Source organism: Ixodes scapularis, unplaced genomic scaffold, assembly GCF_016920785.2.
Source record: "Ixodes scapularis isolate PalLabHiFi unplaced genomic scaffold, ASM1692078v2 PGA_scaffold9__187_contigs__length_104089568, whole genome shotgun sequence".
In the NCBI taxonomy this organism is placed as follows: domain Eukaryota; kingdom Metazoa; phylum Arthropoda; class Arachnida; order Ixodida; family Ixodidae; genus Ixodes; species Ixodes scapularis.
Window position 1 is genome coordinate 4,097,613 of NW_024609884.1, and position 142,071 is coordinate 4,239,683.

A 142,071-nucleotide genomic window follows, 5' to 3' on the forward strand; every position below is an offset into this window, starting at 1 on the left:
TAATCAAGCACGCAATATCACCGACGCTATTTTGACCGCAGCCTGCCAACCCACCTGCCAAAAGGCTATCTGCCATGGATGGATGATAGCGGCTGCAGCAGCTTACATTGGCTAGAGGTGATATAACTCTACCTAAAGATGGCCGCCAGTGACCGCATTCGCGGAGCGGGCAAACGCGATCCAGCAATTGTCATAGAGATCAGTGGGTTGCACTCTCCGAGTTCGTTTCAGCTAGAGCACTATATAGCTCCTTCGGAGCAGAGTAGCGCAATCTAGAACGCCGTCTCTCGGCGACTAGCGGCGAACGCCCGGAGGTTCCAACTGCGGTCAGAAATGCATGGAGAACGTGAGAAAATCGTTGTTTCTTCAGTTTTGTGGGGATGTACGGAATGACAATCATTTTTGACATAATAATGAAACATTTTAGAATAATTTGCGATAAATTTTGTGCCATACAAGGACGTAACTTTTTTTTAAAAAATTGCCTGAGCAGCATCATGCAGCAGACGACACGGCGACGTCACACCATTCACGTGACCCGCTCCGGCCAACCCGAAAAGCCCATCTCCGCTGCGAGCCAAAATCGTCTGCTTCAAACGCCATTGCCTTGGAAATTGCCTTCTCAAAATTTGCACACGCATCCGATATTATTAAAACTTTGATAAAGTGTTTAGCGCTTTACTAACTTCACGACAGGCTAGTTTTGAAAAGTGTGAACTCGCCGTTAATTTTTTAATCAGCCGTGTTATGTCGATCTCCATGTATTCTCCCATAGGGCGGGCCGCCTCCTGGAACCCTGAGTACCACGTGACTCGCGCCGAGCCGCTCTGTCGGCCATGTTGTCGGCAAAACACGGGGTTCAAAGGATTGCGCTACTCTGCTCCGTAGGAGCTATATAGTGCTCTAGTTTCAGCGCTGATACCCCACGCGTGCATGCACTCGCTGCACCGAGAAAATCGGGAGTGCGCCAAAATGCAATCCCGTCATGCCTCGCTCCGGCGAGTTCGTTTCACACGCACTGGCACCGTTCGAGTTCTCGCCCAGAATGCATCGCACTCACAGAGTGTTGCACGGAAAACTGGACTCAAACGAACTCGCCAAATGCACCGAGTGCAGAAGACTGATGCTGCCGCCATCTATGTTGTAGAAAAGGCACCGACTTCAAACCGAAACTAGCGCCTTTCAGTTCGGAGTGATGCGTGGGAATGCGTGAATGCAGTCGCTACCAACGTTTATCTACGAACGTTGGTCGCTGCAACCTGTAGTTTATAGTTGCGATAACTTCAAGCAGCTCGGCTGCCGTAGAGGTAGTTACAGACGGCGTAAATTTCCGCATCCAGCTGTCTATAAAGCAGCTGGTTATTCTTATAACCGTTTACACTGAAGAAAACTGATGATGCTGTCCGAGCAGAAGCTTGATTCGTTTGAGCATGGTATTATGCGTGAACCACTGAAAGGGTAGGGCTTAAAACTAGCCTGTTGGAATATCCAGCAAAACTGGGACTTTCGATTTGGATCGTCATTATAGGTGGATCAGATATTAGCCTTGGTGAGGACGTCGAGAACGAGAGCTTTCTCGAACAAAATACGACGGGGCAAGTTATCTGACGTAGGTAAATGTTAAACATGATGATGTTGCCCAATCCTCGAGTAAAGTTACCATCTTTAGCTTCCTCTGATGCTTATTGGGTAGTCAGAGGTTTCTGCTGGGGGAGTTTTGTCGACAAATGTTAAATTTTTCACCCGCACACGGGTGATAGACATCTCGGGGGCCGCTGTTACGTTTGTTTTGAGCATTTCTTTACACACTCGTATATTTCAGCGTTTGTACAGCAACAGAGCGATTTAAAACCTGCAAATAAATCACGGGTTGTCAATTGCTTTCTTCGGGAAATAGCAGACGCTCACAATTCAAGCTCGCGTTTGATTTCGTGGCCGGCGGGACCCGATTTTTATCAGAAAATCTACTTTTTTTCCCGTTCGGTTCCGCGACACATCGTAGCAGACGAACCCTCGTCGTCTGCTCCCGCTCCTCGCCGGCCCCACCGGAGCGAGCCATGACGGGATTGCATTTTGGCGCACTCCCGATTTTCTCGGTGCAGCGAGTGCATGCACGCGTGGGGTGTCAGCGCTGAAACGAACTCGGAGAGTGCAACCACTCGTGGAGTGCCGGCCGAAACGAACCCGTTCCACGCTGCGAGTGGGCACGCGTGGGCACGAGTGCCGTGAAACGAACTCCCGCTCCTCGTGGGAGCGAAGCACGACGGGATTCCATTTTGGCTCACGCTCGATGCCACGCGTGGGCACGAGCTGTGTGCACGAGCACGTGTGCACGAGTGCCGTGAACCGAACCCGCTGTAAAACAAAACAAAAAGAAAAAGAGGTGTCGGCCACGTCGCCACGTGTTGGCCGCTAGCGGTAACAACCAATGACGTCACAGTCACGTGGACAAATAGAGCGTCGGCGCCAGGGTGTAAGATAGACAGGTGGGGAAACGAGAGCCAAATGAGCGACCGAATTGTGTCCCCCTCGGGTTTCTCTTTTCTTGTGGCGCCATCTATGTGGAGCACCGCGAATTCTCACTCCGGGTGGGCGACCGGTATTGACCGGCTAAACTGACGGAGATGGTTTTCGTGGATTTTCAATGGAGGACTGTCGTGATCTCGGTTTATTTTTGGCACTCTCCCATAGAGTTCCATGCAAATCCGAATCCGATTTTTTTCTTCTCACCGCAGCGCCATCTGTCGCAAATCCGCGGTACCCGCAAGCAGACGAGTACACAATCCGGTCACTGCGCTGCGGTGGGCTTCTATGGGCCGTTTCCCCACCCCCGTCGGTCATTGCGGCGCGCGTCCAGAGAAGAAGGTGCAGTGAGTGTCGCCGGTTTCGGTACGAGCCTTCACGACCCATTCAAGTGAATTCAAGAAACAGGTATACTGTCCTCATGACTGAATCGTTAGAATGCGCCGAGAACTTCGGTAGCGAAGGAGAGAGAGCGCGTGGGGACATCAAAACGCCGAGCTCCGATTCGGATACCTAAAGCTAGCTAGCTGCCTTTGTCTCCATTCCACTCATCGAATGCAAGAGCAAAACGCCGGACGGCTGCGTTCCGCTTTTGAACGCGTTCGAGGAGTGCAGTGAAGACACAGGCTGCCGTTGTCGACCCTGCACGGAGGCACACACTTGATCGAATGACGGTTTAGCGAACGCCAACGTTTCACCGAATGACACTTTAGCGAATAGTCGGACGCCGCGGAGCGGCGTTTTCGGGTGGGCCAAATGGGTTCACATTTTTGTAATGAGCCGCCGCAGACTGTCGCCGCGAAGCGGCGTAAGGCCTCATTCACACAGCCGTCGTTTCTCCCATCCCGTCACCGTCACGAGGGGCGTTCCCGTCAGGGGAGAGGATTTTCGGCCCGGTTTTCGACGGAAAGCTGTGCCCCGTCGGGTGCCGGGCGACGTAGGGAGCTGCTCTACGGCACCGCCGTCCCGGCGTCCCGGCGGATGACGGAGTCCCGCCCCCATTAAAAACCGACCAATCACAAAACAGAAAAGTTTCGCTAAGTTTGGAAGATTTTTCATCGTTCGGTTGCCAACAGTGAGCCAACGCTTGTTGTGTTGTTTTTGTTGTTCCTTTTCAGCGGGAATCGCTAATAGCAGACGCAAATCCTTAATTTACGAAAAAAAAAACGTCCGCACTTATGTTCAGGCGCAATTATATATTTATTTTTTTAATTTAAGTTGAATAAATAAGCCATCCGATCCAATCCAATCATGCCGTCGCGGCCTCCGTCGCTTTGCTGGCGCGGCCTGTTCGGACACCCTGCCGTCACGTCCCCGCCCCGGCGTGCTCCCGTGACGGTGCCGGGATAGGAGAGGCGCCGGCTGTGTGAATGAGGCCTAAAGCGCAGCGCGGCGGATGGGTTAACGCGCGCCCCCGTTATTCGCTAAACCGACCATTCGCTCAAATGTCGCTGTTCGCTAAAATGTAATTCGCTCATGTGATATGGACCCGTGACTGACAGCTTCAAGCAGTAGCGTAGCCCAAATCCTCATAGCAGGCACGTAGCCAGGATTTTGTTTTGGGTCTACCCGAAACAAAATCCCTCTGCACTTTCTCCACTCTACTCCTTCGCATCGCTCTCGGTGCGTCTCCTCTCAAGTCTCTTAAGGCCCGTTCACACTCTTGCAACCGAGTGCGACCGAGAGAGACCAAACCGGTTTTTAAGCCTCTTGCGATCTCTTAGGACCAGCTCCGCTCAGTGCATCCGGTCCCAAGAAGTCTTTCTCGGTCGTACTCGGTTGCAAGAGTGTGAACGCGCCTTTAGTCGACTCCCCTTCTCAACTCTCACACTCTCAGCATACCTACCCCCATTTCTTCCTCTCTTTCACTTTCTCCCTCTAACACATATTGTCATCTCCGAAGGACGGCTACACATATGCCGACAAGCAAAGTCAAATCACAAGTCGAGTTGGCACCACGAAACCAAAACGGCCCTCCGCCGCCGACTCTGTAGACATTCCAGTTATCGACCCCCACAAATGCACGTAGAAGTAGTTAAAGACCGACGACCAGTTCGCGCTTTCCACTTTTCGCCCGCTTCCTCCTCTCCCTCCTACCCTTTCCACCCATGCCCGCCCCTCTTGGTCCCTTCTTTCCAGTGTTGGAGGTAACGCGTTACTAGTAACGACGTTACTGGTAACGCGTTACATTTTTCGCTAACGCAGTAACGTACTCGTTAGTATTCTGAATGACTAACGAGTAAAGTATTTCCGTTACTTTTTTACGGTATCGGCTGTCAAATTTCGTTACTCGTTACTCGTTACTTTTAACTAAAACTGTTGACATCCTGTACGAGCTTATCTCAAAATCCTGCTCGAGCTTATCGCTGCACGAAACCAGCATCTGTCACAGTAAAATAAAAAAAAAAAAAAACTCACTTTTTGAAGGCGAAAAAAATCTTCGGCTACCAGCTTATTCCGTTCATCCTCCTTTTTCTTTTTTTTACATAGTGTCACCACCCACAAGGCTTGAACGAACGACTGCGTTACAGCCCCCTCCCCTCCCTCCTCTTCCCCCCCTGCTTTGTGCAGCCGGGGTGGACAGCGGGAAGGGGGGGGGGGGGGCCGTAGAGAGACGTCTGTTTACAACAGTGGACAACTGGTGGCAAAGCGATTTGCTCATTTCTCTAGTTTCAAAAAAAAAAAGGAACACCCTTTGTGGAATTTTTTTACCTCGCTCTCCCCCTCGCTGCCTGAAAGTTCCTGACCCACTTTTGTAGACAGTGGCTACGTTTACATGGATACGACAGCAGCGCATCGGATCCAGTTAGCGAATCGGATCCACTTCAACCACTAAGTTTACATGGATTCGGATCGGCCAGCAGCGGCACCTCGTGTCGAAGGATCACAACGCAAACCTCGTGACCTTCAGATTGTTTTCGAGGTGACCGGTTTGCCTAGCGGCAGGCGAAGCAAAGCTCCCGTAATCCCTCGCTCGAGCACTCGATTCGATCCGCTAGCGTATACATGGATGATGGAGAGTCTCGATTCGGATTGACCATCTCAAACCACCCCGTCCCAGCGGATCGGATCCGATCCGATCCGAGTTGTTTACATGGACCGATTCGATTCGTTAACTGGATCCGATGCGCTGCAGTCGCATCCATGTAAACGTAGCCAATCTTTCGCTTGATTAGTCTTTATTTTCCTAAGGTCATGATAAAAAATAAAAAAAAAGTTTTAAACCTGGAAAGAAAACTTACAAACAGGAAACCTTTTTTTTTTTTTTTTTTTACAGAAAAACTAAGAGCTACTGCTGGTAAGAGGCAGCAAGTGATTATAGCCAGTGTGCTGGTAACCGGTGTCCTGTAACAGATAGTGAAGTAAATCAGTCTCTGGTAATAGTATGAACCGGACTGTTACGAAAACCGGCGTACAGATGAGGGGTGTTGGTTGGCTGGTTGTGTTCCAGCAGTCCCCGTTCGCATGCAGTAGTTTATAAAAGCCGATTGACTAACATCTCCGATTCATTCTGCACGTGAGATGAACACGAATAACGAAACTCCGTCGCCATGGCCAGCAGGTCTGAATGAGATGTATCAACTAAAGGAGACAGAATCAGGTAAATTACAGTTTCAATGCCTATTCTGCATGGCGAAAATTAAGCTACTTCGCGCGTCGAAACACTATGAAACCACTCCGTAAATTTCTATCTTTATCCAAGCTTGTTAAGGAGGCTTATCATACACTTCTGCCAGACATATGTACTCGAACACAAAAGTAACGTAAAAGTAACGTTCGTTATTTTTCAAAAGTAACGGTAACGGTATATCGTTACGTTTGTAAAAGAGTAACGTAGCTCGATAACGCGTTACTTTTTACCAAACTAACGAGTAACGCTATTTCGTTACTTTTTTTCGGTAACGGGCACAACACTGCTTCTTTCCATCCTTTGCTTCCCTCGCCCGAAGGCGTGGAGAGGAGGGTCTTCTGCCGATTCCTAGTACAGCCCCGACAGTTGATAACACTGGATGGGACGCGCCATCAAGGACACAATGCACATACATAAACAGACCGTGGCATTGGGGCCAAGCCGAGCCACCGCTCCCCTTTCCCCCAACTGTTCACGGCCATGCAGCCCCGCCGGGCGGCCACTACAAGGGGGACTCCTAACGAAAGCCAGGCATGCGTCTCGAACCAAAGTAACACGCTACACTCCTGCGACTTGAGGTTCCAGCATGTTACACAGGCTACATACAAAAAATTACACAACTTGGAGCATATGCAGTTACTCTAGTGAGGCCACGTGCTTTGCTGAACCATTTAGTAGTTTAATTGAGTACTGTGCATCACCTATTTCGTAGCATCTTGCTCTCTTATGGTGAATTTGGCGAAAGACCAATAAAAGTCAGTGTAGAAAAATAATGCATTCTCGTTAGACTTGCAAGGTGTTCTGTAGCAGATTATTGGACAAGCTTTTTGGCATTCGGGGATTGACGCGTTCAGCACTGACAGCCAGAGGTCGGCATTTTAGGTCGCCCTCACTCACCCTCACAGCCACACTCACCTAAACCCCTCATTCACCCTCACCCTCACAGCTACACTCACCTTCAGCCCCTCACTCACCCTCACAGTCACACTTACCTTCAGCCCCTCACTCACCCTCACAGTCACACTTACCTTCAGCCCTTCACTCACCCTCACTGAACCTCACGACCCTCACGCACTCACCGCCCTCACGCCCCTCACGCCCATCACCGCCCTCACGCCCCTCACGCCCCTCACCGCCCTCACGCCCCTCACCACCCTCACGGCCCTCACGCCCCTCACTCACTCATGGCCCTCACCGCCCTCACAGCCCTCACTCACTCATGGCCCTCACCGCCCTCACGGACTCATAGCCCTCACGCCACTCACCGCCCTCACGGCCCTCACCGCCCTCACGGCCCTCACGCCACTCGCCGCCCTCACGCCACTCACCGCCCTCACGGCCCTCACACCCCTCACACCCCTCACGCCCCTCACGCACTGATAGCCCTCACGCCACTCGGGCCAGCTTCAGATGGGGCAATTTCGCCCAGAAACTTTACGTCGCAACACCAGCAACACGGGCCGCCCGCGATCACACGCAGCAACCAATTGCTGCAATTTGCCATCGTCATCATAAAATTTTATTTTTCTTGCACTATTTAGACACAATTACGCGTTATAAGCGTGTTTTTATGCATTTAAATCTCGTTAAGAATACTAATGCACCTTTCTGAAACAGTTTATTCCAAAAAACGATCGATTTCAAACCAGAACCAAGTCTTTCGGTGTCATCATCACCGGCACGAGGTATCACGTGAAAATTTTGCGTCCCTGATTAGATGCAGCCGGTTTAAACGTATTCGAATTGCTCCGAGTTGCTTGCTTATTTCGAACCGGACCCGATCTCAGCAATTCGTGTCGATCTAGGGAAAGCTAGAGAACAACCCGCCATTAACACCAAAATTGCTGAGAAAGATGCTCGATCTGAAGGGGGCCTCACATACTCACCGCCCTCACGCACTCGTGGCCCCCACACCCCACCTCATGCACTCACCGCCCTCAGGGCCCTCACGCCACTCACTGCCCTCACGCACTCATGGCCCTCACACCCCTCACGCACTCACCGCCCTCACACCACTCACGCACTCATGGCCCTCACGCCACTCACCGCCCTCACGCCCCTCATACCACTCACCGCCCTCATGGCCCTCACCGACCTCACCGCCCTCAGCGCCCTCACGGCCCTCACTCACCCTCACTCACCCTCACACTCATGAATTTTCCTGGTTCAGAAACTCACTCACCCTCACCTCACCTGTGAAGATGAGGGTGAGTGAGGGTGAGTGAGGGCCCTCATGAGTGAGGTTTGCCGAGGTATGCTGACAGCTGCCATGGCAAACAGCACACGCATTCGTGGCTTTGGAATTTGAGCAAAACAGGTGCCATACACGCAAGTGCTTAAAATAGCACTGGCATGCACACTTTTCTCAAGGGTGGTCCAGTTGTGCCATATGCGCCATTTTGATAAATTCCTGCTTGCCTGCGCCTTGCTGCACCCTGAAGGAAAAATTGTGCCAAACTAAGCCAAAGCCTCAGATGAGATTGAAGAAGGAATAAACAAGTAAGACGAAGACGACACAATCTTTCAACTGGCAACAGACATATAGAAATCCCACAAGCGAGCAACCGATAAATTGGCTGTTCGCTTTTGGAATTCCTATATATTTGTTGCTAGTCAAAAGATGTGTCTGTCTTCATCTTACTTGTTCATTCTTTCTTCACTCTGACCCGCACCAACACACTCTTTGTCCATTAATGAGCAAAGCATTTATCTGCGAACGAATTCGTTTTTGGAAGAGTGTTCATCTGGCAACTGTGGAAATCCAATGGGATTTTGCCATCACAATCCAATCCAGGTTTCCGGTTCTGCGGCGTTGTTTTGAAAAAAATTTACTGAAGGCCCTAACGCAGTGCAGTTTAGTCCGTTTTAGTGGCATTTCAAGACGCACTATCGAAGAATAACTAGCAAAAGTGTTTTTTTTTCCTGTGTGTACGTGTGGAGAAGTGACACTAATTTGTAGACTGTGCTTTCACATAATTCCCAGTTTCTTTTGAATGCTCAATTGGGACTTCCTTGTTACGAATTGTTGCCTTTTTTTTTATGTCAAATGATGATAATCCTTGATCGTCCTACTCGTTACAACATCTGTGCATTAGGGAACCTAGAATATTTGTGTTGATATCCTGTGCAGTAAATGAGATTTTCAAGCGGCTTGATCGTGATCACGACCGAGGAAAAGCGAAGCAAATCAGACATTGAATGTCCACGTAGCGAGAGGTTGTCAGGAAGTGCCATCGTAAGTAAAATTTTTGTCGCAACACATTTTGTCTTTTGAGTTATGAGGCCCAAAAATTGTGGATTTTCGTGTCACCTGAGAAAACTTTGAGTAGGGCCAATATCTTATTATCTAGAGGTTTAAATAGGTCCTCTACATCGACTATATTTTGATAGTAAACATGCTATACCTGACTCCTGCTGAGTTTTGTTCGCTAGTACTAATGGAAACAAAGCACAAATTTAACTAAGTTTAAAGCACAGCTTCACAGCCTCAAAGGGCAATTTGGATAGTACAGTATAACTACTAACTTCAGGTTTTTAATGGGCATCATGCTGTAGCGATTACATGAATGCATGCCAGTACCACTTAGAAGGAACTTATCAAATTGCTTCAAGCTTATGCATATGCTACTTCAAAATGATTCTTTTCAGTTACAGAGGTGCTCCAAGACGAGATTTTTTTTTTCTGCTCCAAAATTTTCTCTAATCTCAACTGGCTGGGCAACCCCTGTTTTCTGGAATGGTCTGTAGTCCTCAACGCATAAAGTTTCAACTTTTAAACACGTATAGTCTGCGGACTACAGTTACGAAATACAGTAGAGTGAATGACTTCTCTTGCCCTAATGCACGACATGGAAAGAACACATCCCTACAAATCCACAGCTCGGCATGTGCGTTTGTGGCTTTGGAAGTTGAAGGAGGCACGTGACGAATTTTAAAAATGGCAAGCGGCCTACAGCTCTGTTCTGAAACGATCTGTTGTTTGTAGCGCGTAAGATATCGGCTTCTAAACCTGTATGGTCCGGGAACTAGGGTACCATCGAAGACTCGTTTGCTGCATTTTTCGTGCAGAAAACCTAAAAGCAAGCGGGTAGTGGTGTCGAGCAAAGACGAAGACAAACACGCCGACTCCAAGAAGCCCGAGCTCACTGCCAGCAGCAGCCTCTGCTTGAGCAGCTCGAGCGAATCGGACATCCAGCCGGCTCGCAAGCAAAAAAAGAAGCAGGCGTCTTCTTCGAAAGGATCGAGCGGACAGTCCAGTAACTCCGACTTCAAGCTGTCCAAGAAGGGCAAGCGCGGTCGCAGGGACGCATCTGCATCACCCGACTCCGGCAAGGCAAACAAGATGAAACGCCGTCGCATCAAGGTGGCCGCCTCCACGGATGATGATAAGAACAGCGACAGCAGTGTCGAGATTCTCAACTCGGTGAGCTCCCTTCGTTCCTTATGATAGAACGAGAGGTGGGAAGGGAGGAACGGACGTACCTGTCCTTAAGGGCCTGTCCAGAGCTCGTTTGCTTTGTTAAACTTTGATACGACTCCTGTGCAGGAATTGCGTCTCAAAGCATGAGATACTGTCGAGACCGGTTATAGCGAAGTCAACGAGAATCGGAAATCACTTCGCTATATACGCTATTTCGTTATAACTGACATCGGTTATAACGAAGTGCAAAAGAGAATGGGAAATCCTGATCGCTTCACTGCAGCCTCCATTTCATTCTAACCGGTCTCGATAGTACTTTTTAACGGAACCTCGTAATCCCTGAAATGTGTCTGTCCGTGCGTTTTCAGTTAAACGTAGCCAGTGAATCAACGTCTCATAAGCTGACATAAGTTCCTTGTACGCCAGTTTAGTTTCCTCGCTAAATTCAGCGAAGCAACTGACGTTGTGTGACCCAACTTCACAATACCTAACATCTCAAGTCATGTGACACCTCTTACACTTACACTTTGTCTCCCCATCGCTCTCTCCTCCCTTCCCCTCCCTTCTTTTCCTGATACCTCTTTATGTTATAAGGATTTTTATGTTTCAAATGGGACAACAGGAATGGAGTTTCTCACATTAGAGTCACCTCTCACTATGCCCGTGTCTCACCCATCAGCATACTATCTACACTGTTCAAAACAAAAAAAAGTCCCCTTTAAAACACGACACGGTCTCTGATGGTGTTTCCGCATGTTGAGAGGCACGGCAGTTCTTCCCTGTCACAGAGACGATGAAATTAACAAACGCAGCTGATAGGGTTGCTGCAATTTTTCTATGGTCGGTTTGTGCGACCAGTGTTGAGCCTCTCCACACGCCAATGTTTGCAATCCAGAGCCAGGAGACGGGCAGCAGGAGCCGCAAGAACCTCCGAAAGCTCCGGCCACTCGATGACGAGACGAGGGCGGCAGCCAAGGCGGAGGAGGAACGCAAGAAGAGGGTCCAGGAGCGCCAGAAGCTGGTAACTTGCCTTTCTCGGGTTTGGAGATTCTGGCATGCGGTTGCGTTATATAGTCGAATGAGAACGGTAGGATGTGTCTTTTGAACACCCGGCCTCCAGCACTTGCTCCGTGTCTTCCATCATGCTCCATACCTTCCACCTGGCTTTGGTGCACGAGACATAGAAGCATTGTCAAAGGTAGGAAGGCTGGTCTATTGAAGCTCATTCCTGCCGTTATCACCCTGTCAGTGACTACAGCGAGCTTGATGGTTTTCTCGCTCATTTTCATGTTAAAACATTTCGGGCCGCGACATGCTAGTAAATTCGAGGGGTTGACGCGACGAAAATATGAAACGGGAAGTGTGGCGTTGTCTTCTGCGAGCGTAAGTGGCAGTACCGTTACTTACAAACACCGGTGTAATCTGGTTTAATGAACGCACATTAGTCTGAATAAAGCAGTCTTGGCCTGCAGTGCACGCCGTTGAATTAAGAACGAAAACGTGATTGCTGAAGATGGAGTTCTGAATCATGCTTTTTCATTTCAAAGGGATCCTTTTCGTAAGACTTGCCCCATGTTTTACTAGCAAGAAAAAGCTGCGATTGCCGAGAATCTCCCGCCAGCGTTGAACAGGAAGGGAGTCGTTCAGTGTAGTGAGGAACTCTTTAGTGGCTAAATTTTGGCACAAACAAGAAACAGAGGTACTGATGTTGATAAAAGTGGGGAAACTGTTGGAGGAGGTGAGGGTTTGAGAGGAGGGGAGGGTACGAAGGAGGAGGATGGGAGGGTATGGAGGGGGAGGACATGGGGAGAAGGTACAGAGGAGGTGGGGCATCCCCTCCCCTCCTTACTCTCCCCCCTCCTCCTCAAGAGCTGCACTCCAATTTTTCATTACAGAGATTTGTAAACACCTTTAATTTGTTTTACTTCACAAATACTGAGTTCCCTAGTTGAGAATTTTGAGGGTAATGCCCAGGCATCGTTTTCAATCATTTTGGATAAAAAGAAAAAGATTTTTACCTGTTAGTGCCCTTTTAAAGAGGTACGGAAACAAAATCCCAGTGTTCATGTTTTAGCTTTAATGTGTTGCATGTTGCAGCATAATCTCAAAAATACCAGTCTTTCGTTGAAAGGCACAAGCAAACTAAATTTAAAGCTTGTTAAACAACCTTTGTGTACGTGGCGGATGCATGTGGAGCCTATTTGGGAGGTAATCTAGCAACGTTGGAGAACTTGCTACGTAGTCATGACGTTGCAAGTTCCATCGGAGCAGCGCCGCTCTTTGGAATTCCAACATTTTTCTTCTAAGCTTTCCTCGTCAACTCACAAATCGCGCATTGTACCAAAACAGTCCAAGAAGACGGAAAGAAGGGACTCTCCTCTTTCTTGGACCTTCGTTTGTGCACCTGGATACAGCCATTCTCCCCCTAGAAGTTTAGTCCATCGCTCAAAACTCGAACAAATGTTGCTTTCCCCACCTCGTTCAGCCCTAAGCTGACAGTGTTGTGGAAGCTATGCCTTGCTTGGGACAGCCACATGCTCATCACCCCATGGGTACTTCGAACGGCTCGGTTGTGACTAGGGATGCTGCGAGCCACCCTGGGTTCGAATTCAAAAGATTTCAATATTTTCGAACTGAACTGATGTTCGAATTCGAAAGGTTTTGATATTTTCGACCATACGGAGGTTCAGATTCGAAAAATTCGCAACTTTCAAAAATCGTGGAGTTTAGAATTCGAAAAGTTCGAAGCTTTCACGGTTTCTAAAAGTTTGGGTTCAATTATTTCAAATATTTTTTTACTTGAGTTTCGAGAAATTCAAAGATTTCGAACTTTCCTAACTTGAAATTCGAGAGACTCAAATGTTTAAAATTTCTTTGGATCTGAAATTCGAACGTTCCGAATTCTTATAGACATGAAGTTCGAAAAATTCTAAGATTTCAAATTTCTTTCCACATAAAGTTTGAAAACTTCAAAGGTCGTATTTATTTTTATTGTCTAAAACGATGCAAATTGCAGTCATAGACACGCAAAAAAAAACTGCATCGCAAAAAAAAATTTTCCGCGCGCGCGCGTGCCTTTTTATTTTTGCCGTTTGATTTTCCCGCCTCTCGCCTCCTCGCTTCTTTTGATCGGTGACGTCAAAAATCAGGAAATTTAGAAGCTTTGTAGGCGACATCTCTATAACATTTAATTACGGCAATCCTAAAACATGTTTTTTAACGCAATTGCAAACGCACTACGGCCCTTCTTTTTGAAATTCCAAAAATCGGGAGTTCGTTGTGGTGCCGTCTCCTGGATTTTTATCCTCCAACGGAAAACAGGCGACACATCTCAAAACCGGTCCGCCGCAACGCCGCCGCTCACTCCTTTCCTCCTCGCTTTGGGTCGCCATGGCAACAGCAGGGAGTGGTGAAAGAAAGTGGACTCTCAGGTCTCCGCAATTTTTGACGTCAAGGCACCGGCGCCGATCGCGCAGGAACTTCGAATTCGACATTTGGAAATTGTTTTTTTACTTCACAAATACTGAATTCCCAAATTTCAAATTTTGAGGGTAATGTCCCGGCATCGTTTTCAATCGTTTCGGATAATAAAAAAAAATATGATTTTGATGTGTCAGTGCCCCTTTAAGGTTTTGAATTCCATTCAAGTCCAAGTGCACAAAGTTCGAAGTCCGGTTTTCATGTTCCGCCACAGTTTCAGTTTCAGATAACATTTTCACGCCTCACTGGTTTTCACGAAATCAGGTTTAGAATAGTTTGGGTGTGATATTTAGACTGTGCGAAGTTGGTCGGGCAATTAAATGAAACGACGAGTGTCCCGGATGTGCTGGAATATTTGCCAGTGCAGTGACATGTGACCATAGATCAGTAATTGTGACCGCCAGTCATTAACGTGCATCACGAAGTAGTGATCACACGAACACACTGTTTAACGATACTCATCCGTTTCGAAACGGCCAGGGGCAGGCAGGTGGTTGAGGCTCAGAAAAACCTTGAAGCGATCTGGCTAACTGCCTCCCTACCTCCTTGCACGCTGGTAGTAATCCGATCGAACGCCACCCGAAAGACACTGGCATATAGTAAGTTTAGTTTGTACATGATGCAAAATCCTGAGACTGAGAATGAAATTTGAAAGAAGTGTAAGAAGACAGAAAAAAGGGGACAGGCATGGTCGAGGTCGAGCTTATTTTAATCTGAAATTATTTATGCATATGTACAGCTATTGTCGCTCTTCACTGCATAAAAGATCGCATAGAGATGGTAATTTTTAGAAACTCGTCAAAAGGCACTACTTGTCACATGCTCGGTGGTTTGGAAGTGCAGAGCTATGTCTTTTCAACCTAAATAACTGTGCCAGCGGTAAAAAATAATAAACATAACAATAAACGCAAAAATAAAAGGCTGGAGAGATAAAAAACTATCAAGAACCCGCCGTAAGTGTTGTATTCTTCCTTATTCAGAGCCCAGAATTACGGAACAAGTTCCTCCTACCGAAATGTGTACAGGCTAAAAGAAACATGTCTCAGGAACGTGAAATAAAGAAAAATAAAAAAAAAATTAAAAATGTTTTTTTTTATAGTGTGGTGAACTTGAAAAATTTTAGAAATCTTCCCCCATAAGTTAATCCATTCCTCAACGTGCAAAAACAATAAAGACATTATTTTGTATTCTGCAGATTGTAATGATATGTACTGTCCGTAGTGTTAATTTAAATGTGATACCTCAAACAATTTAGACTAAAAAAAATTGCCAAGTTCAGGGCATAATTGCCCGTAGACACATGTTTGGATATTTCTTCGAAACTCTTCTTGAACAACAATAATCATATCTTAAGACAACACTTACCTAGGCTATACATAGATCCTTCTTAAAAAGTTTAACATCTCTACCATAAATAGCTTTGGCTCTAGCGCGCTTCAAATATGGCCCAAACGACAATCGTCAAAAACCTGTCGTCCTTCCTCGCTCCTTCTGGAATCTATTTCTTTAAAGCCAAGCATGCCAGATGATTGAAATAAACGCCATTGTCTTTCGCAAGGAAAGCGGCACCGTATCAAAATTTGCCGACAAAAAAAATTACGAGTGTACCTCACTGCTTCAATCCAAATGAAACCGCCCGCCAGTCTTCTGAAGTTCGACGAACTTTTGACTTTTCAGGAATTGAAAGTTCGACAATTTTCAAATTCTTTAGATTAAGAAGTTGAAAAATTATTGAATTTCTTGGCATAGAAAGTTTGAAAAGCTTCGAACTTCTTAGTTTAATAAGTTCGAAAATTTGACTTCCGTCGAATTTCTCTATATGGAAAATTCGAAATCTTTCGAACTGCGTGATTCGATCATCAAACCTTCGGTTCGAAAAAGGTTTGCGGCATCCCTAGTTGTAACGCGTTGACGCTATTGACACCACCACAACGCTGACGACTCCACCAACGGCAAAGCTCATAACCATGCCAGCCTTGCTATGTCACGAATGCGGGGAATCTTTTCTTTCTGTTTTTGTTTGCGTCGGATATCCCCTGACGCATTGCGCCCTCTGTTCGCTTCTCTTCGAGCGCTTGCTCGAGTGCACCTTTTGGAATGAAAAGAATAGCCCTTCATTCAAAATACAAATGTGCGATTATCATTTACAGCTATTATCCGTCATGCGTGACTCATTTCCGAACATCATTTTTGTGTTCGTACCCCTTTAAAGGGATGGTGAACCGAAATTTGGATTTCAAAAAAACAATGCTGGAGATGTAGGCGGGACGCTACAATCCCTACAACACTATTAGTAAGGCGATATCTCAAATGGACAGCCGTATTTTTGGAAAAAGAAGTCGAGATTGAACCAGGCCGACGAGGCGCGTGACCGTCAAGGTACCTAGTTTCCTCCTCTCTTTGCTTCGCTCCCTGAAAGCCACGAGGCGGAGAAGACGCGAGGCCGTTCCCTCTCCTTCTCGGAGAAACATGACGTCAACATTCCTGCCAAATGCGCCTCTTTTTTTAAAAAAAAATACGGTCATCCGTTTAAGATATTGCTGTATGAGGGATGTTTTGGTGTTTGTAGCATCCCGTTGCACGCTTTTGCCGCGTGTTTTGGGGAATCCAGATTTCGGTTCAGCATCCCTTTAAGTCTTCCCAAGATCGACTGATTTAAAGGGGTGATGCGACAATTTTTGTACTTTATGCAAATACACCTTAGAACGAATCCCTGGTGTTAATGACCTATGAAACAGTCATTTGTTTCTCACCACACGCAGTAGAAGTCATAGAAAAATTAAAGAACGAGCAGCGTTCACCCCTTCACGCAGCCGGAACAAGTGGCCGCGTGATCTGGAGCAAATATATGCCACCAGTGTTAATCATAGTCATGCGCTGGGGTTGGCAAAGCACTTGACACGTGCTGATTTCCAGACATTGTTATCGTTCGGCTATTGTCGTCATTTCAGCGGTTCGACAGAAGCCACTACCCAAATACTGTCGAGCTATTGGTTATCACGAGTCCAAATCGAGTACTCGCGCAATCCTCAAGTCCAATTTATGAGCCGCATTCAAATATCGCTGGGGGATACTGCTATACCCCAGCTACGTCATCAAGTTTTGTGAAGGAGATATTGAAAAAAAAATGCTCACTTTTGTCCTTGAAATGACTTCGCAACAAAGAACTTCATTGGTCAGTGGCCAGGCACGTAGCCAGGATTTTGTTTTGGGGGGGGGGGGGGGGGGTCCGCCCATGACACAATGGTGTATGAGGGAGAGGAGGGAGTAGAGGTCCCAGCAAAACTAAAGATGTCAAGGGGGCCGGGCCCCATGGCCCCCCCCCCCCCCCTCGGCTACGTGCCTGTCAGTGGCGTTGCGTGCGAGTGTATTCGGTCCCACTAGTGCCAGTAAGCTCGTGTAAAAGGAAAAACATTCCAGACGATATGGTTGCACGGCCCCTTTAAAGGGCCACTGAAAAGGGAAAAAGTTTTCTTTAAACAATCTGGTTGGGACATATGTGTCGAAATATCTGACGTTAAAAAAAAAATTTATAGCAATATTGACGTAGCGAGATGCGATTTAGTCGGTAGCTACCTCCTTTCCACTTGTTTTCTCTCTGCATTTCGGGCACGTGGAGGAGATCTGGGTCGTCCTGGACATCACGTGGAGAGAGTGTATGACCATCTTTTTGAGGTGGAAAAGGTGTATGATCATTCCGTGACATCATGGACTTTGTGCGCAGAATTTAAAATGAATCTCGCTCTGTCGATATTGCTCCAAGAAAACTCTTTTTGCCTCATACAATTTTTTTTGCTAAACGAAAAATTTACATGGGTGTTTCAATTAGATAGTTCCCGAAAAGAATTCCATTTTTTTTCCAACCACCCTATTTGAGGGGATTTTTGAAACTTTGCAGTGTGCGAAAGCCCGTAATGCTGAGCATTAAGCAACACTTCAACATTTTTTGGAAAGAGGAACATGGCAGCAAAGTTATCTGATTTTATCTTTTGGAAGTCTCCCCTTTAACTGATATAACTTTTACTGAAATGGCAATCTGGCAGGAAACAAGAAAAGGGATTGTATTAACATCTGGCTTAAGTAATCAGTTGCCAGATGCTGCTCGCCAAGCCCCTAGTGTTGACGAATTCAAAGATCTGGTGTGGAATCACCAGTCGCCTAACCTTTCATTGCATTTGTAGATATCTCAACCCTGTATATATTTCTTTTCCTCTTGTCTCATTTCACCTGTTAACGCATAGCCGAGGAGCCAATCAGCATGTCCTGCATGGGCTTCAGCCTTTTGATCGCCTCAGGCTCTCGGCCTTACGGAAGTTTGAGCTAATGAAAACCTTTAAACCTATATGCAAGTGACCACCCATTGCCAGGCACAGAGCGTGCCAGTTTCTCAGCCATTTCTCATTGTTATCTCAAAATGGCAAAATTATGGGGGTGTGTCTCTTGTGTGTTATCCTCATAGTTGTCTGCCTAACTTGATGTCCTTGGAGGGTGTACTTTCTTTGTTTTTTCTTAATTACGGTCATTGCTCATTGCATTTGGTCCTAGTCATCTCAAGTGGTGCCTTTCATTGGTATGGAACCGATCCAGTCCTCAAGTTGTGGTAAGTTTTTCATATCAACCTCGTTCATAAAGACAGAACTGTGGTAGTGTCTGGACTACAGGTGGAGATAGTCCAGTGCTTCTTGTACAGCTGTCCGCAGATTCCTATGGGTCCGTGTGGATTCGGAGATCCTCCGCCAGGGCTGTGTCATATCAGTGGAACTTCAAGCTCAGATGAAAATCTGCATAGTGATATGGATTATGCTTCGAGGGGAGGGAAGCAAGCACTAGGACTGAAGTTTATAGGACACACGCAAAGGAAAAAAAAAACCTTTTTTAAAGGGACCATGAAATGACCTTTTTACTTTTGCCAGATAACTTTTACATTAAACCTTCAGTGTTCACTGAATGCCGAACCGGCATCCGTTTTCGTCTCGGTTTATTAACTTCTACACAAAAAAAAGTTAATGAAATGTCGACTTTTTTTTTCTCACCAACTGACTGCAAAACAAGTTGTGGCGTAATTTTGACGGTCGTGACATACTCTGGCACAGGAACCGGAAGTTCTCTCGGCAGTAGGAGAATGGGAGCGTTAGCGGCGGCGAGTTGGGGGTGCGCTGGCAGGTTTTACTGCGCTGATGTCATTGACGTATTTTCTGAATCGGCGTCTCATCGCCGCGATAGCCATGGACACATTGTAGCTGAGCGAAATTCAATTAGATATGTTGCGCCACAGCGACAGCATGGGACTAGTCCCATACAGCGGTATGCCTGCTGGGAAGTGCGGCGAGTCTTCCGGCGAAGACCCCCCAGTTCATCATCGGAATCGGACGATGAGGAATGAGGCGGCTTCAAAGTATGGAAAGTATGGAGGTTACGTTTCGGCCGTATATTTAGATGAGCAGAAGTAACAGAGATATAAAATGTTTTGTTTCTTTGAAGGTGCACTTGTAAGTGGTGCATAGTAGCGCCTATCGCTCGAGAGTTTCTGCTGCCAGGAGTGCGCTGCCGAGGCTCAATTCAAAACAACGGCCGCACTCGCGGAGAACACTGTGAATGTGGTTGTATTCACGCTCCGTGTTGAAATGTTCTGAGCATACACGAATGACCGTTGACCCGGAGTCCCTCGAACCAATGAGCCTGCACCAAGTGCTTCGACGTGGTTCATAGAGTGGCAGTTGATGAAACTGCAACTGTTTCTTTTTAACCACCGGACTGCAGAAACTGTGATTCGGGCACTTCGTTACACTGCAGCCTTTCGGCATTGCCAACGAGCGATCGATCACAGACAATGAAAACACTACTTGAACAGCCAGAAAACGAAAGTCTGCTGCGAAGAAGACACGGCCAGGAGCATACCCGTTCAGCAGACGATGCTCGTCGGTTGACTGCGCAAGCGCAGTAGGGTCTTTCTCTTGCTTCGTTTACCACATGATAAGTGGCGCTTGGCTCTGAGCATTATCAAATTTGGCAATTTTCGTCTCATCTCTAATTATGCTACAAAATGTGGATCTGAATATTCTTTAACAAAACTTTTAAGAAACATTCGCAGGTTATTGTTTATGATCGTGGTGCTGGTGATATAGGTTCTTACCCAATAGGCGACGTGGATTCGGCTGATGTGCTGCGGTTCCGCGGATACGTCGCAGTGAAAAGGCAGCTTTCGAAGGAAAGAAGGCGCAAAAGAGTCTGGTTTTCTTTTAAAAGGTCTATTACGAAGACATTTTTTTTGCTCCCTATTTTTGTTTTTGTGTTTCTTTTCACACCTTTTACGATGAGCGGTGGATGAAATTTGATTTCAAAATCGTTTCATGGTCCCTTTAAACAGCCTAAATTGAAAAATGTCATAAAACAAAACTTACACCGAAAAAAAAAATGTAGGGCTACATTTACGGTGCAAAAACAAATTTTAGTGGAACCTGCGGAAAAGTGGCTGCTATGGTCACGTGACTGGCCGCTATAATCACGTGGTACTTGCACTCTTTCGGGAGCTTCCTATGGTCTCTAAAGGTTACTTATTAATTTTCTTCTGAAGTGAATAAAAAACTAAGATTAATAAGTAACTTTTACAGCCCATAGGAAGCTCCCGAAAGGGCAAAAGCACCACGTGATAGACCTGTGCTCTGGTCAAAAATTGCCGCCGGCGGCATGGAGAAACGCGTTCAACTGGCTGCGCGCCATGCTTAATGCCCTCTCACACTCAGGCAACATGACGGCTACAGCAACGCATGTCCAACCGTCAAGCAACTTGTTGCTCGCTCCTCGTGTTGTACAAAAACCCTGTCGCATTGCAGCAACACCAGCACAACATGGACGGCAACAAAAATGTTGCCTTGTGTGACAGCTTTCGGCAACAAAAACAGCGGCAACTTGTGTTGAACAACGTGTTACTCTGATCGCTAGCTGAGCGACAACAGGACAATGCAGATAGCGTCGATCGCAGGGCTAATTCCCTATCAATATCATCTTATTCAAATAAAGTCTTGATGAATGTTTTTTACTACATAATTACGGAAAGCGGTTGTCGAAATGGTCACAGCTACGGTCGTGAACGTTCAGACTGCTGTTGAAATTAGAACTGCCCAGAGACCAGCTCATGTTACTGCTAGTGAAATAAAAGGGCATGCCTACTCACCCGCTGATCAAGTAATAAAAATAATCCAGGAAAGCAAAGATTAAAAAATTACATTAAAACGACCACTCTGATCATGATTCTTGATACTTGGAAATAGCCGATACCAGGCACCTGAATGGTTTTAAAAATCCTCAGAACGTTTTGGGGAAGGAAGTGATCACATAGCAGGCGGTAGGCAAATACACGGCGTTGAAAATATTCCACCGATTGTTAAGAAGGCCGATCGTCTCGGTGTCGCAGTTTTTAAGCACTGTCAGTTTAGCTCAACACCACACTATAAAAGACGCTTTGGGGTACTGCCGGTGCTAACTCAATTTTACAGCAGAAATAGGAATTGCATGAAAGAAAGAACTGGACAGAAACACTTCACACGGTGGCGTAAATCCTGGACATTTATCAGCGACCTCACTTTCCTCGGTTAGGGCTATCTGCTTAGTCAGCGAATGAAGAACATTTTGATAAAAAAAAGGCAGAAAATACTCCCTGTGTCAAGCTTTTTAATCACAGTCGCTGGTTGATGTCCCGTGGTAATTTGCGGTCCTTTGTACGCACTAGCACTTTGTAGAGTGCACATTTCCAGCGCAGCCGTGCCGCACACGAATGAAGATAAACAATCAAGATGGCAGTGTTCCCCTTGTACCGTCGTCAGCGCGGTGTGACTAACGGTGGTCGAACAACACATCAGCCAACACTTGCTGGGCGCCAGCAACATGTTGCCTGATTCTTGTTGCCGTGATGTGACTGTCACTGGCAACGTTTCTTTGTGTTGCCGGGTAGAGTTGTCCAACTATTGCCTCAGTGTGACAGGACCTTTAGCTTGCGGCGGCGGCATGGGGGTTCTGGGCATTTCAGCGGCAGTGCTGAATGGCTCCGGCGCAACTTGCGGCGGCGCAAGGTCTACTGCGTGACCAGTGGTGGCTGCCATTGGCACCACAAAAAATATTGTTTTGCGCTGTAAATTTGTTTTAATTTTTTTTACTTGTAAATTTATTTTATGGCATTCTTTTCCTGTCCAGGCTGTTTTAAAAAATGTCTTTCCTTTGGGCTTTTGTCCTTTCAAGGGGCGGTGCAACGATTCTATGATTAAAAGAGTTTGCATCTCGTCATTCTTACGTTGTTTATCGTGTCCCAGAGGGTAAAGAAAACACCTCCTTCATTAAAAATGTTGCGATTCCGCTGCTTAATCGCAAAGGAAAAGTCTAGCTTTTTTCCCCCACCTGCAGCCCCAAGTGGCAGCCGAAGGAACTGCGGCGAAAAGATTATGTGACCTCGCTCGGCTCTAAGCTGCAGCATAACGCCCGCTAATGTCAGCAGAGAAAGGGAGAGGAAGCGTCCTTCGAGATAGCACACGAAAAGCTACACGGCACTCCGAATGACGTCTCAAGGAGGGGGACCAGGTGTGACCCTGAAGGCTGGAAGTGAGTTGAGGGGTGCCTGAAATGCCAATATTTGTTTTTTTTACGCAGCAACTAGGACACGCAGACGAAATCGGTTTTCTGTTCTTTACTTCAGAAGTGTCAGAGGGCAACTTCCAGAAATCTTTGACCGAAGTCCGGAAATCATTGCACCCCCCCTTTAAAGAAAGAGCTGGCCACCTCTTGAGGTGAAGTGGGCCGAAATGGTTGCAAGTTTATTTGCCTGCATTGTGCTTAAGGTGGGGCAAGTGTGCCATGTTACCCATGAGTGGCACTTAACGGCATCACCATGTGCACCCAACAATGACATGGAAGGGCTTTGAGTATCATAAAGTTTATTTTTACCCGTTGGCACTAAATGTGGGACCTAAGTGGGATTCTGCTTTTCATAGTTATTTTCTGGTGAAACCAGAGGGTGTTTTGGTGTTTTTACCTAAAATTAACTTTCCTAGATATCAGTCAGTCAAGGAAATTCAGTTTCTTTTCTATTTAATGTTCTTGGGTTATGTGGAGATGATTATGTTAGCAAATATATTGAAACAGATTTTTCATATTCAACACGTAAACAATGCTGACAATAAGTACATATGCTTAGTTGAGCAGTTGGCAGCAATGTTTATCTCCAAAGTCCCATAATGCATGGAATGTAGTATTTAAGGACTGATCATTTAGATTTGTTTAGATATCATTAAACAGTTTCAGGAAGTAAAGAGGATATTGTTTGTTCATTTCCCAGCAATAGCCCTTTTCCGAAATTCAGTCTGGCCACTTCAATAGCTATCATCACCGTCATCTTGACACTGCTCAAAAGTGCGGCTAGCCACATTGTACGAGGGAGACGCCGCCAACGCCGCCATGAGCATGTACGGCATGGCGAGTATATGAGTTCTGCTGCTGCTGGCAGTCTAACAGTCTCATGGACCAGACGTTTGTCGCCCATTTCAGACTTTCAGCCCGGTCGAGGACTGCGCCTGTGGCAGCACAGTCGTCGATGTTACAATCGTTCACTACGCTGTCTTCAGTTGCGACTGCGTGGCACATGAAGTCAGCGGTGAAGTTTTCCATAGCGTTGACAGTGACGATTTCGCCGCTTGCATTCTTCTGGCTCGACGCCCCAGGTGCCGCGTGTCCACCGGTCAGATCGGCGAATGCGTAGCTTGCCTCTTCACTAGCGGGTTCACTTACCGCGTCTTGACTGCTCGGATCGGCGATTGCGTCATTCGTCACTCCGTCATCAGTGGCGGAAAACTTCGGCGTTGACGGCGGCGCCTGTCGTGCTCGTGGTTTCTTTCTGGGCGGCCTTTTCGCGACGTTGAAAGCGAAGATGCTCGGCACTGCTTCCTGTCTGAGGTAGCGACGTTTACTAGCGACGTTCGAAATGTAGTCAACCTCTCGAAAGTGTCCCGAGCAAATCTTAGTGTACTTCGTAAAGGAGAAGTGCTTGCCTTTGTCACGTTTTATCGCAACAACCCATTTCTTTCGGAGAGCGGGGTCGGATGGGATGGCGAACAAAGATGCCCGTAAAGAAAAAAGTATTCAAATTCGCGAGAGGTCACGCGAAATGGCTGAATGTTAACGTTATCTCGATACCCCAAGCCCAGCAACATCGCTTCTGTTTACAAAAAGAAAAGGGTGCAGGTGCATGCTCCGTTCCGTCACGCTAGCGCTTGAGAAGCAGCACGAGACGGCTTATATCATTCCATGCTACTAATCTGGCGGGATCTCTTCCGTTTCGATTGTCACAGCGGTCGCGTGCGTGCACCGCCCAACCACGAGCCAGAGGCATCCTTGAGTCCTTTTTGCTTACACAGCGGCACACAGCAATGAAAAGGCATCGCAGAAGCGGCGTGTGGCGAAGTATTAGCCGCGCAACACCTTCTGTGGCCGCAGTGGTGTCGGTGGTGTAGCGCATTGAGCAAGCGCCGATGCGACCATGCATGCTTATGTCGGACGCACGCCGCGCCACGCCCACCTGCGAAGGTTTGCAACCGTTCCGGTAGATGGCGCTGAATTTGTAAAAGGGTCTATTGGCACAGTGGTGTCATGGTGTCACATGATATCAAATCTTCCAAAAAAATTGACTTCACAGTGCCAAGTCGTGTCACATGACACTGATATATTGTTATCCGAGGTCACACGACATAATACATCCCATAAATTTTTATGCTAAATTTGGCAGGTAAATCAATGTCTCGGTTTCAAGTCGTGGTGTCATGTCACCAATTACCCGCTGAAACTAGCATGATGCCGTGATGTTACATAATCAAATGACATGTTTTTTAATTAAATTTAGGTCATACTTTGCAGCCATTGGAATGGTCACATGACAAATTTTGCAGCAGTTTTGTGGGAAAATCGATGTTACATGACACTGATGTCACTAGTCACTGTTGTGTCATGTAACATTGAAACATCATGCAGTCAGAGCAACATGAGCATGTCCATACAAAGCTATCACTAACGGCATATATGAAACAAAAGTTCTTAAAGTAGTTTATCTGGTTCACGCTACCAAAACAGTTAACAGAGCCAACTCTATTTCATTACTTATTTGACCTGAAATAAAAGGGAAAAAGAAATTAAACCACTCAGCTGAAGCAGAACTACAATAATGACTGCTTACTTCTAAAACATTTTGCTATTTTTGTATTGCTTTCCTAGTGTGTTCTAATACACATGAGGCCTTGTAGGATTGGGAGCTGCACTTTTGGGTGAAGCCAGCTGCTCACTGAAACCTGCCGAAGATATCTATGTCACCAGAGATCAGCGTGGGATTGTGAGCCATCTGGTTGCCCATAGTGATGAGCAGTTCAAGTACCAGCATCCTTCCTCCCTCCCTGCCTCCCTCCCTCCCTCTGGGTCCGGAGTGCTCAGCAACACTCAAAAGCACGAAAATGATAAGCTTTTCAAATGCAAACTTTGCCCCGAAGCCTTTTTTAGTTATTCCCATCTGATCCGTCATAATCGAACACACAGTGGTGAAAAGCCATTTAAATGCGAGCTGTGCCTCCAAGCCTTTTCTCAGAAAGGCACTCTGATCGTCCATAATCGAACACACAGTGGTGAAAAGCCATTTAAGTGTAAGCTGTGCCCCCAAGCCTTTTCCCAGAAAGCCACTCTGATCATCCATAATCGAACACACAGTGGTGAAAAGCCATTTAAATGTAAGCTGTGCCCCCAAGCCTTTTCCCGGAAAGCCACTTTGATCATCCATAATCGAACACACAGTGGTGAAAAGCCATTTAAGTGTAAGCTGTGCCCCCAAGCTTTTTCCCAGAAAGGCCATCTGATCAGCCATAATCTAACACACAGTGGTGAACAGCCATTTAAGTGTAAGCTGTGCCCCCAAGCCTTTTCTCACAAGTGCAATCTGATCCGCCATAATCGAACACACAGTGGTGAAAAGCCATTTAAGTGTAAGCTGTGCCCCCAAGCCTTTTCTGACAAGTCCAATCTGATCTGCCATAATCGAACACACAGTGGTGAAAAGCCATTTAAGTGTAAGCTGTGCCCCCAAGCTTTTTCCCGGAAAGCCACTCTGATCATCCATAATCGAACACACAGTGGTGAAAAGCCATTTAAGTGTAAGCTGTGCCCCCAAGCCTTTTCCCAGAAAGCCACTCTGATCCGCCATAATCGAACACACAGTGGTGAAAAGCCATTTAAGTGTAAGCTGTGCCCCCAAGCCTTTTCTCACAAGTGCAATCTGATCCGCCATAATCGAACACACAGTGGTGAAAAGCCATTTAAGTGTAAGCTGTGCCCCCAAGCTTTTTCCCAGAAAGGCCATCTGATCAGCCATAATCGAACACACAGTGGTGAAAAGCCATTTAAGTGTAAGCTGTGCCCCCAAGCTTTTTCCCAGAAAGGCCATCTGATCAGCCATAATCGAACACACAGTGGTGAAAAGCCATTTAAGTGTAAGCTGTGCCCCCAAGCTTTTTCCCAGAAAGGCCATCTGATCAGCCATAATCTAACACACAGTGGTGAACAGCCATTTAAGTAAGCTATGCCCCCAAGCCTTTTCCCGGAAAGCCACTCTGATCATCCATAATCGAACACAGTGGTGAAAAGCCATTTAAGTGTAAGCTCTGCCCCCAAGCCTTTTCTGACAAGTCCAATCTGATCTGCCATAATCGAACACAGTGGTGAAAAGCCATTTAGGTGTAAGCTGTGCCCTCAAGCCTTTTCCAAGAAAGCCACTCTGATCATCCATAATCGAACACACAGTGGTGAAAAGCCATTTAAGTGTAAGCTGTGCCCCCAAGCCTTTTCTGACAAGTCCAATCTGATCTGTCATAATCGAACACTGGTGAAAAGCCATTTAAGTGTAAGCTGTGCCCGAAGCCTTTTCCCAGAAAGCCACTCTGATCATCCATAATCGAACACAGTGGTAAAAAGCCATTTAAGTGTAAGCTGTGCCCCCAAGCCTTTTCTGACAAGTCCAATCTGATCTGCCATAATCGAACACAGTGGTGAAAAGCCATTTAAGTGTAAGCTGTGCCCCAAGCCTTTTCCCAGAAAGCCACTCTGATCATCCATAATCGAACACACAGTGGTGAAAAGCCATTTAAGTGTAAGCTGTGCCCCCAAGCCTTTTCTGACAAGTCCAATCTGATCTGCCATAATCGAACACACAGTGGTGAAAAGCCATTTAAGTGTAAGCTGTGCCCCCAAGCCTTTTCCCAGAAAGGCAATCTGATCATCCATAATCGAACACAGTGGTGAAAAGCCATTTAGGTGTAAGCTGTGCCCCCAAGCCTTTTCCCAGAAAGCCACTCTGATCATCCATAATTGAACACAGTGGTGAAAAGCCATTTAAGTGTAAGCTGTGCCCCCAAGCCTTTTCTGACAAGTCCAATCTGATCTGCCATAATCGAACACAGTGGTGAAAAGCCATTTAAGTGTAAGCTGTGCCCCAAGCCTTTTCCCAGAAAGCCACTCTGATCATCCATAATCGAACACAGTGGTGAAAAGCCATTTAAGTCTAAGCTGTGCCCCCAAGCCTTTTCTGACAAGTCCAATCTGATCTGCCATAATCGAACACAGAGTGGTGAAAAGCCATTTAAGTGTAAGCTGTGCCCCCAAGCCTTTTCCCAGAAAGGCAATCTGATCATCCATAATCGAACACACTGGTGAAAAGCCATTTAAGTGTAAGCTGTGCCCCCAAGCCTTTTCACAGAAAGCCACTCTGATCATCCATAATCGAACACACAGTGATGAAAAGCCATTTAAAGGGACAACGAAGACGATTTTATTTAATTTTTTTAAATGGTGTTTTTATGCCTCTTGGGAACATAGCATGCTGCCCAATTTTTTGTAGACATTTGTGACGCATATTTTTGTGCCTACGAAAGAAGTAAAGAAACCGAAACTCAACAATCTCCGTTCTCGTTTCTGGGCCTCCGAAAACGGAGGTGACGTAGGGAGTGACGTCAGGTGTGAATAGTCGGTATCGGTAGCATTTAGAAGATCGAGAGTCTGGTTCCCGCGGTGGGTTATAGCAGCGCGGTGGGGCGGTCGTTCCGCCGAATCTGTCAACATCGACGGCAATGCCGCTTTCGCGAGCGAGTTCGAGCTTCCGTTCAGTGACCGAACACCAACGGAACGGGAGTACGTGTGTGGCGGCCTCTGCCACCACCCGACGGAGACCGCCCAGCCGGCAACCAGCGGCCGGCATGCCGAAGGACGGACGCGGGGGAGATGCGGAGGGGAAAGCGGCAGCGATCCGGCCGTTCCGGGATCCGGTTTCTCCGCGGATGTCCTTTTTTCGTCGTCAAAGAACACAAAACTAGCGTCGCCCGAACGAATACTGGTCTTCAGTCGACCGTTGGAACAGCCATCTAAGACTACCATTTTGCAGAATCCTTCCAGTACCGTGTTGTTTTTTATTTATTTTGTTTGCCCATAGTTCGTTGCCCGCTTCGCGTCCAGCGTAGCAAAGCAAAAAACAATTATGCTGCTTTATTTACGGTTTAGCAATCATTTTCGGTCCGATTTATACTTTTCATGGTTATTCAAGTGGAAATTAGAACAGTATTCCTAAAAAATCGCGAACCAAAACGTGACCGAAGGCACGTTTCTCGTTTCAACCAATCGCTGACGCGTCTCTTGTGACGTCGCGCTTGGCCCCGAATCGATCACGTGAGCTCCGCTTCTCCTGGCTTTTCCCGCAACTCCGGGCGTCGCTCCAGTCGATCCCGGTACGATTATTACCGCGACTGTTTAATTGATTTGCGCGGCACAGAAGCGCCGGTTTCGGCTGAAATTTGGGCAGCGTGACATGAGACATGCCTGGAACCCAGTTCAATCGCCAAAAAGATGTGTGAAATTGCCTTCATTGTCCCTTTAAGTGTAAGCTGTGCCCCCAAGCCTTTTCCCGGAAAGCCACTCTGATCATCCATAATCGAACACACAGTGGTGAAAAGCCATTTAAGTGTAAGCTGTGCCCCCAAGCCTTTTCTGACAAGTCCAATCTGATCTGCCATAATCGAACACAGTGGTGAAAAGCCACTTAAGTGTAAGCTGTGCCCCCAAGCTTTTTCCCAGAAAGCCACTCTGATCATCCATAATCGAACACAGTGGTGAAAAGCCATTTAAGTGTAAGCTGTGCCCCCAAGCCTTTTCCCAGAAAGCCACTCTCATCATCCATAATCGAACACACAGTGGTGAAAAGCCATTTAAGTGTAAGCTGTGCCCCCAAGCCTTTTCCCAGAAAGCCACTCTCATCATCCATAATCGAACACACAGTGGTGAAAAGCCATTTAAGTGTAAGCTGTGCCCCCAAGCCTTTTCCCAGAAAGCCACTCTCATCATCCATAATCGAACACACAGTGGTGAAAAGCCATTTAAGTGTAAGCTGTGCCCCCAAGCCTTTTCCCAGAAAGCCACTCTGATCTGCCATAATCGAACACACAGTGGTGAAAAGCCATTTAAGTGTAAGCTGTGCCCCCAAGCTTTTTCCCAGAAAGGCCATCTGATCATCCATAATCGAACACACAGTGGTGAAAAGCCATTTAAGTGTAAGCTGTGCCCCCAAGCCTTTTCTGACAAGTCCAATCTGATCTGCCATAATCGAACACAGTGGTGAAAAGCCATTTAAGTGTAAGCTGTGCCCCAAGCCTTTTCCCAGAAAGTCACTCTGATCATCCATAACCGAACACAGTGGTGAAAAGCCATTTAAGTGTAAGCTGTGCCCCCAAGCCTTTTCTGACAAGTCCAATCTGATCTGCCATAATCGAACACAGTGGTGAAAAGCCATTTAAGTGTAAGCTGTGCCCCAAGCCTTTTCCCAGAAAGCCACTCTGATCATCCATAATCGAACACAGTGGTGAAAAGCCATTTAAGTGTAAGCTGTGCCCCCAAGCCTTTTCTGACAAGTCCAATCTGATCTGCCATAATCGAACACACAGTGGCGAAAAGCCATTTAAGTGTAAGCTGTGCCCCCAAGCCTTTTCCCAGAAAGGCAATCTGATCATCCATAATCGAACACAGTGGTGAAAAGCCATTTAAGTGTAAGCTGTGCCCCCAAGCCTTTTCCCAGAAAGCCACTCTGATCATCCATAATCGAACACAGTGGTGAAAAGCCATTTAAGTGTAAGCTGTGCCCCCAAGCCTTTTCTGACAAGTCCAATCTGATCTGCCATAATCGAACACAGTGGTGAAAAGCCATTTAAGTGTAAGCTGTGCCCCAAGCCTTTTCCCAGAAATCCATTCTGATCAGCCATAATCGAACACACAGTGGTGAAATGCCATTTAAGTGTAAGCTGTGCCCTCAAGCCTTTTCTCGTAAGTCCAGTCTGATCATCCATAATGGAACACACGGTAAAAAGCCATTTAAGAAAGCTGTGCCTCCAAGCCTTTTCCCAGAAAGGCCATCTGATCAGCCATAATCGAACACAGTGGCAAAAAGCCGTTTAAGTGAAAGCTGTGCTTCGAAGGCTTTTTTTCAGAATTGCATCAGATATGCGATAAACCATTTCAGCAATTAACTCGGTCGGGAACCAATTTTTGAGTGCACTGCAGTGGTTTGTGCTCCCGACTTGAACCTTGCTATATTCGGGGACAACTTTTTTTATAATGCATTTAAAGGTATCTGCACTGTCATCTTTGTAATAATTTTTGCATTGTGTAAGGCATTTGTATGTATCTTCATTTTGATTTTTTTTTCTTATTCTTTGTCTAAAATAAATTCTGCAAAAGATAAATGTGTCGTCAGACTTCTCTACTGGTGTTCCTCACAAATAAAGCTCGAGAGTTTGAGCTTCCAGTGTTATATTGTTGTCTTTCAGCCATTGCAGATCTTAGCTAAAGTAAATGTGCCATTGGCAGAGTAGCTTTCTAGAAAGTTCTTGTTTTGATAATCTGTGCCATGCTGGAACCTCGTGGCAGTTTCGTAGCCGTGAAACTAACTGCAAAGTGGATGTGCATACTGCAGCACACAGGTATGGATTAGATTGTGGTGGCCATTTCCTTTGTTTTGGGTAGAGTGCATGCTCTGCTTCAGCCAGAGAGCTCCTAGCTACAGTGTGTCCCCTTTAAAAAAATCACATTTTTACCATGAAAGTAAACTATGCATCACTGAACGCTGATTCTCCACCCAAATGTAAACTTGGCAGTCTGAACCAGATTCAAAAGTTTTGGAACTAACCTTTATCTTATTGAAAACATTGAGCAAATTTTAAAAAATTAGTATGGGAACGTAGCCGTCGATAAAGTTCTCGAATACATGGAGCTGAATGGGGGTGCCAGTTACTGAAAACAAACTATAATGGGTCCTATTTTCCTATAGAGATCTTCATAAAATCGCTTGTAGCTTTTAAATGAGATCTTAATTATGGAACTTTTGGGCGTTAAATGAGCATTTCGCGATCCATACTTTATTTTTGCCCTGAAAAACAAATTTTTGAGATGGACACATTATGTACTACTTGCCCTGTTCTTGTGCTGCATCTGCCGAGTCTATGTTACTTCCATCCCTGTCCCAATGGCAGTGATGTGATTGCTGGGCCAATTGCGCCAAGGGGCTAACCCTGCTACATTTCGCCAAAATATGGGTAATCTGCGCCAAAGGACCAGTTTTGGTCGCCTTTCAAAACCGAAACTAAACTGAGTACCGTAACTGAGTATGCGTGAGCTAGGTGGTGCAAGCGGCCACCCAACACAAAGTACTCTGCATCAATCGTGACATTGTAACCCTGGAGCCGGAGAAAAGAAGGGACGTAGGACAGGCAAAAAAACTCCAATCTCAGTATTGAACCAGCTTGCCTGCATCCTTGCTTTCGTTATATCAATCGCCCATCCGGTCTCGCATGCAGTGCTGCCAACTCAAAAATTGAAAACTTGCAGTTGAAATCCCGAAAACCGCTAAATAAAAAACGCACAAAATGACTTTTTAAACATTTTTGATTTGCTCTAGTTCTTGCCCAAAAATATAATAACAGTATAGGTCATATCAATGTCATCTGAAAGGAATCTTTCCTTTTGTTTCGACTAGAAATCTGTCACGCCACAGTTACCCAGGTGACCCGAAGCCAAAATTGCAGAGTGAGCGCATACGAACATGGCAAGGGACTCTTCAGCAGTGCGTGACTGGTCAGACTTTCGTTGAACTCGTAGAGTTGTCTGCCTGCCAGAGGAGAAAGGTGCAATCGGCCGAAACATGCTTCTTTGTTGCAGCGTGCACGACCGAGTCCTTGTGCTTCGCGAATTGATCAGCTCTGCAATAGTGGCACCTGCCACTATTGGCGACGGCCGTGGGAAAACTATTTGGTCCTGCGTGCCAGTCCGCACGTCGCTACAGATATGGAGCTTCCTAAACTGAAACATAAGGACCGCCGCATGTTCATCAACATTCCTGTTCTTGTTTAAAACATGCGCTACTACAAAAAAATCCCTCATTAGTTCGAAGACTGCTGTGTCCAAGTATTGATTACCTAGGTTTCTCTTGGTTGGCTTTCTTTCGAGGGACCCCGGTACATGAAAAATCTGTCGCGCAAGAAAGTTGGTGAAGAGAAGTGAGCTAAAGCAAAGCAGGCAATGTCTGCACGCTGTACCCGCACAGCTATCGACCAAACATCTATTCTTGGCGTCAACTTTCTGTGGGATTTCTGAAGCGAAGAGGGCCCCTCGCAGCTTTGATCGACACTTGAGGTGCGCGAATGCCTTCCCATGGAGCTTGCTTCTGCAATATTTGGGAAGGTGAAAACACTGTGAAGTTGAATCATGTATGACGATGACATTAAGTGCATCAAGGTCGTGCGGGCTAGCACCCATTTTGAAGATTTCTGACAGCACAGCTCTTCAGTGCACATTTGTGTCCTTAACATATAGATTGCGCGCTTCGGAATCTCGGAGGTTATGCGCTTGGCCCGGCTTGGCCCTTCATGGCATGACGTCAAGGATCTCCCGAGATTCATCACTCTCTTTTTGTTGGCCTATTTCGAAGCGCCTGCCAAAATCCAGTCATTTAGAATGAAAAATATAGTCATCTGCTTAAAATACAACCATGTGAGTATCAAGTACAGGTTTAGCTGACCCTATTAGACAATGTTTTCTGTATATTTTAAATTCAGATTTTACCCTTCTAAGCACAAGTCACGCTTATTGTGACGTGTTCCATCAGCCGCTCGCCAACGTTTTAAGGATACTATAACCAAATTTCGGCGGTTATTTTTCGGTCTATAAGTGTTGAATGAACTATTAGCAAAGGGCACTTGGTGGATGTCGCTAAAGCCGCGTTTGTAATGCCCGTCTAGGAACCTTGACGGGTAGCGACGATGATTGTTTTGACTAGAACTATAAATGCTTCGAACCTGAAGTCATCCCGACAGCTCTCCGGCCACCACGAGAGAAGAGCTGAAGGAGGAACTCCCCTCTCACCTGGACCCTCGTGTGTCCCAGAGGTCGCTATTGTCCCTCTACAAGATTATAGAAGACTAACCAGTCTCTCAAAATTCGCACGAAAGCAGCTTTGGGGTTAGTTGCGGTGGCCTAATCGCTGGCGTGCTTCGGTGGGTGGAACGGCTAGGGCATCCCGACGCCAGCCTCGCCACAGTTTTGCTCGTCCCGAGACAATGACAGTGTAAGTCACGATTGCGCCGTATGTGATGTGATTTCCACTGGCTGTTCTCCGATTGTTTGCGCCAGAAGTGGGCCGTTTATAATGAAAAATACCGCCACCAGGCTCAAAATACAAACGTGTGATTGCCATTTACCGATATTGTGGATCATATTCAGCCCATTTCAGAACACGACGGGTATATTTCAAATCTCGTTCAAGTGTCCCTTTAACATAAAGCGCCAGCGAGACAAACGCTACAGGAGCGAGCAGCATGCTTATGTATGTTCATGCCTGCACTGTGCAGGCACGCAATTTGCCGAAGTGACACTCTCTCTGAGGTTGCGATTTTTGAGTTTAAATCTTATGTTCTCGAGTGGCGGCAACCTCTACAAAATATTTTGAATAAAACATACAAAAAAATCTCAATATTTTCTTAAGGCTCGCATTGAAACTAAATTTTCGTGAGACTACTAGCCATGCAGGGATGTCATTATTTGGTTTTCAAATATTGTTATGAAGAAAGTTTTATGAACCTAGTTATACTCATAATTAAAAAATTTAACACACAAAAAAAATACAGCGAAAGTAGGCACACTAATTTCGGCTGCAAAGTGCCAAAAGCAAGACGTTCTTCACTCAAGGGCGCCATTTGCTCGGTAGGAGCACCGTCTGACAGCACTCGAATGCGGATGTGAAATGCCGTCGGACTGCACGTATGCTCCGCAGCTGCAAGAGCGCCGTCGAACGGCACTCTAGTAGACACCGCGCTTTTTTAAAATGGTTGATTAGTGCGAACAGGCGTCAGTCGGCGGTTTTTCTAGGCCTACAAACTTCACTGCCTCTGTAGGGTGGCCGAGGACCATGTCAAGCTGATTTATCAGCTTTTTTTTTTCTTTGGCCTCCCCCCCCCCCCCCCCATTTTTCGTTGAATGGGAAAAATAAACTATTTGATTTGATAGGAAATTTTTTTCTTCCTTGCCATTTTTTATTCAGGTGACCTCGTCCTTCCATCATAAATCTCAAGACCGTGCAAAATAAAACACGACTTTCTTCCCTGACCCAAGCTGTGCACCAGTGCAAGTGTAACCCAGTGACCCACAGCGCATTTTTTTTTATGATTTACCCCTCCCCCCAAAAACAAAAATGAGCTCGTTTTTTTTTGCAATTTCTGCCTGGAGTTTTAAATGTAAACTATTTATTTCATTACTAGCTGCTTACAACATGCAACATAAGCAACTATAGACGACAACTTTGGGAAGATCAGATCTGTGAAATAAAATTGTGGCACATCATAGCCAACAAATTGAACATTCTCAATGGTGGAATATAAAATGACTAGCCGACAAGGATTTGAAAAAAAAAACAAAAAAAACAGGTAAGTACACTATCATTAATCTGACTAGTTTATCACCATCTCGTTTTCAGATATGTAAAAAAAAGTGCCAAAATTTTGCCCAAGGACCAACACGCTGCTTACAAACAAGTTGGCATTTGCCATGGGCAGTGCACAGCTTCGTGGGAAGCGGTTGCGCAGGTGCAGTGCCGACAGCAGCAACGCGACATCGCAAGTTGTACAACAAACCAAACTTACTTGCACAAAAGGTGCTAATAGTGAAAGACATACTATATGTAACCCAGCTCGTAATAGTAATACTGCCAGGCTCTTAGACCCAAAATTAAATGAACAAAGCAAAAACTTTGGTATCAATAAATAGCAGGGGGCATAAGGGCTCAGTTAAAACTGCTAAAAAAAAATTGTCCATTTTTTTTTTAAATTCCACATACTTTTAGAGGGAAACAAGTGCTAACCTTTGTCTCTCAGCTTAAGAGACGAATGGGATGTTCTCAAGGAAAAGGCCAGTGCACCACACACACTGAACAGACAATACAAAGGCCTACTCATCGAGACCACCATAAAACAAGTAGGAGTGTCGCACACCAAGCCAACTTTCCAGAAGATGCACTCTGCTCGCCTATCCTCGACAGCACCTCAATGCGCCCACAACAGGAAATTATTTGAAATTTTACGTTGTCGACAGAAACATGCGTGAAAGGTTGGCAAGAACACAGTAGCAGTGCCACTGTGCAGTGTGGGAGATCGACCTGCTAGAGCCGGTTAGCAGCAATCTGTGACCAGGAACATCCGGTTCACCAGCTCATTAAGAAAAACAAAATGGTGGACCACCTCCACCTTAACAGCCTTCGTTTTCCATTAATACAACTTTGTTACACACGAACTATCAGGAGGGAGCATACTTCCACTACATTTTAAGCTACAATCATTAAATTTGCTCCAGAGCCTTGGGTAATGCAACCAAATCCAAGCACCACCACCATACCATGAGAGATGGCTCGAGAAGAGACTCCAGGGAAGGCTTCGCAACAGCAGTCGACAAGAGCAACCTTTTCGCCTTCCTAGTTTTCTATTTTACTGTATGTGCCCACGACCTTGTCCATGGCGTTTTTTTTACATATCAACTCAAGTTAACAATACTTCGTCAAAATGAACTCGCTTAACACCCGCCCTTTTATGAAGAGACTCAGTTCCAGGGGTAAAAAGTCAGCTGCTGCTCCAACCCTTCCTTGAGGTCCCTTCCGCAGGTTCTGGCACCTCCCTACCTCGTTTGACCAAGGAAAAGTTCCACACCTAGCATGCACAAGAGACGCAATATCCATCCAATTGTAACTGCAACATATTGCTCTCAAGTCGGCCTAGTTGCATCGGTTTGTTTGCCCCCCACCAAAATGGGAGCAGTAACGTTGAGGACCAGCAGCTCTGGTCCAGGTTCCTCAAGCAAGGATGGGGCAGAAGGCACGACTCAAGCTTCTTGGCGGAAAACTTCGTTCAGCTGCTGTGTCACACGTATAAAGGTGGTTCTCCGTGGCAACTCCTTGAGGCGGCCAGCACCTGTGTAAGTGCAGGCCGACCGGAGACCGCCCAACACGTCCAGAATGGTCGCCTGGACATCACCGCGGTACGGTACCTGCACCGTCTTCCCCTCAGAAGCCCTGGGAAAGAAACACCAAGGCTACGTTAAACAATGATATGAATGCAGCACACCCTCCCATAATCAAAGACAACCAAGGAGTGAGGATCTAGTCCAAGGGTGGCCAGGCTGACCCGATCGAAGAGCCGCAAATAAAACCACAAAACTTCCAAGAGCCGCGGGGGGGGGGGGGGGGGGGAGGTGCAAGCTTTTGTTCAGAGCAATCAACGAAACTCTGAACTACTTTCAATCTATTCGAGTCAAAAGCAGTCGAACAGTACGTAGGTAGCAGTAGCACAAGACTACCAAACCGCAACCAGTCTTTCAATTTAAAACGCGTTCCATTTCTCTTTTTGGGGAAGTGCTCGGGTGCCCGGGAGGGGGGGTTGGGGGAGGGATCCGCAAGCCATACTTTAACACGCGAAGAGCCGCAGCTTGGCCACCCCTGATCTAGTCAAATGACTGGAAGGGGCGAGGCACGGCTACCTGTACTCTGCAACGCCTCCATGGTACTTCTCCATGGCAGTGGCAGAACTCATGCCGTAGAACATCTTGTACTTCTGGCCATCCTTCTCAATCACTTCACCGCCGCTCTGATCGTGTCCGGCCAACATGCCCCCGAGCATAACAAAGTCTGCCCCGGCGCCAAATGCCTTGGCCACGTCTCCAGGGCAGGTACAGCCGCCATCCTGAAATCGCAGCCCCGGGGAATCCAGTTACCTCCAAGACGACAACACCTCCAAATGCTTTGGGAACACGAACGACTCAAGCGAATTTTCGAGCCTCACCGAGATAATGTGACCGTCCAGGCCATGGGCAGCATCAGCACACTCGATGACGGCACTCAGCTGTGGGTAGCCCACGCCGGTCTTCTTGCGGGTGGTGCAGACGGAACCGGGGCCAATGCCCACCTTGATGATGTCTGCCCCGGAGAGCAGCAGCTCCTCCACCATCTCCCCAGTGACCACGTTGCCCGCCTGTAGGGGAAGACTGTTTTCATTGACCGTCGTCACCTTCTTCGGGGCATCTTCAGGGACAGCACCGTGGCACACTCTGTGGGGGTGAAAACAATTTCCTTCTCTCCATTTTTTCCTTCTCCCTTCCCCGCAGGAGCGGGGATCTCAGCTACTCACCACAAAAAGGAAGAGGCTCTCCCTCTTTCTCGAACGGAAAAAAGGAATTGAGGGACTTCTTTTCTTTCCGGCTGCTTGTCGGCCCTTAAAACAACCTTTCCCTGGCAGCCTGCACCTACATGCAGATATGGTCTTATCAAAACCAGCATAAAGGCTCCCTTCAGAGGCCGCAAGACTGCAGTTCCTGTGAACCACTCCCACACATTCCAGCTTGCTACAGGCTGCACAATTTAGACTCCTTGAATTTCAAAAGTGCAGCAGAGTATAAGTACATGCTTTCAAGGTTGAACAATATTTAGTCGCTAACGATATGCAACACTGTTAAATGGCTACCTCGCGCAGAAATAAAGGTCTACCAATGTCAGCCAGGGGAAACTAAACAGCCGTGCCCTCGAAGGTAGCAGCAGCAAGGGATGCCGCAAACTTTTTCCCAACCTGACGTTTGAAGACTGAAACAAGGGGTTCGAAAGATTTGATACATTTAGATTTTCTCGTCCTGGCCGAGCTTTCACCTAGTCGGCCTGCCGCTTGGCCATTGTATTGAGAGCAGCTTGAATTTTATGTTCAAGTGCAGAACATTAGAACCCATGACAAGCGAAAAGTCATGCTCTGCAGTGCCTGCGGTGTGGACACTTATACCCTCCTGCGCTCTCTGTGCGTTCTAAGACACCGCTAAAGACACTGTACGCTGACATCGTGGCAAAACTTGGCACCCACTTCGTCGGCAAGCCCTCTGTCACCTTGGAACACTTTCGTTTGAACAAACGGGATCATCTTCAAGGGCAGACAGTACCGGCATATGTGGCGGCACTGCGGCAGCTCTCCCATCATTGTGAATTTGAGGACTGGCTTGACCGTCTACAGTGCGACTAACTGGCGTGTGGCTTGCACGACGAGACCCTCCAGCACCGATTTTTGGATGAGTTGCCAAAGCTGTCCAGATGGCCAGGGCTATAGAGAAAGCGCTTGCAAAGATGCAAGAACTTCGTTGCACCAGGTCAGAGGCTCGCCAAGAGCAAAACTGAGTGACGCACATCCCGCGGAAGCCCCCCACCGGTAGTGCTTCCAAAAAAGGTCAATCTCCACATTCCCAGTGCTGGAGATGTACTGGTTCCCACGATGCCTCAACCTGTTCCTAGGTCAGTGTCGCATGCCACTTTTGTGGCAACAAGGGGCATCTACAGAAAGCTTGTCACAAGAAAGCGTAAAAAAAAAAAAGAAGAAACAGGGAAAGCCACTTGAGTTCTAACCGTCTCGTTCCAACTCTGAATGGCGGTCCAGAGGCCGCAACCACCAGCTGACTGATCTGATCTGTTCCCCAGTACAGATGTCTACCATGTCACACAATCCATTTGCCATACGGGTCAACCTGTGGAGAAAGCTCCTTCAATCACTTTTGGCTGTTAACTCCGTCACCCCGGCTACCTTCGCAGACGTCGGGATCAACAGACATGTTCTGTCCATGGAAGTCGACTCCGGTTCTGCCTGCACAGTCATTAGCTCAGAAACATTCCGACTGCTGGACATCATGACCCATGACCTTCAAACTTCTCCACTTCAGCAACATATCCTGCCGAGCACTTCAACGGGAAGAAGCCTGGCCGTGACATCAGCTAAGGTCGGCTTTGGACAGCGTCCACCTGAATCATCTGTGTAACGTTACCTTCGAACCCGCTAAGTTCAAAAGTTTGACGAACTTTGAACTTCTGGACAAAAGTTAAAGTTGGTTCAAACAAATGTAGATAACACAAAAATAAGAACGGAAATATTGCACTGAAGCTTCAGTTAGCCGATCCTGTCACCAAAGGCTTGCTTTGGCTTCGGCGCCTCAGCTTCGTGCCCCGTACTTTTTTTTCTCCGCCTATCACACAGAGCCTTTCCCATCTAAAACTTAGAGCCATTGGATCTGTTCATAACCTTAGTTCTTTCCGAATTTAACTCCCCGAATTTCCTCGTGTAAGCGGCTGGCTTGTGTAAGCAGCTCATCGGGGAAAGGTCCGCACAGACAGCGATGCTGACACATGACCATATTTACTTGAGTAAAAGATGCACTGTTTGTGAACAAAGCCTGTGAATTTGTTTTTCTGCGGAGTGTATGGGTAGCCAATCACCACGATGCAGCAACTTACGAGACAAAGGTAACATCTGCACGCGAAAATGCTATCTGCGCAGATCGCACTTTTACGGAGAATTTGTGTTCTGGACTTTGTTATTCACCATGTTATTAAGGCAGAACACGCAAATTGGATGTATCTGCGTTCTACCGGAAAATAGATGCAAGGGTCTTGTTCGTAGGTAGCAGATTGGTACGTAACGAGTTACAAGTAACTGATTACTTGTAATCAATTACATTTTATTGTAACTTTTTAACACTTCAAGAACTTTTTTTTTGCATTTTGCAGTAACATTTGCTGTAGTCCAATTACTATTTTTCTGTAATCAATTACAAGTCATCAATTATATGCTTCCAAAAGAGTTAAAATGATTGAGTTTTTTTTACATAAAAAACCTCTCTGTTTGCCTGTGCGTCACTTGTCTGTGTTGAACCAATGCTGAACACTTTTTTTTTACCCCTTAACAACTAAAAAAATGTATTAAGATACCATAAAGATTAGAATGACAATGAGCGCAGCGACGTTTGGACTGTCGAGCTGTCGAGAGTGCCTAGTTTTCTGTGTACGGCCTGTTACAATCTGAGTTTGCCGCGGCATATTCGGCTGTGTTCTGCACTAACTTCATCTAGCCACGACAAAGACCTCCCAGCCCCCAGCCCCCCCCCCCCCCCCCCCCTTTCTATCTTGAAAGAGTTCACCACAAACTGGTACGCAAAGTGTTTGTGCGCTACAACCCTTTCCCCCAAGCGCATCCGTCGAGAGGGTCTTCAGCGCCGCGGCAGATATCTTTACCAGGAAACCTGGGAAGATGACTGACAAGAACTTCCAACAACAACTGCTGTTGAAGCGTAGCAAGGTGTGAATGACAAAAAAATAACCACTTTTAACATATGTATGCATTTTTGATTTCGTAATAAATAGACTAAAAAAAGTAATGTGAAAAGTAATAAATTACTCTGGTAATTTTTCAATTACTTCTGCGATGCAGTAATTGATTACTGTAATCAATTACATTTATCAATAAAGTAATTGTAATTGGTCACTTTTTTTCAGTAACACGTACAAGACCGATAAGTAGTGTGTCTATTACTCGAGTAAATATGGTAGTAACCGGCTGCATTTTAGCGTGTCCAACGTCTCCCCCTATTTAATTATTCAGAGAAGAAAAGCGCAAGAAACTGGTGAAGGGGTGAGCCTGATGCACATAGAGTCGTGACCTGACCAGATTATTTTCGGAAGCCAGAGGCATCCCGGCTTTGTAAATAACGAGCAGTACTGCAAGTACCACAGGACTGACAAGGAAAGGGTCTTTACGGCATAACAGAAATGTGTCATATTTTTAGTGGGATTTTATTTATTTATTTAGGGATACTACCGGCTCCACTCAAGGAGCCATGGTAGGAGTCGGTACAAACATGTAAACAAGATGCAGATTTATAAATGACAACTCACTTAAGTATAAATTCAAGAGCAGATACAAAATTAGCAACGGTTGTGTTGATGATGACAGCGTTTGGTAATTCGTTCCATTCTTGAATTGCCCGAGGGAAGAAAAAATATCTAAAACAGTTGTTTTTGAACCGTTGCACTTTATGCAATTGTTCAAGATGAATCCCTTAAAACTTTATTCGAAACTGCAGAATTTGACCATCGTTTGCGAGCTTCAAAGACTTCAAACATAAATTCAATAATCTTCTAACCTTACAAACTTAAATCTTAAAATAATTAAAAATCCGAGTTTTTATAACTTGAATTGTACAGAAACTTCAAACCTTCGAACCCGAATTCTAAGAAACTTTGATATCTTCACACTTTTCAAATTCGAACCTCAGCGAGGTTTGAAACTTGTAAACTTTTCTTATTCAAACCTTAATAAGATGCAAGTAAAAAAAAAAACTGCAATATTTTTCCAAAAAAAAAAAATGTGCTTTCGGGTTTCAGGGTATCTTTGAACCTATCAGATTTATTTTGAGAATTAGGCCTGGCTGTCTCTCTGTCGCATACTTCTGCAGTCTCAATTTCTCACAAAAAATTAGTAACACAATCATCTTTTTACCACCGCGAAAGAGTGTAGCTACATATCTATGGTAATATTCATACATGTTTTTCTTTTTTTTGTTATTTTTGAGTATCTTCACAGTTATGCACAAGAATTTTTGTTCTCAATAATGTCCTATCACAACCAAATATGGCATGCATATAGTTTAGGATATGTAGAATGCAACTATCAAGGTTTTGATAGAGTTTATATTTATGAAAAACTTTTGTAAGCCCTTTGAAAACAGGTGTTTTTGCAATTCCCAATTATTTTAATAAAAGTGGTCTCGCACACATTATTGTTGTTCATTGCATTCAGTGGTTTAAAAAAAAGTTAATTAGCTCATTTTACTAGGCTTTTTGAGAGTGTTGCCATGTCCCACATGTATGCAAAAACATGTTTAGTTTTTTTTCATTTTTTTTTTCATCTGCATTGCATTTAGAACATATAAAAGAACCTAAAGCAAAACTAACACCAGATTAGTAAAAGAGGAGATCAAGCACTACAAACTGTGAAAATTTCATTCACTTATGGTAAACAATAAAATAATGTTTTCCCCTGGCATATGTCCCCTTAAAGGGCCCCTGAAAAAAAAATTTTTTAAACAGTCCTGTTGGGACTGTCAAAAAATAAATTTTTCGCAGAAAAAAAATTTTTAGAGCAATATTGACGGCGAGAAATTTATTTGAAACTCTGCACGTGAAGTCCATGATGTCACGAATCATTCCGGAATGACCATCTCGGTCGTGAAGGCCAAGCCGATCCACCTCTCCTCCATGCGCCCGAAATGCAGAAAAAGAAAACAAGTGGAAAGGAGGTGACTGCTGACGAAATTGCGTCTCACGCCGTCAATATTGCTCTAAAAATATGTTTTTGCGTAAAAATAATTTTTTGACACGTTGTGTCCCAACCAGACTGTTAAAATTTTTTTTTTTTTTTTTCTTTTCAGGTTTTTTTTTAAAGGGACACTGACAGGGTATTTATGCTTGCCAAGGTTTTATTTGTACATGACATATGAGAGCCCAGCTACCCAAAACACAATTTGCGGCTCAAAATTCAAGTTTTTTTTCCCTCCCAAAACTTGTTAATCGAGAGCTGGCCGGTTTGAGTCGCGTTCACTCTCTGGTCCATGGTCATGTGCCATTCAAACACACATAACAAATATAATCAAAGTCGTGGGTCATCAAAGCCACACTCAATATTAAAAATAGAAGAAAAAAAATATGAAACCCATTTTGTGTTTTGCAGCTTCTAAAAAGTTGCAAATACGTTGATTAATAAAAAAAAAAAAAATTGCACAGAGTATCAGAATTACATGTACTGCGTAATTCTCAACATGCCGTCGTATCGCTGGAGTCGCAGGCTGGACGGCTGAACGGAGCGGAATAAGCGATGGCGGCGGACGACAGGCGTGGGACCTCTATTTCAAAACTGCCGTTCGCGGCACCGGTGAAACTGTCTAGCTTCGAAAGATAAGTCGTTTACCGATCAAAGCAATTAGGGTTTATTTTGTACGACAAGTTCTACCACTAAGCTGATTAGCACGAAGACGTCGCCCCTTCTCCTGGCTGAAGATATCGCTCGTCTTATGAACACTAAGTGGGAAGAGCTTGAAAAACGTGCAAACATCAAGCACGAAGTGCCTGACGTTTGTGCGGTCTGCTTTGCACAACCGAAGGAAAAAAAAAAAAAAGTAGGGTTGAGTGTTGCCACTTGACTTCCCGCAACACACTCCTCTGCATCTCTCTCTCCCCCCCAGTCCACACGTCGCGGCCACTACTCTGTGCTCAAGTTTCGGTTTTTAGCAGTTGCATTTTTATTACTTTATTAAAAAGATATGTGGCTCTGTAGGAAAATTTTTAATTGGGTAGCCTTCTGACCCCATAATAAATCGCCTAGCAACAATTTGGGGGGGCAAGGGGGGAGGGGGTGTTAACGTCTCTTTAAAGGCCAACGCACCAACCTCAGTTTTCTGCAGGGAAGATAATCCTCTTAAGAACTTTCCTCTCCTAAGCTGCGAGGGGAGCCAAGCTGGGGCACGAAAAAAAGGTAGAGAGGATATAGGAAAGGAGGAGGAGGGGCAAAAGTGGAAAGCGCGAAGTGTACGGCGGCCTTTAACGGAGTTCGAAATCTTCTGAACTTTTATAACTCGAAACTCAGCAGGTTTGCGGCATCCCTAGTAGCAGCTGTCAATTCAAAAAGTAAAACATAAGGCAATGTGACTTCTGTAACGGAAATACAGTACAAACTAGAAAATGTCACACTTTTTTTAGATCGTGTCAGAAATTCAATGGCTCTCTAAGTTTTGACAAGGCCAGGTTTTCTTGGGGTTTATTTTGTACCTGGGAGTATCAAATGGCATGGAAAGAGATGCGATAGTTCTGCCCTTAGGAGAAACAGTTATGCTCCTCAGCAACAACACACACCCCTCCTCCACCTTTGCTAAAACTTAATACAGCCATAATAGACGAATTGCTATATTACCCAAGCATCAAGGAGAATGCAGGGATTGGTGTTCCACACGCCGCGCGTTCTGGCATCAGCAGTAGTAACTTTTCGAAAGCAAATACCCAAAACAAATGGCATCTTGCACGCGCGTTCGTCGACACTTTATTTTGGTTATTTACTTCGAATCTTTTATACGGGGAAGGCGTGCGCGTGTGGCGCGTGCAACACCAATCTCTGCATTCTCCTTGATGCTTGGGTAATATAGCAATAGGTCTATTTATTAGGTCTCTTCATTTACCCTAACATTTATGTGCTTTGCACAAATCACTCAAATAACGGTTTAGAAGTGGGACGACTGCATCAATCTAAAAAATCATGCTTGTTTGTGAAAAAATCAAATTCAATGCGGGACATACCTGTATTTTAGCACCCATGAAAAATGATCTATTCAGCTTCCCCAAAACATAAACTAACTGATACTTTAGATGCCGAAGCACTAAGGGCTGGAGTCTACGAAGCAAGTATACAGCTAATAATTGGCAAACTTTGCCTGGTGGATCACTCGCTTTGTGCACGGCATCAACAGTCAGATACCACACACATGACGACTGCTGTTGGATGAAATTCGTCCCTTGTTCACAGATTAAGCGCCCCATGCAGTCCAACCTTCAGTTGGGATGAATCTTGCACACAGAACAACCGTCACCTACAGCAAGGATCTGGTGACATGCTGGCCCTCTTAAAGCAGCATATAAGTAGGTTTCTTAACGTATCATGTTACATTTTACCAATGAGGTTTGGTCGAATCAAACTTGAAAAAGCTAGAAGCGTACCATGATGGTGTGGTTGGGGAACTCTTTCCTCACGGCGCGCACAAACTGCACAAAGACTTCAGAGTAACCGTTGGCCACGTCCAGGCAGATGTAACGCAGTTGGGGGATTTCCTTGAGGATTGCCTTCATCTTTTCATAGTCTGCTTGACTCGATCCCGAGCTCACAGCGACATTCTGCACAAGGAGTAAAAAGTGACGTCACGCGCGGTGTAAGGATACGACTGGAAAACTGCGGCACACGCAGCCAAAGCAACTTCTGTTTGCTTGTCTGTGGGGGTTCTTTCGTGAACAAAAACAAAGCTCCAAAGAATGATTAAACATGCAGATACCAAAACATTATTTAAAAGGAATAAACCAAATGTTGTTACAAAAATTGGCCAAGTTTTAACGTGCTGACGACACCAAATGGCAGAGGTCATATAACCACGCCAGCCCCCAAGCAGCTTTGCCCGTGCTGGACCAGTTGACATCATGTGACCTGTGATGCATCACGCTCTCCGATGACTGACTTTCGAGCGCTCGCTAGAATCATTCCTTTGGAACGCAAAAGACAGCCGTCCGTTCAAGATATAAGTGCGCGACTGTCATTGGAAGATTGAGTTGATCATGTTTAACCTATTTCTGAACGTGAGAGGTATATTTCAGCTTTCGATTTTCTATCCCTTTAAAGGCTTCACCCGTATTCGTGCGCACGCTGTATTTGATGCTTGGGTTATCGTGCAAAATCTATTCACGCGAATGGAGCATGCATTCATAGAGCATGCCTTCCATTCACAGATGAGTCTCATTCCGTTCCCCGCTGGCGACGACAGACCTCAACGATGCTGGGGTTGCTGGAGCAGAATTCCTTCCACTGCTCGACAGAATAGTGCTTGTGGATGGCCGTGAACAGAGAATTCTGAGGAGAGAAAGGGAAGTGCCCGAGGCTCAACACATCGGTAGCAGTGGCACCAGCGACCGTGCCCCGGCAACACTACGCAACGAGTCGAAAATGGGCATACCTTTGCCAGGACCTGGGCCATTTCAAATGTTCCCACCGTGTCCATGTTGGCTGCAATGATCGGGACGCCATCGAAGGAAGCCCTGGAGTTCCGAAACTTGAACGACCTGTTGAGGTCTACCTGAAAGACGGCACACAAATTCGATCCCCGGTGACGTGCAGTGAAACCAGTCGGTGACCCCACCTTCTCCCGCAACGTTATCGTATTTACAAACGCGCAGATCACGTATCGAGGGCGATAGCAACCATTCAGGAATGAATGAATGAAAACGATAACGGGATACGACTGAGAGACGCGCGCCAAGCGCTCGAGTGTTACCTCGATCCTGCTCTTGAGAGTGCTCCGTTTTGGCCTCAGCAGCACGTCCTTGAAGTCCAGTTTAATGTCGTTGTCGATGTGGGGCATTTTGCTAGATTACTGAAAAGCGGGTAACCTTCAAGCTGCCGACAGCGCGCAATCACGTTGCTTACTAACCCTCGCCGGCTCTACTGCACGGAGTACCCCGACTGCCCTACCGACACCGGCTTTACGCTCTATCTGCGCCAACGGTACTACACTCGTGAGCACACTGCAGGTCGTGCACCACGCTGACCTCGCCGGCTGTAGTTGGCGCGACTGGAAGGCGAAGGCGCGAAGGGGCGAAGGTCAGAGCGTCAGAGGATCAGAGCCTGGGATAATATTGGAATAAGTTCTGTTGCGCTATGCGGCTCTGCCGGCTCTGCTATGCGCTATGCGAGGTGACGCAAGCCGCCGCCTGATTCAGATCAGAGATTCAGAACGATTCAAAACCGTCAGATCCATCCACAGCCGGAAACGGCTCTGGATGCTCTGGGCACCATCCACATTTATCCATTCATAATAAGAAGGAGAATAATAAGAATAACAATAAAAGGTTTGGTGGCTCAGTAAGTTGGCGGCACCATAAAATAAGTCCAACGTATGCTAAAAAGCTATTTTTCTCAAATAATTGGTTAAACTCAGAAAATGTCAAATTATTAAATAATCCTAACCTTGTCAACCTTGTAGACAACTATACAAAAAGAAGGCAGAATCCAAGCCAATCCAAATACTCTTGAGCGATTGTAATTGTAATGGTGGTTGGTGCAGCGGACTGAGCGGACTAACAACTGTATTGCATATTATGTTCAGCCTGACTGATTCCGAGAAGTCTCTCGCCGTGCTGATCAAGCACCGAGCGTAGCCAGAGTAGCAGCATAACCAACAGCAGCCCGCCGCGAGGGCAAGAGCGTCCAAGTGCGAGCGAAACACCAAGCATGAACGACGATGTTTCGGACGATTCTAGCGATCTGGACGTTGGGGTTCCGCACACAATCAAATACTTTCCCCGCAATGTTCGCCAAAAGGGGCCGAGCAACCTGGCACTCAAGCGAGCTAACCTTATGTTCACCATGGAGAACGAACGGTACCGTACGAAGTGTCGAAAACTGGAGCGCTTCATGAAGGACCTGGTTCTCGAGAGCGCCGCTCTCTGCGACGAAGTTGCTCGAGTTCAGGAGTCAATCTTCGTCGCTAAGGAAGAACGCAGATTTCTTCTGAAAAAGTTCTACTACTACCACAATCAGCGCGATGCGTCGAGCGAGCCGCAAGTGGCTCGGACGACAGTCCCCCAGAGCGCGGCGGTGGGGCCCAGCAGCACGACGCCGCCGCTTAGCCTCGCTTCGACGCCGAGCTCGAGCGCGGTGCCAGAAGGTGCCGACAGGTCTGCGGCCAAGTCATCCAAGAAGCTTCTTAAGCGACGGAATACCAAGGATAGCAGAGTGAGTCCGGGCAGTGCGCAAGGCGCCCGTTGCTGTCCTTTCAAATTGATCTGGGCGTGTTTCCATAGAGCACCAAATAGATAAAAAATGAACACTCGTAAAGGGGTCGAGGACAAGCAAGGATACCTTATTTAGAGTTGAAAGCTGGTGACATTTGCATCTTAATTACGATTTACCAAGTGGCCCTCATATGAAACCCAAAAGTAACATGGCACTCACAACTATTTTCAAGTGTCCACAGCTCGCAGATGTACAGAAGACAGAATGTGGCCCCAACAACTTAAGCACGTCACATATTTTCATCTCTTGGGAAGCTTCTGTTGGAAATACTCTCTTAAAGGGGTTAGGACACAAAAACGGGAGGATTATTCTTGAAATGGAATGCTCATAGGCTACTTAGTACATAACAAAGCGATTTTTAGAGCTCTAGTAATTGCAATAATCAATTTACGAATTGCGATAATTTTCACCTGGCGACCAGGCTACACTGACCAAGTTAGTAGCACCATGGTGCCCATAAACCACGTGACCATGAATGCTCTCTCATTCTAAGCGCCCCCATGATCGCCCAAACTTGCCTCGCCGCGGTACGATTGAAATTGCTCATGCCACTCGGCAACCCCAAAGCTTTTCTCGCTCTCGTCCCTGGCCCTTTGAGCTTCTACCCTGCATGCGCCTGCGAGATTGCCACAGCGACGATGGCGAGGTCGTTCGTGACTCTGTCGCTAGAGCTGGTCGCCAGCGGTTTGCAGTCAAGATGACCAGCTTTCAACATCTCTTGATAACAGTCACTCTCATCACTGGTGCGATTAGTGTCGAAGACTTCAATGAATCGAGCGATGCCATAGATGTAATCTTCACGAACTACATGCTTAAAACACGAATGGTAAACGAGGAGGCTGAAGCTCGAGACGCTAAGAGAGCCAAGTCTGAGTGCGTGCAAGGGGACACTGCACTTTGGGCAGCTGACATCAACATCCCGACAACCACGGCGGCCTTTTCGAATGGGGCGGATCCGAGGGTCCCGCATGTAAATCTATTTATCCATGAAACTATTGTGCCTTTTTCAAAAGAAATTTAGCAGGAATATAGGAACATACAATGGGTCCTAGCAGTAGAGTTATCTCATATTTTATTTATCGCGTTTCCTAACCCCTTTAAAGGGATACTGTAACAAAATTTCTGTGCTTATTTCTTGGTCTATACGTGTTCAAGGGAGCAGTATTACGTCGGACACACTAATCTCTTGTTGAAAACGACATGAAAAGGAATTTTAAAACAAATTAAACGATTAGCAAAGGGCACCTGGTGGATGTTGCTAAAACCTTGTTTGTAGTGCCCGTCTAGGAATCTTTGACAGATAGTGACGATGCCTGTCTCGCCTAGAACTATACATGCCTTGAATTTGACGTCATCCCTTTCAGCTCTCAGGCCACCATGAGAGAAGAGGGGAAGGAGGAACTCCCCTCTCACCGGGACTTTCTTTTCTGTGTCCGAGACGTCGCTATTGTCCCTCTACAAGATTATAGAATATTAACCCGTCACTCAAAATTCATACAAAAGCAGCTTTGTGGTTAGTTGCGGTGGCCCGATCGCTGGCGTGCTTCATCCGCTTCGGTGGTTGGAACGGCTAAGACATTCTGTTGACGTCAGCCTCGCCGCAGCTTTGCACGTGCCAAGGCAGTTTATATCACGATTGCACCAGATGTCACGCGCTCTCCTCTGGCTGCTCTCCGAGCGCTTGCTAGAGTGGGCCGTTTATAACAAAAAATACAGCCACCAGGCTCGAAATACAAATGTGCGATTGTCATTTACGGATATTGTGGATCATATTCAGCCTATTTCTGAACACAACAGGTATATTTCAAATTTCGTTGAAGTATCACCTTTAAAATGCTAGAGGTTATAGCTAGTGCGGAAAAAGTAAGAAGAAAGTTACTTATTTCAGCGTCTCTAATAGACCTTTCCGGAAAATCCCACAAGGCCTCTCGTCAATCCCACATTGCGCCACGCGGCGCAGGAAATTATGGGGGTGTTTTGATGTTCGCTCTGGCCACCTTGTACGCTCCATACATCCTGAAAGTGGCTCAGTTCCTTCTCTCTCTCACCACTGCGAGTTGAGGACATAAAGAAAATCGAGCAAACACATGACAAAGCTGATAAGTACCCCGTCTTGGGATCGCCCTGCTTTCTTTCTTTTCTGAAATCCCAAAATGATAAAGAAACGTGATCCGCTCCCTCTATTTATGTGCGCTCTTTCACGCGCCATACATCGGATTGCAGAAGTGTGTCAAAAAGACGATGGGAGGTGCAGCGTATATCCGGAAGAGTCTGTTAGGATGGTTTGTCCTCTTTCGTGGCTCATGCCTTTTCTCGAAGCACGACTGCCATAACCATGCCTAGAGACGTCAAAACGCACGCTGAGAACAATGGGTCTGCCATACGTTCGTCCCCTTACAGTCGCGCAAGTCACGGGTCACTATTACCATCTTGGACAGGCCCATACGTCCCGATTGCGCCAAATGAAAGAGTTCCAAGATGAGACAAACCCGTAAAAGGCTGGGAAATTAAGATATGCAATTGCGGTACGCCTCGAATACTGAACTGCTCACTCTCGGACAATTTTGGTAAAATGTGCGGGCTGTTTCCACTTGCACTTTCCGCAGGAGGGCGCCGAAGAGGTGTTGGGAACCAAGCCGATGGCTGTTCCTCGGCCCAAGCGCAAGAAGCCCGCCGCGGACAAGAAGCTGGTGGCTCCCATCCCGCTAGACGCGTCGGGGCGTCCCATCTTCCCAATCACCCTGCCCGGCTGCAAGGTGCACAGCCTGGGCGAGATTGTGACCGACCGTGCGGGCTTCCACTCGGAGGAGAGCATCTACCCGGTGGGATACTGCAGCTCCCGCATCTACGCCAGCGTGCTCAACGTGCACACGAGCTGCATCTACACGTGCACCATCTTCGACGCAGGGACGGGCCCAAAGGTGACGGTGCGAGGGAGCGTCGAGCTCCCAAACCTCAGGCCGGTTTATGCCGAGGAATCCAAGGTCGAGGGTGCGGGACAATGTGAGACACCGAAAAAGCGTAACCATGTTGTGGCGTGCTTTCACTCTGTTCGACCTGCGCTCATTTTTGGGCTGCTTCCAAATTTGGGCACAAAGTGATCCGTAGGAATGAGAGATAAACATTTATAAAAAATTTCGTTTTATTAGGCCCGCTTCAGACGGGGCAATTTCGCCCAGCAACTTGACGTCACAACACGGGTCGCCCGCATTCACATGCAGCAACCAAATTGCTACGACTTGCCATCATCATCATGAAATTTGATTTTTTGTGCACTATTTAGACAAACAGCTACGCGCGAAAAACCTGTTTTTATATCTGTGAATGGTGTTGAGGTTACTAAGTCATATTTCTGAAAAGGTTTACTTTCAAAAACAATCTATTTCAAACCAGAACTAAGTCTTTAGCTGTCATCATCACCACCACGGGGGTGTCACATGAAAATATTGCGCCCCTGATTGGCTGCTGCCGCTTCAAACGTCTCCGAGTTGTCCGCATTGCTTGTCCGTTTCGAGCTGCACCCGATCTCAGCAATTTGTGTCGATCTAGGGAAAGCCGCCAGCAACCTCAAAATTGCTGGATAAAGTTGCCCCATCTGAAGCGGGTCTTAGGAGTTAGGAGCAGATTCAATTCACAATTCGAAAATAAAAAGATAAGTTGCATGACATTACTGGCCAATATTTGAGCAGCCAATAATGGGAGCAAAGCGACTGGCCGGTTAGCTGCAGGGTAGTAGCGTGCAGGCCATTCGAGGAAGGGAAACGACACAAACAATGGTTGCACCACTTTTTATTTTATTTCCTGCTTCTTATTTTAATTTGTTTTCTATTTGTATGTTGCGTTTCTGGTGCTTCTAATCCCGCCATAGTTGCACGTGTATGTCACCATGTCACAGCCTGGTATGACCGCAGACTGGTTGAGAAGCAGGATGTCTATGCTTACTTTTTGGCTTGCACTTTAGTTCCTAAACAGTGTAAGGGACACTACCAGAGATAACAGAATGTTGAAATTGATTGCAGGTCTCTCGAAGTACTCTTTATGCATTGAGGTTACCTTTAATGGACTTAAGCACCTTTCATTATTGTTTTCTAAGTCAGGAGTCTGCCAACCGCATAAACTTGAGCTGTGATACACTATTTGAACTCTGTCCAGTATTAATGCTGAATGCTGGCACTAGGGCTTTGTTGCCACAGTAAATGTTGCAGTAGATGTTGAAGAACAAATGCGGCAGAAAAATTGTGCCATCTGCTGATTTTGAGAGCTAACATATCACACCGCTTGTGCATGAGCATGGGAAAGGCTAGGAATAGTAGCAGAGAACGGAATGACATAGACGAGGAGAGACCTTTTTGGAGGAAGTCGGTGGCAGATTAGCTGAAGGATCTTAACAAACACCAGCTCTCGTCGCAGAGTTTTCCAATTCGACCTCCTTCCTAAATGCTGCGGTGGAGTTGGCTCAATCTTAGGATTACTGTTTGCTCATATTTTTATTGGAGCAAGTTATTGTGACACTACAAACTAGCCAGCCAAGTTTGTCTTAAAGGGACACTGACAGGGTATTTGTGCTCACCAAGGTTTTTACTTGTACATGACACATGAGAGCCCAGCTACCCAAAACACGATTTGGGGCTCAAAATTCATTTGTTTTTCTCCCGAAAACTGCCGATCGAGAACTGGTCAGTTTGAGTCGTGCTCACTTCCTTCTCCGTGGTCACGTGCTGTTCAGACACACGTACCAAATGCAATCAAAGTCGTGAGTCATCGAAGCCACACACTCAATATTAAAAATAGAAAGAAAAAAAATATGAAACCCAGTTTTTGTGGCTTCTAAAAAGCTGCAAATGCATTGAGTGAAAAAAAAAAAAGAAAAAAAGTTGCACAGAGTACTGGAAGTACATGTACTGCATAATGCTCAACATGGAATTGTATGGCTGGGGGCGCGGGCTAGACGGCTGGACAAAGCAGACTAAGCGATGGCGGCGGACGACGAGCATGGGACCTCTACTTCAGTCAGAGCTGTCGTTCGTGGTACCGGCGAAGCTGTCTAGCCTTGAAAGAGAACTTTTTTACCAATCAAAACAATTATGATTTATTCCGTACGACACGCCCGACCACTAAGCTGATTCGCACGAAGACATCGCCGAGTCGTCGTCCCTTCTCGTGGCTGATGACATTGCTTGTCTTATGAACACAAATTAGTAAGAGCTTAAAAAAAGCGAAAGCGTGAAGCACTTCGTGCTTGACATTTGCAAGTCCTTCATCTGCTTCGCACAAAAAAAAAAAAAAAAAACACGGTTGGGTGTAGCCATGTGACTTCCGACCAACTCTCTCCTCCGCTACATTTCTCCCTCTTTTCCAGACCACATTTCGCGGCCATTAACTCTGTGCTTATGTTTCGGTTTTGGTTTCGAGGAGTTGTGTTTTTCTACTTTATTAAAAATCTATCTGACTCTGTAGCAAGATATTGACTGTGTATAGTTTCCTGACAACATTTTAAAGGGGCGATGCAACAATTTTAACTTGGAAATAATTTGTAGTTTTAAATTCTTACATTGCTTATCCTACCAAAACAAATGGATAAACGACCTCATTTTTTTTTTCAAATATTGCAATCCTGTTGCGTGATAGCAACGAAAAGATCAGGAAGATTTCTCAGTTTGCAGCCGCAGGGTGGTGGCCATAGGAATTGTGACGCACAAGGGGTATAAATGAATAAGTGGGCAAGATGTGTCATTATGTGGTCAACCTAATGCTATAGACCTTTTCTGCAAGTGCGCCGCCATCTTGACTTAACGTCACTTCCAGTATGGGTGAAAACATTGTTTTGCCTTTGCCACGCAAACAGAAGGAATTGAGGATATAAGCGTAACTGTCACACTTTCTCGTTTTGCCTCCCCTTTATTTTTTTACTATTTGCAGGTTGAAACGTTGGATTATTTTTTCGTCGCCCATACCGGATACGCGTATTAGGTGGCTGGGGACGAGAGTACACAGAAAAGGTCTATATTTTATAAATATTGTCATTTCAACACAAGTAAATGCAGCAAAAACCAAATGTTGTCGACAAAGTTCTCTAAATTCAGTTTTAGTTTGGGATGTCGCGAACCACCCTAGGTGCAATTTCGGAAGGTTTCGATATTTGCGAAGCGAACTAAGGTTCAATTTTGAAAAATTTTGATATTTTCGTACCGACCGAGGTTCGAATTAGAAAAATTCGCAACTTTAGATCACAGTGGAGTTTCGAATTCGAAAAGTCCGAAGCTTTCACGGTTTCTAAAATTTAAAGTTTGAATATTTCAATTATTTTTTTTACTTGAGGTTTGATAAATTCGAAGATTTCGAACTTTTTAGCTTGAAATTCGAGGTATTCGAAAAATTTGAATTTCTTGGGATCTGAAGTTCGATAAATTCGAAGATTTCGAAATTCTTTAAAAATGAAATTCGAACGTTTCGAATTTTTATAGACATGAAGTTCGAACAATTCGAAGATTTCAAATTTCTTTCTGCATAAAGTTAGAAAAGTTCGAAGGTTTCAATTCTCTTTTAACGCTAAATAAAAAAATAAAAAAAACTTTGAAGATTTTGAATTTCTTTTAAGTCCAAGTTTTCAAAGTTCGAAGTCCGGTTTTCAAGTTCCTCCACAGTTTCAGTTTCAAATAACGTTTTCACGACTCACTGGTTTTCACGAAATCAAGTTTAGAAAAGTTAGGGTGTGATATCTAGACTTTGCGAAATTGGTCAGGCAATTAAATGAGATGACGAGAGTCCCGGATGTGCTGGAATATTTGCCAGTGCAGAGTGACGTGTGACCATAGATCAGTAATTGTGACCGCCAGCCCGGGGGGGGGGGGGGGGGGGGTCTTTAACCTGCATCACGCAGTAGTGATCACACGAACACACTGTTTTACGATACTGATCCAGTTCGAAACGGCCAGGGGCGAGCAGGAGGTTGAGGCTTAGAAAAACCTTGAAGCGACCTGGCAAACTACCTCCCCACCCCTTGCACGCTGGTAGTAATCCGATCGAACGCCGCCTGAGTGATGCTGGCGTATAGTAAATTAAGTTTGTAATTGTCCTGGAGGTTTATTTTTTGGGACGGAGGAATCGCCTCGCAAAAAGCACAGAAGCCGACACAACTCGAGGTCGAGGAGCATTCTACCATACAAGTGGCGTCGGAAGAGGAAAAACGGGGGGGGGGGGGCTTCAGCCCCCCTTCCCCCCCTTCCAGATATTTCGGACTGTTAAAGAAAACAATACAGGTAAAGAGGGCGTGGTCAAGCTTATTTTAATCTGAAATTATTTATGCATATGTATAGCTACTGTCGCTCTTCACTGCATAAAAGATCGCGTAGATGGTCATTGTTAGAAACTCGTTGTCAGAAGGCACTACTCGTCACATGCTTAGTGGTTCGGAAGTTCAAAGCTATGTCTTTTCGACCTAAATACCTGTGCCAATAGTTAAAAAAAAAAAAAACATATTAATAAATCTGGGGATAAAAAGCTGGAGAAAAAAAAACCATCAAGAATTCGCTGGAAGTGTTGTATTCTTGCATATTCAGAGGTTCAGAACTTCGAAACAAGTTTCTCCTACCAAAATGTGTACAGGCTAAAAATAACACGGCCCAAAAACGTAAAGTAAAAAAAAAAAAAAAAGTTTTTTTTTTTAATGACGTGTTGAACTTGAACAATTTTAGAAATCTTCTCCCATGAGTTAATTTATTCCTTAACGTGAAAAAACAATCAATACATTATTTTGTATTCTGCAAATGGCAGTGATATGTATTGTCCGTAGTGTTAATTTAAATGCGATACCTCAAACAACTTAGACGAAAATAAATACCAAGTTTAGGGCATAATTGCATGTAGATACATGTTTGGACATTTCTTCGAAACTCACCTTGAATAACAATAATCACATCATAAGACGACACTTGCCTAGGCTATACACAGATCATTCTTAAAAAGTTTAACATCTCTACCATAAATAGCTTCGGCTACAGCGTGCTTCAAATCTGGCAAAAATGATAATCATCAAAAACCCGCCGTCCTTCCTCGCCCCTTCGGGAATTTATTTCTTTAAAACTAAGCATGCCAGAACATTGAAATAAACGGCATTGTCTTTCGTAAGGAACGCAACACTGCATGTAAAAGTTCGAGAAAAAAAAATTACGAATGTACTTAACTACTTGAATTCAAATGAAACAGTCCGCCGGTCTTTCGAAGTTCGACGAACGTCGAACTTTTACCCTAAAAGTTAGAAGTTCGTCAAACTTCTGACTTTTCAGGATTCAAAAGTTCGAAACTTTTCGAAATCTCTTGATAACTATGTTCGAATATTCGAAAACTATTGAATTTCTTAGCATAGGAAATTCGAAAGTTCGAAAAGCTTCGAACTTTTTAGTGCAAGAAGTTCGAAAGTTAGAAAATCATCGAATTTTTTGGTCAGTGAAGTTCGGAAGTTCGACAAGCATTGAATTTTGCAGCGTGATAAGCTCGAAAAGGATAGAATTTTTTATCGTAATAAGTTTGATGATTCAAAAAGCGTCGAACTTCATAGCTTAACAGGTTCGAAAATTCGACTTCCGTCGAATTTTACGGTATAGAAAATTCGAAACCTTTCGAACCGCTTGATTCGATCATCGAAACTTCGGTTCGAAAAAAGTTTGCGGCATCCCTAGTTTTAGTGGTGTCATCTGCTTGAGGTGAAGAAACTATTTCTCCCTTGAGCCTCACCCTGTTATGCTACTATGTCTGTCAAACTTTCTTGTGGAAAGGCCAACTGTTTGCTCCTCTCCACATCGCTTAGACCATCCTTCAAGTACAGTCGGAGGCCACGTACGCTGGAGGCTCTAAAAGAGAACCCAACCGGAGTATCCCCCTTGCGCGTCAATGTGCACGTAACTTGAAAAACGGTGTACGAGTTGAGGTGGTTTTTGCGCATATGCAAATTTTTGTTTCAGTTCTTTAATTCAGACGTGACAGAGAACAACTACCACAATTATTGGACCTGAGTCTAAACATTGTTGCACGGCCCCTTTAAATCACCTGGCAAAAAAATAAAACAAATTTGGGGGGGGGGGGGGGGGGGGGGTCCCTATAACACATCAGACCGCGCTAAGAGCATGGTCAAACTTACGTTCTATAGGCATTTGCAAGTACGGCCTCTGGGCGCCGCCATCTTGCTGCCGGTGGGTAGATTGTCTGATAGTCAAGCATTGATGAGCCGTACCCACGGCCTTGCTTCACTATCGGACGATCTACCCACACCAGCGGCAAGATGGCGGCACCCAGAGACCGTACTTGCAAATGTCCATAGCCTGTGAGGGCAAAGCAGTATATTCAACTTAGTATGATTGTGTCTTTGGTTTGGTGCACTCTGGACACACAGTTGCTTTCCCGTTCATTTTTCAACTACCAGACCGGCGACTCGTGTGACCCGGGTGCCTTCTCTTCTTTCAGTTCGAGATTGTGGCCGAGGACTTGCCCGAGCGGCCCTTTGTGGGCAACAGCCCGGACGAGTGCTACGTGGCTCTGCTGCGTGCCGTGAACCGAGCGTGCGGCGCGGAGGTCATAGTGCCCGCCGCACGGGGGGCCGACTTCTTCGCCCTGCCACACCCCACCATCCAGAATCTCGTGCAGAGCTGTCCCGGAGCACGCAAGTGTCCAAACTATAGGTGCGAGTCCTGCTGTGGTCAACACACAAATTGTCTGTTTGCTCGCTGTTTTTTTTTTTTGCTTCCCTAACTGAAGAGCCATCGTTCGCAGTATTGAGTACCCTTTACCCCTGCCACGTTGTCTGAGAACTGTGACTGTGCATGGTGGACGGTCTGGAAATGTGACCGAAGGTCTGTGTAATATTTGCCACATTTAGTCTCGCGTGGCCAAAGAGACATTTATCTGATTGCATCTTTTGCCCAAATGTTACTGGGGGGCAGGGTTGTAAGGGTTACTTCAGAAATGTACCCCGAGTACAGTTGCAGTTACTCACGCAAAAATGGTTTGTAAGTTCCTGGTCCCTAATTAATCCTTGGCACAGTTAATTGTTGCGCTTGTATATTTGGTTCTTATCGAGTGAGCTACGACCTCTTGTAACCACTCGGGCCGAGAAAACACGCTGATGCCACTTATCGGGCATCCCCGGAACACCTCTGGTGTGCGTAACTTTCTTTATATTTTATGCATCACTCTTTCACCATGGGCCTAAAATCATTCTGATAGACAACCTCATTAAAGCGGACACGTCAAAAATAAAATGGGAGATAGCTAGGACCCATTGTGTGTTCCTATGTTTATGCTAAATTTGTTTTGAAAATGGTGCGATAGTTTGGTGGATAAATCAAGTCTACTATACTCTGGGATTCCCCCCTTTCGGAAAGGCTGCCATGTTTGGTGGGTTGGTGACGTCGCTCGCTTAACGCACGGTGTCCCTTTACACGCACTCGCAGAGTTGGCTCTCTCGGTGTCATGCGCTTCAACTTCCCCAATTACCGCCCGTTTGGAGCATGCAGTTTCGAGACTGCTTCGTCGCAGTTTTGGACACTGATCGCAGCAGCGATGAGAGTCATTGTTATCGAGAGATGTTGGAAGCTGGCCATTTTGACTTGGACCCGCTGGCGACCAGCTCTGGCAATGACGATGAGATTGTCATGGACTGACTTGCCGTCGTCCGCGACGATCTCGCACATGCATGAAGGGTGCAAGGGCAAGGCATGAAGGGTGCAAGGGCAAGGCAGCGAGAGTAGCGTTAAAGTGGCCGAGTATCGCGAGAGTGTGCGATCATACCGTGGTGAGGCGAGCTTGGGCACTCCTAGAATGAGAGAGCGTTCATGATCGCATGGTTTATGGGCACCATAGGTGTGACTAACTTGGGCAGTGTAGCCTGGCCACTAGATGCAAATGGTCAACATTCATAAATTGATTAGTGCAATTACTAGAATTCTAAAAATCACAAAACTTGGTGTATATACAAGTAGCCTATGAGCATTCCATTTCAAGAATACTCTATGCGTCTAAGTTTCGTGTCTTAATCGCTTAAAAGTGCTTTCAGTGTGCGTCATGTACACTAATGCTTCAATTCCATTTTGGGCGGTCCACAAAAATTGATTTATCAATGTATCGCCCCGGGATTTATTTCAGAGGTGCGGCTAGGTGGTGCACGCATGGAGTTAAAATATAAATAAATCAGCTTACTTCGTTAAAAAGAAAAAAAAAACTTTTGTGCTTTTTGTTGTGGCATTTGCAGACGACGTCATGACTGGGCTCGCCTAGTTAAATCTGCCACCAACAGATGTGGGAAGCGTCGAGCGCCGACAGAGATGCGCGCCGCGGCATAGTGAAAAGTTTATGAAGATCATCTGCTAAGCTCGGCGCCGGCGCGGTCGACGCTTCCAACGTCTGTCGGCGGCAGATTTAACTAGGCGAGCCCGGTCATGACAACATCTGTGAATGCCGCGGCAGATAGCTCAAAACAGGTTTTTCTTTTTTTTCTTTTTTGAACAAGGTAAGCTCATCCGCTGATATTTTAACTTCTATGCTTGCACCACCTAGCCGCCGCACCTCTGTAGCAAATCCCAGCGCAATACGTTGAAAAGCCGATTTTCGCAGACTGTCCAGAGTGGGATGGAAACATTAGTGTACATGCTGTAGGTGAGGATCGGAAGAATTTAAGCGCTACACTGGTGCCACCTCGTTTCAACCCCACAGAATGTGTCGAAACTCAAGGAGTCGTAGCACAATCAGTGACTGTCAAACGCAAGTGCGTGAGCTAGCCTTTACTATTCACTTCTCAAATCTGTTTTTAAGTAAATAATGAGTTTGAAACAATTTTATGACAATTATTAGGTTGCTGATGTCCTCGTAAAATTTTAACCAGGGTGTCAAACTGGTCATTATTCCGGTTTGGTTTGGGCCCGGATTCAGTAACTTTTTATTTTGTTTCTTTTCAATTCCAGTTCAGTCATACCCTACATGCAAAATGTATGTTTGGTTACCGGTTCAACCAAGCATGAACTGGTCCAAACTGGTTTCTAACTCTACCTTAGACCGTGGCCATCCACATGTTTCCTGTGGCTTTTGTGGAGCATGCAGACGCAAAGATGGAGTGTAGCAGTTTCACCACACCAAATTACCATCACAGATTGAGAAAGAAATGTATAATGGTTTGCTCAACATATGCAAACTATGCTGGATCATCTCGCATACCGTGCACACTTACTGCGCATGCCAGTGCTGCTCACATCAATACAATGTACAATGTAAAAAAGCTTGCACCATGAGCTTATTCATTTGAAGCATTGAATCAAACAGCTTAGAAAGTCATCTAAAAAGTATCCCATTGCAGACTTCAGAACTACAGACCACAAAACTGAGTATTTGAAACAATCGAGTGGGCTTAAATTAAAAATTAAAGAAGCTACAAGAATGTGACCCTTTGCAAGTTTGTGAAAGCATCCCCCAAAAACTTCTGGAACCATGTTAATCCCAGAGAGGCAAAAACAGCTAGTCTGAGTCCCTGGGAGAAACAGAGAATGGCAGATGGAATCAGTAGCTACTTACTGCTGAGAATGACATAATAACTCCCTTTCTATCTCCAAATTACAACACCACTGAAGGGCTAAGAAGTCTTAGTCACTGAGCCAGGCATTCTTGCACTACTGCTTGAACTAGAAAAAGCGACAGTCCCAAGGAAATCCCAAATATGTTCCTAAAACGGTATTTCAAATGACTTTGTAGCTATTTAGTGCTGGTTTTCAACAGGTCTCACAGCTGTTCTTCGGTGCCAGCTGAGTCGAAAATGGCAAAAGTTGTACCCATTCACAAATCTGGCAAGCACACCCCAGCCTCAAATTACAGACCCATATCTCTTACATGCTGTAAATTCCTCGAACATATACTTAAATTCGTGACGGTATTTATTGAGACACAATATTTTATGTGCGCAGCAGCACGGCTTGGGTCAATAGTGGATTATTAACTGTCACACAGCTGGTCGAGACTCTCAGACCAGTCGAAAGCTTTTGACCGTGTTTCACACATCAAACTTCTTAAAAAACTGACACACATTATGGGTGATAGTCCTATAATATCTTGGATTGTGGACTGCTTAAGAAATCGGTTTCGATTTGTATATGATGAAGTACACGCCTCTCGACCTTTTAAGCTACTGTCTGGTATCCCGTAAGGTTCTCTTTTGGCACCACTTTTATTTTTGCCCTATATAAATGACATTGTCAACGACATCAATACTAATATAGAACTTTTTCCCAACGATCGTATTATATAACACAAGATAACAAGTGAAGCTAACCAAATTCTACTAAATGAATCTCTAAAGAGGGTAGCCGGCTGGTGTGATAACTGGCAAATGGCTCTAAGTTCAAACAAAACTGTTTCTGTTTGTAACAAGAAAAAAAAAGAATATTCTTGAGTGTACATGCAGTGTTAATGACTTGCGCAGGTTAAAAGGACAATGAAGGCAATTTCGGATATTTTTTTAGCGATTGAACTGGGTTCTAGGCACATCCCAGGCTACGTTGCCCAAATTTCAGCCGAAACCGGCGCAACCGAAAGATAGCGCACTTCCAGTAATCGCAAGGCCCTGGCCAATGCTGACCTCGGCAGTGTTACTTGACCACAGCGGGAGATAAGTGAACATTGCTGACTGGCAAGTACAGTCTTTGGTTCATCGCCCCTTCCTGCGATCGTAAGTTTCGAGGGTCACAAAATCTAAAACTAGCATTTTTTCAACTTTTTTTTATAGCATACCGAAAGTTAGCCTACCCCTTAGTTTCATCCGATTTGCTATAGATTTTAGGCCTGATAGCCAAAATCAACTAGTAGCTGAAATATTTTACAAAAATAAAAATTTTTCGTTAAGTCACTGAATTTTCTATTTACGCTGGCCGCGAGAGTTGGAGGAGGCAACTCTCTACCGGCAGCTATGAAAACCCCAAATATTTCCTGCCCGTGTATGTCACCAGCAAGAAGGCAGACGGGCGTCGCGGCTTCCTGGGTCGCTCGTCCGCGGCAGTAGAGCCTGGGTCGCTCCCCTGCAGCAGTGGAGGCAAGCCACGTCAAGGTGCTTTTGTGCGAGCTGTGTGGCGAGAGAACTAGTCTCGCGTGAAAGGTTCTCGCCTATCCTCGGAGTACTTTACAGCCACATGCTAAGAGTTGGGTATCCTACAGTTGGAACAGCTGGAAGAGCGGCAAGCGCAGACTCAAGCTGGCTCTGTAACACTACGACTTCCGTCCAAAGGAGAGCACTAATAGAATCAAGAAAAATAGTGTCCAAGAAAAATAGTGTCTAGTCGACATTTGGCGCAGTCACATTTGTTGTTCGCAATTGCTTCAGTGATTTTTACAGCGGAGCTGTTAAGGGCTAGGTTCCTCAGGATCGTGTCCAGTACAAAAGAAATGTCGCCACAAACCTACACAAACCTCTGGACAGCTACCACCATCTATAAGTGACCATCCATCTATAGGCGATGGCGGCAACCAGTGTGGTTGCCGCCATCGCTCATAGATGGCGGCAACCTTTCCAGCTATCATAGAAGAATGAATAGTTGGGCAAATTGATGGGAGCACATGGTAGGAAAGAGCGCACAAAACAGACGAGAACAAAGAAGAAACACACGTGACGAGTGCAGCGCACGTCATGTGTGTTTCTTTTTCGTCCTCGTCTGTTTTGCGCCCTGTTTGCTACGCTCTCATCAGCTTCGGTTTGGACTCACGATGGGTCAACCACGTGCCCTTTCTTCGGCGAAAGAAGACCGGTTGCGGAAGGAGCGGCGACGTACGGAGCAGCGCGAATGGGTCCACAACCGCTGCGTGCTTCGAGCGCTTCAGATTCCCTTGCGAAAAAAGAGCAGATTGCTCACCTGGAAAGCCACCGCCGAGAACAGAAGCTACAGCTCCGCTGCTCTTCCTTCTTCACGAGAGTGGAAAGGCTGAAAGTATTTTTATTTTTTGTAGCGTAAGCTACACTGGCTAAGGTTGAGCAGTTTCGCGTGGCTCCTGGAGAGCCATGCTGCACATGCGCGAGGAGCAGTGACGGAACGGGCGGGACTGGTATGGCGCCTAGGTCAGTCCCCGATGCACGCGCCGCGCGCATGCACCCACTTGAGATCATGGCTCGCGCTGTCCGGTTGTTCTGGGCGGCAGCTTGGTTGCTTAATACATAACAACACGGCACACAGCTGGCCAAACCAACGATGGGCATCTGGCATGCCCCAGCGGAGGACTGAGGCTTAATTTGGACCACCTGGGGATCTTTTGACGTGCAACCGAAAGCTCGGTTACACGGCGCCTCCTCTGCAATAAGGAGAGCGGAGAAGCTTAACTTATCGGATCCCGAAGTGGTCACATAATGTGTATACCGTGTGTGTGTCATTGAAGCAGATGTAAGCATGATAATCAAGCTAATCTTAGACAACCAGGAAAGCTAAGAATAAAGTTTACGCTACGTATATCCTGGCATAGCCAAGCTAATCCACTGCAATTTTTTTGCATCACTTTAGTTGAGTAATTTATTCATCAGCTTTGGACAGCAGAAGCCATCACATCTAGCTATTGTGTAAGTTCCAATCGCGCGGCGATCCGTTGTAAAGGAGATGTGAATCGTCTAAACAAAGTTCAAGTCTCGGTTTAGACACAACTTTCGACACACTGCTATTCGTGTCTGGTATTACAGTGTTTTAGGTAACATTATTATACGATAGAGCCGTTGCCTGGTATGTTTTTCAAATGGTGGGCGTGCATTTTTTCTCGCGGAGAAGGTGGTGAAAACGTCTATGGTATTCTATTGCAGAAAAATATTAAATAGGGTTGAAAAGGTTTTAGAACTCTCAAAATCTAAATGTCAATGAGGGGAGGCATGTAAATTTATTAATGTTGGAGGCTGTGCAAAATCAAAGATTAACTTTAAAATCTCGTATAGAATTACCCCTTTTCCGCTTGTGCACTCGGGAATGATTGTTCAAACACATTGCATTCTACACCAACAGCAAACAAAAATTATGCATGGCTGAAAAAACCCAGAGACTGTAGGTAAACGACACAACACTAAAAAGAGACTTTTTAGTGTTGTGTCGTTTACCCGCAGTCTCGGGGTTTTTTCAACCATGTGCAATGTACACCAGCTCGTTTGCGCCCTTACTTTTTGTTCAAAAATTATGGGTGCCAATTTTTCTTTGGGTGACTTTTTGTTGCCTTATTTTGAATTTTCATTTTTGTGATGCAATTCTGTACTTTGCGCACTATTGCTTCTTCAGGCAACTATCCTTCAATTGAAAAAGAATATTTTATTTTTGTATTTTATATGCCTGTCACTGCACCTTGATGTCTGGCTTGGTGGTTGCGGAGTTCTTTTAATTTTAATTTTAGCACAACCTTCCTGGCCTACATGAATGCGGTACATTTCATTCTATACACCATTTAAATGCTTAAATATTTGCAGTCCACATGTGTTAGGTCAGGGCTTAGCACGCGCATGTTTGTATATTCGGAAAGCGAGCAAAGTATGCGCCACACGGATGAACGCTGAAAACGACACCAACCAGAAGTGCTTTTCTGGACTGGTCTTTAGACATTTTGCTAAATTACCCCAGTACCAAACAGCATATGCACGCTACAAGATGAGTTACGTGCTGACGTCTGCAACAGTACCTTTTCTAAAGAAAATCTAAAACAAATGGCACGTTCCTTCAAGCAAGATGAGCGTGTGCGGCACCTCTACCCACATTCCGAGCATTCTATGTGGTGCTCGGGCAATTTGTCAAAAAATGTGTCGCGTGACTCTTTGATCTTTCTTTGCAAGTGTAATTGCATGCTTGTGGTAGCAGGAAAACAGATTTACACCAGTGATTTCACGAAACTAATGAGCCGCGGCTTGAGCGTACCAAGTTGCTGAAGCGTTTTTAAAAATCGCAGTTGCTTTCATTTTTTTATTTTTTTTCCCCTTAGAGTTTAGGTCATATTTTGTGCAAATGGAGATTATTTTCAACTTCAGATAGCAGGAACGCCCCTGTTTGCTTGCTGTTAGACGCGAGAAAGGCGGGCGCGAGCGTATCTGATTTCCGGCCGCGCGTCTTTCTTCCTGCCGGTGACGTCACGTTTGAATGGCGGGGAAAACTGGGGAAAAACTAAGGAGAATGAAGTTTTGGTTCTGGTGGCGAACAAAATCTCTTTTTTAATTAACTGGAGCAATGGTTTTCAACCGCTGATGTTTCGCGGACCCCTTGTGGATCGGCAGAGATGATGAAGGACCCCGTTCATGGTGAGGGGGAAGGGAAAAGTATAGGTCAAATATAATAATGATTTAATAAATGGATATAACTAAGGGCTATTGTGAAGTAGACTTCGCTCATTGATGTACACACGAAAAAACTTGTCTGAAAATGAAAAGTTTCTTCTCAATCTAAAAAAAATACAACTTTTATTGCCAGGCTTGACTGATGAAGCAGGGCTCCACAGACCCCCATTTGAGAACCACTGAACTGGAGTGAATCTGGGAGAATGAGATAGCATTTTGGAATCAAAAAGCCATGCACATTCAGATGATGCCTTTAAATTGGGTAGCTCAAAAACAATTGATGTTTTATCGCAAACACTACGCAAATTATGCGGTCATAGAGGCGCTTGGAAATAGAATTGGAGTACAATACTCGCATGCGAGGTCAGTCAGCCATTATGCACCATTCTCTCAATCTACCCGTTTCGAATGACTGAGTTGCTGGGTTGAAGACCAGGAAGACTGCAAAAAGCAGTTGAAAGATAATTTAAACAAAAAGGGAAAGGAAAAAAGAACCAACAAGAAAAAAGAAACTTGTCCCCAAGCGGCGCGGTGGCATCCAGTTACATTTCGTTTCACCTGGTGATGGACCATAGCATACGTTGCAAGCCCTCCCAGCCAATACAGCGCTGTGAACGTCGTGACTATGCGCCACCAAGGACTCGGAGGTTCACTTGCCCCGTGCGTCGCTGGACCCTCTCGAAGAAGGGTCACGTGACACTTTGGTGGCATTGGATTGGTTTCAACGGCTTAGAGCACCCTCGCAGTTCATCATAAGGTGAAACAGGAGTATAACGGGCAATTGGTGCCAAGTCGCACGTGCCCCCGTAACGCATCATTTGTGCCTCCTCGGAACCACTTTCAGTGTTAGTCATGGCGGAACAAACATGCGCGAACAGCCCGTCAATTTTTGTTTTATTATCTTAGCGTTTATGTCGTCGGTCTTCTTCCTTGTGGCAGCAACGAAGCAAACAAACAAAGAATAGCTCTTTCGCCTCTAGGTGTAGTCAGCTGGAGGACGTATGCCTCCAGCCTGACTCCCTGACGCCAAGTCGTGCTGCACATACCGTAAAATACCCAGCAAGTGCCCACTCAAAATTGAGAGATATTCGCGAAAAAATGGGGGATGGGTGCTTGTCCGGTCATCAATTTTACATATAGATGTACTGTGCGTATTTTCTCAGATCTTGGAAATTTGGATATGGGCGCTTAATGTGGAATGGGCGGATGCACGGTATTCTAAGGCAGGCGAGAAATTTATTTATTTGTTTAATTATCGATTGATTGTCTCCAGGTCCTTGCCATTTATTATGGCAACACCACGCCACCCACGTGAACTGGGTCGCTCGTTTGCTTTCTCGCTGGTGACGTGCACAGGTAATGCAGGTAATACCAGGACTGATGTATGCGGACGACGTAGGAGTCATGCCAGATAACCAGGATACATAACAGGAACTAGCTGGAATATGTAGGGAGGAAGAGGACACCTTGGGCATGAGGTTTAGTAGTGACAGGTCTGGAGTAATTCTGTTTAAGGACAAAAAGAGGGAACCCCTGAGGATACAAGACCATGTAGGAAAATGCAAATATCTGGGAGTCTCGCTAAAAGAAGGAAATTCTAAAGGAAGATGAGGAGAATTTAATTAGAAAAGGGAAAAGAAATTCATCTATTATGAAGCTCAAGGCACTATGGAACTATAATAGATATGAAGTGGTCCGAGGTACAGTCGACTCTCGTTAATTCAAAATCTCTTAATTCAAACTTTCGGATAATTCAAACTAACGTGCAGGTCCCATCCTATGCATCTCTATGGGAAGAAACTCCTGATAATTCAAACTTTGCTTTATTCAAACAAATTTTCGGCCCCCCTCGAGTTTGATTGAATTAATGAGAGTCGACTGTATATGGAGAGGAGTGATGGTACCAGGACTGTCTTTTGGCAATGCAGTACTGTGCATGAAATCAGAGGTTCAATCAGGATTAGAGATTCGGCAAAGAAGCGTAGGCAGATTGGTGCAGGGAGCACACGGAAAGACACCAAATGAGGGAGTGAATGGGGACATGGGCTGGTCGTCTTTAAAGAGCAGGGAGGCAATTAGTAAGTTGAAATTTGAGCAAAGGGTGTCTGAAATGGATGATATGCTGGGGGCACGGAAGGTATTCAAGTATTTATACATGAAAAGTTTAAACACAAAATGGACAGACTGAACCCGAAAGCTTACATTTAAATACCTTCACACTAGTGATGGGGCTGAGCATGCTACTTCAGTAAGAAAGGAAGTGAAAGGGGCACAAAGGAAAATTTGGGAGGGAAGAATGCTGGAAAAATCAGCACTAGCAATATAGACCGACACGCTGTTTACAAACGAGCCTTCCTGGTGTGGGCACCGCGCGTGCGCAGATACCGAATTCGCGTGAAGTGAATCATTTGCGCATGCGCAGTGCCGTCGACAGCGCCACCACAGCTTACTTTATGCTTACTTTATGTATGGTCATAAGACTTTGTCTGTCTCCCGAAATAAGAGTATAGGAAGTACAGTAATATATCGAGAGATGCCCCATCCCCGAAGGATAACTAGCAGCACTCAAAGGGGAAGTCATAAACCATGCAAAATATTGCTTTTAAATATTGACTGTGAGTAATCTTACCAATTTAATGCGACACACAATTCTGAATGTATCATGTTTAGGAAACGAAACAGCAATTATCCTGAAATAATCACACTTACCGACTTGCCGGCATAGATCCCTAGGTCATTCGGGTGGGAAGCTACGGGGGCTGGAAGGTGCACGGTAGAGACCGATTGTTCACGGGGCTGAAAATGATGGTGTTTCCTGAATCGTCGCTTCCTCAATACTGGGCTTTGGGCATTCTCGTGTTGATGCTCAATCCGTTGATTCCAAACCTCACCTTTTTTTTTTTCTTTTTAGAACAGCTAAGCATTGTATTTGACCGGTGCTTCAACAATGTCTTTGGTGATGTAACTTATTGTGCAGTTTTTAATTCAAGGAACGGTGAGACTCGGAAAAAATACATTGAAGGGAATGTGGGCAGTAGTAGTATGGAAGTGTTTATTTTCTAGATATGTAACCAAATTGTATTGCCTAGATGGGCCAGAAAGAAGCTTCTCAGGGAAAGGAGAAAGTGGGAATAGAGGATGAAACAAGAAAGAGAGAGAGAGAGAAAAACAAACTGCCTCTCTCTTTAGTCTATCTCGAAGGTGCTCTAAATGCATTGCCTTTAAACAGTAGGTCTTCTGTGATGTCATGATTCCAGATGACATTGTGGTGTCACCTGACAGCTCATTTTTTCGAGGCTACATGCAAGCACGGACACAAAAACCCTAAGAGCTGGCCCTTGAAATGCTATGCATTTAATATCTGCATGCAGTGCCAAGGCACAGCTGGGAACACCAGCTTGTTGCCGCTGGACACTCTGGACACGACCATAACGCACCCGAAGTTCCCTCAACTTGTTCCGTATCCAGTTGTAGTTGTCCCTTTTTAATACCAAGTGCTAGGGGCATGGTAAGACCGTGCTCTGAGAACGTGGTGTCTTGTTCTCAAAACACAGTTTCTTGAGGGTTCCAATTTCCAAAACGCTCCGGTCTGTGCGTGCCACTTCCTGATACGATTCTACCATTTAGAGGCCTCTTGTGCATGTGGCAGCCCTTCCTTATTTTGCAGAAGATTCTTGGAAAAGTACCGTCAGGAGTATAACTTACCCAACATTGTGCCTAAGAGGCAGTTCCATTTTGCAAAAAATTATGGTAGGTTTTTTTCGGAAGTACCTACAGTCAGTGACAGGTTAAGAACTCTGGATTTTAGTTGCATGTGCGACCAAGTGTTATCGAAGGCAGAAAGCTTGAACTTGAGGCAGAGCATCTACTAGCTCCTTCACCTGTCACCGGCTGTAGTTACCAGTTTTCAGTTTACTTGTACAGGTACCTTACAGCCCTGCCGAGGAAGGTACGAGTGATCAGAATCACGAGACGCGTCATTTCAAAGTGCGGTGGGCCGTGACTATGCATAACTTGCCCTTTAAAATGTGCCAGTTTTAAATTGCTTACATTTTTAGTTGCTACAGTTCAATTGCTATGCATGAACATCCATCTTATTGGGTCTCCATTTTCAAAGTGCAGTTACAGTGGTGGAAAAGAGTGCTTCAATGTGCAGTCATTATTTCTCTTTCACATTGTCGCTAAAGTGGATATACACAGGTTTGCAGTGACAGCATTGAGGTTGCTGGGGATATCCGAGACTAGTACCGCTATTATCATCAAGAGAAATGGTCAGAGGGTAACGTCAGTGCATGCTTGCTCCCCGACAGGTGGGTCCGGTTTGAAGTGTCTCGCAGCGCAAGTCTCCAGACAGAGCGCATTGATGGCGACCCATACCTGAGCTACACTGCTTTCCGACAGCTCTGCCTCCACCCGAGAGTGCCAGCTGTCGTGGCGCCCCAAGAAACGGGCATGCCGCTCAACATTCAGATCAAGCAGGAGCCCCTGGACATCACGTAGGCTGTGCTCGCAAATCGTTGGAGGTGCTTTCTATGATCCGCTGTGCGGTGGTGGCCGCTGAACACTGCGGGGTTTCTTTTGAATTCCTTTGTTGTGTTCCACTAGATTTTAAATAAAGAGAAAGAACTCAGCCAAAGCTTCATTAACTCTTGGTTTCTCTACAGAATGGATGCTTGGCTGTGCAACTTTTCGATTTACCTGCACCTGTAGGGCGGTGTACTTCCAGTTGTATCCCAATACACATAGCGGAAGTACACTGCCCTACACTTTTCTGCACCTACCACAATGTTTCATGAAAATTTATCCAATATAAAATCTGTTTCGACCAAAATTTTATGATGAACTGATATTGAATTGTCAGCACTTAAAAGGAAAAACATTTGCAGCTGTATTTTGTTATTTTTGCTAAGTAATTCAAGCACTAAGAAGCATCCTTCCAGAGTTCCAGTTTAGTCACACGTTCTGCACTTGTTGCCTGCAGCAGTAACTGTTTTGAAAGTGGCACTTTGCACATGCGTTTGGCAACGCCTTGTCATTTGAGTATGATGCATGTGCCTAAGTCCTCGGCATTTTTCTTGGTGCTTGGGTAATTTGGCAAAAAGTAGCAAGATACATACCACTTTTTCTCCCTTTCTACAGCCTTTTTTTTTTCCTGTCTGCAAAAGCTTTTGGAGTGTGGTCAAGTCTTTTCCAGGCATCACTTCTTCCTCCTCTCCTGCCACTTGAGTTCATTGTTTTGTCGTTGTTTCCGAACGATTTTGGCAACTGGCCAAATCTCGTAACTTCCACTCTACTTCCGCTGTGCACACCTACGAGAAATCCGAGCTTGTTTTTATAATAAGACAACAGTCTAGTCTTGTGCGAATAGTGGATCTTGAGTTTGAAGCGAATAGTGGTATTGGCCGAATATTTTCGATTCGAATATCGAATAGTTTTTCCACGCCTTTCACTACCATTGCATCATGCTTAGACGAAACCCCAGCTAAACCCGTCAAGGTTGTTCCACTTGTTCATTTATAAGCTAAGCTTAATCAGACTATATTTATGAACTGTGACCTCAGAAGGTCTGATGTCTTGGGATGGCAAGTAGACGACGGATTTTACATAATATGAATCCTATCAAGATGGCCAACTATACCCAATTGAGTGAATTTACAAATCTTGCTATATAAAATATTCGTTCTTTAATCTCGAGTTAAAAAAGAAAAAATTGCGCACGGTGAACGCAGGTTGTAAGGGCATTTCTACTTAACATGTGCTTTTGCATAAGAGTCAGTTTAATTTTGAAACTTTTACTACAATGTAGATATACACATTCACAAAGTTTCCATTTATTTTCAAATACAGAATCGCACGCCTGGACCACCCCGCTTTGAATGTATGCTTTTCTTCCAAGCAGCTACCCCAAGCATATATTTTTGGAATCAGGGGCCTTTACCCTTTCCGGTGTGCTATTTAGTATAGTGAAATTCCAAATAGTTTTATAAAATCGGCATGTGAAAATGATGCAATAACCAACATTTAAATATATTCGCGCTTTTCAGTGCCGCAACGCCAGGGAAAGGCAGGCTTGCAGGTCGAGCGGACAGTAAAAAAAATGTACTAAGTCGCAAATTTGTTTAGTGCTGCTGCTGCGTCGTCGGTGATGGAGCGAGCTTCCAAAGCATTCATTTGACACCATGAAACTGCTTGGAATCAGTTGGCAACAAAGTCTACAGTTCAAAGAGTGAACCCCTGGCTTCCACTGACAACACTTTTTCGTTCTTGCCAGTTTAGACTTTCACTTTGAAAAACACGGTGAGGCCCAAAATTGTAAACTCATTAACTTTGCGAATTTGGGATACTATTTCGGCAATGTTTCTTGGTGTGTTTAGCAAATTTTCAGGCAAATCGGGGACTATAAAGAAAACGCCGGAGTCTTTAAGCCCTCCAAATCAAAAACAATCCAAAAAATGTTGGTCAGGCAAATATATTATCCAGTTAGAAAATATTGACCTGTTTTGAAACAATTTGAAACACTACATGTTGGCAAATTTGTGAAATATGAAGCCATTGCATTATGCTCAACTACTTAATCAATGATGGTAATGTAGTTTTTATTATGAACATAAAGACTAACAAAATAAAACAGGCTTCTTCGAAATGTTCATCAACAATAAAATAATAATGTGAATAAAGTTAATCTTGCGAAGACATTTCGCGAGTTGCCATGAAATAAAACATTCTGTATACATATAGAAATAATTTTAAAAAAAAGTAAGGGCAGAAATGATTTAGTGAATCTTGATCATAATGATTAGCACCCTGAAACGGAACTCAACCCGATACCTTGTTACGCGAGTGCTTCTGCTTCAGAATACATTTATTTGATTATCAAGGATATGCCCGAAGCATTATGTCCACAATACCAAAGGAACAGCTCAGTTCTACCTCAGACAAACCACAGTCACTACGTTTTCAATATATGCGGTGACGTACGCAGTCAAACGAGCCAGTGCCGCGTTTGGGAGTTAGCAACGACAAGGGAGCAGGAGAAGCAGATGACCTGGCGACGACTGCTCATCGTTGCGCTCCATTCCCGGTGGAGGCTCCGACTATCGCCCGACTGCGACGCCTCCTAGACATGTGCTCAGGAACAATACCTTGTGAAGCAAGTGAAAAAGTGTTGCTATGAACAACAGCTGCTTTTCAACAGAACCAGAAGGGTGAAGTTCCTTTTGTAAAATGAAACGTATCACTAGACACAATATCGTTTATTAGCTTGCAGCCACTTGCAGAAAAAGGTTTTATTGGCGTCTTCTGGCTGGAACAAGATGGATGGATAGATGGATGGATGCTAACGGCTGTACCTACGTTACTTTGGGCTGTACCCTTTATAATGAATGGCAGCTTGCACCACCTAGCCTAGAAATTAAAAACCAAAAGTATGATTGCTCCCTTCGCCCCTCTGCAATTTTCTAACGATGACCAGGCACTGTGGGATATCATCAGGGTGACCTTTGGGGGATCATGCAAAAAAACCCAAAAGCATCACCTCAACCCTTTCCTCCCCCCTGCCTCTTCCTTCCGGCAGAGAAGTCGCCAATTTTGCTCTGGTCAAACCGGGCCCGCTAGGATACGGGGTTGAGACTTTGGGCCGGAGCTACGCGGGAGGGAGTCCTAATTTTCTTTCGTCTCGCCTGTCCCCAACTGTGTCAGTTGTACGTCATTCAGTTTTCCGTAGATAATTTCCACCGGTCTTCTAATCTCCTCTTCGTTATTAAAATGCACTTATCCATTCTCGTCTGCAAACCCCAGTGCACCGGTTAAATCCGTCCCCCCCTCAGGAAGGGCAGGAGCAAGCCCTCACCACATATCCATTTCTTCATACTTTGTCCTATATGTCCTAGTCCTCAATATTCCTGTTCTAGCCTCACAGAACAGAACTATTCTAGTATAAATGTAATATAAATGCGAAGAACATTAATTACCCGCATGCTATCCATTCCAAGTCCTGTTCTAGCCTATTGTGATCTCGCCCATGCAGTAGAAGAGGTCCATAATGATACAGGTATCTAAATTCTCTTGGTTCCACGTTTTTTGCCCAACCAGCTCGTTTCTAGAGGACTACGCTGAAGGGAATAAAAAAACGAGGCGAAAGTTGTCTCGATCGCGTTTTATTGGGGGTAGAGGGGAAAAAAAAAAAAAAAACTGTTGACGTTAAAGAAGTTGGAAGGGTGACAACCAGCCATGAATATGGGTCAAATCACAACTAATTAATTAAAAACCGAGCGTGTTAGTAAGGTTAAATTTTACACATGAAATAATGAACGAATAGGACGGATCATCTCACAGAACACATCTTTCAACTGTGCTGTGCTCCGTCCTCTTGGATTATTCTTTCGTGAGTAAAATTCACGACCAATACCGGCGTCGAGAAACGCGTAAGCGTTTGCGGGTGTTTGAACAGTTAGCTGCTTGGGAGGGATTAATAAAGAGCGCGCGAGTCAGCTGTTCATTTACTTGGTCGTCCTTCTTCATCGGACGGGCGCGCGGTACCTTGCGAGCACGTAACAGACTCTACACAGAGGAGAGGAGCCCTTTTCAATGACAGAACGGGCCAAACGGGCCCCAACGTCATGTTGAGAACCCAGCAGATCACAGGGACCTCCGGCACGCGGCCATTTTGTATCGCACCGTAGGCGGCGCTTCAAACGGCGCCTCCGCTTCCTCCGGCCGCTCTGGGGTCCGAAGAGAGAAGCGCCTATTTTCTGTCGGGCCGCGATGTCACAGGGTGCAGCGACTCCAGTATGCAGCTGAAAAAATGGCCTCGACGCCCGAGCAAGTAGTGTGCACACCGACATTCGTCTTTCCAGCCGCCTTCCCAGGTAAGTGGCCGCGCAGCGAACGCGACTGGCCAGCGCGCCGCGGCTGTCGCATGCGCAAAGCGGGGGGAACGGCTGCCCCCCTCCATGGCTCCTTTGTCTGTCGGCGCGCCGCTGCTGACCCCCCCGCCCGCCACCCCCTCCGATGCAAGCGCGCTGTTCGCGCCGCCGCCAAGCCGCGTCCGTTGCGCTCGTGCCGCGTCTGCCCCGTCTTCCCGTTAGCCGTGAGTAGGACCGATCTCGTCGGCGCTACGCGAATCCCTTGAACACAACCTGCCACAATGGGTTTTCGAGGATGCTCGCGGTAGCGTGGGCTGTGCAAGCGGTGCCGAGCGCTGACGTTGAGGCGGCCCCGGTTCTGTCTCAGGACCGATCTCGAATTGGACAAAGTCGAAACATCCTACGTAATCCACGGTGCGTGCGTGGAAAACAGCGCCCCGATGCTGCCCGTCCAAGTTCACTGTCGCCGTGCCGTTGATTCTGGTATGCCCGACGATTGTTGTAGTCGGTCCTTTTGTTGTTGTTGTTGGCGGCTTTCGTTTCCTTTGTAATTCGGGGATTCGGACCCGGGCAAGCCGGCCGTGGTCCGGACATGTCCGGACCGTGTGGACTATGCTGACGCTTTTGTGGCGTTCGCATTGGAAAAACAAAACTGGTCGGCGCGTTTATGCCTTCGTCGTATGTGCGGGGGGAGCTGTGCGTGAATCATAGTCGGGATGGCGGGCATCTCTTTTCCAGAAACATATGGCAAACTGCTGATTGCTGAAGCAAGCAGCTGTTACGGTGAGCACAGCTTTTACGTTTGTCTTGAAAATATCAAACCTGTGTCGAAACAGGTCGAGGAAAGAAAAAACGGTCATTTTTTATTACCCCATGGCAGCCTGGCAGCTCGGAGAACATTGTGAGTATTGGATCGGAGGGAAAGAGGGAAAGGGGGGGGGGGGGGGCAGCAGCAGCTTGGCGTCTCTTTTTATATTTTTGAGCGGTCGATCCCCTTTTGACTTCGTAGAATGGCGAGGAACAATTTGCTCGAAGGTTCGGTTTCTGGAGCCGTACTTCGCTCGACTTCGAATCACTGGATACTCGCGGAGCATGTGAACTGCCAAAGGCAATTCCGAGGGGATGAGGCTGTTGGACTGACCAATTCAAAATGGCAAACGGGAATTATTTATCTACCTAAACTGTTTGCAACAATCAGCTTGCCAGTGCTGCATTCACGAAAGCTTGCAGCAGGCCCCATAGAGAACAGAATAAGGAGTGTGGAAATGTCTATAATGTACAGCATTGTAAACCCAAATGTTAATGAGTCCTTCCTGGCCACATTTTCCTGCCCCTAATGCCCGTGTCTCACTAGAGCGACAGACAGAAACAAAAGACAGCGACAAGCCTAAAACCCATGCAGCATGCTCGCGATGGTATCTTTGGCAGGCGTTTAGTCGTTCGGTGCTTGTGAAGTAAGCACGAGCGATCGCAAGCCTGCCAAAGATACCCTCGCGTGCAAGATGCTCGTGTTTGAGCGTAGCATCTTTTATTCTACAAAGCCTCTCAAATCGCAAAAGATTCTGGTTTGAGGCTTGTCACTGTCGTTTGTTTCTGTCTGTCGCTGTAGTGGGACACGGGCATTAGACCCTCCTTTGCATGTGTGTGTGTGGCAAGCATTGTTGGGCATGAATGGCTGGCAGTATGGGCTTGGCTGCGGGGCTAGTGGGGGCGCAGACCCCGGGTGAATGGGGTGCTTGCATGCAGGATTCGACCCCCGGCAGCACCTGGCTAATTTCCACGCCAGCACGGTGCCCGGCGGCCAGCAGTCGGTGCAGTCCGAGGACCAGCAGCCCGGCCTGAAGGCAGCCCACTCGCATAAGCCGGTGCCCCGGGGCTCCTTGACTACACTCAAGATACCGCAGATCCCGCCAAGCGACTTTGGGCGCAGCCTGAGCTCGGCGCCCGTGGCCTTCCCGGGCATTGAGCCGGCCAAGCCGAAGCCCGAGCCGCCTGAGGGGGCCCCCAAGGGCGAGAAACTGTGGCCGTGCCCGTCGTGCAAAGTGCCCTTCAAGGCAGCCTCTGAGCTGCAGCAGCACCTGGGGCAGCACGCGCGGTCAGAGCGGGCAGCTGGGGCGGTGCCCTGCGAGGTGTGCGGCAAGCTGTTTGCCTCGGCCGAGCGGGTGCGAGCGCACGTGCGAGCCTCGCACGGCGAGAAGGCGTGTGCGTGCGATATCTGCGGCAGCGGCTTCAGCTACCGCTGCAAGCTGCTGGACCACATGCGGACGCACACGGGCGACAAGCCGTACCGGTGCGAGGTGTGCGGCAAGAGCTTCTCGCAGAAGAACCACCTGACGCGGCACGCCATGATCCACACGGGGGAGCGGCCCTTCCCGTGCGACTTCTGCGGCCGGGGCTTCTACCGCAAGGACAAGCTGTCGCGCCACCGGCGGGTGCACACAGGTGAGCGCCCCCACGTTTGCCTAGCCTGCGGCAAGAGCTACGGCCGGCGGGAGAAGCTGGCACGGCACCTGCGGGCCCACGCGGGCGAGCGGCCCTTCGCGTGCGCCCAGTGCGGCCGGCGCTTCCTCGAGCCCCGGGACTTGCACAGACACAAATGCCCCTCCCGTTCCAGTGGCCAGCAGCCCCAGGCGGATGGGCTCCTCCTCCTTGCCGGAGGCTCACCTCCACAGCTCGCAGGCCTCTACCAGCGACTCCAGCAAGCCGCCCCCGCCGCTGGCCAGCCAGAGTTTCGGCCCCGGCTTCAAGCCTGACTGGCCCCGGCACTGACTTTGCAGAGCCCACCTTGCGGGGCCCACGCGCCTTCCTAGCCACTCTATTTTCCCGTACTAGCCGGACAGTGGGACACTGGGCCTGCGCGAGTTCCAACGCTCGCCTGCACTCTGGCCGCCGTCTGCTCTGCCGATGCTCCGAAGGCGCAGGAGCAGCAGGTGCAGATTGTGCTCCCCCCTAGTGTAGTGGGCTCGCCAGTCAGTGTGTCTACGATGCACGCACCATGTCTGTTCTGCTGCAGTTGATGCAAGGCGCCTTCATGTATGCGAGACAACTGTACATAGTCAAGTTTAGCCGGCTGCATCTGCGAGAGAATGCTTGGCACGAGATTACTTTCTATCCCTAAACAATCACCTTTGTGTAGCCCAGTAAGATATAGTACAGAAATTTGCTCAAGCTTTTTTTTCCCCCCTTCATTGATGGCTGGGCAGTGTGTGGCTATGTAATCCATCCTGAATATGCAAAGAGGTTAGATCGGAGGAGTCGACACACCTCATCTATGCCAACAACAAAGGATCAAGTGGAGCCGCGTCACGGGATGGAAAGGAGAAGCCCCCACGATCAGTCGGCAACTCCGCAGCACCCTGCCATGGCGGTAAAATGTTCCGCGTACGATAAAGAGACCATGTGCGAGTGAGAAAGAAAACGGCAAAACCGGGAAAGGTACAGAAAAACATGTAGTACTCCACAGTTTATATTGCTTGGTGCCAACTCCTCTGTACTTCATACCTTGTGAACACACCCCCTTTGGAGATTCCTTAATGAACCTAAGGGTTTAACCCTTTGACGGTCAAGCTTTTTCCCCCAAAGAGATATTTTACAGTGGTCCAGTTTTGTTTGCAAAGGCATAATATAAAGAAAGCATCAGTGTGCAGGTCTTTTCTTAATTATCTGACGGGAGTATGTACGGTGCTTACAAGCTGTTTAGGTTTAGAAGTATCAGATGAAAATATTGAAGGCAAAAAGTTGTCCCCTTTCTTTCGTTCAATTTCACGCATTCGCTTCCGCGACATTCCAGCGGCTTCAGATTCCTAGCCAGAGATACTTTATACAACTTCTCGATCAGATGACGAGTTATCATCCTCTAAATTCTGAAAAGCGTTAAAGTCTGAATCGGAAGAGCCAGTGCTTCCAATAGCACTACCGCCAGAGCGGTCGGTACGCTAAGTGGGCATCACGTGCACGGAGCAACTAATTTGAAAACTATAAATTGCCCAGCAATGCGAAACAATCTTCGATATAATGTTTATAATTCACTAAAGACGTAGCAAATGGCAACACCTCCCGCAGTGTGTGCAGTTTCGCTTGCATTTAGGCGGGCAATTTCAAATGTGTAATCGCCACCGTACATGTACCGCGACGACCGTCAAAGGGTTAAATGGCATTGGCGGGTAATCTAGAGAATAGACCGATCTCACCAGCCAGTATGACTACGCCACCGCTGCCGCAATGCATCGTGGGAACTTTAGTCTTTCTGCACGTGCGACAACCTCGCTGGAGCTCTGCGCGTGTGGAGCACGAGAAGGCACGAGCCCTCGTGTGCACGGCCGTCTGCCTCCTGTGAACTAAAGTTATGGCGGTGTCACGCATGCGCCGAATGCTTAGTGAGATCGGTCTATTTTGTGATGCAGCATGATAGCACCCCAACTAAGTGCAATGGTCCAAGCACAGTCGTGCAGAGTGTTTGCATAACACAAATAAAAAGAAATGGATAAATGTCGGAGCTTTAAGGACAATCCTTAAGGGACATTAAAAAGGTCAAATCTATCAACTAAAATGAGCTTTGGGAAGGGACAGAGTTTGAGGACCTTGCTTGCCTTTGTACTGAATGCTGGGCGCATACTATGGGGGAAATTAAGGAAGTAGAGAGAACAAATAGATTCTTTTTTAAAGTTTGATTTCCTTTATTCTCTTTTTAGCATAACCACTTTTTCTGCATAAATCTCTGCTACTAAAAAGAAAAAAACATTAAAAACGGCTTTTTTTTTCTTTTTTTTAATTTTTGCAATGCATAGTGTATGTGTTATAATACACTTTTGTAAAAAGTGCCTCCCGAGAAAGCAGAGCAGGAAGGCAACATGCATGCGTGCTGTGTCGCATCCGGTACAGCTTTTCTGCCACTTGTCTCAAAAAGTCTCCTTCGGATGCACTGCTTGCCGACAGCGGCAACACTTATAGAGAAAGCCCAACTTTCAGGCAGCGCTGCTAGCTTCCAAGTTGTGCATTCCTTATGTTTGAAAACTGTGAGAAATTTGCTGCTGCACTCTGCTTGAGCAAAGACAAACTGCTTGCGCTGCATCCACGATCCATGAGGCACCAATGCAAGAAGTATTTCTTCGTTTTTGAGTTCCAAAATTGGGTGACCTTTTTTAAATCATTTTTACACTCATGTTCTATAGTAATGGAGTCATGCATTGTATGGTTCAATCTGAAGTATTTTGGGATAATTTAGAGTGCCCATCAATGTAGAATTGTGCGAGTTTTGGGACTTGTCTAAGATAGGCGAGCACATTTTTGCAGAACCGTGTCAGTAGGAAGGTGTGAAAAAATTTTGCTTGTCATGTGCCCTGAAGACCTAAAAGTGGTACCTGGTAGTTTGGCCCAGAGGTGGAGCCCCTGACCTACAACGCAATGTTGCTCGAAACTTTTATAGCTTTACATTATGATTACGGTTCCGTGTTTTCGGTATTTATTTTTCTTCAGATTAGGGGGTTATTTATCGGAATTTGTTTTTTCCCTTTGAATCGGTGTTTTTCAGCATGTAATTTCGCTTCTGGAGATAAATCTGTGTTTGTCAGGCTTGTGTTGTAAAGTGACTGTATAATTACTGGAGCAAATATTATAATTTATAGTTCACCTGACATTTATTGAATAAGTACCAGACACTTTACACAATTTATGAATGTTAAATTAATGAATCTGGCTGTCTCTGGTGCAGACGGTTCCACGTGCATTCACTCTTCCCAACCTGCGGAAGTTATAAAAAGTTTCAAAGAAACGGGTTTCGTTCTCCGCATTATTCCGGGCGACGTTTTGCATGCTCGTTTGGACTGCTTTTATTGCCCCCAATGTCGCTCCACTGTCTTTTTTTTTTTTTTTTTTTTCCTATGCTTCAGGAAACTTGTGCTTAGCCTAAATAATTGGAAACCATCATGCTGATAAAGATAAGAGAGAGGAACAGAGTAAGGGAAATGTGGTTTCGATAGAGAGGAAAAACCCAAAGGACAGTTCAGTGACTGTGTTCCGGGTCAATGAGAAAAAAAAAGTGGGAAGAAAGTTTTTTTTTTTTTTTTAAGGACAGCTCATATTTTGGCTTTTTTGGTTTTCATTGATTCAGAGAAAGCCGCTTTGGGGGTTAATTTCACTGTGTATCTGTATATACCGAAAACACAAAACCCTAATTACAAATTTTTTTTTTTTGAATTTGGGGAATTTTATTAAAAAGCTGGGGAATTTCTTAGGGTGGTGGGGGGGGATGTTCCCTAATATTGCAGTAGAGATTGTCAACACAACATTGGTAATGTGCGGTCACTTGTACGAGGAGCAATAGAGTTGGTTGTAATCACGGTAACTGTGTTCTTTATCTAAATGTGTCTTATCAAGGAACTGACTCTACACTATGTGTCCCATATAAGTCATGCCATTCGTGTTGTTTGCACGCTGTGCTCTTTGAACAACAGATTCTGCAAATTCTGTGGTCCGGTGTTTTTGTCATATTTAACCCCTACAATGCTCAATTTCAAGTTTGTGCACATCCCTCTCTTCTTTAGGATGAATGCTTGTTTCGAAGTGAATGTGCGCTGTGTACAGTTCTGTGGCAGCAAATTCGGGGCGACAGGTGTAAGCAAGAAGTTTCGGCGAACTATTGTTCACATTTCCGATTCTGAGCACCACATGCAGTGTTTTTTGACTTCACAGCTTTGTGATGAACGCTGCTGATGATGGGAAGGCCTCCCAGAGCCCGGACAACATACCCGAAATGAGCATGGACTTCTACTTAACAGTCGCTGTATTTTTTGTATAGTCCTAGCATTGAGGCATTTTCTTGGGCATAGCTTCTGGCTTGCACATTTTTGACGACAGTGGGCTACAGCCGACGTTTGTTCTGTTCAGTGGCACACTGTACTCATCGAGGCATCGGAAGCAGCCGCAAGCACCTTGTGCCAAATCTACCATTCTTTGGTTAAGAGCATGCGTGTTGTCAACAATATTTTTGTACATTGCCATAGCTACCTCCTGTCATATGGTGCGTCACGAGAATCGTCATGCTCTTCATGCCAGGTTGTTTTGTTGGGTCTATTTTAGTCTGTCACATTTGTCACCATTTTGTCAGAGTGTGTACTCGCACTTCAACTGCGATAGGAAGTCTAATAAACACAATGAAGAAACAAGATATTTCTGAAATTTGATCTTCTTACGTACACCGCGACACAACGGGAGCAGTATATTTGCGCTGTTTCAGATTTTGCTCGGAGATGGTATTGGCGAACACCAAACTTTACCACGTAAGTGACCGGAATGAGCTCATGCTGTGTTGTGCTCTGCACACGGCATGACACTGTTAGTGTGAACAAACAGTTGCTGGTTTCTTAGAATCAAAAGGCCCTCATTAAAACTGCTAATGTGGTTTTGCTAACAGTTGCACAGGCCTGCCAGTGTGTAGTTTGCTCTGGTTCAACAGCAGCTAAGTTCCTAGAAAAGCAATATCTGCATCTGCATCTTACTGTGGAGGCTTGTAGGTTGTGTCGTTGCATGCCATCATACTAATATATAAAAGGTAAGATTTGCTTCTTCAAGGCTGATACTGGAGGTACGATTGTTCCAAGATGATGTCCAGTAATGTTTCAACAGAAGATTATGGTGGCTGGTCCAGCCAAAAGAATGCCTCCTTTGCTTTCCCAGTCCTGTACAACCACTCGTTAGCATTCATTGCACAGCAGACAGTTGGCACAACAGAATGATGAAAAATGCTGTTGCACGAGCACTTTATTTTTTTCTTTAGAAAGTCGTAGAAGCTCGCATCCTGATTAAAGTATATATCAATGTCTCTCAATGTTAATTTATGTATGGATTCAAAGGTGACCCAAATAGTGTTCCACTGAAATTATGTTAGGACAGAATAATTTTGAATACCAAACTGGATCTTTTGTTCAGGCAGGGGTTTCCCCAGGAATTGAAATTAGGGGGGGGGGGGGGGGGGGTTTACACCCCCCCCCCCCTAGGCAGTGTGTAGGAAAATCACTGTTCAAGCAAGGTAAAAACAAATCTGTTTGTAATTTATTTCAGCACATAAATGGCATTTTAGCTGTCTTATGTCAAATCAGCACATTCAATATGAAAAAGGCCAAGTTTGAGAATAACTGCCAGCAGCAAACAAAATAGCAAGCACTAACACTTCCTTTTCTTTTGTCTTTCTGCATCTGATATTCCTTTGGCAGCTAATGTCTGTAACCTATACGCAACTGTTCCAAAATTCGTCTGGTGTATCGGAATGCTAGGAGCATGCCAATCAAAACGCAACATACAGAAGCTGTAGGGAACGCGCCATGACGAGGCAGCCAAGCGCGCATCGTCATTGGTTGAGCTAGGTTGGGGGAAGGGACAAACATGAGAGGAGCAGATAAACTTTCACACTATATTGCTTCTCGCCAGAGTGTCGAGCCGAAATTTTTTGGGGTTAGGTTCGGGTTCACGGCTTTTAGTTCAGCTCCGGGGAGCAAAAATAACGGTTCAAACCGGTTTGAAACACTATATCGTTTTTTCCATTGTCCGTACAGCCACTTACTTTCAGGTACCAAAAATATGAAATTCCGTTATTTAATTTCAATGCAACAGCAAAAGAAATTTTACATTAAAATACAAAATGTAGTGATTATACAACTCAACATCCCTCTGCTTCCCGGAGTCTCATATATCTTACCTGAATCAAGATGTTTAAATAACAGTAAAATGTTGAGTTTGTTGGTAGTGCATACTTGTAAATAGATCAGCTTGAACTTTACAACTATACTGTCCTTTCTTAGTGTTCAAGTATTGTTCTAAAGTTCAAGCTAATCTATTTACAAGTATCAAATTTTGTCGCAACGTGTGGTAGGTCGCATAAAATGCCCGTAATAGGTACAACCTTGCGTCGCAGTATTGAAAGTTGAATCGTGGTTGTGCCCTTGAACTAAGGAATTACAGTGCATAAAATCATGAAATGGGCACCTCGTCGCCATACATATCATGAACTATGGTTTACGAAATATATTTCACAATATATAGTAGTGAACAAAAATATATGATATTTCGATCCTTTATCAGAAGTATTGCTCGACGTCTAGTTGATTGATTTATATTTAATTAAGCATCAGTTTCTACTCTATAAATATGTTAATGTAGTGTTCCGTTCCAATCTTTATATCTGTATCACAGTTCGAAGAAAAGTTAGCCCACGTAAAACCGAAACAGCATATATTTTTGTTCGCTACTGTATATATGATGACAGCACAACTGAGCAAAAAGCAATAAAATTTTCAAAATGCCACAAATGTTTTAGGACAAGCCCTTTCAGTCTATCTTTTATAGAAACACTGAGCAGTAATCACAATGCTTGTTTTTCAAACCAAACGTTTCCACCCAGCAGCGTGATGCAGGTGACGAATCATGCAGAAAGGAGTAATCAAAATTGTTCACGCTAATCTATAAGCCCCTTCGTACTCAGATTGAATCTGGTCTAAAATAGTGCTTGCCCAAGTGAACATTTTCTTGTGCAGGACAGACTGGCATAGTCTGGCTTTTGACATTTCTTCTTGACAAGAGGCCAGTCAATTCAATTTGCAAATAAGCATCACCCTTGCTAACTGATGATTTCGTTTAAATGAAACAAAGTATTTAATGATCTACTCGACATGGCAGCTACTTAATTGGACACTTCCTGACGGTTTTTGTGAGTAATCGTCGTAGTTCCGCTACGCACGCCTGTGTGCTTTGTTAATGCGAAAGCATTAACTGTCCCATGGAGTGGACCGACATCATCAGCTTTGAAGCCGCACCAAACGGCACCGACGGCACCTAAACTCCCACGTCCCAATGGAGTGAAGTGAAGCCGCGATCTGATGGACAGGCTCCCATTGGCTGGCGTGCATCATCAAGGAACGAGGCTCCCATTGGCTCTTGCGCGGCATAGTTCTAAAATACGCCACCAGAGAAGCCCTCTTTATGGCGGTGCAGCACACGCAGCGGCCCGGCCGCCGGTAAGAGGGAGCGCCTGGCCACACAGCCCACTCAGGCCAACTCCGGAGAGGTTGCACGGCCGAGCTCGGTGCAGTGCGGCCGCTTCACGAGATCGCGCGCTCGGCTGTCGGCCGCTACCTCGACAGTTGCGAAACGTGGCCGTCCACGCAATCACGCCGCAGACGAACTGAGGGAGCGGAAGAACGACATTTATGCTTTCACATTCACAACTTGTAAGAAGAGTTTACAGGTGTCCTCGGACTTTTTTTTTTGTCCACCCCACAGACACATAAAAGTTATGTTCACCACATAAAAGAGGCAATAACAAACTTATATATGTTAAAGAAGTTATATGTCTCAGGAACACATAGTTATTTAAAGCAGCTTCAAAATCAAATTTGTGTAAGGCTCTTCCAAATCACGACGTGCCTATCGAGGATAAAAACGTCGGAAAAGATTTGCAGAGCACCTTTCAGATAATTTGGAGGTGCATTTACTTATGATGTATATCTTTAAGATGATTGGCCTTTGTTTATGTTGTCAAATCTTAAGTCAGTAATTAAAAATATTTTTATGAAGTTCACGTAACCGCTTGAGGCGGACACAGGAGGACGATACTCGAAAATACTCCCGCTGTTTAGTCCACGGAAACATGTTTTTGTTCACTGTTTGGCAGCGTGAAACACCGGGTTGCAGGGTATGTCTAAAGGACTTTGTGCTCACATGATAGATCTGAAGGCAAATACACGAAATGTGCAGAAAGAGAGATAATAAATGGCATTTCGTTTAAATAATCCCTTACACAATGCCTTACTGCAAAAAGAAATGCATAAAGATGCATGCAATGACATTCCTAATTACACATAAATAGCACGAAGGACAGACAAAGATTTTTTTAAATTTCAATATAAATCACGTTTCATCAGCTTGCATGAGCTCCAAACTTCGTGAAATACTGCCTCGGTAGGCTAATGCTATATTTGGTTTTACGTGCACTTGTTTTGGGCCCTAAATTTACAACTCCGTGCTTTATCAGTCATGCTCTCTAACATTTCATTAGGCTGCCATATATGATCGCAAGACTGCTATAAGTACTGCACAATTTTACAATTCGGACACCTATTGCTAGTGTTGCGAACACTGCATTTCACCAGAAAGCTGAACTTTTTAACATGGTTTGCACATGATGTCATCATAATATATTGCTGGTGGTCATTTCAATTTGTTCCTGCTAAAAAAATCATATCTGGTGGTGCAAAATGTACGCTGCAGAAGGTTTGCGCTCAGTGCAAGCTAAGTGTTTCAAAGGCACAAATGATTCTTCTTAGAGCATCGTTGTAAGGAACGGCACAAGCATCGGGCACAACAGAAACGCGCTTTCCGGCAACAGTTTTTTTGCCAACAAAGTAGTTTCCGGAGCCACGCTTTCTGGTCTGCGCCGAATACGCGGGGCAGAGGAACCTTTACAACACAGTATGTTTTTAAAACTAAAACTCCTCCCCCCCTTCCCGCCCCTTTTTTTATTTCTTTGTTTCTCCTCCAGACAATACTTTCTATTCCTGAGGGACTGCATCCTCCATTTTATGGTGTCAATTCGACATTTATATTGGTTACTTGTTAACAGTAACCCTCCATTGTTTTTATTCTAACTGTGAAGTCTAAACAAAATGCAGAGATGGTTGAAACTTGGGAAAGAACTTGCGAGCAATGCTCTTGTGAGACTTCCGACCGGTTGCCAACGTTCAACTGTTCTCTGAGGCCACTAGGATCTTTCTTTTCAGGTATCCCTTCCTTGATTGTAGTTCTATGCAACGTCGGATTAATAGGTCACAATTAGTCCTTTAAATACTTCTATTCTTGGGGACAACTTTTTGAGGCCAGTTCAGCAACAACAAAACCATATTTGGGTGCCTCAAAAATGTCAAATGGGTCGTGCAACATTTTTTGTACTGTCAGTAAATACCGCTAAGAACTAATCCCCAACGTTGATAGCTTGCAAAAATATCCATTAGATTTGCCCTCCATGCAATGACAGACGCAGAAAAAAATAAAGTAAAGAAACAGCTTTTCCCACCTCAATTCGCAATGAGAACAAGCGGTCACATGATCTGACGCTAATTATATACCGTCAGTGTTCATCATAGTCATGAGCTGGGGTTGGCAAAGCATAGAGTATATTGTTAGAGTTTGGCTATCATCATCTTTAATTGAACACAAGCCGTTACCCGAATGTTTGGCGATGCTGATCGTCATGAACCCGAGCATTCGACTCGGGGCTCATGACAGTAGAGTATGGTGTCACGTGACTCGCGGTGGGAAGTCGTGATGTCATGTTAAAGTCACGGTGTCAACAAGGTTAATAAATCTAGTGAATTTCTCAAATTAAATCGACTTGACGCAGTAAGTCATGTAACGTGACATTACTTGACAGCATGTTTTGACACCATGACGTCACGTGACACATGGTTAATCATAGTGCCACGAAAATCCGCAATTTTTCATACATTGTAATTCTGTACATGACGATTTGATCGATACATAGAAATACAGCTGCCAATGTTTTATTCCCAAATATTAATTTTGCGATACTAACAAAAAAAAAAAAAAAAAAGACTGAACCACTAACCATTATATTTTTTTTTGGTTTAGTTTTAGTTCAGCTAAAAATAATGGTTCGGTTCCGGTTCGACGCCCTGCTTCTCACTTTCTCCACAGCACAACTTGTTAATGATATGAGCATAAAACACACAATTTATTTTTTAGGATAAAAAAATATGAAACGGAGAATTTTCCTTTTTCGAAATCAACGTCAAGATTGTATATGGTGTGCCAGTTTGTTAGCTCCTTGCGCACCTCAGGCATTTGTTTACCCCCCAAATACGCCCACCTGCTTTTGTTTCCCCCCAAAGTCAACCAACGATGAAGCACGCTTGGCTGCCCCATCATCAGATGTTCCCTGCGTGTTCTTTACGTTGCCTTTTGATTAGCGTGCTCCTCGCATTCCGATGCACCGAAGATGCATTTTGGCACACTCGCTCGCCCTATAGATGTCCAGATTACTAGTAATCGTTACTTGTACCGTTGGCTCACAAGAGTTTACGAGTTAAAAAGGGGTCCATGTGGCACGTCTGCGCTTCACCCTACCAGAAGCCATCATATTGAGTGCTATTCAATCCATGACAGAATTCAGCGCTTGACGCAACTGAAATTGCAAACTTACGTTCGAAGATTGTGGAGTGCTTAAATGGGCGACAATGTTTAGACTTGGGTCAAATAACTGTGGTAGTTGTTCCCCGTTACGTCTGGATTAAAGAACTGAAAACCAATTTTGCGTATGCGCTCTCAACTCTTACACCATCTTCCGGGTCATGTGTACAGTGACAGACTCCTGGGGATAGGAGAAACCGGTTGGGTTCTCTTTCAAAGCCTCCAGCGCACGTGGCCTCTGCTTGCGATACACATGGCGACCTTGAAAGTTGGTCTGAGCGATGTGGAGAGGGAGAGGGAACGGAGAGCTTGCCTTTCCGTAAGGAAGTTCAACTGACGTAGTACTAACTGTGTGACGCTCAAGGAACGAATAGTTTTTTTTAAAATTTCTGTCAGATAGCACCACTGAAACTGAATATAGTACAACTTCGTCGATGATATCAGGTTTTTGATGCATGTACTCGTGTTGAAATGACACCGTTTATAAAATATAGCATTAGATTGAGCACATAATGGTATGTCTTGCAAACTTGTTTGCTAGGCCCACTTTTGTTTTTAATCCTTATTAATGACCTGCCGAATAACATTTCTTCCTCAATCAACCTTTTTACAGATGATTGTGTCGTTCACAATGAAATTAAAGATGATTAAGATGTTATCAAGCTCCACAGACATTAACATTATTCTTCATCGGTGTGAAACCTGGCATATGGAGCTTAACACAACTAAGTACAAAGCAATGAGGGCGTCTCGTAATCATTCAGTTTCTCCTTGCTACTGTCTTAACAATGTTCCCTTACTTTCTGTGCCGTCTTACAAGTACCTGGGCGTACACATAACACCTGATCTTTCCTGGAAAATACATATTGGATATATTATTAGTAATGCTAATCGTATGCTCGGCTATTTAAAACTTTTTTTTTTAGCTCCCTCCCCTTCGAAATTAACTCAAAACACTTGTACGGTCGAATCTTGAATATATGTTGTCTATCTGGGACTCAAACTTTTAAATTTGGTTAGCCCCCTAGAAGCTGTTCAAAATCGTACCGCTCGTTTTCGCCTTAGTAATTATCACCGCACTGCAAGTGTCACCTCTATGAAGTCAACTTATCTTTGCCTAGTCTTGCCTCACGCCGAAAGGTAGCCCGTTTGTGTCTCGCCCATAAAATATTTCGCACTAACTCATTCCTCAGTCAACGTCTCCTTACACCACCTTTCTATGGTTCATCCCGTCTTGATCACCATCATTAAGTAGGTGTACCACTATGTAGCACAAACACATTTCAACAATTTTTCATTCCCAAAACTTCTCTGGATTGGAACTGCTTTCTCACCTCCATCGCCATAATCCAGGCAGATGATTTGTTTGAAACTGCTGTTACTAATTTCTATTGTTCACAACTAACCTTTAAGTTATTCATTGTATATGTATTTTTTTTTTGGTTGTTGACTATAACCCACTTTTCTTTGTAATGCTGTTGGCCCCGAGGGTATTGAAATAAATAAATAAATTGCACCCAGGAGTGCGTCGTGACTTAGTTCCCGTGGCCGCCACCCCCAGGCTGCAAATCGCGAAATATTCCCGTTCTTTGCTGTGCTATTACGCAACGGAATCGCAATATTCCAAAATAATGAGGCAGTTTCTCCACCCCTTTTGGTAAGATAAACAATGCAAAAATTTAAAACTGCAAATTCTTTCAATGTTAAAACCGTTAAATACAGAATTGCTCGAGGGATTTTAGAGGCACGTGAAATTGGAAGATTAGGGCCAGTGTGTTAGCGAACCCCGACTGTCGTCGGATGTGGAACTGGGTTTTCTCAGACGAGCGACAATGCTGTAGATGGCATGTAACCTGTACCCGAGTTTCAGTTGTTTTTTTCCTGGCTTGTTTTGCTGGTAGTATTTATGCCAGATGCCAACACGAATAAAGCTTCAGCTAAGTAGCACCATGTTTGTGTCCCCTTGTCCTCGTCATTTGCCTTGAATTTGCTGTCATGGATTACCTACAAGCTAAATTATTAACCCAATCCAATCCCCTTGAAAACGTCAATTTTGTCATTTTCAACTATTTCTAGGTCTAGTTCAATTTTACAGTTGAACAACCATGAACGTGCATCAAAGTGCAGTTTTATTGTTTTCACTCGCGTCGCAAAAAAGGAGTATATCACTTGCGCTGCATCTTTTCAGTGGATGCTCTTGAGTCAATCTTGAGTACATAGATATCACTGCATCTTCTCTGCTTGAAACTTGTAGTGCAGATCCATGCTGTCTTCTTCAGAGATACACTTGGTAAACTGGAAAGGATCGTGTCAATGAAATTGGTTAGTGTTCGTGCAATTCAATCTCGACTAGCCACTGGTACTACGAGGTAGGATCCAAAAGTTCCACAACTGGGTCTGTATGGCAATATATGAGTATAAGAGACCCATGACAATTCTTAGAATATTAATAAGACTAGGGTTCTGCGTTTTCGGATAAATCCAATAAAATTAGAAAAGCACTCATCGGTAAAAATACTGCAAACTCCAATTTATACTTTAAAAAATGTTAGAATTTGGGCACTGCCAGTTGTAAAAACCCAACCAGACTAACTTCTGAAACCCTAAAACCACTTTTCCACACCTTTTTTTTTTTTTTGTTTCACTTGTTGGCAAGGGTAACAAAGAATGTCTTTTGGACTTCTTATTGGAAAAAAGGAGATAACCCTTCTATAATACTAGTTAGACATGTGTCACCTTCCCTTCTAAGAGCCTTCCTCCTGGACACATCTCTTTCCTAGACGTTGATTCGTCTTTCTCTGGCGTCTTTTTGTTGGAGATGAACTCATCAGTCATGTTGATAACGGGTTTGAGAGATGCAGTCAGACTTTTTAGCACCTCTACCCTACGTGAGAGGCAAAAAGCAAAAGCGCCCCGATAATTAAGCCAGATAATACACATTTTTATACAACTGGCTGTGTGATTTTACTTTTTTTTATTCATACATACTGCTGGCTCACATTTGAGAGCTGTAGCAGGTGTGGGTGTTGCATAAACAGGTGAAAACATAAACACCTTTCAAGTCGATTGTACAGAATGCAAATAAAACAGCAATGTACAGTTTGGGAAAAAAAATAGAGAGATAACATTCCAAGACAAAGCACACATAGTTGGGTAAATACTGCGATAAATGAAATCAGTGGCGGTTATAACAAGACCAAAGTATAGTACGTAAAAGTTCTCAATAGTGTTCCGTAAAGCATTTAAAAACAGATCTACGCTATCACATTTCGGGACCTCTAGCAGAAGCTTGTCCTAATTCTCAACTGAAATCGAAAAAAAGGATTGTTTGAATCATTTTGTACGACAGAAGGGCATCAACGACCTACTGTGGACACCTCTAACTGCGCGGGTTAATTTTGGTTTTAAGTATTTAACTATATCAATATTAAAAACATTGTTTAATAGCAAAAACAGATAAACCATCCGAGTGTGGAACTAGTGCTGTTCCTTAAGTGCGACTGACTTGGCTTGCATGTAGAGGGGGTCAGAGAATCTAGGGCGCTGTATTTATTATATGAAACAAAGGGCTTTCTGTTGAACCATTTCCAGTATGTTTACATTTGCTTGTGTAGGAGGGTCCCAAACAGCTGATGCATACTCAAGCACTGGGTGAATCAATGGCTTGTATACAATCAGTTTAGTTAAGCTGGTACAATGCTTTAGGTTTTGTTTTAGGAACCAGAGCTTGCCTTGGGCTTTGCATACAACTGTATCTACATGAATATTCCATCATAGATCTGTGGAAATAGTTACAGAAAGGTATTTAAAGTTGGACATGCTTGGGAGAGGATGGTTGTTTACAGTGCAGAAAAAAGTAAACGGACGCTTTTTTCGAATAAAAGTCATACTAACACATATGCTCAGGTTAAAGGGGGGGGTGCAACGATTTTAAGATGAAAAGAATTTGCATCGTCATTTTTATGTTGTTTATCGTGTCCCGGAGGATAGAGAAAACATCTCCTTCATTCAAAAATGTTGCGATTCCGCTGCATAACCTCAAAGCAAAAGTCGAGCTATTTCCCCCACCTGCAGCCACAAGTGGCAGCCGAAGGAACTACGGCGAAAAGATTACGTGACCTGTCTCAGCTCTAAGCTGCAGCATAACGCCCGCTAATGTCAGCAGAGAGAGGGAGAGGAAGCGTCCTCCGAGACAGCACACGGGAAGCTACATAGCACCCCGAATTACGTCACTAGGAGTGCGACCAGGTGTGGCCCCGAAGACTGGGAGTGAGTTGAGGGGTGCCCGAAATGGCAATATTTATCTCTTTTTTACACAACCAGGACACACAGGCGAAATCTGTTTTCTGACCTTTACTTCGGAAGGGTCAGAAGGCAACTCCCACAAATGTTTGACCGAAGTCCGGAAATCATTGCACCCCCCCTTTAAGGGGGGACACTACCCAGAGAAGTCAACTTCTCTACAGCTTGCTTGATTTCATCAAATTTGCAGTGGAAGTTTATATGAGTGGCAAGACCATCCCTGCCAAATTTCATTCTCCTATGTCAATTCTGAAACTTGTTATGAATGTTACAATATGGAAGTCAGTGTGTTTGCTTAGGAAAACTATTGTTTTAAAATAAAATAAAAACTTGTGATTTTTATGTGTAATAGTCATAGGAATATCCATAGTACATACACAGCTAGTTATTTTGCTATAATGTATTGTTTTTCATAAGTATAACTCCATAAGATTTTTTTTAAAAATTTGATGTCCGTGCCTTTTTACAAATGTAGTTGTTCGAGTTTTTTTTAGCATAAAAGAATGTTAAAGCACAAAAACCAACCAGCCAGGCATGTTCCTCACAAAATTCTATCCCAGAAAACCACCTAAGAATAATTCTCGACTGTGTAATAGGAAAACAATAGTTTTCCTAAAGTGAAATTTATGCCAAAAAGTGGAACGTAGAGAAATGTGTCCAAAATGCTTCAACCTCTACCTTTTCTTTAGCATTCGTGGGTCGAAAATAATTTATGAATAATTAATTATACAGTGTGAACTAATGAAACTTTTTGGGAATGCTCTCTAGATGTTGGTGAATGTAAATATGGCATTTTTGAAAATCAACTTTTGTTTGCAGAAATTTTTTTTTTTTTTTTGGGGGGGGGGGGGGGGGGGGGGGAGTGGCATTTGATAGGCAGAGTACCAGTTCGAAAAATCCAGCAGGGATTTACTGAGATAAAGCTGGTCCTCTAGTCTTTTTATTTCGTGGTACAAAATACAGTCATCCGCGAACATTCTTATCAACGTTTTTACATGACTGCTCAAATCGTTTATAAAAATAAGAAATAAGAGGGGCCCCAGGACAGACCCCTGAGGGACACCCAAGACAATGGGTACGTTATCAGAGTAAACACCTCTTACGAATACACTTTGGCTGCAGTTTACAAGATATGATTCAATCCATTTGGTTATGTTGCTATTATGTAGAATTATCCCAATCTTTTGCAGAAGTCTGGGATGCGCCACACAGTTAAAGGCTTTAGAAAAATCCATAAATACTACATCGACTTGCCCCTGCCTGTCTAGAGATTCCGCGATGTCATGTACTGTTTCTGTCGGTTGCATCATGGTGGAAAGTCTACGTAGGAAACCATGTTAATGAGCGTCAAAGAAATTTAATTGTTCAAGGATGACACTAGTCTGAACGTTTTGCTGCGTACAAGTTAGCACGGCTAATGGAAAGGATGCGCTTCACATTGCTGAGTATCGGAATTTCATTCGGCACATCCATCTGAAGAGGGCTCTTCTCAAGACAAACGAGTTATTTAACTGTACGCTAATTTAAACAGGTCATTTTATATTGTGAAAGGCTCACCTCTCATTCCATTGTCTATGAAAAGACTCCTTTACTAAACTTGCAGAGTGCTATATTTTTTACTTAGGCCAATGCCGCTAAACACGAAAAGAAAAAACAGAATTTTGTGTACGATGAAGGAACGCTTCAAATTTTCAGTAAAAATTAAACTCCCCGAAACCCCCTCAGATATTGGTCAGAGAAGAACAAAAAACAAACCTCTAGAACCGTAATATAATCTCCCTGTACGGAAAAGGAGCTTCGTCTAAGTAGACATCTAGCTGCTGTGAGCAAGCAATGTAGTGCTGAGTGACTTGTCAAAAATACCCTTTATTGAACAGCACATAATATTAGCAGCCCACAGGCTGAAGCAGGTTTATGGTGAAAGCATGGTCAAAAGCCTTTAAACGGCACAAGAGAATTGGGGAAGACGACGAACATAGAGCTCCCGTCCACCGGTTACTATGTGCTGTTGCAAGAAGGACTCAATTCAAAGGATCTATATCGGCAGCCACGATGTAGCCAAAATAAATCTATAGTCTCGAGTGATTGGTAATCGGCGTCCTAATTACCTTGCACATAAAGTTATGTCCCACCACATGACCGACAAAAAACTGGGTTGAGGGGAGAGTTGGCAGAGGTGATCTTGGCTTTTAAACATCTTTCCTGTTGGTAGAAAATGTGACCTTCGCAGTACCCCAGTTTACCGTAAAAGCTGAGTATAATACCGAAATATTTCCCCCGATTTTAGCTCATAAAATTTGCGCTCACATTACACTCCGATCGATTCAGGCGCATTCACACTTGCAAGTCGCGAGAGTTGCGCGAGCGACATACGACAAGCGACCACCAACGTTCACACTGCAGGCAATTGGCGAGTCTTTTCTCGGAAGCTCTCGGGCGCCGCCGTCGATTCCATACTTTCCGCATTCGCGTTTCGCTGCTTTCGCATTCTCGTTGTTTTCACAAAAAAAAAAAACTCGGGATATTGGCCTGGGACCTTTGGTACTGTATAATAAAAGCAGCCGCTACACTGGTGTGCACTCCCTCGAGCTTTTGCGAAACTGCGAACCTGCGAAGCCAGAAGCCACGAAGTTGCCGCCAGGCAGAGTTTTTTTTTCAGGCGCTTGTTTGAACAGGGGTGCTCCTAGTTATAAGGAAACGGGTGAAACCAGTGAGCCGCTTCTCGGAAGCTCACGGGAGCCGCCGTCCATTCCGTCTTCCCCGCCACAGCTCAAGTTCACGTTTAGCTGCTTTCCCATTTTCGTTGTCTCACAGCTACATTGTCATTTTCATATGAAAAAGGACTTGTTCGGTTGGCCCAGGTCCTTCAGAACCGTACAATGAAGCACAATCGCTACATCAACGTTGCAGTATGCGGTAGCTCGAGCTGTCAAGTCAATAGTGACACGGATTTGCTGATAGGGCTACCGTAAAATACAGTGTGAGTGCCCACCCCACTTTCACTGAAAATTAGGTTAATATGAACATGGGTGCTTATCTGGTCAAATCGAGTGCTTAACGTATTATTTGCGGAATTCCCAAGTTTGGGAAATGTAAATAGTGGGCCCTTGAATTAAGTGAGTGCTTTCGCGGTACCTATTTTACGGTAGTTCTTTTTCAGGCACTCGTTCAAATCTGGGTGCTGCTTTTATAAAGAAATGGGTATTCTTTAATAGCGCTGACCAGAGCCGCCGCAGAGCCGCCACGCAACTTCTCCCACAGAAGTTGGGCGTGCCGGATGTAAAGTTAACGTGAGGCACACCAAACGTCACATCCAAGCCACTGCTGATAGCCGCCGGGCAAGGATGCCCAGCAACTTGTCGCAAAAATCGGTTCAGAAGCGACTGCTCCAAAACGGTCGCGTTGCGACTTATGACAGAAGTTGTTGCACATGTTTGCGGGGGTACTTGCAAATATGGGTTCTGATAGTTTTGGTTTCAAAGTAAAGTGCAAGGTTCCCCGTTTTTGGATAAATCCAAAAAACTCGGACAAACAGTCACCGGTAAAATTTACGTCAATTCAATTTATCTAATAAACTCCAATTTTAAATGCCCCAATGAAAAAAAAAAGGCGACAGTTTTACAATTAAGTTTGGTCAGAGCCCAGGGTCAATGGTCCTGAGAAAATACCACCCCAGTTTCCTTTAAAATCTTGAATCACTGACAAAAGAAGTCTTATTTTATATGTCATCAGGTTCATTCAGGACAACAGGTCACAGTACTTCACTTCTATTTCATGACAAAAGCCAATGTTCCAGTTTCCACTCTGGACCACACTATTTGTGCTTCTTAGAGGAAGGAGGGGTTGTGTTTCTGTAAGTGAAAGCTATGATCCATAGAGATTTCATGGAAAGGGGCAGTTTTAACTTCCATATTACACCTTTTACCACTCCCCCTCTGCGCAGCAGTGGTGTTAACTTAGCGAGAAAGTCGCTAAATTTAGATTGTTTTCAGTCGTCCTAACGACAATTTTGTGTTTTTGGAGTCTTAGCGACTTTTTTGGGGACTTTTCCTTCCAGTTATGTAAATTATTGTTAATAAAACTACGTGGACGAGGGGGAAAATTTGTCAGTCAGATAGCTCTCCGGTGGTGTGAAGTTGTCGCAATGCGCGGCAGCGGTCGAAAGGGTGCACCATTTGAAGAGCTTTGTGTCCTGAAGCCGCCGCTCGAAGGCGGCTCTCTGTTTGTATACACGGCCGCTTTGGCTCAGAAGGGTGGATGGTGAGAGGTTTTCTTCGGCGGTGTCAGGTCCCGATCATTGCGCGCCCGCGGCAGCGCACCTGGAAAGACCCTGCACGTTTGCCGGACGGACAGCATCTGGGATCGACTCGTCAGGGTCCCTTTTTTCTTTCTCTTACCCGACGATGTTTGCCTTTCCGGTCCTCACCGCACCGCGTCTCTCCATCCTGGCGGCTCTCTTTGCTTCTCAAGGGGAGCCAGGCCGGGGGGAGATACGTGATTCCTGATACTGCTTTCGGCTTCCGACTCGTGTTGGTTTTCGTCATCTTCTCTTCTGAGAACCGCCTTGGCAGGTGGCTACGCCGACGCCGCCACACGTGGAATAGGGTGCCCATTCGGGCCCTTTTCCTGCGACCCTCCCTGTGTTCGGAGACCAGTGATCACCCAAGGGTCTTCGTTCCGTCCCCAGAGGTGGGGGGTGCGTGACCTCTCGTATGTATGTTATGAGGGCGTAGCCAACTGCACCCAATAGGAGGGGTATGGACTGTGATTGGGTGGAACAAGTGGCGGCCATGGGTTTTTAAACCCAAGGAGGACTGGGGAAAGGAGTTTTTGTACGGACTCCAGGGAGTGACCAGATATACGCTCCCGGAGCGGGTCTTGCCGGAAGACTCCTGCTGTGTCCGGCAAGGATGACTGTTCTGTGAAATTCCGCTCTTGTAATTTTTATATCCGCTTTTAATTAGTAAACGTATTTGTTCTTGTTGACGTCAAATCTCTTTGATGCGTTATTCGACATCCTCGACAAGAGGCGAGACTTCAAAATTGACATCAAGCAGCTAGCATCAGCATCAAACATCATCATCAGAGAAGAAAAGAACCTCACTGGTGGCTTCCAGGGGACAGGTCTGGATGTCACTCATTTTTATTCATCCCGTTGTGAGTGAGGTGACGTTCTCCGACCCCGAACCACTTTACCACTTTAGAACCACTCCATTTCTCAGGGAACATCAGGTGTTCAAAAAACATTTTTTGTAACCGTAAAAAAAAAAAAAAAAAAAAAAAAAAAACACCTTTGCGTGTTGAAGCGAGGGTTTTGTTCGATAAGGATGAAGCAGAAAAGCCTTCTGCTGTTTTGTTCATGGACCAGGATCTTCTCGCCAACGCTTTGAGTCACTCAAGGTGTTTGCGAGTCCCTTGGAAATACAACAGCCGACTCCAACTATTCACTTGTCTTGTCGCAAAAAAAAAAAAAAAAAAGTTTAACCCCTTAACCGTTTTGGACGAGCCTAGCTCGTTCACCTCGAGCCGTCCCCAAACCGTTTAGGACGACTGTAGCTCGTCTGTCCTCCATCATTCGCCCCTTCGCCGTTTTAGACGACCCAGGCTCGTTCATAACGCAGTTTGAGATGCTGCCGACAGATGGCAGCACAGGAACGGCAATTTTGCATCTGTTTGGTTTGTGTTTTGTCTTTTTCTTCGTTTGAAGACGAGATTGAAAAATGGCGTCCGGTGGTGGTGACACGTGTGGCCCGGGCCCATCCAAAGGGAAAAGAAATGCTTCTTTTACAGAAGACTTTGATAGCGACATGGATACTGATGTCTACTTCTGCTCTTCAAGTGAAGAAGACAGTGATTACGACGTCAAACTCAGCAGCTCCTCGGACGAAGCGGAGGACGACGACGATCCAGATCGCGCTATTGCCGATGCTCGGCAGTGGTCGAAAATTGACATGAACAGTGTTCCGCCAGCCCCTCCTCGGTTCCCTTTTCTCGGCAGCCCGGGTAAGACATTTTCAGTCCAATCAACCACTGACGTGCTTGAGTACTTTGAAGCTTTTCTGGACAACGGCTTGATCTCGTTGATAGTTAGGGAAGCCAACCGCTATGCTGAGCAAAAACTCAACGCCAGCCAACTTAGCGAGCATTCTCACCTCAAGAAATGGGTACCAACAACAACGGAAGAGATGCGGGTTTTTTTGTCGCTCCTGCTGTTGCAAGGGATTGTGCAAAAACCGGAGCAAGAGTGGTACTGGTCGAAGAACAAGCTTCTGCACACGCCCATCTTTGGAGAAGTGATGAGCGGTAACCGGTTCCAACTCATCATGAGGATGCTTCACTTCGTGGACAACGAGAGTTCAACCGATCTCGGCACTCATCCACAGCCCAAGCTCTACAAGATATGGCCATTTCTGTCGCGTTTGGTTGAGAGGTACCGGACGGCCTACATACCAAAGAAAGACGTCTCTATCGACGAAAGCCTCATGCTGTTCAAAGGGAGGTTGGGTTGGGTGCAGTACCTCCCATTGAAGAGGGCCCGTTTTGGGATAAAATTCTTCATGTTGTACGAGGCAGCATCAGGCTATGTATGGAACAGTTTGATCTACACTGGAAAAGGTACAGATCTCAGCACTCTTATTCCGGTTCCTCTAGAATCTGCAATGGGGACAAGGGTGGTGCTGAAGTTGCTGGAGCCACTCCTTGGCAAGGGGTACTGCGTGACCATCGACAATTTCTACACATCGCCGAAGCTTGTTGATGCCCTCATCAAGAACTGCACAGATGTCTATGGAACTGTGCGAGCCAACAGGAAGGAGATGCCACCAGAGTTTCGCGCACCTAAGCTGAAGAAGGGTGACGCGCACGCCTACCAGCGGGGGAAGTGTGTTGCTCTCCAGTGGCGAGACAAGAAAGTTGTCACCGTAATGAGCACAGTGCATAGTGCAGAAATTGAAAAGTTCTCAGACACAAGAGGACGAGCCGTAGCCAAGTCTAGCATCGTTCGGGACTACAACCACACCATGGGGGGAGTTGATAAGTGCGACCAAATGCTGGCAAACTACCCGGTGTCGAGGAAACGACAAAAGATATATTACAAAAAGATATTTCGTCAGCTTGTAGATGAAGCCACATACAACTCCTTCATTGTGTACAAAAAAGACGGAGGTAAGATGCTCCACATTGAGTACCGTCTTGCTCTTATTGAGAGCATCCTGAACAAGTACCACGAACCCTCACAGAAGCCAAAGCGCGGTCGTCCCTCCAGCCTGCTTGATGTTGACCGGCTCACTGGCCGCCACTTCCCCGCCTACATCCCACCGACCGAAAAGAAAATCGAGCCAACCCGAAAGTGCACCCTCTGTTGCAAGAAGAAGGACCAAAATGGAAAGAGGCTGAGGAAGGAGACAAGGTTTTGGTGCAGCAAGTGCGAGAAGGCTCGTGTAATTCCGTGTTTCGAGCTGTATCACACGGTCGCGAAATTGCCTTAGGGGCCCAGAAAACTTTCCTTTCCATTCCGGGCTTTTTTCTCCTGTTTTTTTTTTTTCTTTTTTTTTTTTTTTTTAAATACAAGTTAGTTGAACTTGTCCCCAAAACAAATCAATTACAATCGACATCAATAAAATGTTTGTTTGCTCCGTCGTTCAATCATAATAGGGCTTTATACGTGAAGTAACTGAGATCATAAGATAAGAAGATAAAAAAAAGAAGCGGTTTAGGGTTAAAAATTGCCAAAAATGAAAAACGGTTAAGGGGTTAAAAAAAGTCTTTACGTCATATACAATAAAAAAAAAATATCCGAAAAAGGTCATCATCATTATCACCACTCAGCGATTTTTTGCTAAAACTGGCGACTTCGCCCCAAAAAGCTTCACAGCACTGCTGCGCAGCCACGGACTAGGGTGATCGAATAGGATGGGATCAAAACGAGCTTCCCAGCAACTACCTTCAGGAGTTTCGTGATTTTAAGCTATCAACGTTGATCGAAGCAACACCAGTTTGCAAGTTCTGTTGTGGGACAGATTACTTTTGCCAAAGGCAAGAGTGCCAATGCCGAATTCAACTTCAGATATTATATTTGATACAAGCGCATTCATTTTAATCGAGCACAGATTTACACCCGGATATTATTTCTTTTTATTTCAGAAAAATAGGAAACGCTGCATAATTAAACTCCGAATTTCAGAGAATTCGGAGTCCGGCAAAAATAAACTCGGAAAACAGAACTCTAGTAATGAGCATCAAATTAGCCATCATCATCATCATCATCATCTGAGCCTGTTTGCTCGAAGCGCTAACCGCGGCTAAAGTTAGCCGCAGTACCTAGGAAAGGGATTTTGAAATCATGTGACTGGCTCGGCAGGGATGCGGGGAAACATGGCGGTGCCCCAGTGAGTGAGCGCAGCTTCGCTTTAAAACTAATATGTCATTGTAGCTGCAATATCGGGCGTGTTAGTCAGCAACGAATGGTGCAGGAGGCTTTCGCTTTGCCTTACCTCACTTAAATCGCAAAGCATGAGCAATGACCTCGCCACATTTTTTTAGATAGTCTTTCGATTCTGGCCATTCCTAAGCCTATATGAACGCGATAATTGTCGGCATGGCAACGTCATTGGAAAGTGGATTGCCTTGACTCAATTGGCCTGATATTGATAGCACACAAAAGCAGACAGCATCCCAATAGACCTTTTTCTAATTTCCCAAGCACTGAGGTGCATGCTACGAGTGTAGTTACACGCGTTGCACGTGCTGGCGTCTGCAGTAGTAATTGTTCTAAAGCAAAAAGTCTAAAATGAATTTTGCCTTGCACGCGCGTTCGTCAAAGCCTTATTATGATTATTTACTTTGAATCTTTTATAAGGGGGAGGCCAGCGCATGCAGACCGTAGAATTACATTTCCAGCGTTCTCCTCAATGCTTGAGTAATTTAAAAAAAGGTATATTGGGACGCTGTCTGCTTTTGTGTGCTATCAATATCCGGCCGATTGAGTCAAGGCAATCCGCTTTCCAAAAACGTTGCCATGCCAACAATTATTGCGTTCATTTAGTCTTAGGAATGGCCAGAATTGAAAGACTATCTAAAAAATGTGGCGAGGTCATTGCTCATGCTTTGCGATTTAAGTGAGGTACGGCAAAGCGAAAGCCTCCGGCAACATTCATTGCTGACTAACGCGCCCGATATTGCAGCTACAATGACATATTAGTTCCAAAGCGAGCGGCGCTCACTCACCGGGGCACTGCCATGTTTCCCCCCGCATCCCTACCGAGCCCCCCCCCAGTCCTGTGATTTCAAAATCCCTCTCCTAGGTACTGCGGCTAACTTTAGCCGCGGTAAGCGCTTCGAGCAAATGGGCCCTGGTGGTAGCGAGTTGCGCAGTCGAGCCACTACCCTATCCCTAGCGCAAGCAGTCGCCAAAATGTATACCTTTTTGTGTAACATTGTCCCTAGATCTTCCTACGTATCCAGCCGAGCTGCGCAATGGAATCACTGCGGAAGGAGTGCTCGGCTGCATTGAAGAGAAAGGTTATCTTAGTGGCCGAGAGCTTCGGTAACGGTGCAGCGGGACGAAGGTTTATGGTGAAGGAAGGCTGCATTTGTGAATGGAGGAAGCGGAAACAAGCCCTTTTCGCGTGAAACGGTACATAAAGAAGTTTCCTGGAGCCGCAGGAAAGTTTACCGAGATCGAAGTGGACCCAACTCCATTTGTGAAGGGACAATGCACTCTAGACCTCGCCTTTTGTTTGTTCAAATAAAGAATTACGGTGGTTTGTCAGAACAGCAAGTGTTCTAAGAAACTAAAAGCAGTGCGAAGATGGACAAAGGATGAGCAGAAGTATACAAACAGAACGCAGATCGTCCTGCGACCATCTTTGCACTGTTTTTAGTTTCTTAAACTAGGGTTCTGTGTTGTTTTTCTTGCTTCAAATTTGGCAATTGGATTTTTTTTTTTTTTCGGGGGGGGGGGGGGTTTTGCAGAGATTGTTTTTTGTGTAAATTGGTTATAACTTAACCAATCTACATAAAAATAACACCAAATCTGTAAGAAAAAATTAACTGCCCTAAATTAAAGAAAAAAGAAAACGCAAACTTTATGCATAACCAACTCACACAAAATTTCAACAGTACTTCAGCAAGTGTTCTTAAATCGCACTATACCTGGATCAAACTTTTTTTTTTTTTCCCTTTGCAGGTTTTGGATTGCTTCCCGTATTATATGCATGTTTTTATGCTACTTTCACAAAGCCAAAACATGCAAACACATGACAGACGTCCCTTTCAGACACTCGCAATAGACATGTCTGGAAAGTACCACGAGACCTCTCGGTGCACTACACTGCGCAGCAGGTGGAATTGTGGGTCCGTGCCCAGGTATGCTTGAGCGACTTGTGTACGTCCGGGAAGCAGCCCTTCTCTCTTGCATAGTCAAAACTCAAAGAAAACAGAACGAATACCTCGTTTGTATTCTCAGAGCTCCAAAGCAACATGAACCGCTTTGTGGGACCTCCCTCACGCTGCAAAGATCGGACTGCCATAATGCATAGAAAAGAAGGTGCTGCTCATTTCCGGAATGGCCCATCGATGTCAAAACCTTGTTGGCATTTAAGAGAAGACTCCCATTCTCCCACGGAGTTCCCACCTCTCACAATGCCACCGCTCGCAAGGTCCCTGAAGATGGCGTGGTGGATAGCCTTGTGGGCAAGCTCCAAGGCCTCTTGGTCGTCCATGTCAAACTTGTAGCCATTGTCCAGGACACCGAATTGAGTATGTCGGCCCAAAGCCAGAGGAGAACATGCTGCATGAGAGGTGGTTGCCCTCATTGTCCACACAGTACAAGTCGGGTCCCTGAGGTCACCAGAGGTTTTCACAGTCAGAAACAAAATCTGCTACCTTCGGATGAATCAGTATGCTTGGATGCCACTAACTAAGCTACGCTTCAGAGTGGCACTTGAGCCATCCGAAGGATGGATGCATCAACTGATATTAACCACTTTTATAACGGCCGGTACCTTGCACAGCCTAAAAGCTTCCTTGTTGCCAGCTGTCCTAAGCTTCCTCTAGAAATAAGGTCCACGACAGAGCAAAACAATCCCACCCTAGGGCTCAGGTGGTCGCATTTTCCACTCGTCACTGAGCACCAAAATAGCCGCACCCACAAAAAAATCGGGGAATTGAGTGCCACAGTATTTACTTTCGTCGGATGCTTTGGGGCAAAACCAGTACCTCCACAAACTTGAGAATTATTTGGCCCAAAGAAGGCCATAATCACGGCCAAAGTGCTCATAAGCAAGGACCAGTACCAACTATCGCCCTTGCAACAAGTGCTCCGCAACATTTTTTTTAAAAACTCCCTAGGGCTAATAAGCTTTCACAGGCAAGCAACTTTGGAAGGGGCCACGACTGCTCAAGCACTTAGAACAGGTGCGACTGTACCTCTGACAAAGCACAACCCCCCCCCCCCCCCCTCCATCTTTGATAGACACACCAAGTGCTCATCAGCTGCAGGCAAAAAGGGTACTCAGCTCGAAGGAGGGAAGCCGAAAGGCACGAGTAGTTAAAGTTGCCACCTTTCTCCAGAAAAAAAAAACAAAAAAAAAACGGCAGTGCTCGTGGAGAGGGTGGAGTATGGTTTTGGGTTAAGGGATTCTGCGAGCTAACGTAACATAACACCATGAATTAAGCAATTTTTAAAACCTTGCTAATTTCCCGTTGGTTGGCGTTTTTCATATACCGTAGGTATATTGGTGCAGACAAAGCAAACTATAATACAACATTTAACAATGCAAAGGACCAATTCAGGGGGGCATAAGAAAGGAGGTCATGGATATAACGAGAGGGCATTGTTACACTGTTACAATAACCTACTTGCGAAGACAGGTTTAAAGGGAAGCTAAAGAGGTTCTTGAAAAAAAAAAAAGAGTAGGATGTGAATTTTAGCCTATGTTTGTCCGGTGAACTTGAATGTCACAAGCACAACACGTACATCATTTTTTTACTGCTTGGGTAGGGGTTGTGGAAGGCGCAGAAATGTTGACATACTTGAATAATCCCGTCACGATTCCCTCCTCCCACCAAAAGGGCCGGGAAAGAGGGGCTTCAGCGGTATAGAGAAAATCTTGTTGTGGCTACCTGAAGCATCAATCTGAAATATAATTTTTTGTATTTGTGATCCTGAAGGCCGAATGAAGACTATTTATGTGTTTTTTTTTTTCTCAAACCCAGAACCGCTTCAGTTTCCCTTTAAAGTTAAACCACTGATAAAAACAAAAAGTGTTACAAGAAAGACTAACTTAAATTAAAATAGAAGTAAGGTTCAAGGAGCCCAGACGTGATGCTTTAGTTACTCAACTTCTTGCATGTGTTGCGATTAGAATGAAAGGAAGTGCTTGAAATATAGCATGGCTCACGCTGGCAGGGAGTGCGACCTCTCCACTACACCAATGACTTGGAGATCTTAAGTCGAATGAGTTACTGCACAACAACCCCGGCTGCGTCCCTCCCGAAGCCAGCTTTGTAGTTGTCTGGGGAGAGGGAAGGTAACAGTAGGGAGGAAGCGAGATTTCGTTAGGATAAAGCACATATCAGGAAAGTAGCTGACCAATATTCTTTGCACTGCTACGAGTGAGAGAATCAAAGCCAGCATTCCACCGGCTCTGGAGACGTGTCGTTGCGTGCCTCGGGCGCCGGCACTAAGGCAAAAGCTAGAATTACCCCCCCCCCCCCCCCCCCTCTTTTTTTAAAACCATGACCCGAATGATACCTGCTGCTTCGTGATGACGTAAACAGATGTAGACCCCGTACACCTCTAAGCTGGCAGAGTGATAGAAGCTATGTGCATGTTTGATCAGTCGCACATTTATTTTTCGTCACGTGGTCACGCTCCTGCTCATACCTACGCGCAGAGAGCTAGGTTAGACGACGAAAGAGAGGCGGCTGATTGGTCTGGCAAGTGCGCAGCTCCCACTGCATTGCCAGCTTAGGAGTGGACGTACGTCCTGCCGTCTAAGCCCTCTGTCGGACGTTAAACCGCAATAGAGGAAGAGAGTGTAAACAAGCTGCAAAAAGACTGCGGGCTGCCCTCCACGCTATTACCAGGGCTGCAGCGCTTACGAGAGTGCAGGACGCATTAATTTTCCGCCAATCATTCATGTGTGGATGAGTGGTAGCACCATGCATGTCTTTGCCAAGATGTGAACAACTGTTAAAAGTCGAAAAACCAACACATTCCAGGAGGCACAACTAGAGGGAGGGCAGGACAGTCCTGTATTCCCCGTGCCCCCACAGGTGCCGGCTTCCTGCTTTTTACCGTTTCCCTGATCATCTCAGGGCTAGGCCTCTTGCTACCACAGCCGCTCGGTGGTCTTTGCGACTTTTGAGTTGCATTATCTGTTTCTTTTACTTTGTTTTTTTTTCTACCCGCAAATTTTAAACGACGTCGTCGTTTCGCAAGCTTGCGCGCTCACTCGCTGAGTTTTTCTACTGGGGAGTCCTCAGCGGATTTTTCTCGTACATTGTGACATTTTGTTTTTCTTTTTTCTTGCCATCGACAAACATATTTTGTGGTAGATGGTGGTTTAATGTGTATAAATGTTTAAAAAACGAAACAAAAAAAAAACTGCACTTGAATACTAAAAAGAAAAAACGCTTGTTGAAAACACGGAAACCGGCCTTGCCAGCTGAAAACCGGGTAGGTGGCAACCCTCAACACACTTGCATCACAAACATTATAGTTGCTTATAATTTAATGGCTAAATTATTTTTCAAATGTTGGTAAATTGACCCAGTTTCCCAAACAGGTAATAAATGACACTGAATCCTTCTAAAATCTGGCAATGCAGTATAACCTATATGTGAGAGATCTTACCCGCTTGTCCCAGCCAAAGATCATGGCATCCTGTAACAAAGAAAACACAACTCAATCTCTCGTGAAACACCTTGCACTACAACAAACCCGTATAATCCAAGCAAAGTAGCCTCACTTCGAGGTTTAAACAAACACTTCTAGAAACAGTCCAGCAACACTTGTAGCTAACAAACACTATCTCTATCCATTTTCTTAGGTGCCTCGGGTAGGGCTCAGCGAAACGACTAGAATAAAGTAATAAGCTGGGCGAGTTGGTAAATGTTGAACATGATGAAAAATCACGCACAAACTGGCAAGGACAAAAGAGGAAGGAACACAGAACATGCCTGCCTATGTTCCTTTCTCTTTTGTCCTCGTCTCTTTGTGCTCGATTTTTCATCACAAAACGACTAGAATCATTTTAGCTCAGGGATCCCTGCCACAAACTCCGATTTGAGTCCTGTGGTATCAAAGATGCTCAGCTACCGAGTTAGCACAAAGCCATTTATGCAGTAAGCAGCAGGTCATCTACGCTCTACAAAAATAGAATGATGCGTATGTAGAGACTATCCAGCGCAGCACTTTATCCACAAAAGTGCAATCAGCACGCACCTTTGTAGTTTTACAAGATATTGGCGAGCAATTTTGAAGCAGCAGCAATAGCGATCCCCTCTTGGTTTCTCAGCTCGTAAATCCTGCAAGAAAACAGAGAAACTCTGTCCACACCCCGCCTCTTGCAAGTCATCAATGGACTGCATGCAACCATAACAGCCGTTGGCTCAAAATTCACTTTCCGAGCACAGCTCGGAAAGTGGATTTGGAAGTGGATTGGGACGCTCAAGCTCGTGCTCGGCAACACTCGTTTGATCGTCGGGCAAGTCCCGGTGAAAATAAGGCCGATGGAAAATCCCCTGCAGCATTCGCTGCCAGTACACGCAGTCCGCAGCTCCTCCAGCCATCGTCCCCATGAGATACAGTCGGCAGCAAATGTTTGCGGGGCACGGGAGCGCCAGCTGAAATGACTGGCTGCGCCTTCTGGAAGCGCGCGGCCACTCTCAAGACTTGCACTTCGAGAATGCGCTTCCTTTTGTGTTCACAGTCATGTCTTTTTCACTCGCTTCCATCCGACGTGCACGAGATAACTGGGTCCGGCGCAAGGTGCCGCTTTGCAAGTCGTCATGCTGCGCGTCTGCCAAACCCATCGTGATGGGCGACGGAGCTGCCATGCTCAGATAACATTTCGCGGCACCTTGGGCCAGTCTCTGTTAGCTTGTGCGTGTCTGATGGAAGCGAGCAAAAAAAAAAAAAATATGTCTGCGAACATGAAAGGAAGCCCATGCACAAAGTACGAGTCTTGAGATTGGCGATGCGCCATCAGAGGGTCAGTCATTTCGACCGGTGCTCCCGTGCCACGTAAACTTTAGCCACTTTAGCTATGATGCCTGGAACGCGTCTCTGACTGGTGTGTTTACCACGTCCAAAAAAAGTGGTCCCTCGATTTCCTCCCGGTGACGTCATAGAAGTGTCATACTGTCGCCGGTCGCGATCCTGGCGGCATCCCAACAGCGAAGTGTATGTGGCAGACGCCTGTTATGTTGCAGGTCGCTCTCCAATGTGGCGGTCCACGGAAGCTTTAGCAGCCAGAAGGTGGGACGCCGTGACGACAGCGACATTGGCGTTCGCTTGTGCTTTTCGCCAGCATTTCTACGACCAACCGCAAGGATCGCGACATGCAACAGCATGACACTCCGGCTTTTGTGACGTCACTTGTTGACACTTCGAGACCACTTTTGATGTATGGGCGAGATAGGACTCTAAACATACCAGTCGGAGACGCGATCCAGGCACATACTTTTGCTGCCGACTGTACTTGCTAATCACGATTATCTTCTTGACTCTGGGAGCCTGGGCACGATTTAGAAGCAAGCAAAAGGCACAAGGATACGACGAGCAGTTTACTTCGCTTGCTTTTTTCTGCTGCACTGCACGGGTTCGCTTATTTCCATCTTTAATTATCAGAGCAAACATCGCCTCCTAATAGCATCTATAAAAGGATTAAGATGTCATACCGATGTATTCGCCCCCCGTAGCTCGTAATTCGGCAGCAACGGCGACTCCTCCTTTGTACTTGAAGGTACTTGTGCCCTTGTCATAACGAACCTTCGTCTGCTTCCAACGGCTGAAAAAGCGAAGAAAAGAAAAAAAAATGTTGCGGCAGTGAAACAACCGAGTAGCACTAGCGAGCATCGCGTCAGTACCGCCAAGACACCCACGTCGTCGAACAGCGGTTGAGCAAGCTGCGTGTGACAGCGAAAGTTCGAACCAAAAGCATCGTCAAAGCGTTGCAAATCCTCTTGATCTAGGGACGCTTCGCCGAAACCTGCGCGAAAACCCAACCGCAAGATACTTTCGTGGGCCATCACACAAAAAGAAATCAACACTTGCATAGCCGCTCTCAGAATCAGGCCTAGAAGGCTCATTAATTATGTTGCAAAGTGACACTATCAAGCTTGTCAGCGCTAGTAGTCATTCAGTCAAATGCGACGTTTTGCGGAAATTAGGTCTTGTTTAAAGTAGCCTTTTTAAGTAAAAATAATATTTTTATATGTTTTAGCTTATGCGTTAAACTATAAAAAATATGCGAAGGTAGAATTTAACAAACACCATGAAAAGTGTCATATGGATTATATGAGAACAAAATGTTTGCCCTACTACAAAATGAAGGACAACAAACAAATCTCTCCGGGAAACTACTGTGCATGCTGTGCATACTGCGCTTCCTAACCGCACATGAAGAATGCTAAACGTTATATTGGGAACTCTATCGATCGGGCTAGCCTTTCTACTAGTCTTTTTGCTGGTGGCTATAGGTAAGATTGGGGAACTCACGGAAATCGTACTGGATGGGATTCGAGCTGGGTGTGAAGCCCTTTTGTTGTGTGATCCCCGTTTCATGTTCCGTGCGTGCAATCACTCGCGCTTTGGATTGGATCTGACTCGAAAGAGCGAAACTGAAACCGTTGTCCTGTGATGACAGCCGCATGAAAATAACGCTCGTTGTGTTTTGTTAAAATAGTCTGTTCCTCCTTGTTTTTGTGTGGCTCCCGAGACAAGATGATGCAACATACTTTTCAGCGATTTTATGAATAACGCGGGGCTTAAAATGGTCGCTATGATATTCTCCTGCCCCTGAAGTACTCTGGCCTCTAATGGAGGAAGCGGATCCCAGTTCGGCTTGATGGGTTTTCGCCGACCAGTCGCACGTTGCTGGCGATGCGACAGTTCAATCGAGCGCTTGCTGATCGTCATTCCCGAATGAAACCAGCCCCTGAGCTTATGATTTTTGAAGATTTCGACGTGTGCACAAATGACCGCGTTACCAGACCTGTTTTCTATTTGAATGCAAATAATGGTGTGTGCCATTGGGTTGCAAAAGTGTGTGTCAAGAAGCTCCATTTTGATTGCAGGATGGTATGTTGTATGGAAACTCTTCCTTTCAAGATTCAAGTTTGTTCGGGAGCTGTTGGCAGCCAACAACGGTGCTTCAGAAACTCATGGGACACCACGTAGTCGGAGCCGCAAGCCCAGGATCGACTAAGTCTCCTCGAATCGTCTGCATCTTGACAAGATCCAAAAGTCGTCCTCTGTACATAAACAAGGTTCCCCGTGCTCATCCTGGTTGTGTACATAATGAAGAAAAGTGACGCTGTCTCAGCTAGATGGCTGTTTTGTAAAAGTACTCGTTTTTAAGACTGACAAGCATTTTAATGTGGTTTGTACCAAGCTCGCTTTTTTTACCATGCAAAGGTTATCCTTTAATATAAAGTCTAAGGAAAAATAAACTATCTTTTTCTTTTATCTCGAGTTTTGAGAGAGTTGTGTCATTTTTGAGACATGCTCGACATTGCACTCTGTGTCGAGCTGCCTGAAAATTCTTCGTATTGTACGCTGCCGGAATATTGGTTACTTCTGACGTTATTGTATCACACTCCATGACTTAGGGTGTGGAGGAGAAGGGGGGGGGGGGGGGGGGGGAGAGAGGAATTCGGGTACGGGGGAGGGCCAAAAACCCATAAGACCCCCTATTCTGGTTAGGCCACTGGTGCATCAGTGATATATGATATATATCACCGACAGCAAACGTGCTAAATCTTTAAACGGCAGGCGTGTATGAAAACAGAAAGCTTTCATATTTTTGTCGGATTTGTTCTTCGAAATATTATCCTGCTCGGAAAATGTGAGCTCGCTACATACAGTAGTTTCGTCTCGCCGAAGACTAGCAGACGACGTCCGCATGCACACTACGCATATCACTCCGCCAGCCAAGCCGGAAGTTTGTGTCGTCCAATCAAGTCGATTAAAACTGTGACGTCATGACCGCGCCTCTTCACCACTTCCTCTGACGTTGTCGGCCTCTGCTGGCGTGGCGGGCCGGAGCGTGCGCTCCATCCGCGCCAGGAAATAGGCCTCTCACGAGGAATCCCCGAAACCAAAGTTTGCAAAATGTGGCCGGGGCCAAAGTCCGTTTCGGCAGTGCGACTCTTCCGAAAGGATCCATGCGGTCTCGAATTCTGTATTGGGCGTGGATTGTCTGTGACCGATCGGCGGGCTAGTGGAAAAATTCCCAAGGTCCGCCTTATCACAAGGTGGTTGGATGGAGAGCTGGGCAAACCCCCACTCCCCCTTCACGTAGGACAGCGGAAACCCGCAGAAGGCCCCTCGCGACCTGGTCGGCAGCTGCACGTGACTGGACCGGCTCCTAAGAATCCCACATCATGAAGATCATCACTTGCCTGCCGCGGTAAGCCTACTCACACGTCGTTTCTGTGACGTTGAGGCCGTGATAGCTAGCTCGCCGACTTCGGGGGGTGCGGAGGTGGGGGGCAGTTTCAAAGGAATGTCCGTCACTGCGATGTTTGGCGCGACGTTTGGGACTGGCCACCACTGGCGCATGCCTCCCCTCGTTTAAGCCGGGCACTCTTCGTTAGTGCCGTCGCCCGGTCCGTGTTGTCACGCGCGGGCTTCCACTGGCTCGTATACTAAACACAACCAAAACAGCAAACAAAAAATAAAAATATTATAGAGTACCAGAGATAATATAGTAAGGGTGCAGGGGGGGGGGGGGGGGGGGGGGGCTGGTGAATGATAACCATGTTAAATAAACCCGAGACTGGGGCAGAAATGAATATACAAGTCGAAGGAACAGAAAAGGGCAGGACAACGTCTCAAACTCTGCTCAGTTTGAGACGTCGTCCTGTCTTTTTCTGTTCCTTCGACTTGTATGTTCATTTCTGCCCCAGTCTCGGGTTTATTGAAGATGGTTATAGAGTGCTGTTTAAGAGAGGAACTGAGACTATTACTACGTACTCAATTCTGAAAAAAAGTGTCTTTGTAGAGCGCTAAGTACACAAAAAGTGAGGGAGCAACGGTTCCTTCCTCCCGCAAATCCCTATCCTGAAAGAAAGAAACGGGTTCACTGTCGATGTGCGCTCATGTGCACTTCCCTACACGGGAATCTAGGGCGAGAGGTTAATGCTTTGTCCTGCGCTTGACCACAAATGAATGGTCATGGCCTGAGATGCCCTGCCCTGCCAGGAAGCATGCCTCCATTGATTCTGAGGCGGTGACACCTGCTTCTGCGAATTCTCCCAAGTTAGAGTATGAAATGCTGACTTCTGAAATTATTTGAAGGTTACTCGTGTTGGAGTCTGAACGTAAGGAAACCTACCGCGTGATGAGAAAATACACTTTGCCTGGTTAGAAGTTAGACACACGATTTGTTTTGTGCGCGGTGATTAATTTTGTGGTTATTTTTGACAGAGCAGTGTTTTGAACTTGCTACCGTTCAATAAAATCCCCGAGACTGAGGACAACTCGCACACAAGTTGTGTGTGTGAATTGTCCTCAGTTTCTGCATTTCATTTCAGTATTTTATGAGTAACCTCCCCAGTACTTTTGCCACCTTGCCTTTTGTTCATTGCCTACGTCAGTCGCCTAGGTGCGCCTGAATTTTGTTTGTGCCTCCTATCGTCGTGAAGATATGTGCCGCCGCTTTCAAAAGCACGAAGCGCTTTTCGCTTCTGTCTCTTTTTTTTTTTTTTCTTAACCTGTGTACAGTGTCCGCTATCTTTTCGAGCATTCCGGACATTGGCAGTTGGCCAAGTGCGATTTTGCGAGATAAGAGCAACACGTTGCACGAGGAATACAGATGAGGGTTAGGGAGACCATGGTAAACGGGCTTTCTTGACTTTCCTTGGGATTCCGTATGCGAGGCTACCAATTAATTGGATGGAATGTGACGAGCGACCGGAATCCAAGGTGTCACGCCACTTTGCCAGGTACGCCACGTTGCGTCCCTCTCTCGGACCACGCGTCGATTTCCGATAAAGGACGAAACGCCCAAGAGATCACTAATTGACGTGCCTGTTCCCTGGTTAAAACGTTCATTATACGCGCTCTTACAAAATATACCAAGATCGCGACTGTACTTCGTTTCACCTTTTCACCACCGACGCAGCATAAAAAGCGCACCGTCATGGTGTTCGTCATGTTTCTGTACTTAAACGTGTTCTAGCATCGCCGAACGAACCATAAACAAAAACAAACAAAAAAGGCCTAGTGACTTGAGTTTTATACGCCTCTTGATTGGTCCCATCACCTCGTATCGTTAACTGGACTTGCAGCTTCCATTGCTGACCTTCTCTTGTCTTACCGAGCCACTGAAACGGCCGTGGACGAGCCTCCACGAAGGCCAATGCTGCTGAGAAAGACACATTTAAATCTACAGTGACAATAACCTGGCTTGCTATGGTAATGGTGAAGTGAAGGGAACGTAATAAGAGGGAGCAAAAATTGAAGGTCGGTTACGTCTGATGTCGATGCTCGAACGGAATGCCCAGACGCGATCGACCTGTAGATAGGCCGCATGTTTACACCACGCGCAAGGCAACTGTGGTATCTGCGCACGAGCGTGGAAAATGGATGACAATCCCAGGAAGTTTACTTCGGAGGTTAAGAATGAAGGGCAGAGCAGGTTGATGTTATCTTGCGTAGAGCCGGAATATATTAATAGCAAATCGGGAAATGAATGCGCTCATGCATCATGCATTATCGTGTATGTATACAGTTTTCTTTCTTCTTTTTTTTTTTTTTAAAGTTTTACAGGTTTGTTAAAAAAAAGTGAAAGTTACTTATGCGGCTTGTCTAGGTGAGTTATATGGCCAGGGGGACATAGTATAGGGGCTAATCGTAACGATCAGGCGGCTAATTAATTAAAATTCGTTAACTTTTAAGTAAAATATACATTTGGTTCCAATTAGAAACCTGCAGAGCGTTAAGGCCCGTTCACACTCTTGCGACGGAGTACGACTGAGAGAGACGAGATCTCTTACAACTTCTTAAATGTTTCTAGAATGACGGAACGCACTGACATTGTGGCGCCATCTATGCGGTGACCCTAGAACTGCATTTCACAAAAGCGAAGGTTTTGCGGGATTTCCGAGGTCAAATGTGCGTAATACCCATCGAAAGGCTCGTTTATAACATTGACAAAAGCTTTTCGAGCCAAAAAAGAAAGGATATTGCGCGAGAAATAAAAAAAAATATGCCGGACCGCCGAGTTTACACTGCTTCCCTATAGATGGCGCCAGTGTGTCCTCTGGTTTAAGAAGTTTTAAGGAACCCAGGTTTAAGAGGTCGCAAGCAGTCGCAAGAGTGTGAACGGGCCTTTATCGTAAACCACTAAATCAGTAATTAAAAAAAATACGTTGAGCGCGTGAGAAGCGTAGTAGCGCACTAAAGTTACCTCTTGTGGAGCAGGTACAAGGCTAGCGGTTGCGGAACGTGGATGATTAGATTATCATCACGTTCCGGCGACCTCTAGCCTTGTACCTGCTCCTCGAGTGGTAACTTTAGTGCACTACTACGCTTCTCACGCGCTCAAGGTCTTTCTGAAAATCACTGATTTAGCGGTTTTCGATGACGCTCAGCAAGTTTCTAATTGGAACCATATGTCTATTTTCATTGATTAAAAATTTAATGAATTTTAAATAATTAGCCGACGTTACAATTAGCCCCCTATATATGTCCCCCTGGCCGTATAACTCACCTGCACAAACCGCATAAGTGTAACTTTCACGGCTTTTTTTAAAACAAGTCTGTAAAGCTGAAAAAAAAACTTTGTATATAATTTTTTCTCCCACACTTTTCGTCCGTATTTTAAAAGCCACGCTCTCGCAGGTCACTAATAGCGCTGGAGCACAGCGAAAGCTTTGCTAGCCGTGACAATGTAGCAGAAAATCAATGACGCACAGATTTTGATGTTTGCAACATCGACATTCTTTCATTTTCTTGCTGTATCATTGCAAAAGTTGGAGCATCTCTCTCTCCCTCAGCTATGCTAAACAAGATGGTTGCGATCTCTAAGCATGAATGACACTGCAGTCACCAGTGTCAGTTGCATCTTTGCAGCGGAAGCGAAAGCAAAGTCCGCTAAAATAAGATTTCTCGCTGGCGCCTAAGATATCGTACTTTTTCTTTAATTTTTTTTTTTTTTTTTTTTTTTTTTTTTATCGTTTGACATGGTATATTATAGTCAACGGCTTGGTAACTGGTTTTATAGCTTGACTAACTCGAAGTTTTATTTTTCGCTGAAAAACCGGGGTTTGTCGGAGTTTATTTCTGAAATTCAACGTTTAATTTTACTGTGTTCTCCTTGATTTTCTCGAAATTCCGAATAAAAATGTAGAAGTCCGGACACAAACGTACCCTAAGTTCATCAGAACTCACCTGTATCACGTGATATTTCTGCAGCTGCATTTGGCATTCGTGTTTTGTCATTGGCAATATTAAAGGTGTACGGAAACGATATGTCGTGGCCGCGAGCTCTACCTCTTGCTTCAAAATCAGCCAGCGAGAAGCGCAATGCGTATCGCGCTCGTGACGTCAATGGCTCCTGCGCGGCCAAGGATACTGTAGTTGCGAGCGTTGCCGCTTGGAGGCGTGAACGCGTGACAATCTCGCCTACTAGTAATGTCCGAGGACTTTACTTCCTATGGCTTATACACAGCTTGCCCGTCACGTTATTTGCGGCCATGCCGGTATTTTATGTGCCACGAACGTTTGGTTCACAGTGTTTCACACCGCAGCCCGAGGGAACCAGTAACTAGAAAGAGCCGTCAGTACTCGGCAATGGTGACACCTGCAAGCTATGTACATAAGGTATTCACTGAGTGCCATATTTGAGCGCGTTGTTCACAGGGCATCCCCTGAAGAAGGGGTGGGGGTATGGTTGGCTTGGCCTGACGGAGGTCCCCGCATCCTCGGATCAAGCTTTTACCTAATGTCTGCAAAAAACGGCGATGTTGGTGGTGTGGAATGCACGTTGCGGAAGCACTGTGGAAGTTAAAACGTACAACGTAGTAGTCTTGTAAGCGTTCTCCGCCAAGTCGCATTCCGGACTAAGTAGCTCCACGAGAGAGCCATGCTGCATTCCAACGGCATTCCAACGGAGACCGCCACCAGGCGCAGTCTTGAAATCTGTTCATTCGTTTTAAAATTTATTTTCTTCACTTTCCTGCCGGCAGCACAGAAACAATAGTCTAGGCTAGTGTTTCTGGGCCGCCGCCACTATATAGACCATAACTAAACAAATGAGAGCAAAAATTTCGTTTCCGTACCCCCAAGACAAATATTGCAAAGAGCCAATACTTTGAAATAAACTCCTCGGCGTAGTCGCTGGGAAGCATGAATGCTGGGGAGAGGGCGGAGGAAGGAAGGGGGGAGGGGTCCGCCTCGGGTGCAACGCTCCAGGGGGGGACCGCCCTGTGTGCCGCCACTGGTTCATAGCGGTCGCTGTTAAATAAAACACTACCCATCTTTCCTCCAAGAAGCACATGAATTGTATGGTCGCCTAAATATGACCCAGAGCCAGAGGTACCATGACCCGTTGTCCTGTACAAACCTTGGTGAGCTAAAACAGGGGTCTTCAAGACCCGGCCCGCAGAGACCTGTCGACCGACCCGAGGCGGCCCGGGGTCCTCTCGATAACGCCTGGCCCGCTGCTCGTTTCCACCGCTGCTACCGGCGCAAAAATAAGCGCGCGACGCTCAGCAAACCTCCGTTCAGATCCCTAGCTGACAGCACTGTTTCGTTAATATAGTACATAAATTGCACGTTGTCATCACCCGCACCACCATTCTGAGCCACCTGTTTCATGTCTATGTTAACATTTCTTTGAGTCCTCATGCATACATACATACATACATAATCCCCTCTTATCAGAACTAGTGCGTAGTGCCATCACCACAGTTCTACCACTCTTATTAGTGTTCTACCCTCTCTGAATAAGTTTAACTTCCTCTGCAGTTCTATTTATGCCCGGTGAGCTCTGGTTCACAATTACGGTATAATGCAATGATTAACTAAATATTGCATTTCAAACTGAAATATATTTTTCAAGTTGTTTTTCTTTTCACTTTTTTTTTAAACCCCGCTGTAAATATATTAATTTTTTTTTTTTTACTTGTTTATTTTTTGGTTTTCAAGATAGTGGCAGATCGCAAATCCTGAGCCAAAAAGTTTGGAGTCCCCTGAGCTAAAACAATAAACGTGAGTAGTCCGAGATTTCAAAGGAAAGTAACCTAGACCAGTGACTCTGTCCTCTAATGAAATTTATTTGTAATATGTCCTCTTTTTTGCTTTTTGTATTTTGTCGCCGTCGTGACCTCGAAAGTCCTGGTTTTTCGGATAAATCCGAAATGACGAAAATTTTACCAACGAGTGTTTTTCGGATTTATCCGAAAACACGGAACCCTAGTTATAAATTAGTTATAACTTATAAATTACTTATAACCTTGTCAACGCGCTAATAATTTTTTTTTTTTTTAAACGTTTGGATTTGCGTTTTTGTTTCATTTTCTTCTGACGTGCAAATCTCCGGAATCGTTTAGGACATGTCGGGGCGGGTTCAGATATGTGCGTTTGAGTGAGTGCGTTGCAACCGCCTGTGACATGCTTAGGACGTCTGTCGGGTAGCCCCGGAACTCTTTTTTTGTACGCATCGTTCTTTCAACATGGGCTTTAAATGGATAGCGACCGTTTCTCACTGAAGCTCCTCCCTGAACGCCCTCCGCCCCTTCAGCAGAGCGAACGCTGCTCTCCTCGGCTCTATAGCGTCCGCTCTGCTAAACGGTCGAGGACTTGGTGCTAGGAGCCGGTCCTGCTTTTCTCAACCTGCAACAGGCTAAGAAACCTGAAAATAGCAAAGATAAATTATATGAATTTGATTTCTTTCTTGTTTATTTTATTTCAATCACTGTAGCAAGGAACTAGCGATTCTTTACCACACGATGTCGTTTTTAGCATGGCAGTGACAACAGTGCGGACGAAAGAATTACTGTACATGTAAAGTACAGTTTAATTGTCGACTTCTTATTGCTCTAATTCCCGCCATACTAAAACAAAACCAGCTTTTTTTTTCTAATTGGCTATACCAGTTTAATTTGATTTTTCTTTTCCGGTTCTATTAGCCTTCTGGATTTTGTAGTTTTTCGTTCTGTTTTTGTGGCTATCGGATGTTGCGTAGCTGACGAACAAAGTGTAGGTGGAGGTCACCGCTCCGCTCGGAATATTTCGTCGCTCGCTCGTTCTTTGATTTAAATAGGAAACATGTGCGCATATAAATCAAATGATAGACAAACGGTAAGTAAATATCTATTTTGGGGATTATTTTTGTGGAAAGATTTGATTTAAATCGTCATAGTAAAACATGTATGATTTAGAGAGCGCCCGACGCCTTGCGCATTCTAGGGGTGGGAAATTCGAACGGTCTTCCGTTTTGTATTGCGCATGTGACAAATTTGCCGAATCGGCGTGAACCTTCCAAACATAAACTGCTTGAAAAAAAAAAAAAAAAAAAAAAAAGTGAGCCAAAAGTCGGCGGAGCCCTTTTCCTTTCGACAGCGTGACCTTGGCGAGCGTGCTTGCTCGTTGGCGACCAAGTAAACAACCGTGGCAATTGGTTACGCGTTGTAGAGGCTGTTTTGAAGACGTGCCAACCATTGGCAGAGCCAGGAATTTGTTTTCGGGTGGGTGGGGAGGAGGAAGAAGTGGCTGTGATGTCCATGCCGTGGGGTGCGGAGAGGGGGAGTCAAAATGCATGTGCTGGAATTCGGCGGGGGGGGAGGCTGAAGCCCGATAAGCCCCCCCACCCCCCCCCCCCCCCCCCCCCCCCCCCCCGGGCTACGCCCCTGGTGCCAACCGATGAGGGCTGTCGTTTCTTCGCCCGATCTCGATGCTCAACTTCCGCGCGGCTGCCTTTCACGTTACGGCACCCGACGAGGCGACTAAGACACTCCAAACTTCTTCAGGTCCGGTGTGTTGTCGACGGAATGGACGTGCGCCAGGTTCGCACTGCTTCACTGTAGACTACTCCGTGTCACTGGATGCGTGCAGTACAGGCGAAGGCAACGCCAGGCGAGGGGAGATAGGACAAGGACTGGGGAGGCTAAGGGGATAGGGACGAGGAGAGAAACCTCTCCTCTCTAACGTTCCTAGTGCTCTTCCTTTCTCCCCTCGCCCTCTTGTGCCCTTCTCTTCCTTCCCTTCCTCTCTTCGCCTGACGTTGCCTTCTCCTGCACTGCACACAACTAGTGACATGAAGTTTATAGCAGGATGGCGCATTCCGTCGCATGCCTCTGAATTCCTCTCTCGGATCAGTGGCTTTGGTCAAAACGCCACTTTTCGTCTACGTGCAGCTCACCGCTTGATTTTCTTCCTTTAAAAACGCTATCCCTCCAAGCGTGCGGAATTCACCGAGATTCCTGAACACGTGTTTTGTCTTTTTATGGCGCACACTCAACGCGTAGACACCCCAGAAAACGCAAAATTACAAGAAGGGGGGGGGGGGGGGGGGTATTTTTCTTACTAAAACCCTTTATATATATATATATATATATATATATATATATATATATATAAAAGAGGGAGGATAATCCTAAAGAACCTCGCGTGACCTTTTTTTTTTTTTCTCTATCAAAAACTGGACACGCCCCCTTTTTAATATAAATCTCGAAGGGAGTGTGTCGCGATGTATGATCGCGTTCTTAAAAGAAAACGCCGCAGGATTGTCATTTTGCGTTTTCTGGTGTGGTTCGAGCGCGCGCAGGTTGAGTTTGCGCCACGAAAAGACAATTTCAAAATCACTTGAGCAGCAGACGTCGTCGCTTTGTTAAGTGCCGAGGCTTTCGAGCAAGGTGTTCGCCCTCTGCAAAGTTACGCCATTTGCTTTGTACATTAGGAGAGGGGCAGCTAGACATGCGGACTCTCTGCGCGTCTTGCGCGATTCCGTGAGCCCACAAATCTTGTCGGGAAGCTGGCAGCCGCCTATAGTTCAGGGTAGGACGAGGGTGCCTTCACAGGCCAGCTGTTTTCAGGCTGCTTTGACTCACGATCGTTTCTCTCTTGGCCTGAACTGGCGCACAGGCGGGACGCGAACGGATCGCTTTGGTTGATGCTCTGCTACACGGCTTCCGGTGTACGGCGTTCGTTTCCGACAAAACTCCAGTCGGCGCTCATTGATTTATACCTTTTCAAGTTCCAGCTCGAAACGAGGCGAGAGAGAAAACGAAAGGACGTCAATCCGTATTCCTATAATAATAATTCTTTATTTTTTGTGCCCACAAACAACTTTTCAGTGAACAAAAGGTAAGGGCGCAAACGAGCTGGTGGTGGTTAAACATTTCGACAAAAACCCCGAGACTGGGACAAAAAGGGACGGACAAACACAGTCTCAAAGACTTTGTTTGTCCGTCCCTTTTTGTCCCAGTCTCGGGGTTTTTGTCGAAATGTTTAACTTTTCAGTCTCCACTGTGGTGCACTAAAATACAAATACCGCAAAAACTAGAATACCAAATACAAATACCATAAAAAGTCTCATTAAGAACATCCATTCACGAACAAGCAAGGTAAATTCCCGAAGACACATGAAAATATCCAGGTGATGTTCCTTATTGAAGGCCAATTGAATCCGTGACTAAGGGGATACAGGGGACATGCAAGATGGATAAAACGTTAATACATTCCGGCTGGCCCTTGATGGAACATGGAAGTCAATGGATTGTATTAAATCCATTGACCTGACGTGGTCACGAACAACTTTAGGAAGAAAATCAAAATCTCTGGACTGCTTCCTCATGGCAAGTTTATATAATGCAAATTGGTGCAGTTACGTTTCATAATGATAAAAAAATCTCCTTCCAATATAGCGGTCATACACAATTCTTATCTCCCGCCTTTGTACATTTTCGATTTCTGTTGCCTGACCAAAAGATAATGAATTCCAGATTACCGAGCCAAATTCTAACCGTGATTTTACTAGTGACTTAAACAAATGCAGCAAGCGAGAGGGTGATCAGAACTGCCGACATAACCGGAAATAATGCCTAGCACTCTTAACGCAGCATTAACAGTTCTAGACACGTGTTTTTTGAAAAAAAGTGAACTGTCAATACGGACACCAAGATCCCTTACGAAAGATACCCGGGGTATCAAGGCGCCTTCAAGGTTGTAAGAAAAAGAAATGAATTCACGATTTCTAGATAGTACAATATGTTTAGTTTTCTCGGCATTAAGTGTCAAGTGGTTTTTGAAGCACAAATTTGGAACATGTTCTATGTCAGCTTGAAGACGAGTGCGATCCATTACGGACCTCACACTTAAAAAATAGTTTAACATCATCGGCAAAGAGGAGAATTTTTGCGTCGCTAACACAGGAAACAACATCGTTGATAAACAAAATAAACAAAAGTGGTCCCAGGATGGAGCCCTGGGGCACCCCGGATTTAGAAACAAACTCGTCAGAGTAGCTTTCTTCAACACGAACAGAGTTTCGACGACCTCTTATATAACTAGAAAGCCATGCACGCAGATGTGGGCTGAAACCATGCAGAGTGAGCATTTGTAGAAGTAAATCGTGACTAACACGGTCGAACGCTTTCGACATGTCGAAATAAATCGCATCCACCTGTCCCTTACTGGACACATTTGGCGCTGAGAAATTTAAAAATGAGAATAAGTTAAATTCTACCGATCTGCTGTTTAAAAATCCGTGCTGAGCTTCAGTTATCACCGGGCTCAGATAAAAGTAAAGACGCTTATGGACTACTTTTTCGAATACTTTTGCAAATCCACATAAAAGTGACACCAGCCGGTAATTGTTAACCAATGTAGAATCACCGGACTTCACAACTGCAGAGAATTTTAAAGTTCGGGGAAATAACCCTGTGCAAGAGACAAGTTGAAAATATGCATTAAAACTGGAGCAAAAATAGAACAACAACCTTTACTAATAAAACTAGGTATGCCGTCAATGCCGGTTGATAGTTTGGGTTTCAGTTCCTTTATAGTTTCTAAAACGTCTTCAATCAGGGTGTCTAGCGACCGGGAAAGCCGGGAATTGTCAGGGAAATTCGAACTACCGGGAAAAATCGGGGAATTGTCAGGGATATTGTCAAAAAGCGAGCCCAATCAGGGAAAATGAGCCGGAAACGCCATTGAGTGCCCTGAGCAAAGGCTTGAGGACTTGGGGGCAGAAAACTGGGCAATACATTCTGCTTAGAGCGGAGCGCGGGCTCTGCCCACCCGATGTAGAGTATGCTAACAGATGCAAAGGGAAGAGCCCCGCAAATCCAGTCCAAGCCTTGGATTGGATTGAATCGGATTGAGGGCGCGACACTTGGCTAGATTCAGTTAAGAGCTACCAGATTTAGTAACAAATGGGAAAGTCGCAGACCCCAATTTGGCGGCCGTGCGGCCATACTACCATTCGGTTATTGACGTGTGTGGTTGAGTGTCGTGTTTTCATAGTGTTTCCGGAAATGGCCTCTTCGCTGAGGATGTCGGCGGCAAGAAAGTGCTCTTTTAATCCGGACTGGACGAACCCGAATATACGGAATATGCAAATTGGAGTAAGCCCGTGCAAAATGATCCTCACAGTGCTCAGTGCCTTGTGTTGTCTTATCTCTTAACTGCCTATACAGTGGTCAGGGAATTTCCCCTGAAATTGCCAGGGAAAACCTGGAAAGTCGGGGAAGTTGAAAATAATAATTTGCTAGACACCTTGTCAACGCAAACAGTAAATGTAGACAGACAATCGGAACTCTCAACGTCAACGGAACGAAAAGAGCTACTCGTGTGAAACGAATAGCAGGAACTGCAATACTCTGCAAAACGAGTTGCAATATCGGCCTGAGAACACAGATAACCGTTATTGTCGCGGAGGCAAATATTTGACTTATTTTCACGGAAATGTTGCTTCGTAAAGCGCCGCAATTTTTGGGGAAATTTTTCTTTAGGTTGTACTTATACTCAATGTCATTTAGGTACAGTTTGTTATCTTGTTCGTATAGTTTTCTGACCAGACCGCGATAAATGCTGAACTTCTAATACCACACATCTAATCCTCTTTCTTTTTTCTTTTTTTTTTTTAATACAAACGATGACGGTGAAGCTTCTTTCGTGTGGCGATTTTTTTCTCTTGAAAACCAGCTAGGTAATGGGAAGAGCGCGTAAAGCGTTTCGGTATAAAGCTATCCGTTGCATTCTTGACAATAGATGTCAAGCTTTCTGTAGCCGAGTCAACTAGTCATACTGCTCCATAAATTGACTATTGACTAGAACTCGTGAAAATAATGTTCGGCGTTTGTTTGTTCCCGTACGAGCGCATCGAGACAGTAGACAGTTTTAGTATAGCGTTGCTGGCTCTCACGTATATACGCAATACGCAATAGTATAGCGTACGCTAAAAACGACTTGATCGGACCGATTTTCGGCGTGCGTTATAACCCACGCCGAATAAACATCTGGCATGATCTTTTTGATTCAGTTTGCCAGAGCCGTTGAATTCCGCGGGCTTATAGCGCCACCGCGCTCCTCAAAAGAAACATTGAAAATGAAAACGTTTCCGATAATTTTGTTTCAAATTAAACCAGGCCGCAGTTACCAGTCAGGCGCGCTTTTTTGCGGGGTACGGAAGATACGAGTGCGTAGCCAAATTCGATGACGGAGCCTCCGCCTATCGTCAAGTGGAGACGGCACCTTTTATCAATGTTATCGCGGGAAGAAATCCATGACCTGCTGATGTCCAGTGCATAGCGACAACTTCGGCGATTTCTTGAAGAGTCGCTCGTCCGTCGTCGATGAACTGCGCCAAGAGGCTTAGCGTTGAGCAGATCGCAGCGTTCACGCACATAGCGAGCGGTGAACATTTTCATTGTGCCCTCCTTCAGCTACGCGGCGATCTGATTCGACCGCGGACTTGCGGTATAGGTCCCGAAAGAATTGCCGAGCTGAACACTGCGCGATTTCGCGAAACACGGAACTTCGCGAACACCACGCGTCGCCCTTGCTGCGCCAGTCGCAGGTAACCGCCATCTTGAAACTGGTGCTCTCGCTTGGCCCGAGATCTCTCGAGGGCTTCCCGCAAAGCCTGCTAGCCCGCAACGCAAAATCCCCAGCGTTGCGTGCGTACGCAACACGCTAGCCCTTCTATTTCGTTCTGCGCATGCGCACTCCCGACCCGCAATTTATTTGCGTGCTCAAAGCTTTGGCGTATGATCCACTAAAACTGTCTAATAAGGAGTTTTAGAACAGCGCACGCTAAAGCTTTGTGTACGCAAAGAACAGCGTCGTCGCCACTGCGTATGCGCCGAACGCTAACCACATTTTGCGCTTTGCGTGCGCTATTTTTTGGGAAATTGCGTGCGTACGCAAAGAGTCTTAGCGCTCCACCAAGGAGGATTCGTGATAAGTTGGGTAAAGCCAAGACGAGCACAGTTAAAAATGGCGGCTCCCATGACCATATATGGCTGCGGCCGCTTTGGCGGCGTCGTGGGGGCGACGTCGGCGGCGTCCTCGCGACTGCGATTTGCAATACGGGACGACAATGCACTCGGTTTTGAAAACCCAGGAAGGTGGGCAAAGGTCACCGGCAACTTGATGCTCGCGAAGCGCAAACATTTCTCGGCGAAGGTCGGTACACGAGACACGTCTTGCCGAGGCGACGCAAGCGGACACGACCAAACGACCGCTCGCGTCGCATTCTCATGTTGAAACAAATCTAAAACTTTTCTTTAAACCAAAAAAGCGTTTTTTTTTTTTTTTTTTTTTTTTTAAGTTGCGGCAATTTGTGTGTGAAATAAAAATTGTGACTGTATCCTTGTGGCTTGCAAGTGCGAGATGCCTGGGCTTGCGTCGTGACGGAGAAACGCTATTCTAAAACTCTTGCGTAGCGTGCGCTAATGCAAGCGCTAAGTTTAGCGCTAGCGTGCGCTTCGTTTTAAAGAATGCATAAAGAAAAAAATTGTCTGGTTGGGACACGCGTGTCGTAAAGTAAATTCTACGCAAAAAAAAAAAAAAAATAATAAATAAATAAAAAAAATGTTAGAGCAATATTAACGGTGAGAGATTTATTTGAAATTGTGTGCGCGAAGTCCATGACGTCATGGAATGTTTAATCGCTCTCTTCACCTCAACCAACGTGAAGGCGAAGTCGATCCACCTGTCCTCCACGCGCCCGAAATGCCGAGAGAAAAAAATGGAAAGGAGGTGACTGCCGACTAAATCGCGTCTCGCGCCGTCAACATAGAGTTATTACAATAAACGCTAGAGGCTCAGCTGGCGCTAGTGTGCTGTTGCATTTTGAAGCAGACAGCAATCAGTCAGAAATTGACTTCCGGTAATGCATTGCTATGGGAAAAAGCGGGTGAATTTTTTCTCTGCGCTCGATTATAAGAGCAAATATCACGAATAATTTGTACGTACTAGGCACATTGGAACATTTCTCAGTCACGCAGACGAAGTAATTGGTCAGTTACAGTATTTTTATTTCAAATTCGTGGTATGAAAAACGGTGTTAAAACCGCTTCGTACGTGTATTTATGTGCACTGTCGGACACTGTTAGCGCGAACACGGCGTCGACGCTTTCCAGCATGGGGGATAAACGTGTCAAACGATCGAAAGACATGCGGAAAACCAAGACTGATGGCAAGAACTACGCAGTAACACTGGATAAGTAACTCCTTGTGCACGCAGACGATCAAAATAAATTGAAAGCCACGTCATGTAGTCAGATTTGCAATAAATAAGTACTACTTTATTCTTTCTGCTCATGAATATGTGCGAAGATGCTTGTTCTGGGTTCAAATCCTCACCCGCACGCTCTAAATCTTTGCAAATAGGGGGAGCGAGAGAGCTGGTGCCCGATAAAAACTGCCCTACGTAGGAAATAATAATAAGACACACCTTTCGTAGCTCACGTGCTTTATTTTTTGCGTTCGAATTTTTCTTTAACCGATCGTAAATATGTGCGATGGAGTCATTTTCATCCAATGACAGGACGGGCATATTAGCAATATATAAGGACCACCGAAATGCTAGCAAACCTTGAACACACTCTACATTCCTTTCGATCGTTATTTTGCTTAGAATAGTCGCTCGTTTTCACATACCTTCCTTGAAACAGAGGTTTGGGCCTGAAATAGAGCGAAGTTTAACATCGTTCAGTGGTAAAGAAAAAGGCTGTAACTAAAGCAATTACACTTTCACAATGCCAATAAAGGTACGTACTATCCGGTACAATCGAAATGACAAAAGTTATTCATGTTATTTTTCGGCGAAGAGACAAAATTCACGCGCGTTTTCCCATAGGAATACACAGGGAGGCTGGAAATGTAGACTGCATGCTGTCTGCTTCAATTTGCAACCGGAAGTCCTGTAGACACTAGCGCCAGCTGAGCCTCTAGCGTTTATTGTAATAACTCTATGGCCGTCAATATTGTTCAAATTTTTTTCTCCTAAAATTATTTTTTTAATGCGTGTCCCGACCAAAATGTTTAAAAAAGTGTTTTTTTTTTTTTTTGGGGGGGGGGGGGGGGGGGGACCCTTTATTAAAACAACCGGACCGCTGTTTTTTTATTTATGTATTTATTTATTTATTGCATGTGAGTTTTTTTTTGGGTGTTCGATATTTTGCCGGCAGATGGCAGTGGCACATCGCCAGCTTCGGCGCAAGCAACGCAACGACGGCCATTCAGCGCCATTTCTTTAAATTGCCCGAGGGCAACGTTACTAAAACACTCAGTTGGGAAACTCGCCGTCGAAACCTGGGCCGCTGGCGTCCACCGAGACCGAGCTAAATGCGAGAACAGCGCCACTCTCTATCATTTGTCTGTACTGTGGTCACCTTGAGCTTTTTGAAAGCCTGTTTTTGCGTAAAAACAAACGAAAAAGACTCTTTTTGTATGAAATTTATTGGAGTTTATGTACAAAAAGAGGGGCGCGTTATGTTTTTAAAATCTTTAGTTTCAGGGTTTTGCGGCACAAGGGCCTTTCAGGTAGCACGTCCCGCCCTAGGTGCATTTTAACTTCGGTAGCTCAACGCGGCGCGTCCGCCGGGGAGACGGGGGTGGCACACGTCTTGCAGTGTCAATAAACTTTTCTTTAAACCCTGTAACCTCTACCGCTATTCGCGACTCCAGCGACCTATAGGGGGCGCCACCACCAAACAAACATGGCGGCTGAGTCCAGGTCGTGTCGGCTCGGCCGGGCCGCCTGAATGGGTGGCGCATTCAATTTAACTATTATTCTTTTGTTGAATGCCCAATTTTATGGGTATTTGAACTGAGACAGTTAAGTTTAGCCGGTGCGCATAAACTTGCCGAGCATAGTTTTGTTTTGCCGGTGTTTTTTGTTCTTTTCATGTCAAACTTTCGCTGCGGAGACTTCAATCAAAACCGAAATTATGGGCTCCGGAGAAACGGTAATAGACTCTAATTAGTTTTCATCATCTAAGGAAAGCGGCGAGGGCTACGAAATTGTTCCACCAAGAGTAATGTTTAGCTAACTCGCATGCCTCGATCATGCGACTTACTTGTCCGCGAAATTGAGCTTTTGTGCCTGTCTGCGTTTCAAGAAATAAGAAACAGCTGCACTGGTGTGCTCGGTCAAGAACACAGGCTGCAGGAAAATTACGAAAATTAAGCAAGCGCTTCTTGAGCCAAGGAGCATGTAAACTCGCTGGCACTTCACTAAGCAGCTGATACTCGTATTTCAATTCAGGTTTTAGTAGCAATCGAAAAATCATTTTGATGAATATGCGGTTATGTATTATATTACGTACTATGGTCCCACTAAAGCGATATTAGTATGTTCTTCGGGTTGAAATATGAACATAGTTGACTAACTATTAGGGTGAACTGCTGAATAAAAGTATATTTGACAGACAGATAGATACTACTTAAACTTAGCCAATTGGTTCTAGCCGGTAGAACGGGACGAATGCGGACAAGCTGAGGAGAGTCTTCATCGGAGATTCACTCAGACCTCTCTGCATTGAACTTGACTTCGAATCCTAAACAGATAAATTTTTTTTTTTTGTGGCCGGTCAACCTGAGCAATGTAGACGTATATTGCTGCTGGATTCGACAGGGGTTATAAGTATTGGAGGCGCGATAGATCCTAATGACGTGACAGCTTCTATCTTTGCGAGACGCGTCCCCCACCTTTTGAAAGCAGATAATTTCCCTCATTAATCATGTGCAGCGAGCAGGTTCTCTGAATCAAGTAATTGCGAAATTAGCCCAACTCCTTCAATGTGGTCTTTTTCGGCGAAAAGCCGCCAAGATGAATAGCCAACGCACCGGCCGGCGTTAGTGGCTCAAATTAACCTGAAGCTAATCCAGCACAACCAAACTCAAGGAAAGCAGCTATCGAACCTTCCCATTCACTTGTCTGCAACATTGGTGTCCCCTCGAATAAAACACTTCGTCTGTCGATCTCAGTCTACTGTTCTACATCCCTATAAAGAAACCGCTTATCAGTTACCAAGCAGTCGTTACTTTGATTGTGATTAGAGACAGACGAGAAATCAAAACGTTTTTCCGTGATTCCTTCCCATCCAAAAAATTGAAAACACGCGATCGTGTGTTGTGGAATAAACGGGCTTTCCAACACGTGATGGAAAGAAACAATCTACTGAGGCTTCACCACACTAATGAACACTCAGGCAAACTTAAGAAATTTTCGGACCTTCATCAAATTACATTGCTCGCCGCCGCGCCGACAACACGCGTCCGCGAAAGCCACCAGAGACGCGGCGGGGCGCGGAGCGACCTGGACCGCCTGGTTCCCGGTTTTCCCGCTTGGCGGCGTCCGTTTTGCTGGAGTCGCGAATATCTGTTCTTAACGCCAAAATATAAGTCACGTGCAGTTCCTCGAGTGGCCGCTGCGGGAGAAATGGTGTCGTTGTGTTCGTTATTAGCTCGGTGCTCGGAGACAGTTTGGGGCCACTCTTTCAAAGCTGTCTCTATGGGAGTTTCCCAACTGAGTGTTTTAGTAACGTTGCCCGAGGGCGACGATTTCCTCCTCCCAATACTCTAACTAACTAAAACTATGAAGCATCAAAACGTGGAAGAGAAAGGCAATGTGACAGGAAGACAACGTCCCGAACGTTGACTCGGCCTCTTCGGGATCTTTCCATCTATGTGGGCAACGCTTCCGTGAAAACAGAGCCAACACTTCCTCGTGGTAACTGTATTTTCACTTTTTTTTTTTTCTACGAAGGTATGCAATTAGAACTTTGGTCGCCGAGGGCGTTTAAATTGATAGAAAAAGTTAACAGGGGACACCTAGGCCAGGCGGAACTTTTGGACGTTGAGTCGCTCTTGGTCTCGGTCCCGTTTTCGCTCCTACGGTTTGGGCTTGCTCCCTTCCGCGTCTTGGTGTTTCGTGGGAACTTTCTTTTTTTGACGGCAGTTGCGTTGAGCTTCTAAACCAGCGAGCAGAAGAGAAATAACTTGGCAGCCGTCTGCTCCGCCGCGCGATTTCGCAACAGGGAGTCGTCGTCGAAGACGCGGTCCAAACTGCTGGCACCCCGAAGTGCCCGCGAGCCGAGACGTGCCGCAGCGACGCGAAGTCGTGATTCGTGGGGTTCGTCAACACGAAGGAGCGTCAGTCAGTGCTTCTCGGGAAGCGAGTATTGTCTGCCAAGTTCCTTTGTCTTTGTGCTATGGACCCGACGTATATTTAGTTTCCCCGCCGTATTCACCTTCCAGATGCCAAACATTCCAGTCAAACTCGCCGAGTTGTGCGCTTTCAAGGACTCGACGCTTCCGTACCCCGACAATCTGGAACTAAATTTCCGGTCGAGGCGCGAGCAATCTGACACGCGTGCTGATTCCGCGCCGCGCAACGGATATTCAGATGCACCAAGTCTCCTCCCCCTAGGAAGGAATCATTGATGACTGGCGGCGAAGCTTCAAAATTTCTAAATAAACGCGCCGGTGGTTCGTCGTGTCTTTTGAGGTCTTCGCTCGCCTTTTTTTTTTCGGGACGACATGCATGAACACTTGGCTCTCACGTCCCACCGCGCATGCGCACACGCGACTCTGGTTTATGCGCACGCGGACTTGTTTTTCCCTTGGCCCGTGGTCTCGGCGAGGCGGGCCTTTCCTGGCTTTCCAAACGGCGTGCTCGCCCCATGCATCTCGAAACAAGACTCTTGAAACCATTCTGTTTTGGCATGCCGTCGAGCCTCCTCTCGACTTTGTGCTCTCCGCTGACGCCAGCTGATGCGCACTTCGCGAGTCAAGCTCATTGCTGGGCAATTGATATAAAAAAAAAAAGAAAAAAAAAAAAAGAGGACGTCTTTGCTGGAGCGGCGTTTTTGACGGGCATCCTCACTCTGGGATAAGCGGTTGACGTCGAGGGCTTTTGTCGGCATCTGTGACGCAAGTCAGTGTCTGCTTTTTTGTGTATTTTGGATATCGTAGCCGTAGTCAGGTCTAGATTCTACCGGGAAATTGGTTGCTGAGAGCATGCAGCTGCTCTTACAGCGAAGGCGGTCGCTTTTTATCCCATTTGTATTTTGCTCTCTTTCCCCCCCCCCCCCTTTTTTTTAATTGGGGGGGGGGGGGGGGGTGTGGAGGGCAAAAGGTTTTAACGCGGACAAAGCGGCGAAAAGGAAGAAAAAAAAAAGTGCTTCAGCAGTCGGAAGATTAGTCGCTGCTCAAAACTATGAATCATTTCAGCCTGCGGTGTTTCATTGGTTGTGGTGACGCTGCGATCAAAAGTTGTTCCGTAAATATCTCAACAAATGAAGCTGCGTAGGTAGTGCTACTGCTTGTTTTGAATAAACATTGGTTTCTAACACGCGGCCCAAACATCCGTCCCATTTCCTTGTGCCAACTCGACTCTAAATCGGCTTTAGTTCCCTGCATCAACTGCAGAGCGTGTATCCATCGGCGGCGACGTTGAATATTCCGAGGAAAGTGGCCCTTCTACCTGATCGCTCAATGACATTGGTGCGCGATTAGCAGTAGACTGTGCCGAATGGCTTACCCGGTCACGTCCTGTTAGATTTCACCGAGATGTGAGGAATTTGCGTCAGCATTGTGCCAGGGTGTAATTTCACTTTCTCGGTATTGTTAACGTAATATACGGCGGGATCGTTGTGGTAGGCTTGTGCGATTTTTTTTTCGGAAGTTTCGATTATTCTTTTGAATGACTATTCATCGTCCTATTAAGCGCTGAGAGGACTAGGAACTTTCCGCAATGTTTTTATGTGTATATTCAGGTGGGCTAGTTAACTCCGTTGAGTGCACTTACCGGGCACTGGTGCACTGCGGAGAAGCGACAGCCTCCGGAGTCACCATCGCGGTCTTGCGTATCTCGCTTCGCCGCAGCGTAGCCGCGTGCTGAGGGGAAAGCACTCATCCGGAGCGGGGCGGTGTATTATAAAGCACTGGCAGAGGCTAAAGTGCGCGGGCGTTCGCGCAACTAAGGCAGCCTAGGCGATTGCAAACAGGGTGTCTGGTGGCCACCATATTCCTGCTCGTCTGAGCAAGCACGTGCAGCTGCAAGCTTGCCAAGGCTACCTTTATGCACATGCTTCGCGTGCTCGCACGCATCGGGCAGCAGTCGGGCCGCCGTGCTTGCAAACGTGGCGACGTGCGCGATCGAAAGCGTCGCTGTGGTCGGCCTGCCACGATTGGCCGAGTCTGACTGTGACGTCAGCTTCGACGGAAATAAGAGAAATGCAAGAACTTCCATTTTGACGGTGTTGGCTGTGTTAGTTTCGGAGCGCAAGGGTTTCAGTCTAGCTTCCATCGTGCTAATTCCAAACACCATCGGACTTGTTGTTCGCAAGGTAATGACGTCACGAGAAGGAACCATAGGAGGGCGCCACCGAAATATCTCGCCGCTAATAGACGATTGCAAACCGGGCATATATGGCGGCCGCCATGTTCCTTCCTCCTCGTGTGAGGAGGCAGGCGCACTTGCAGGCCTGCCAAAGCTATCATCACGCGCATACTGCATGTGCTTGCACGCGCGGGGTACCAGTCGGGACCCCTTGTTTGCACACGTTTATAGGGGGTATTCACTAAAGCCCCTTTATGCCGGGAAAAGTGGCGCCATTCATTGGGCGCCGTATTTGAGGGCGATATTTAGAGCGCATGCTCAGAACGAGCTCACAGTACTAGGCTGCTAAGACCGTTAATCTTGATGGTGCTGAATGCACGTTGCAAAAGAGCTGTGGAAGCTTGCCGTCAGCACGCGCTCAGCGGTTGCGCACAGATCTATGGCCACTGAATACTTCCTGTAGTGCTGCCTCCTAAAGGAAAAAAAGAAAAAAAAAGAAAAAGGAGAAATGAAAGCACTCGGTTTCACCCGGCCTGACAAATTGACGTGTTAATCGCGATTAAAGCGTTAAGCGGTGGCACGTGAATGGAGCAATTACCCGATCCCTACTTTCCAGTGACGTCGGCTCTGTAACGGAGCTTGGGCCACGTGCTCACGTGACCGTCACAGAGGGGGTTTCGAAAGGCTAATATCTCCGATTCTGCAGTCCGGTTAATCTACCGCGTGGCGGTCAGCCGCAAGGGCGTCCGCTCTCTCCCCGGAGGCGTATGCAGATAGGGCTGTGTTACGAAGCTCCGAGTAAACAGGAGGGCCCGGCTATCGCCGCGGGCGCCCTTCTCGCCTGCCAAGGTGACTCCCCCCGCGGTTACGCGTCGCTTATCGTCAGACAGTTGTCTGCCAGACGTGGAAGGCTCCCCCGACCTTGCCCGGTTTCCGTGTAGGAACAGCCGAGCGGCCACGCGGCCGCATCGGCCCACGCGTCCAGATAAGGGGGACACGCGTCTCGAGGGGCTAGTACTCCAGGCTCGCGCTTTCTGGCCGATGGCCCTCGACCGCTTCAAGGAAAAGACTCGAATGCTCGCGAGTCCTCGGTGCACTCGCGAGGGTGCCGATCAAAGATGAGCGCGCAGTGTGCACTCGAAGGCTCGGTCGCTCCTGGGCGCTTGAGAACGTGTCGGAGACAGGTCCCTCCGTCGTGGGCAGACACCCGCTGCCACGCACCTACCGTCAAGGTGGCCTGCGGGAGAGATGCGGTTTGGCGCCATCTTCGTGTGAGATGGTGCGCTCCCATTCACTGATGCAAGTGTGGCGCCTCCAGGCGAAAACGTGTATACTAGGCGTCAACTATTTTGTGCTACATTGTTCAGGCTACAGTGCTCCAGCCCCGCACTTCTGCGAGAGCACGTGGCTTCGTCTTCTGTCTCATTCGCAAGCGCTCGCGCAACTAGCTTTGTACCTTAAGCCGAGACTAGAAGCTCCGCCTTCAGCGCGAGCTTTCTGCCCTTGCTAACACAAGTGTGAACGCACAGGCACGCGCCACCAGAGCACTGCGGAAGCCAGCGAGCTCGCGCTGAAGGCGGAGCGTCTAGTCTCAGGTTAAAAATCCCCTAAAAAAAAAAAAAAAAATGTTTTTTTTTTTTTTCAACAGTTTGAAAAAAAAAAAAAAATTTTAAGTGAAAGAAAAAATTGTAGAGGAATATTGACGGCGATAGATTTATTTGAAATTCTGGGCTTAAAGTCCATGACGTCACGGAATGGTCATTCGCTCTTTCGAACTCAACGAGATGGTCATTCGCTCCTTCCACCTCAACGTGATGGTCATTCGCTCTTTCCACTTCAACGAGAAGGCAAAGCCGATCCACCTGTCGCCTGAAATGCCGAGAGGGAAAACACGTGGAAAAGAGGTGACTACCGACTAAATCTCATCTCGCGTCGTCAATATTTCTGTAATTTTTTTTTTCTCGCGTAAAATTGATTTTTTTTTAGCGCGTGTCTCAATCAAACGGTTTAAAAAAAATCGTTTTTTAAGGGTGATCCAGTTCTGTTAAAACTGTGATCGCCCGATACAAGGGGTTAAGCCACCATATCCCTATATCCATTCCCCGTTGAAGGACATCTTTATCGTCCGAAGAACTCGGCGATAGAAAGCGCCGATCCGATCCACAGCCTTCACCGCCGCACTTTGATCCCACGTTTATGGGTAATCAGACATGCGTGCGGGTTTCTCTCTGGCACTCTGCCTTCCGGAGCTATCTCCCCGACTCTCTGCAGACGGCATTTCCTGCCGGGTTCCAATTGTCACCAGTTAAACAAGAAAAAAAGCTCTCTGCCCTAGAGCTACAAAATGAGTTGCGCTTAGAGTATCGGCACTCCGTTCCCCGACATTGTTGTGGGCGCCGCCATTTGGGTGCTTGTGCAGAGCAGACGCAACTGCCGATCGTCATGATTCAAAAGTGCGACTTCCTCAGCATTAGGATTCGGTGTTAGGAAGCTCATGTAATGTTGTTTTGCACTGTCGACAACTGTTTAAACATTTGTGGAGGACGGAAAAGCCTTTCCTGTGATTTCAGATAACTGGCAGCCACGATTTTAAGCCACAATATGGTCGAGTGTCGTTAAACTGAAGCGTAGCTTATTTAGTGGCACTAGTCTGCCCGTTGCTCACAGTCTGATTGCTCTTTCTGTGCCGAGATCCGGCAACCTGTCGACTCCGTAACATTTGAAAGGAGTTTTGCTTGACAAGGTACAGATCGCCTCGTCAAAAAAAAAAAAAAAAAAAAATGGGAATGTCGAGATTTAGTTCTGCGAACCGCGGGCGTGACGTCCGTGGGCGCTGGCTGTTCAGCGTCGTCGTCATACGAACACCGCATAGATAACGATAGTGCATTCTTACTCTTCCGCCGTCGGGGCTCCTGCCTTTGTCGAGTCGCATTGATTGACCCGCAGCATGTGTCCGATTGAATGTTCACGCACAGCTCGTGCGCACTGAGTGCGCCGGGTGTGGAACAGCGGATCTGTCCGGGCACAGACGTACCTCGTCATAGCTCAGGTAACGCACGCAGTCTCCTGGGCTCATGAAGTGGGGGCGCGCGGATTTCTCGTTCATTGCATTGGACGCTTGACAGATCCCAGCTGACCGTTCCGGTGTACGAGCCGCTCTTTTTTTTTTTTTTTTTTTTTTTTTTTTTTTTTCTATAGAAGCTCAAGAACTGATGGACTACGGCGATCGAGGCGGGTGGAAGATCGTCGAAACCAAGCGTGACCTCACCTGGCGTGACCGCTGGGTGACTGACGCAATCATACCGCATGGTTGCAGCTTCGTGACGCGTCTGAAACTAGTGCACGGAAACGCCCAACTTTATAGATTTGTTTTAAAAAAAGCCGTGAAAACTTACACTTGTGCGATTTATGCGGCGAGCGGGACATAGTGGCTAATCATTAGGATAAGTCGGCTAATTAATTAAAATTCGTTAACGTTTTAATTGGTGAAACTAGACATATGGTTCCAATTAGAAACTTGCTCAGCGTCATCGAAAACTAATAAGTCAGTAAGTTTCAGAAAGTCTTTGAACGCGTGAGAAGCGTAGCAGTGCACTTATACCCGTGCCACACGGGCAACTCGAATGCCATTTACAACGAATGACATTTGAGCAGACGGCCAATCAGCGCGCGACACTCCGGGCGTAGCGCATTCCACGCGCGACAGATTGCAAGCTGATTCGCCGATCACACAGATGTCATTCGTTGTAAAGGGCATTTGAGTTGCCCGTGTGGCACGGGTGTAAAGTTACCACTCGTGAAGCAGGTACAAGGCTAGCTAGCGGTTGCGGAACGCGTATGATGAGATAATCATATTTTAAAGTGTAGCTGAGTTCTACGGCATGCACACTTTTCAAGTTTTCTTTCCGCGCGTGAAAAGAAAACTAATGTTTTCGGTGACTGGTCGTGACACTCGCCGCGGGGCGGTCGGGCGTGCCGGGACAGGAGCTTTTCCTTGGAATGGGGGGGTTGGCGGTAACCGAGTTGCCTCGAAACAAACTACAAACCGGCTGGGCGAGAAAAAAAAAAAAAAAAAGGAGAAGCCTTTGTTGACGGCATCTGCAGTACCAGTCGACCTCCCTGCGTGTTCGAGTTTTACTTGGCGAACAAAAAGAAAATAGGAGCATTGTGCATGATGTGGAACGAGCAAAGATACTTGATCGAAAGGGAGAAAAAGAACAAAAGACAGTGATTCGAGATAAAATGAACTTGGAAATGGGGCAAGTTCCAATAAGCATGGAATCGCCGCAGTGCAGTGGCGATTCCACCTGTTCGCGAATGTCTTAAAACAACAACAACAAAAAGGTTGAACGTTAAGGTTTGATCTCTTAGCAACAGCGGTGGATCGGATCTGTTGCAGCGGGCGGTACGGATGTCCCGACCGTACTCGAATTTCTCATTAATCCCCAGGCCGACAAGCAGGGTAATAAAAGGAACCCAGCTGTCAGATAGCGTCAACTCAAACTGTTTTGTGAGCGAAGTTGATCGCGATTGGTGGTCGACTTCTAATGAATTCTGTGAATGGCCCTTTATTACCGCATCCCACGGGCACGAGTACCGTGGGATGCGCATTTATTACCTGGGAGATGCGACGCTCTGTATAATGGTAAGGCCCGATTTAGCTTAAACACTCCAGTGGATGTGCGCTTGTGCATGAGCTGTGTGTAACTAGAGACCCAGGGTTTCGAACCAAACTGCTAAAAGACTGGTTCAGACATTCTAGTTCTTGGTGCATGGTCCTGCCATCGCTCGTTTCAGTCGCAGTGAACGCAACTGGCTTGCATGTTGCGAACCAGGCTTGACAGTAGTTTGATCTGCATTTCAAGTAAGAGTGTCGCCATCAGTTTCTGTTTGCAATCAGCACTCGTTCCGCTTTGAGGAATTGAGCACGCGCTGTTGCTACGGCCCTCAAGTTCGGCAACTGCTGCCGGTTATTGGCTCATCTCACTATTTTCCACGCACAGGTGCGCCCGCAAGGAAAAAAAAAAAAAAAGTTACTTTGTGCGGTGACAGGTTGCATTGACGTCACCCGGTTTGCCATGCTAGACGCTAATCGACTTGGAACTTTCCTTCTACCGTGTTAATTTTTTTACCGTATACGGGCTTCGAAACGAACAATGAGTACGAATAACCACCTGCACAGTGCCGTGACGTCGCGTGCGCAGGCATTTTTTGGGCCGTCGTATTTCGTCGTATTTCGATGTCGGAGATGCATGGCGGCCGGCAAACGCTGCTTCGACGCTCATAAATAAACTCGAGCAACCTGCGCAAGCGTAGAATGCATCGCAACAAAAACAGGCGGGTCAGGCAAGCTGGCGTCTGTTGCACTTGGAAAGGAAAAAGGGAAGAAAAAACACACAAAAAAAAAAAACAGGAGGTTGTACAGACGAAAAGCAGACGTGCCAGAAAAGCGAAACTGGGCAAAGCTCTAAACAAACTTAATTGTCTTTTTTTTTTTTTTAAGTTTGATGTTTTGAAATTGCAACTCTGATTCTGATGGCGGTCGCCGGTATTTGTGTGCACGATAATCACTGCAGTGATGCGTACTCTGGGTACGTCTACGCGTTCTAACCGCAGTAATTATCGTGCGCTTGAATTTGTGGCTTGAAATCTCGATTTATATAATATTTTAACACCTACCTTGTGATTTTGCGAGGAACCTTACTAAACTCCTCCGCGCTCTTGGCACTTGGGAAGGCGGAAAGTTGACGAATTTTTCATTTCAAGACTAAACAGGTTCGCTCTTTTTTTATGTCGGAAGTGGACGGCGGATGGTTTGACCGCAACTCCGTTGTATGGCGGTGGACATCGGGGTGCTTTGGGGCGAAGGCATACGGAAGGACGGGGGCTGTTTGCTCGTCGGACAAACTTGAATAAGCGTTCTTCGGGACGATTCTGATGGCCAAGTTGGAAGTCGCGAGGGTATCGTGGTTCTCCGTCCCTTGGACGGAGTGCGCAGCAGATATTCCGTGACGCACGAGAGAATCTGGTGGCAGAGCGGGCGTCGTATCGTCCTTCCGTACACTTTATTTGCGCTTTCATTGGAAGGATCTTAACTCGCGCCTCGTTGACTGTCGAACGTTGCGCAACCGTGGCAAACATCGTCATTCTTATCGGCGATGGAAAAATATTCATCGCTACTTTCGCAGAGCGACGCTTGTTGCGTACGCGAGCGAAGAAACCGAGACAAACAAGATAGTTGGGAGGGGGTAGACAGCGGTAACGTTTCCAATATCTCGCTTCCACTGGTTCTCGCGTAATGTCTGTGACGTCAGGCCATTCCGACGCTCCGATTGGTTGTGGGCATAGGGACGAGAGAGGGGGGAAAGGGGTCGCTTCCGCATGGCGCTCTAACCCCCCTGGCGGCTTTATAAGACTCCAAGCTCGGGGCAGCTGTCAGTGATGAGCAGAGCTAGGACCCAGGTAGCGAGCTTGAAACCCTCTACGCGGGCTTATCGAAGATGCCTTCCTCCGGATCGACCCAGGTCCTCGTTCGACGCGATACCGGCGCGGTAGCGTCGTTGCCGTCCTCTTCTCTGGACAACTCTCGCCAGACCGAACGGTGAGACATTTCGGCTCTCACGCATAATCAAAAGCTGTGCCATTCTCTTTTTTGTGCAGCTTTGGGATGGTGTTCAGCTGATAATTGCCGGACCTGCGAATACTTCTTGAATCGGTCATTCGCGTGCTTCAGTAATTGTGAGGCACAGCTAAAACAGCGTTGTGCACCCTTAAAATACACTCGATTTAATCGAAGCATCGTTTTTGCATTTCAACTAAAGGAATTTGTGACGCCTATTGTGATGGGGAGGGCACTTGTCGTGGCAGTTTTGAGTGAACGGGTCCCTCTTCAACAATAACTTATTGCCTGCCAGAAACAAATGTTTGGACTGTGCGAACTTAATCAGTATCAACTCGCGCACACACACACACACACACACTCGGCAGTTACGTACTGAACTAGGGCGGCCAGTAAATACTACATCTCGTTCCTATGTTAAAAATTGCGCCCTCTTCCGGTCGGTCTGGACATCCTGGCACTAGCTTGTGCAAAAGACTCCGTCACTTGCCGCGAGCACATTTCACTTAGAAAGAATATTGACGGGCATAAAATTTTACCGCTTGGTTAGTGCCCCAAACAAGCACTTTCCGCCACTCTAGTAATGTTGATTAGTGGTAAAAAAAAAAAACACGGCAATATATATATATATATATATATATATATATATATATATATATATATTTTTTTTTTTTTTTTTTTTTTTTTTTTTGCGTTAACCAGAATCCAGCGGCAGTGTTTAGTTTGTCAGGTTTCGCGACGTCAGCTGTTCCGCCATAGTGCAGGGATTTAAGGAGAAGCTATAGTTAGCCATGCCGCAACTGGAGCACTCGCGCCGAACATATGATCGAACGAACTACCTTCGAATGCTTCGAAGTTCGGTAGAAAGTTCTGCGCTGGCGCATACAACTCGGCCGGGCGAAAAAAAAAAGACAACACCGACAACAACAAACCGCTGGTTTCTTATCAGCTTTCTGGAAACAGAGTTCCCCAAAATAGAGCCCTGCCAAAGCTACGTCGACCGAGCGGTGTGGCGCGTGAAGATCGCGTCTCATCATGAACTGGCGCCCTATGTGTGCTGGTGACATCTGACCATTTTGCTCGCGACGCTTCTTTTTTCTTGTTTCTTCTGGAGTGCTCGAAAGAGCGTTTCCGCTCTTTCGAGAGCGGAAATGGTCTTCAAAGCGAGTTCTGGGCACTGACTATGCTACGGCCGCATCTTAATTTGTTGCCCGCTATTTCTTGGTATTTTCCCAGAGGCCGCGTGCCATCGGTATCGGGTACTATACTTCGTCTCACCTCAGTACGGACTATTGTTAGCCGCGCGTACTAAAAGCGCGAGCTAGTCGCTTTGAATGAAGCCGCGGCGACTGCACGAGCGCTCGTGCAGCAAGTGCTCTAGTCAAGGCAGTCAAGGCTGGCCGCTCGCGCTAGCACAGCCTTCGCGGTTAGTCCATGCTAGGGTGAGACGAAGTATATAAACATTAGCATCGTCCTATAAAAAAAAAAAAAAAAAAACAAAAAACATTGATGCACGTTATAGTGAGGTCAAGCCTTGGCAGTGCTTTCTTCCCAAGTGTCTTGAATGAGACAAACGGGCGCGAGGGCCTGGTTTTCCGTAGCTCTTTTTGTGCACGAGTGCTCGTGCAAACAGAACATTCCACTGAGCCAAGCTCTCGCGCCCGTGCATTTGCCAGCATTGCAGAAAACCCTCGAGACAGAACGTTGTACCTCGGCCTTACGAAGTCACCGGGACCCGCTAATTATTTCGTTGAATCGGGAACTTCGTAAAATCGAGGAAGGGAGACCTCGCACATAGGCTGCGCGGGAATCCGAATTTCTCGTCAAATCGAGGTTCACGTTTAGCGTGTAAGAGGGCTTCACCGCTTTGCACCGGCGTATTGGGCAAAGCGGCTGGCGTGGAGGAGCATTTTGGTTACCGGAGTGCGCTGAGAAGCCTGAGGTGGGCGCATGATATAACAGTTTGGGACATTGCTTTGCAGCCGAATGTCCCATACCGTGATCCGTGCCGCGTTTTTCTGTTTTTCTTCTTATTTTTTTTTATTTGTGTTATAATTCGTTTTGTGGTTGCAATGTGTGTACTTTAGTGCCTTCTGTGGGTATTATAATAAAGTAATGAAATATGGTGTACGTGCCTTAAATGACTCACCTGGTTTAGTTCCCAATAGAAAGAAAGCTTATGACAAAAGAATGAAGCCATTGGGAGTTTAACCATAACAAAATACGGTCATTCTTCTTCAAAAATGATGGTTTATGGGCCTCAATGTCTGTCTCCTGTCAATCGTGCTTGTAGCGAATGGGAGTGTAAATCATCATTCTCTTGTCAAACGAGTGACTCTCAACGTATAAATAATTAAATATTAGATTGATTTTTGACTTCCAGTGTTCCTTTAAATGAAAACATATTTGCCTTATATTTTACATTGAAAAGTTGGAAAAATAGTGGCGATTTTTTTTTTTTTTTATGAGGTGATTAATTCAAAGATTTACGGTGTCTCATAAATCGTCCTTTTAACTCCGCGAGCTCGAATTTTGATCAGAAATGTAATCGGGTGGTGGGTACATGCTTCCAAAATCTGACCGTCTGCATGGCTAGGAAATAACATCAACAACTAATTCTATATGGCCACTGTGTTATTTTGTTACGGAAATAAAAAAACAAAATTGCAGAAAATTATTTGGGCAATTGCAAAGCCCATTTTCGTCCAGGACTTTGTCTAGGACTGTGTTCCTGAACCAAGCGGAACAGTTTCATTGGTGCCTTGGTTGCCTGCAGGTCTTTGAAATGTCTGCAGTCGCAATTAAAGCAACAGGTCTGCGTGGCCCGTGCGCTGAGCACATCTTCAGCACTGCGCCAGCAGCCCACGCTGAGCAGCCTACCACAGGAAGTGAGGGCCTACGTGGAGGAGAAGCAGCGCATCTGCCAGCCCAGCACAGTTCATGTGTGCGATGGCAGCGATGCTGAGAACAGCCACCTCCTCGACCTAATGCTCAAGTCCGGCAGCATTGTTCCACTGCCCAAGTATCGCAACTGGTACTTCAGCTCTTTCTTTTCTGGACGCTTCGGGCAGAAGTTGAATGGTATAGTTCGAGGCTATCCTGCTGGAATTTCCCATCAGGGGGTCCAGCTGGTTTCTGTTAAACTAAGTATAAATGTATGGAGCTGGTAGCCTGATCAAGAGCCCTCAAGGTCTTGTACTATATAAACAAGAAAAATTGTGTATTGTAGAAACTGGAGCAATCTCTCGTTTCGTATATGAAAATTTTTATACTGGAGTTTCATGAGTTCTAATCTTAGTCTGAATAAATAGGTCTACTTTTTTCTTTTTTTTTTCTTTTTTTTTTTGGTAATGGCTCATGTTTCTAATATTATTTTTGTTCAGCCCAATATACCACTTGAGATAAGCTCTTGTAAAAGCGACCGGGGTTTGAAACAAAACTGGTACAAAGTCTTGCTCAGACTTGGCTCGTAGCATTGAGAGCAAACAGGTCTCCATTGTATGAGTGTCTTATCAAAGGTCACTGGAAGGAACGGCTTGCAACGATAATTTTGCTCATATCCTACGTCCATTTCAGTCACCTTCTGTTCTGTAAAGTGGGGCCACAGTCTTGCATGCGACAGGGACAGTGCATAGTCCATGTCCTTTATCTCTTGCTATCTGACCTGGCAGTTTGACTAATTTGTGCGGCTTATGCAGTTTTCACAATCTGATATGCTGAATTTCTAGTATGACCAGAACTAGATTTTTGTTTCTTTTAACGCCGATATTTCTTTCTTGTCCTTTCCTTCTTTGACACTTATTGATCCTGTATTTCGCGGATTGAGATGCAAGCTGAAGAAATTTGTAGTGCTTTCTTACTTGAAAATAAAACTAGAAAGCATATTGGCAGATACATATATGAACTTATAAGAGTAATACAAGAAATAATTGGCAGAGATTTGAACCTCGAGAATAATACATTTTAGCTTAGACTCTTCAGAGTCAAAGACAAGCCGCTAGGTCCTCCAGCAATATATTCTGCTTTGTTACCATTTTTTCGTGTGCGATGATAACTTGCCTTACCTTATTTCACCCTACTGTGCTAGCAAAGCCAAGTGTCTTGCTTTGGAAGCGACTGTGCAAGTGAGAGAACCTGATAGAGCATGTGCCTTTGGCCTAGGCTGTACTGCTTGTGTGCACGAGCACACACAGCAGAATCCTCTTCCAGTTCTATTGGCTCGTGCTTACCTTAGGGGTAAGGCCAGTATGCCCTATATCTTTGTTGACATTATCGCTGAATTTTCAAAGTATTTCCTTGGAAGAGCCGCATATGAGGCCATATTATATATTAAAACTTGTTATTTTTGAGGCATCAGCCTGGCAGAGAGGGTGTTAAGTTTCCTAATTTGGTGTTTTACTAGGACTTGTTCAATGAACCTTTTTCGAGTAATGAAGGCCGTCTGGGGAGTTGTCTGCAATGTACAAATGAAGGCTAGCTCAACGCGCTTCCGCCAGTCAAAGCACATTGGCATCGTGCCATTGTATCAGTTTTCTGCCCTTTATATACCCCATACTAAAAACTAAACAATACTAAAAAACGAAGCGTCCAAATAGACGAAATATGCGCGAAGATAGGTGCTGACATTGTTGGTCGTGCGGGACGGTCGGTGCCCG

At 45.8% G+C, this 142,071-nt stretch overlaps 6 protein-coding genes across 35 annotated transcripts in view; 4 read left to right on the top strand and 2 right to left on the bottom strand.

Annotated features, from left to right (window-relative positions):
* The first annotated feature begins 2,779 nt into the window (after positions 1-2,779).
* LOC120849092 (zinc finger protein OZF) lies at positions 2,780-30,850 on the top strand. Of its 2 annotated transcripts, XM_042287188.1 has the most exons (6): positions 2,780-2,931; positions 10,223-10,577; positions 11,470-11,595; positions 18,600-18,654; positions 25,334-25,873; positions 26,042-27,814. In XM_042287188.1, the coding sequence occupies exons 2-6, from the start codon at positions 10,497-10,499 to the stop codon at positions 26,647-26,649; spliced, it is 1,410 nt and encodes a 469-aa protein (XP_042143122.1). In that variant the 5' UTR covers positions 2,780-2,931; positions 10,223-10,496; the 3' UTR covers positions 26,650-27,814. The 2 variants fall into 2 exon arrangements, with proteins under 2 accessions (XP_042143122.1, XP_040077152.1); XM_040221218.3 differs by having other exon boundaries at positions 25,334-30,850.
* A 3,806-nt stretch (positions 30,851-34,656) lies between these two features.
* Positions 34,657-47,080, bottom strand: LOC8031240 (GMP reductase 2). The gene is made up of 7 exons (XM_002404793.4): positions 46,578-47,080; positions 46,260-46,379; positions 46,073-46,156; positions 45,259-45,432; positions 37,481-37,669; positions 37,179-37,381; positions 34,657-36,714 (listed from the first exon to the last, which is right to left on the bottom strand). The coding sequence occupies exons 1-7, from the start codon at positions 46,662-46,664 to the stop codon at positions 36,525-36,527; spliced, it is 1,047 nt and encodes a 348-aa protein (XP_002404837.2). The 5' UTR covers positions 46,665-47,080; the 3' UTR covers positions 34,657-36,524.
* A 243-nt stretch (positions 47,081-47,323) lies between these two features.
* Positions 47,324-70,047, top strand: LOC8031239 (transforming growth factor beta regulator 1). Its single transcript, XM_040221220.2, has 4 exons — positions 47,324-48,037; positions 50,704-51,018; positions 57,557-57,771; positions 69,716-70,047. The coding sequence occupies exons 1-4, from the start codon at positions 47,534-47,536 to the stop codon at positions 69,903-69,905; spliced, it is 1,224 nt and encodes a 407-aa protein (XP_040077154.1). The 5' UTR covers positions 47,324-47,533; the 3' UTR covers positions 69,906-70,047.
* A 2,604-nt stretch (positions 70,048-72,651) lies between these two features.
* Positions 72,652-81,434, top strand: LOC8031250 (zinc finger protein 239). Of its 6 annotated transcripts, none has more exons than XM_029982703.4 (4): positions 72,652-74,272; positions 75,008-75,052; positions 76,016-76,711; positions 76,884-81,434. In XM_029982703.4, exons 1-4 carry the CDS (start codon positions 74,209-74,211, stop codon positions 77,036-77,038), a joined length of 960 nt encoding a protein of 319 aa, XP_029838563.1. In that variant the 5' UTR covers positions 72,652-74,208; the 3' UTR covers positions 77,039-81,434. The 6 variants fall into 6 exon arrangements, with proteins under 6 accessions (XP_029838563.1, XP_029838560.1, XP_040360803.1 ...); XM_040504868.2 differs by lacking the exon at positions 72,652-74,272 and adding an exon at positions 74,323-74,752; XM_029982700.4 differs by having other exon boundaries at positions 76,016-81,434.
* Positions 81,435-89,569: 8,135 nt separating this feature from the next.
* On the bottom strand, positions 89,570-108,588 carry LOC115322303 (probable proteasome subunit beta type-5). Of its 24 annotated transcripts, XR_005717855.3 has the most exons (8): positions 107,876-108,048; positions 107,672-107,781; positions 106,215-106,297; positions 105,624-105,653; positions 104,167-104,280; positions 103,799-103,901; positions 102,399-102,554; positions 89,570-89,758 (listed from the first exon to the last, which is right to left on the bottom strand). XR_005717855.3 is itself a non-coding variant. In XM_040221208.1 (6 exons), the coding sequence occupies exons 1-5, from the start codon at positions 108,020-108,022 to the stop codon at positions 102,402-102,404; spliced, it is 504 nt and encodes a 167-aa protein (XP_040077142.1). In that variant the 5' UTR covers positions 108,023-108,048; the 3' UTR covers positions 89,570-89,758; positions 102,399-102,401. The 24 variants fall into 24 exon arrangements, 11 of the variants coding, with proteins under 11 accessions (XP_040077142.1, XP_042143126.1, XP_042143125.1 ...); XR_005717860.1 differs by lacking the exons at positions 103,799-103,901; positions 107,876-108,048 and adding an exon at positions 108,492-108,588; XR_005717858.3 differs by lacking the exon at positions 104,167-104,280.
* Positions 108,589-136,746: 28,158 nt separating this feature from the next.
* Positions 136,747-142,071, top strand: part of LOC8024859 (phosphoenolpyruvate carboxykinase, cytosolic [GTP]) — a 14,120-nt gene continuing 8,795 nt past the window's right edge. The window contains exons 1-2 of the mRNA XM_029986925.4: positions 136,747-137,398; positions 140,193-140,450. Of these exons, the coding sequence (XP_029842785.3) occupies positions 137,298-137,398; positions 140,193-140,450 (359 nt within the window). The 5' untranslated portion in view covers positions 136,747-137,297. The remainder of the gene's footprint in view (positions 137,399-140,192; positions 140,451-142,071) is intronic.

Excerpts from the sequence above, each read along its gene's own strand:
- LOC8031250 (XM_029982700.4), top strand. The coding sequence starts at position 74,209 with ATGGCCTCGACGCCCGAGCAAGTAGTGTGCACACCGACATTCGTCTTT. Across the intron at positions 74,273-75,007 it reads CTTTCCAGCCGCCTTCCCAG|AAACATATGGCAAACTGCTG; the intron begins GTAAGTGGCCGC and ends TCTCTTTTCCAG. Across the intron at positions 75,053-76,015 it reads TGAAGCAAGCAGCTGTTACG|GATTCGACCCCCGGCAGCAC; the intron begins GTGAGCACAGCT and ends GCTTGCATGCAG.
- LOC8031239 (XM_040221220.2), top strand. The coding sequence starts at position 47,534 with ATGAACGACGATGTTTCGGACGATTCTAGCGATCTGGACGTTGGGGTT. Across the intron at positions 48,038-50,703 it reads GGAATACCAAGGATAGCAGA|GAGGGCGCCGAAGAGGTGTT; the intron begins GTGAGTCCGGGC and ends CACTTTCCGCAG. Across the intron at positions 51,019-57,556 it reads ACGCAGGGACGGGCCCAAAG|TTCGAGATTGTGGCCGAGGA; the intron begins GTGACGGTGCGA and ends CTCTTCTTTCAG.
- LOC8031240 (XM_002404793.4), bottom strand. The coding sequence starts at position 46,664 with ATGCCCCACATCGACAACGACATTAAACTGGACTTCAAGGACGTGCTG. Across the intron at positions 46,157-46,259 it reads TGGCCCAGGTCCTGGCAAAG|AATTCTCTGTTCACGGCCAT; the intron begins GTATGCCCATTT and ends TTCTCTCCTCAG. Across the intron at positions 37,670-45,258 it reads TCCCCAACCACACCATCATG|GCGGGCAACGTGGTCACTGG; the intron begins GTACGCTTCTAG and ends CTTCCCCTACAG.
- LOC115322303 (XM_042287189.1), bottom strand. The coding sequence starts at position 107,934 with ATGCTTTTGGTTCGAACTTTCGCTGTCACACGCAGCTTGCTCAACCGC. Across the intron at positions 107,782-107,860 it reads ACGACGTGGGTGTCTTGGCG|CCGTTGGAAGCAGACGAAGG; the intron begins GTACTGACGCGA and ends TCGCTTTTTCAG. Across the intron at positions 90,343-102,398 it reads GAGCGGTGGCATTGTGAGAG|AGGTGCTAAAAAGTCTGACT; the intron begins GTGGGAACTCCG and ends CACGTAGGGTAG.
- LOC120849092 (XM_040221218.3), top strand. The coding sequence starts at position 10,497 with ATGAAACGCCGTCGCATCAAGGTGGCCGCCTCCACGGATGATGATAAG. Across the intron at positions 11,596-18,599 it reads TCCAGGAGCGCCAGAAGCTG|TCATCTCAAGTGGTGCCTTT; the intron begins GTAACTTGCCTT and ends ATTTGGTCCTAG. Across the intron at positions 18,655-25,333 it reads GATCCAGTCCTCAAGTTGTG|GATTGGGAGCTGCACTTTTG; the intron begins GTAAGTTTTTCA and ends GAGGCCTTGTAG.